The sequence below is a fragment of the Tetrao urogallus genome, assembly GCF_951394365.1.
Source record: "Tetrao urogallus genome assembly, chromosome: 4".
Lineage (NCBI taxonomy): Eukaryota > Metazoa > Chordata > Aves > Galliformes > Phasianidae > Tetrao > Tetrao urogallus.
In genome coordinates, this window is record NC_136817.1 from 41,091,978 (window position 1) to 41,219,515 (window position 127,538).

General features: G+C 38.9%; 7 protein-coding genes across 7 annotated transcripts in view; 2 read left to right on the forward strand and 5 right to left on the reverse strand.

Moving 5' to 3' along the window:
* Positions 1-3,918, reverse strand: part of UBE2D3 (ubiquitin conjugating enzyme E2 D3) — a gene marked incomplete at its 5' end in the record, with an annotated part of 19,514 nt that extends 15,596 nt beyond the window's left edge. Inside the window, 2 exons of the mRNA XM_079534126.1 lie at positions 3,676-3,766; positions 3,884-3,918. Of these exons, the coding sequence (XP_079390252.1) occupies positions 3,676-3,766; positions 3,884-3,918 (126 nt within the window). The remainder of the gene's footprint in view (positions 1-3,675; positions 3,767-3,883) is intronic.
* A 13,020-nt stretch (positions 3,919-16,938) lies between these two features.
* CISD2 (CDGSH iron sulfur domain 2) lies at positions 16,939-22,805 on the forward strand (the record flags this gene model as incomplete). Its single annotated transcript, XM_079534808.1, has 3 exons — positions 16,939-17,041; positions 21,708-21,919; positions 22,716-22,805. The coding sequence occupies 3 exons, from the start codon at positions 16,939-16,941 to the stop codon at positions 22,803-22,805; spliced, it is 405 nt and encodes a 134-aa protein (XP_079390934.1).
* A 6,590-nt stretch (positions 22,806-29,395) lies between these two features.
* On the reverse strand, positions 29,396-43,388 carry LOC306945921 (sodium/hydrogen exchanger 9B2-like; the record flags this gene model as incomplete). Its single annotated transcript, XM_079534807.1, has 11 exons — positions 29,396-29,635; positions 30,625-30,761; positions 30,954-31,062; positions 33,218-33,367; positions 34,467-34,573; positions 35,119-35,294; positions 36,143-36,270; positions 38,077-38,219; positions 40,487-40,657; positions 41,835-42,018; positions 43,302-43,388. 11 exons carry the CDS (start codon positions 43,386-43,388, stop codon positions 29,396-29,398), a joined length of 1,632 nt encoding a protein of 543 aa, XP_079390933.1.
* Positions 43,389-49,299: 5,911 nt separating this feature from the next.
* Positions 49,300-59,120, reverse strand: BDH2 (3-hydroxybutyrate dehydrogenase 2; the record flags this gene model as incomplete). Its single annotated transcript, XM_079534992.1, has 9 exons — positions 49,300-49,353; positions 50,597-50,689; positions 52,077-52,135; positions 52,688-52,801; positions 54,058-54,118; positions 54,743-54,851; positions 55,372-55,468; positions 57,782-57,860; positions 59,049-59,120. 9 exons carry the CDS (start codon positions 59,118-59,120, stop codon positions 49,300-49,302), a joined length of 738 nt encoding a protein of 245 aa, XP_079391118.1.
* A 3,849-nt stretch (positions 59,121-62,969) lies between these two features.
* Positions 62,970-99,469, reverse strand: CENPE (centromere protein E; the record flags this gene model as incomplete). The annotated part of the gene is made up of 44 exons (XM_079535044.1): positions 62,970-63,067; positions 63,949-64,208; positions 64,686-64,854; positions 66,096-66,193; positions 67,098-67,210; positions 67,615-67,818; positions 68,416-68,637; positions 70,750-70,959; positions 71,567-71,773; positions 72,508-72,720; positions 73,354-73,500; positions 73,583-73,783; positions 74,652-74,789; positions 76,048-76,265; positions 76,499-76,661; positions 77,433-77,654; positions 78,468-78,623; positions 78,735-79,016; positions 79,463-79,663; positions 80,491-80,649; positions 81,439-81,750; positions 82,522-82,836; positions 83,872-84,026; positions 84,484-84,661; positions 85,192-85,326; positions 85,687-85,809; positions 86,098-86,172; positions 86,933-87,100; positions 87,184-87,240; positions 88,101-88,198; positions 89,274-89,418; positions 89,828-89,986; positions 91,513-91,632; positions 92,153-92,279; positions 92,475-92,562; positions 93,447-93,498; positions 94,427-94,498; positions 94,577-94,644; positions 94,785-94,866; positions 95,828-95,947; positions 97,425-97,543; positions 97,622-97,711; positions 99,154-99,245; positions 99,414-99,469. 44 exons carry the CDS (start codon positions 99,467-99,469, stop codon positions 62,970-62,972), a joined length of 6,687 nt encoding a protein of 2,228 aa, XP_079391170.1.
* A 29-nt stretch (positions 99,470-99,498) lies between these two features.
* LOC306945402 (radial spoke head protein 6 homolog A-like) lies at positions 99,499-109,383 on the reverse strand (the record flags this gene model as incomplete). Its single annotated transcript, XM_079534127.1, has 9 exons — positions 99,499-99,788; positions 100,059-100,285; positions 101,399-101,516; positions 102,299-102,440; positions 103,188-103,940; positions 105,598-105,826; positions 106,654-107,003; positions 107,161-107,700; positions 109,321-109,383. The coding sequence occupies 9 exons, from the start codon at positions 109,381-109,383 to the stop codon at positions 99,499-99,501; spliced, it is 2,712 nt and encodes a 903-aa protein (XP_079390253.1).
* A 1,587-nt stretch (positions 109,384-110,970) lies between these two features.
* CFAP96 (cilia and flagella associated protein 96) lies at positions 110,971-117,515 on the forward strand (the record flags this gene model as incomplete). Its single annotated transcript, XM_079534941.1, has 7 exons — positions 110,971-111,067; positions 112,169-112,388; positions 112,742-112,879; positions 112,966-113,041; positions 113,767-113,946; positions 115,809-115,981; positions 117,467-117,515. The coding sequence occupies 7 exons, from the start codon at positions 110,971-110,973 to the stop codon at positions 117,513-117,515; spliced, it is 933 nt and encodes a 310-aa protein (XP_079391067.1).
* Positions 117,516-127,538: the final 10,023 nt, after the last annotated feature.

Here is a 127,538-nt window from a genome sequence, read left to right on the forward strand (position 1 = left end):
ATGGACAGTTAAAGCAGCGAAACCTTAATATCTGCAACAGAAAGATTTACCCGAGATGGCGCATCAAGACCCTAATCTGAACTGCACACAGGCTCTGCCCCTTTTCACTCCCTTTTAGCAGCTGTCACCATGGCTCCGCAGGGCGTAGAACCTCTGTCCCCTCCTTTCCTCCTCAGCTCAGTGTAGCCCAGCCGGCGGCTGCTGCCAAGCTGCTGAGATGCTCAGGGTGGGGGGGGCACAGAGATGCCTTGGCCAGGAGGCAATTCACTGCTGCACTTTCTGCAGCTGCTCCTACAGCTGTTTGCAGCCTTCCCCCGCCTTGGTTACCCATTTTCTTAAGTGCAAAGAAGGGCATTGCTGCTACGGCTCTGCTTACTGACTGCAGGCAGCTGAAGGCAGCTCATTTCACAAAATTCTACAGCAGCTCTCTTGCAGAAGAGATTCACATAGGGAATAATATCAAAAGCACTGGCTTGCTTTCAAAAAACAAATCTTTAAAAGCTGGAATGATCGTAAAGAAAATGCTGGCCATACAACCTTTTACCCAGTGCATTATCCCACCCAAACCCTTCAGCACAGCAGAGTCTGTTTGTAAGGTATGCAAGTATCTATCTAATGGCATATTGATCTCTGAAGTTCTGTAAATTACATAAGTGAGATTACAGCCCCTTCCTCCGCCCATCCCAAAGCACACATTTAAAGATCTGTGCTGACTGGGAACCCACTTCACAAGCACAGTGCCCAGTTAATGGGAAGAAATCTTTACATTCCTGCAGCTTAAACATCCTAGCTAAGGAATCTTTAATTTTCCACTGTCATCAAGCATGACAGGTTCTAAAGTAGGACCTTCACAGTGAGCACTAGACTTGAACACGGGTAGCAAATCTACCAACTTCAGAAGTATTACTTACATTTTAATAATATTCGTTTTGCAGTACAAATGTAATTTCTGACTACCTAATCCTAAGCAGAATTTAACTGATGACAGCTTTCAGCTGACACTAAATAATTTTATTCTAGTTTAAAACAAACAAGCAAACAAAAACACAAAGTTGTTCCACGCTAGTTCTTCCCCAACAATACACAGTAAACCTCGTGATTTGAAAACCCCAATCCAAGATGACCTTTCTAACCACAAAGTGGTGAAGCCACATGGTGTTATCTACTTGGGACAGAACTTGGCCTATCCAGGCATATTCAAAACAGTTACAGTGAGTGAAATAAGTATCAAAACACAGTGCAACACATTCAGTGCATTCACAAAGGTTAAAGCATTTAACTGATCTTTCACCAAGTGTGCTTCATTAGCTAGCTAACCTTAAATTTCTGGGCTCCAACCATATAAATCCAGACTTATTTCTAGACATTAATTCAAAGCATAAGAAATTTAATAACTTCAAGTTATTAAATAATGTTGAATGAGCCCAGCAAACTAAGTCTGAAACCACCTCCCAAAATAAAGTAAAGCAGCTTTTATTTAGAGATGGAAACCTCATTCCCAGGAGCTAGCTTTTCTAGTTAAGCTCTTACATTTTTGTCCCAAGTTAAAAACAAAGTGGTTACAAAGAAACACACTAAGTAGGTTTTGCAACCTTTTACCTGGATCACCTATACAAAAGCTACACCTTTGGTAAAACTGATGCAGATTTGTCATGCTACCTTCATCCCTGCACAATGCATTCCATCTCTTAAAAAATATTACTGTCTCCAGGGTTAGCAGCATCTCTTACTCCAAGCATTTGGAGGAGGGTGGGAGGGAGAATAAAGCTGCAATTAAACACACATATAGAAACAGTGCTGGAGGCTGTAACCTTGAGGAAAATTGTTTTTCAGCCTCCAGTCTGCCACTGCCAGTGGAAGCTCTGTATCTGTACTTAAGCACAGATAAACGGTTTTGCCACCTTCAGCCTTTAGCTTCCAGGATGCCAACTCCTCTGAAGTTTTTCCAATAGATTACCCCCAACACAAAGATGATGGCTTGTACTGTGTTTAACCAAATGGACAGAAAACACAGCTGGCACAAGCTTTGTCAAGGATTTAACAGAAAAAGCATTTCATATATACACACTTCCACCTCCTGCATTTGCTCTACATTTAAGTCTTCTATACCACTTCACTGCAATGCACATCAATAGCGCTGAAAGAATGGCTGCATATCAATGACATCAGCTCCACAGATTTTACCTGTTTTATATATCCTCAGCTTCACACTCCAGCATAATAAAAGTTTCCCTGCTCCGGAGATGTAACACATCAGAGCCGGAAGTTGTCAGTGCTGCAGCAATCATGGGATGCATGCTTAGCAGTCACCACTCAAGGCTTCCAAGAGCGTGCAGCACACACGTAGCAGGCATTTACATACAAGCTCCATTTGTTCCACTGCCATTACACTTATTTAGGGGAAAAAAAATTTCATTCTCACAAAAGGAAGCCATTAAAATTAAGATACTGTTTCCCATTATTCCATAGCAAAAGTACTTCAATGGTATAATAAAACAGCTGCCATTCTTCTGTAAAGCACACCATGTCAATAAAACAGAGTTCTGCCAGTTGAATGCAGGCCACTCTCAGGGCAGATGGCAAAGACTTGAGGATGAGATCCAGCATAACATCATCTTCCTGAGACCGGCTGTGTACCTGACAATTCCTTCTGCTGGGAGAGCTCTAACAGCACGTTCCAAAAGCAGGGACCCAACATAGCAATTCTTGGGTGCTTCCATGTCTGAGCCAAAAAGCAGTCTGTGAGTTATATGAGAAGGAGGGGGTGGCTGTATGGTGAATGCGTAGCATGCTTCAGGTTGCATTCACATGCTGCAACACAACCTGAGAGTCTGATTTATGACGTGTAATAAAGGATTTTATCTAAGTCCATAAAGATGGAATCAAAGAGCCTAAAAGTACCTTCCCCAGTGTGTCTGGGACGTCATCAGCTGCAGATGACGAGTTCTCACCCTGACAGGCAATGCCACGAGTCAGACTCAATCAGCCATGTGTGATTACAATGCTCTGAGGTCCTGGTCTCTCTTTAGCCTGCTCTGACCTGGTGCCAACTGCCTACTACAAAGAAGCAGAGTTTCAAGGTCTGATCTGTGACCTTACAGGAGATCCCAGATCACCAGCAACAGAGTGCCATTCCCTGGCTTAACAAAGTAGTAATATTAAAATCTGAATTCAAAACAGCTCCACTACAAAATTATTTCTCTTATTTTTTGGATCCCAGCCTCAATCCCAGTACATATTTTTATCAGAAACCACGCTTCGAAAGAAAGCAGCTTGCAAGCAATGCTTCCAGTCTGCTACACATCACCATTTTGACGTTCCAGGTGGGGAAAAACAAAATTGAAACTGTAAACCCCACGTGAGTTTGGAAGCCTATCCTCTGGCACCCTGTGATGAAATGGACTAAAAATAACACCTTCAAAACAAACACCAAGCCCACACCAAAAACCCTGCACCAACCCTCTGACCCTACACCCCAGCACTGGGGGAAGCACGACCAATAAGGGCCTGAGAACCACAGGCAGCAGGCCCAGAGCATGCAGCCGGAAAGGACTTTCTCATCCACAAGTTACGCTGAAGCGTTTTAAGGTTTCCACCACCACGTTACGATGCTCAGAAAGGCAAACGGCCCCTCTATGTAACCATCATCACTTCGCTTTAACAGGAAACTCTTACCTGCAGCGCCCGAGAGCGTTTCATAAGCACGAGCTGATGACAAAGCACCCAGGGAGGGTCCTGGCTGTGCACAACTCGAGCGATATCACTGCTAATACGGGGAACAACTTCAGACAGCAGATTCTAAAGAAACTGTTTTGAAATCCTCGGGAGAGTGCGGCGACTTGAAGACACCCGTGAAAGTAAAACTAATCAGAAGCCAACTTACAGTGCTCGGGGGCCGTCCTCCCACCAACGAACCATACCTGAGAGCCCGCTGTGACCGGGCAGCACCCCGAACCCGCTCACGGCCGCAGCCCGGCTCGGAGGCGGCACACCCCGCGGCCCCGGGCCGGGCACAGCCGCTCTGCCATCTTGGCGACGACGACCGAGCCGGCGCTCCCCGCTCCGGTGAGGAGACCCGGGCGGCGGCCACTGGACAGAGCCGTCCCACCAGCCAGCCCCGGGCCGGCGGCCTCCTTCCTTCGCCGGGAACGATTTATGTTATCATCACCGCGGCATTTTTTCCGACTTAGCTGTGAAGTCGCTCCGCCCGGCCCCGATTGTGCAACGGCGAGGCCTCGGCGCGGCGCTTCCGCTGCCGGTGGGGACGTGCGGGGCGGCGGGGCCGAGCCCGGCTCCGGGGAGCGCGGAGTGTGCGCGCCGCGGGATCCCGGAAAGGGCCCGGAGCCGCCGAGCCGCCGCCATCTTACAATGCGGGAAAGGCGCCGCACGCCGCGGGGAGGCCGGGAGAACCGCTCCGCGCCGCGGGAGAGCTCAGAGCGGCCGGGGAGCCCCATCCGCCGCGGCCGGGGCGGGCGGGAGCTCGGCGAGGTCGAACACGAGCGGCGGGGCCGTCCGCAGGGCGGCCTCCGGCCGGCGGGGTGCGGCGGCGGCGGCCCGGGCCCGGCGGGACGAAGGGAGAGCGGCCGGGCCGCTCTCGGCGGGCGGTGTGGCGCAGCGCCTCCATGATGAAACGACAGAAAAAAAAAAAAAAAACAAAAACAAAAAACCAAAGCAAAAAGAACGGCGAGAAGCGAGGGCGGGGCGCGGGCCGCTCACCTTGTTGATGCGTTTCAGCGCCATTGTGTGCGAGTGCCGCCGCCGCCGGGGCCGTCTGTGCGCCGCGGTGACTCCGCGCTCCGCTCGCGCTGCGGGGGGGCCGGGAGGAGGGCGCGAGGAGGAGGAGGAGGAGGAGGAGGAGAAGGAAGGCGGGGAGGGGGAGGGGGCAACCGCACCGCTCCTTCCTGCAGAAGCTACCGGGGGGGGCGCCCGAGCGGAGAGCGGCGGCCAGCGGCGACCTCCGGCCGGCGGGCCGTGCGCCTGGGGGAGCGCTACGCCCGCCGCTTCCCGTCACCGCCGGGAAGAGCAGCAGAAGGAAGAGGACAGCCGCGGGGCGTCGCCCGACAAAGAGGAGCAGATAGGAGACCAAAGAGGGCACCAACAGCACCGCCGTTGGCGGCCGAGCCCGAACCCGGGGGGAGGAGGGAATGGAGCGCGCCTGACTCCAGCCACACCCCAGGGCCGCACACAGGAGGGGCGGGAAAGCGGCGTCTAGGGGTATCGTAGCTCCGCCCCCACAGCGGGGAGGGGGAGTGTCTCGCGAGAGGTGGGCGCGAGCCGCGCCGACGTAGAGGAAGGGAGGGGTGGTTTAGGCCCTGCCTGCCTGGCGGGCGGCGTTTCTGTGGTGCCGCTGCTGCTGCTCCTCCTCCTCCTCCTCCCCCCCCCGGTACTGACGGCGGACCGCCGCCCTGCCCGGCATAGCTCTGTGCGCACAAAATGGCCGCGGTTGGTCTTGTATCATTGCGATGACGCGGCAGTATCCTTCCGCGTGAGTGCACTTCGCACCTCTGCGACCCTGTGTCATTGCGCTGCTGCGGAAATAAGCGAGCCGCGCGTGCTCGCTTCTGGCCCTGCAGAAACGTAAATTAAGGCAGCCCCGTCCTGGGCTCACGGTGCCGCTGCACTCCCGGCCGTGTGCCGCAAAGGGCAACGCAGCGCCCGGGAGAGAAAGGAGGGTCCCGTGGAGGAGCGGCGATCCTGGAACAAAGGGCTGGGCTGAGGGACAATGACTCACCAACACACGTTCGTTACAATGGACTGATAGCACTGCTGTCGGTTTTTCGCTATCTTATGTGTTACGACTAGCCCGGAGGAGGCAGTACATTATAAAGTTCCTTCACTTAATGCTCATTTCACGGTACTGTCTGCATACTCAGGAAATACAGCCCCGCGCTGTTCTGTTAATGTTATTATTATCTTAATTAGGAATAGTGCTGCAAAACAGCTCGCTGTTGCTTGCCCAGTGTGGCTTAGGCAGTGCTGGTCTTCCAAAGCACCAGTACAACTGTATTTCTGTCACAGACATTGCATCTGTCTTTTAAATTGCTTACACTGTCCCTTTTTCTTTATTCTTATCTCGGGAGCTTTAGATACTTACAATATTTCAGTTGTACGTTTCTAATATAATAAAGACATTTGGTTTGCCTTTGGCACTTTGCTGTATAAAAAAGAAATAAAGAACTGCACAGACATCCTATTGAAAATGTGTACTTTTTATTTAATACAACGGGTATTGTTAATTTGGTAAATCAAGTTGTATTTGCATGCATTTCAGCAGTTACGTGCTAAAACCATCAGTGTTTTGTATTGTTCTTTACAGCCATTACTGTAAGTGCTCAGAAATAGGTTTGCATATATTGCTTTAGAATACCTCTTTAGAGAAATATTTTATTGTGTTCAATGTTGTTTTCATATATATATGTGTATCAATTTAAATATTTACCTTTAAATACGATTGGGAAAAAACTAAAAATAATGTTTGTTAAGGTATGAAAACCAGTCCTATGGCCATTTCTGCAAGTCACAGCACACAGTCGTGTTTGGAGAATGTTGTACTTCTCATCTTCACCTCCTTTTTCTCAAACTCTAAGGTAAAAATTTTGTAGTTTCCTCATAGCTTCAGAAATGAATAAAAAAGTAGAATTTTTACTTAAGTATGAACACTTATGTGAGTAAGGCCTTGCAACCTTAACATATTTATGTGCCGTATATTTAATGAGTTTCTCACTTTTACTATATGTAGTAAGTGTGCTGTAATGCTACTCGCAGAGATACCTCATATTAGTAATGTAAAATGCAAGAGGCACAGATGATGGATGCTGAATATGAACGGGTGTGGCAACTTAGTGTGGGTCTACCTGGTCTATTTGGGTTTGCTTCATTTTAATTTGATTTTTGAAGCTAATTCTCAGAAGTGGTTGAATAGAACCATGTCTGCCATGTCTAGTTCTTATACACCAGTGAAGCTGAGTTAAATTTTCAGAGGTTTATTATGCAAAAATTGGAAACAAAGGGATATTGGCATGGTAATAAACAGTTCGCAGAAAATACCCACAACAAGCGAGCTGACTTGAATTTGATTGCTTTTTTAAATATAGCATTGCAGGTTCTTTACAGCCATGTGGTCAGCAACCTCTGAAGGGAGTTTTGCCAGTTTTCTTCAGCTGCTTTGTGATGGTCCAGCAGTGCAAGTGTGAATGGAGATTGCCTTGATATACCACTTCTCTCAGTTTAGAGAGGACTCAAGGGAAAAGCATTCCAGACTTAGTTTATAGCTTAGTGTATCATGCTTGCACATCAGTGTCAGATTTTTTACTTTGGCTGTAAAATGACCAGTCAGTTTTACAATTTCAGTGTACTTTTCTACCTGTCTTAGAAACAGAAGGAGCAGTGAGCACCCCAGACATCAAGCAGCATTCCACTTACAATCCTTCATTATACGCAGGAGGAAAAGGGTCTTCTTTTTCAGGAAAAAAAAAATGCTTCAACAAAAGCAAGACTCCCTTCTTATTAGTCCATACGGTAGATCATTATTTGTTCCTGTTTGGAGGAAGCAAAAGGCAATAGTTTCTGTGCTGAAAAACAAAACACTGAGAAGATGAAAAACAACAACAGCTCTCCCTGTTTGCACGTATTACCAGGCCTCAATTTTCTCTTTAGCATCCTGTCCAACTTGTTTTTCCCCTAATTATCATAAACTACGCTTGCAGACAAATCTCATTTTAGTCTGAGCAAAACTCACCTTATTGAGGTCCTGCCTGATTCAGTGGAGACCATGAAGAATAAGATCACAGAGAAAAGTTGATAAAATAAGATAGTTTGATTGCTTATTTTTAATGCAACAAGTAAAAAAGGCTGAGCTTGCCAACTCAAATGCCTGAGAATGGAAGAAAAGCAGCTTTGAGAAATCACTGGGTTCCATCTAACCTGTGTATAAAGTACCAAAGACCAGCAGCCCTTCCTGTATAGCTGGGGGCATTCCTCTTCGCAAAAGATGGCAAGGTTGTCCTAATGCCTTTGTGTGCATGCTCAGCTCCCTAGCTACCTCTGCGCCTATCACTTCTCTTTATGTTGGGAAGAAGACATAGCAAAACTCACATCTGGAATCCAGCCCAAGGTCAGTGCGTTAGGCAGCAGTTACTTTTCTAAGCAATATAAAAGGCTATTTTGTATTCCAGCTTGGCAACTCTTCATCATCCATTCTTTCTCAACAACTTCTCTGACACCCTCACTGAAACAATTTCCAAACTACTCCACCATTCTGTTGTATAGTTGTGCTTTCTGCCTCACTGCTAGGTGGTGGGGCAAAATAGCTTTTGCTTCTACATGCAAGGAGTTGTAAGTTCTAACAGTTAAGTCCACACACAAGTCCCAGTGAAAAACCTGAGTGCTTTGTTGAATAATGGTGTGCTAAAGTTTCATGGCCTGCATCTTTTGGCCTTCAGGATTTTGCTTAACACTGCATTGCTTAGTACTTTTTCAGTCTTGTAGTGACAATATAGTCTTTTTCAGTTGAAGATTTTCCTGTTCCTTGAAATCCTTGGGAAAAGATGAGAGCTATTTTACAAGAAGTAAGTTTTGACAACATAAACTTCATTATGTTACTTGCAGAGACCTAAACAACAGTATGTCTGAAAATTGCTACAGGATATTTATCACTATTCATACAAAGTATTCATATTTTTCCCAGCAAAACTACCATTTCATCTAAAGGAACACAGATGCTCCTTTCAAGTCAGCAGCAGTTTGTGTCACCAAGAATGTTTATTTTCTGTGCCAATTCAGCCCTATGGATATTAAGTGTGAAACATCACAGATGAGCATATGCATGGTGTAATCACAGTGCTACTTTTGGAAAAAAGATAAGTATTCTTGCCATGATTTTACTAACTACATTACCTTTCTTCATTCGTATGAATTCTTTACATTCATGAACAAGCACACGTTGTATACGTATGGCAAAATAGCATCCTAAAGCAGGGGTGTGAAGGGCTAAGAGGTTAAGGGCAGTTGCTAACACAAGCTTAATTAAGCAGGTGAAACACCTCTCTGGAGCAAATCAGAGTTGTATCAGTTTCAGAAGGGTGAGTTACATCAGTTCAAAAAGACGCTTAATGATGACCCACCTTATGCCTTTGGAGTGGGTTATTTCTTCTCGTTACACCTGTTTTTTTGACCCCTTAGGCTGCCTTCAGACTGAATGCTGAAGCTGCAGGAGTTAACCAAAACTGACCACACTTTTGCAGCAGTACTTAATTTGGCTTATTGTGCTTGCTAAAGGAGATATCAAAGGACTGTCCATAGCCCTTCCAAGATATGACTATTTTTTTTATCACTTTGAGGTAAGTGATTACTAGTCAGATTCAAACCACCTTAACTCAGTTGCTCCTCTAATGCTTCTTCTAGGATGCAAACATAAACAGCAAACCACAGTCTTTAAGGGGTGTTTGGGTTGACAAATGGTTTGAACAATTTACCTAATATGAGGTAAACATTCAGGTAAGATGTATAGGATTAAAGTTTATTATTCAAACAGGCTAGGTAACATATTTAATGATTCCTTAGTACAGGTAAGGCTGGTCAGACTTCAGAACGTGCTGGCTTTAATTCATTAATTCATCTGGCTTGCTGTATTCTAAGTTCAGATTTCATTGTTTGGTTAGGTATAGGAAATTATTTAGCCTGAATTAATCAATAAAGGTTGTGTGGTTTACACTGAAGGGTGTAAAGTCCCTCCTCTTAGCCAAGACAAGACGCTTCTCCAGAGAGCACCAGCAGGTCCAGAAGTCCAGGGGCAAGGATTCTGTCTGAACCCACCCCCCAGAACTTCAGCAAACTACCTGCCTTAACCATCCCCTCTTCATTAGAGGCAATAGTTTGCCTCTAAAGTTCTGGTCAGTAGTTTGCGTATTTCTAGCTAAACAGAGTTATGCTTCAGATGAGATAGCAGATTGACTTTTTATTTTCAGTCAGAGACTTTTTTTCTTTGTTTTATGTAAAATATGGCTATGTTTCACTGGCAAAATTACATAACCTTGTACATTGCAGAGCTTTAATTGTTTGATGCCCTATTGACAAAATGTATAATAATGATTTAAGTAAACAAGAAACTCCACAAAAGTACTTCAGTGTTTTTTTGTTTTCTCTTTGAACTGACAGGAGTCAGGAGTATGTGCTGTATATTCAGACAATGGATTTAACTAGCCAAGTATTGTGTTGCTGTGACTTATTTTACTTTTTTTTTTTTTTTTTTTTTTTTTTTTTGTCCTTTTGAGCAATCTCATTTTTAAAGATTTGGCTGATCTTCTCAGTTTCTGGTATGTCCCAGTTAAAATGTCCAAGAGCTTGCTTAGACCTCAAATATCCAGGTAATTACAGACAACTATGGCTCTTGGAAGGAAGGAATATTATTCTAGTTTGCTGTCTTATTGTCATTTGGGAAATATTGCTGGTGACTGTAAATCACCAGTACTGAAATTAGCCAGCTGTTACACTATTCATCATGATGGTTACAGGGATGGATCACGGCAGTATTTCTGAGTGAGTGGGTTGTGACACACAGAGTAGTCATGAAACAAGGTCAGATGATGGCACCTCAGTGAAAATTTTGCACAATATAAAGCAAAGGCAACCTGGCTTCTCCACTCCTGAGAACTCATTTTTCAAGGTCAAGCATGCTTTTCAGCCTCTCAGGAAATACAACATAATTTGTCACTTTTACAGCCAATAAATGTCAGTTCCTTTTTATGAAGACAATGAGGGTTGCAATTTCTTCCCTTTTTTTCCACATTCAATAATGGTTCTTCATCTGATTAAAATAAAACCTGTGAAAAATACTGGTTTAAATATTTGGTAGCAGAATCTAGAGATTTGCCCAATCATACCAATTTAAATGTGAGACAATTTGTTGGTCCCTTCTTAATATTTGGGGGTCTGTTACGTGATTTTATGATTTCTGCTCAGTTTCCATGTTAGAAAAACAAACACTGCTCTAATTAGGCAGAGAGGTTTTTGGAGATTAAATGATCCTCCTTACATTGTTTAGGATATTTGACAGTAACAAATCATATCAGACAGGCAATCTGAGGGACGATGCATAGCACCCACTTATACTGTACCTGTTTCCCAGATAATTAGAACGTTTCTGGCCCCTAAGCTGTCAAAATCACATTTTGCTCAGGCATCAAACTGGCATAAAAGTGTAAAAAAAATTAAGTTCCTCCTGGGGAAGTAGTTTAAAATGTTCTCAAACATCTTAATAAACTTACTGTAGACACTTGTGACAAGAATAATTTTCAATAAAAGACTTTCTGCCCTAGAAAGAAAGTGGACTAGATCTTTTCCTATTTTCCAAGAGCGCTCTCAGCGCTCTCCTGGCATGCTGATCAAGATGAATGCTTCTTAACTACTGTGTATTTCTTTTTCATTTTTCATTCAATTTCTACCTTCTATATTAATTAAGCCTGCATTTCCTGTGAAGTAACTAAACCTTGTAAGCTTTAAGATGGCATGGTTGTCACCTGCTTTTTGTCACAGCTGCTTTCACCGCTGATTAGAAAACATAAACTGATTTTTAAAAAATGCATGTACTTTACCAGCTTCATAGCTCCTTGTACTGGGGCCAAGTGCAGGACTCATAGAATTGCCAACAGTATGACAAAGGGTAAGTGAGAAAGTAATTTAAAATCTTCAAGGCAATAGCCAACTACTTAGGTCTGGAAGTGCACTGAGCCACAGCTGACCTCCAGGAGCTTAGCTGGAGCTAGCCATGAAGAAGGGAAGCAGACTCAGGAATCTCCAGCTGTAGGTACACAGCAGCCTGAGGAGAAATGATAAACTGCTGTTTTACTGTGCACTGGGCACCATGACACAGGAAGAAGTCAGAGCAGAGTGCAGTCGTGCTGTGGAGAGCATGTACTCTGTCCTCAGCAGGGGAAGCCTGTAGTTTTTCTGTGCTATAATTAGTCACTGCCAATGAATACACATTGCGTCACAGGAATTAGGCTGTGCTGTGCTCACCTTTGCCTTCCAAAATTAAGGAAATATCTATCACTGCCAGCTATTACGCCAAGGGAGTAAAGTACTTGGAACAAATACACTCTTAGCTGTCCAGTCAAGGGTATACAGTCTGCACTGATAGCAAAGATCAACGCAGTTTAAAAGGGTACAGCGCCACCAAGAACAAATTGGAGCATAGCACTTCTTTGCCTTAAGATTCCAATGATAAAACAGTAAGTTGTGTTTTTTGATAGCAGCATTACTTCACATCTGCTCGTTGAGCAGCCTGAGCTTCACATATGCTTTGTCCTCTGTAGGTCCTTCAGTGCAGAGGAGGATGTGTCTGTTTTTCATCACTGCAGCTTCCTCCCACGGGACAGTCTGCGGATTCTATAGCCTGGTTTATTGAAACAAGCCAGCCAGAACCTGCCACAAATTGGTAAGGTATCTGGTCTGTTGGGAGCATATTAGTGAATCCTAAGGATGCTTGTTCTGATTTGAATAAAATTTGTGAATTAGCAACTCCCTGGAAGCCAATAGAGTTCCAAACCTGCAGGAGTCTTTATGCGACCAGAGATCAGTCTGGATCATGTGAGCAGTTACCTGTCCAATCAACTAAATAATGAGGATGGAAAGACTGGATCCACGTTTAGAACTCACTGCAATATTATATTTACTGTACACCTTCCTGTGCATCATCAGTGCTACTTGATTGATGCTCCCTACAACAGTGTCATGCCAGGCAACATCAGTTACTTCCCATGCTCGACATAAAGGCAGTAGGAACTAGTAGCCCAGCACAACCATTTGGATATTCATAGTTTCATCTTGTGTTATTTTTGCAAATATTCTAGTGACTGTAGACCAATGCTAACCGTTGCATAAAAAGACAGTCCAAGCTTGGAGAAAACTAACAGTGTAAAAAGAGAGTAACTGTATTTGCTTTAGGAACATCAACACTGAAGACACCTGCTCATTCCTGGGCTGGAATTTTCTTCAACTTTGTCTCATACCCCAACTCATAACTTATGGGCAGCACTTCCCCAAGATATTCCCAGCAGTAGTAGGCAGAAGTAGAAGTTAAATTGTTATGCCCGTGGCTGTGAGATCAAAGAATGGTTATTTCTTAGGAACAACTAGATGTAGGCTCTACTGCTCTGTTTGCTCTTGCACAAAGATGCTGTGTTGGAATTTGAACCAATTCTTAGAAATCTTGCTAATTTTCTTCCATTCTTTTCACCAGTTAATGCACTACAACCTGTGGCAATAAGAAGCATTGTGTCACAAGGAATTTTAAAATGCAGCAATAATACATGCTACAGTTGGACACTACAGCTACATAGGCAGTTACGATAGCATCTGCTTTCAAAACATATTTGTTACATTGTAAAATTCTTAGACATTAGATAGATGATAAAATTATTTAGCAGTAATTTCACAGTGTGGTAATCATGCTATCACAATATTAGCCTGCTGATTCTTGCTAAATGCGATTTATTTTCCTAACCCATTTTTCTCTCAAACACAGTGCACACCAGAGAGTAGTAAGTATTTTCAATAAATGCCAGCAGCAGCCACTTAAAGTGCCAGTTCTGAGCATCAAGTGAAAGCGTGACATTGGCAGCTTTCTTCTAACAGCAATTAAGCTCTGGATGTAAAAATAAGAAATGAAAACCCAAATGAAAACCTTGCCTGCAAAGCAATTACAACTCGCTTGCAATGTTCATCAACATAAAGTGGGCAAGTAATCTCCTATAGATGGTCTTACAGACTATGTTTATTTTTTTTTTTAAAGCCAAATTCCTTATGTTTTTAGACTCAAATATTTAATACCTGGGTGTTGATAATGCTGCATACTGATGGACTGCATGAAATGAATCACAGTTCCTAGGGCCCTCCTGGACTGTACTGATTTTTCTACTTTTCAGGAAGCAGAAGAGTAAGAGATCTTCATGTTCATCAGGAACAGCAAACAGTCAAACCCCACTGTGAAATAATTCAAACACAAAGGGAGGTATCTAGCTTCTCTAGATGGAGACATGCATTTGCATGACACTCAACTCAGTGGTGACAGACTACTTTCAGTTGACAACAGTAGTTTTGCCTGCTGCACAAATTATTCTAGGCATTCAGTATTGATAATGGCAATGCCAATTCTAAGAAAAATAAAACATAAATATCATCTATAAGTGTTCTTTTCCTTTGCAAATCCTAATGTGTTCTAGACAGAGCTGTAAGTATTAATTCATTTTACAGCTGAATTAAAGGCACAGGGACATTAAACAATTTATGAAGCACAACAGAGCAGGAACACAAGCTGCTTCTTTTCGCCCATGTCCAGTTGATTGGCCCGACTTTTGGATGTTGAAGGCAACGGTCACTTCTGCTGCGAGCTGAACTAATGCAGCTTTTAGTAACATTATACTTAGTAGAATAAACTCTACCAAACTCAATTTGCATCTCTATCATTAACTTTTCTACTATTCTCATCAAAGCACATATAGTAGCAAGTTAACTGGGCTGGTTCTCTTCTGAGCTGTATTTTGGTAATTCTTTGTAAAAGACCTGAGCTAGCATTAACTATGTAGGTCTCTTCATGTGGGCTTCATGCTGCTTCCTATCCGCAATGTGCTTACTGGCTGGAAAATCCTGGTGGTGGAGGATTCCTAGTGCTGAAAGCAATAATCATATTCCAGTATTGGTGACTGTTCAAGTATCTATGTTGGGCTTTTTGTGCTGTTATTTTTATTACAGCTGCTCCTATATACCCTATCCAGTAATGGAGTTTCAGTGGCCAAGTTCAGTACAAAAAGTACAGGAAGAGCCAATCTCTACTTTTAAAAGTTCACAAAGCATAGCTACATATGCAAGTGAGGTCTTCCAGATACTCAGCAGCACTGAGACTTGAGGCATAAGGAAACATGCACTAGCCAACATGTGTTGAAAAGGATATTGTAACACCCTAAAGCAGCTGTGGAGTACAAATGTCCCTGTAGGGAATTCTATTTCTGTAACAGAAAGAAGATGTACGATGTCACGCCTGCCTGGTGAACCCATGTTAACTGATCTTAAGTTCTAGCCCTGTAACGTAGTCCCTAAAGATGGCAACTATGTAAAATGTTGTTCTTTTCTGCAGGAGAAGCCTCAGCTTCCACGTTTCCATCTAAGTCAAAAAAGAAGTCTGTGGTCAAATTAAAGAGTGAACACAGACCTCCTGAGCTCCAGTTCAACCTGGATGTCCGAAGATCACCCTTTAGTTAGTAGCCTTCACTTTCTTTATAATTTTTCCATAATTTCTGACTTTACCCCTTCAAATACCAAAACTACTCACGACTCCCATTGACAGATACCTCTGCAGGCAGGCAAGATGTGTGAGCAGTTCCTCTCTGTGACATGTGCAGAGTTTGACGGCGTGCTGAAAGGAGCACGCCAGATCCAAAGGTGGCACAAAAGGTGTTCTGGAGCTTCAGTGAAAGCTCAGCTGTGCTTCCAGTATCACAGCTAGAATCCAGAGCAGGAAAAAGGATAGTGGGAAGGACAGAGGCTCTCAGCTTCAGTATGAAGTTGTTTGATTCAGAGCTGGGGGATTTATCTTATGTTTCTTTAGATTATACATTCTTCCCCCAAAGTTTCATAAACAAGGTTGCGTCATGACAGATGTCATTTGTAATCTCTGCAGAATAATCAAACATTTTGTTCTTTCATTATCTTGTCTAACAGCAGGCATTTGCCTACCTAAGAAGGAATCATCTTAGGACATCAGACATTGTCATTATGAGGCCAAACGTAGGTGAGACTGGGAAAGGAGATACTCTGAGATCAGAGACTATTCTTGTTAGCTAGTGAAGGTGATTCATCAGGAAATGTTTGTATAGGGTCACAGATAATAAAGCAACATTTAGGCCAGAAGCACAAATAACTTGGATTTGTTTGTCTTAATTTCCAGTATTTTATTATTATTATTATTATTATTATTATTTTGCCTTAGTTCTTTCTGGTGTTCTATTGTTTCAGATTGCTCTGAATGGAACACTAATGCAAATGGTGAAAGAAAACCAGAACTACTGAGTAGATTCAGCTGGATCAGCCTCACTGATTCAAGAACCCTTCACCGAGCCCTTTCCCATTGCCAGGTTCTGGGGTGGCAGGTTGAGAGCACAGACGGTCTGGGCAGCAGTGGCTTGGTTTTCATGCACTGAGGGTGAGAACCATGCTCCAGTTGGAGGGCTTCCAGAATGAAGACACTCCCTCAGCTTTCCCAGAGCCATCGGGATCAGCACGCAGGGGGTTCCTGACCCACACGGTATGAGACTCGAGGCGAGGGGCGCAGGACTGCCTGACCTGTACTCCCATCCTTCCGTTGGCTACAGAGGGACAAGGCGTTGTGCACAAGGACGGCTCTCCCGCACATCGCACAGACCTGTTCAGGTACAGCGTGCTCTGTGTAAGCCAGACCCAGCACTGGGCGAATGGGCCTCTCTTTGTAATATTAGCACCCTCAGCTCTCACACTGTCCCACCTCAGAGGAGTTATGGTATCGTATGAGAAACATCAACCATATGAAGAAGATTTTTGTCTTTTACCTCGGTATTTCAGGAGCGTCGACGTGACATGCAGCGGTAACAAAGCAGGGCGACAGATCCATAAATCGCGAGGCAGATATTGTTAAAGCCAAATTCCTTCTCCTCTCTACCTTAGGTCTCCCAGTGAGAGCCGCCGGACCGAGAGAGAACCATCCGCCGCCCCGCTTCCTCAGCCGCACCCACCCCGCCTCCCATCCCAACGGCCGCTGCCGCCCGCGCGCCCTCTGCTGTGGTGGGGGCGGGCCCGGCCGTCGCGGTCTCTTCCCGTGGTGCATGCGCGGTGGGGGCAGGCTGAGGAAGCGGGCGGTGCTAACGGCCATCGCGCGGTCCCTCCTTTCGCTCCTCCGCGGGGGTCGCCGCCATGGTGCTGGAGAGCTTGGCGCGCATCGTTAAGGTTCAGCTGCCTGCCTACCTCAAGCGCCTGCCTTTGCCCGAGAGCGTCGGCGGCTTCCTCCGCCTCACAGGTAGGCGGAGGCCCGGCTCCCTTCCCGCCGTCCTCCCCGCGCCGGGGGCGGTGTGGGGGGCACGGCGGGGCCGGGGGCCGTCCCGGGTGGTGGCTCTGTAGTGGGGCTGCCGAGGCCGAGCGGGCTGCGGGGAGGGAATGGTCCGAGGACGTTGTACTGCCGTTACGTGGTTACAGAAGGAAAGGTGCCCGGCAAGGGCTAGGATGCGCTGTGAGGTAATGGTAGCAGCCAGGGGAAGCTGTAGGAAAAAGTGTATCAGGCCGAACCGCCCGCACGACGTGGCGCTGTCCCCGCCGGCACCAAACCTGCCTCTCCCTTCGCTTAGAAGGGTAAAGATAGCGTCTGCACGCATCTAACGAGCACAGCAGGAGAGAGCTCTTTCTGGGAGCCTGTTATGTAGTGTGCTGTGGTAATGGAGGCAGAGCCTGCAATAAAGGGGTTGGTTTGGTGATAAGAAGCGAGGGGAATGCTCCAGCCTGCTGTCTGGGAGTAGAAAAGGTCCTCCAAGTGTGGAATCAACCCCACGTGTTCTTCCTGCAGCACTGAGCTGGGTGACTTCAGCAGTGCTGCAAAATGGTTTCACTGAAAGCCAGGCTTGGGTACTCGTTGCAGCTTGTTCATGCTCCTTGTAAATGTAAAGTTGTACTGCCTTCCTCGGGACAAGGAAACCTGCTCCTAATGAACTGTTCATCCGTCTGCACAACTACTGCACAACTACTCTCTCATTTGGAAATGCCATCAATTAAAAAAAGAAACTCAGCTGTTCTGAACTTGGAGGAGACGGACACAGCAAGGTGCAGTACAGGGCAGCTTGTCATACCTTCAGCTTTTGGCAGTTTCCCACTTAACTCACTGCCTTTTTACCTCAAGCCTTAGTTATGATTTATTAAACATAATAATACCTGAGCTTAACCTCACCTTGTTTCACTTTTTCAGATGTTTTTGTAACAGGATTAATGTGCAGTCTCTGCGTTTGTTCACACTACACAGCAGTTACAGGATTTAATTTTAAAACCTCTGGTCAGAGCTTTTAACTTTTTTTCAATAGAATTAGCTTGCTGTCATATTTTTTTCCTCCACTGATAGGTGCTTGCTCAAATTTGGAGGGAGGGGAAGAAGCGAACAATCTACTCCTTAAGTGAGAAATATCACTGATCTTAAAACATCTAAGCGTGTTAATATTTGTCCTTTGGTGGCATCTGCTGAGCTTAGTCAGGGACCTGCACCATAGGACACTTTGCTAGCATTCACTTTGTTCACAAAGGCAGGCCAGAACCCAAACTGGAAATAGTGCAGTGCTTTGCTTCTTAGTGCTTTTACTGATTCATTCTATAAACCTCTGTTAGCTTCCAGCCTGATGCAGCTTCAGTTCCTCTCATGCATCAGTTTTAGAAACAACTGACCAAAAGTGCAGGGAAGAACCTTTCCTGTAGGATATTGCTATAGCACACTGACTACAAACCTTGAGACACCTGTTGTGTGTCATGACCTCACCAGACCATAATGGAAAACTGCTTGCTTGGAGAGGGGAAGACTTAATATCCTGTGCAAAACTTCTGAAGGTAATAGCAGTGAGGGAGAAGGGAAAGAATCTGTGTGACCTTAGGCCTGAAAGCGGATATCTGAATTATCACACTGCTGCTTAGATGCCTCTTCCAGTTTCTTGTCATAGCTGCTTTGCCTTTCCCTTCTCAAGCTCGCCAAAATGAATTGAGTTTCTCATGGTGGCTTTGCCGTTTATTCTGCTACATTTCATTAAACTGGAATACTGATTGACTGCAGAATAACATGTGCTAGCAGTGATAAAAGAGAATTTTAAGGTCTCTGAGAACCTATGTGCTAGTCTCCACGGTGCAGCCCTGTGAGGGATGTCTCACGCTTGGGGTATGTTTTAAGAGGGACTTTGTGACAAACTGCCAGGTATGAAGTGGACAGGGAATGGCCTCAAATTGTACCAGAGGAGGTTCAGGTTGGATGTTAGGAGAAATTTCTTCTCCAAAAGAGTGGTCAGGTGCTGGAATGGACTACCAGGGGGAGACCTCATTGCACTCTACAACTTCCTAAAGGGAGCTTGTGGTGAAGAGGGGTTTGGCCTCTTCTCCCAGGCAATGAACAGGACCTGGGGAAAGGGTCGCAAGTTGTACCAGAGGAGGTTTAGGTTGGACGTGAGGAAAAACTTTTTCTCTCAGAGTGTGGTCAAGCACTGGAATGGCTGCCCTGGGAGGTGGTGGAGTCGCCGTCCCTGGCAGCGTTGAAGAGGCATCTGGATGAGGAGCTGTGAGATGTGTTTTAGTGCTTGTGGTAGCAGTGGGAATGAGAAGACGGTTGGACTAGATGATCTTATAGGTCGCTTCCAACCTTGTGATTCTATGATTACCCAGGGAGGTGATAGATCCTGTGATAGTGACCATGGAATCGTTCAAAAGATGCTTAGATGTGGTACTAAGAGATATGGCTTAGTGGGGAAATATTGGTGGTGGGTGGACAGTTGGACTGGATGATCTTGAAGGTCTGTTTCAACCTTGGCTACTTTATGATTCTAAGTCCTTTGTGTTTAATTGTATAGCAATCACACAATCAGAGTTGGAAGGGTCATCTAGTTCAATTCTCCTGCAGTGAACAGGGACGTGCACAGCTAGGTCAGGTTGCTCAGAACCTGGTCCAGCCTGGCCTTGAATGTCTCCAGGGCAGGGCTTCCACCACATCTCTGGGTAATCTGTTCCAGTTTGCGGGAGGCAGAGACAAAGCCAGACTCTTTTCAGCAGTGCGCAGCAATAGGACAAGGGGAAACAGCCATAAACTGAAGCATAGGAAGTTCTGCACAAATGTGCATAAGAACCTTTTCACAGTGAGGGTGACAGAGCACTGGAACAGGCTGCCCAGAGTGGTTGTGGAGTCTCCTGGATGGCTATTTGTGCAAATTGGTCAAGGGAGCCTGCTTTGCAGGGGGATTGGACTACATGATCTCTAGAGGTCCCTTCCAGCCTGTACAATTCTGTGAAGGTTCTCCTGCTCCCCCACTCCTCTCAGCCCACAGGTGTGTGGTGTTTTGTTTTTTAATTTGTAACAGTATCTTTTCTCTCCTGCTCTAGAAGCATGGTCATTAGTGTGATACAAATGCTAATTAATAACTAATTAATAATTAAAAAAAAAAAAAAAAAAATCTTGCTTAAGAACCACTGCAAATTCAACCATGGAAAGACTATGTTGAAAGTTGTTGCAGTACCATAATCATTTATACAGTTGTGGTGCGTTCTCAGATAAGTGCCAGTAAACATGGATTTCACTCGAAAGGCTGTAGGCAGCTCAGAGAGCACAAAACTATTCCCACAAAGTATTTTCATTACATGGTGTACTTTCAGAACCTTCAGACTGTTAAGAGAGAGCCACTGCATTAAAACTGGAAGGGTGTTATCATGAGCATTTGCTTTATTGCTGTTCTGAGGCTTAATTTTATTCCTAATATGATTTGAGAGCTCACAGTCTACCTAGCATCTCCAGCTTTGTTCTATTGCATTTCCTTTCTTGTGCACCTTAATCTTGGAAAAACAAAGTGTAGAACAAATTTTTTGTTACGTCCTGATTCTAAATCATTTAAAAGGGGATCTTGATTACAGTATTTTCTTTTACAGAGTGCTCATGCAGCTATCTGTGCTCCAATGTAAAATATTTTTTTTAACATCCTTCCATTACTTTGACTCTTCAGAAACTGAGAATGTTCTCTTTAATGCTGCATGCATACTTAAACTGCACTGGAGTATTGTCACAGCTTGCTGCTTTGGAAAAGTTTATCCCCCTTTAAAACAGATCTTCTGGCAGGTGCTGATGCTTTCTTTCCAAGTTCAGTAAATCTTTTTCAAACTCGTATGTCTAGATTTCTAATGACGTAGCAAGGCTGCTATGTCTGCAGGGGATACTTGAATCTCTTACGTGTATTTAGAAGTTTCTCAGCATGGTAAAAAGCATTCTCTGTGGCTTGACTTATCTGAATGTACTTAGCCCATCTCTGGACTTTTTCTTTCTGTATTTGCATTGGAGAAACTGGTTGCAGATTCCTGAGAGCTCTGAAAAATAAAGCACCAAAAAACTGGTGAAGACTAACTAGTGCTTATTTCATAATCTGTGTCATATCTGCCAAAAGTTTCTAAACAAAACTCGGAATAAAGCAAGGAAAACTTCAAGAAGGTAAAAATCTGAAATAAGCAATAAAAAATTGAATTATAAAACATGGATAGCTCTTCATACATAGATGTAAGATAGCAGCATTACATTTTTTAGTAACTTCCCATGGGTAGTCACGCCCAGGCTGCTCGTTCATGCTGGCTGTGACTTCAGGTGAACAGAACTGCAGCAATTTTGGAGTTCCTTACTTTAGTACCTCTTTTACTTGTTTTGAATTTATTTGCTTCCACTGAGTCATTCTGTAGAGTTTTAAAACTGAACTTGAGATGAAATTCCACGAGTCCAGTTTGTACCTCACCTACAATAAAATCCAGACTTTTAACCTGAAGCTTTTATTTTTGACTCCCTTGGCTCTCACCTGCCTTCAGCCCTGCTGACTCTGCAGTCCTGCTCCCTACCTGATGTCTACACCACTTCAGAATAGCTGGTGCTGCCCAAGACTGAAGTGGTGCCAAGAGCCTATTTAAATTCCACTTGTCTTTAGTTTCAGAATGGCTGCGGTTATTGCCTTTCCTGGGTGTGCTGGCCTTGCTTGGGTACCTTGCCGTTCGTCCGTTCCTGCCCAAGAAGAAACAGCAGAAAGATAGCTTGATTAACCTCAAGATCCAGAAGGAAAATCCAAAAGTAGTGAATGAAATAAACATCGAAGATCTGTGTCTCACTAAAGCTTACTGCAGGTGTTGGCGTTCTAAGACGGTAAGATACCTTGCTGCTGCGTCAGGATGAGAAGCTGAAATTTGCAGTATTTTTATCAGTTTTGAGGTGGTGGATGGCAGCAAGTTGGCCTGTTGCTTTCCTCTGAGGGTGGGACAGGCTTCTGAGAATTGCGTAGTTCTTTCTTTTCTCTACCATAAACTCACCTACATGCAGAGAGAAACTGTTCAATCTTGTAAAGTAGCACGGTATATTTTTCCTAGAAAACTTACCAAGTGACCATCTGTGAAAAGCATCATTAAAGCAGCCTTAAGATTTGAAAATAGAAGAATATATGATGCAAAAACGGTATTTAGAAAACTTTACATATTAGAATGAAAGTGGGACCTGTGTTTAGACAGAGCATATCCCCAGAACAACTAATTGATGACTGCTTTCAATAGTCCATGTCCTGAGTCAAAGAAAGGTAGATGGGTATTTCTCATCTAGTTTCTTACGAGTCTGACATCACTCTGGTTTTAGCTTCTTTGGACTGAATGGTTTCCTGCTTTAACAAAAAATTGTGCCCTCAACCTAAGGGAGGTCTCTGAAATTCTCTCCCTTCAGAAAGATCATTTCAGCAAAGGGAGGAATGGGGGGGGAGGGGGCAGGTTTTTTTTCTTTTTTTCTAGCTAGTAACATGTCAGAGGTCTGACAGGGGAAGGGAGTTTGTTGAAATGGGACACAGTTGGAGGAACTACCAGCTTTGATAAAGTGTTCTCGGCAAAGGAAGGACTGTGAAAATCACTGTGTAATTGCTGTACAGAGATGTACTAACCTCTTGTTTGTTTTCTTCCAGTTCCCTGTCTGTGATGGCTCTCATAACAAGCACAATGAATTAACAGGAGATAATGTAGGACCACTAATACTCAAGAAGAAAGAAGTATAGCAAATTCTTAATCCATTTGCTCATGACTGATGAGTCTTTTATACCACTGTAGTTGCAAGGAGCAGCATTTTATTATTATATGATTGATATGATTTAGTCCAGTGATTGCTGTAGATTTTTTTTGAGATAAAGTACATTTAGACAGTGCTAGATCTGTCACTGTTTTGATACTTTATTCTAAGAATTATTATGTCTGCTTTGTAAAACTGTAAAGTAACTATTTCTGTAAATAAGTCATTTGTTTCAACAATAAAATGACTTCCTGCAGTTGAGCCTTTTTTGTATGAATATGCAGTAACAAAAAAGTCACTATTTCTAGGTAAGCAGGTCAACCAGTAATGTTGCCCCTTTATTCTGGGCCCATTCATCGTTCATGTGCATGTAAGGAAGCTCTTAAGTTAAGTTCACTTAAGTTAGTTAAGTTCACTTGCACTGCAGAGGCTATTTCTTTTAGCAGGGACAGTCATAGGAGGAGTTGGCTAAATGACAGAACCGAGAAAGTGAAGTAAAACTGTGTTCTTGGCTTGTTACTGACTCATTAGTAAGACAAGTCAGAACTGTGCTGTAGTATGGCTTAACTTCAGTTATAGGTAAATAATTGCTACTTATTCAGCTGTTAGACTCCACACTAATTCTTCTAACGTGCTTTATTCTTTAATGAAAGGCTGCTTGTTTAAAAGTAGAACTTTAGATGCATGCCCCAATTTTAGACAATTGTCTGAAGGGAAGATCTTGACTATTCTTTAACAAGCATTTCATTTGACGTGTTCTTAGGTAAGAGGGGAAGCCCCACAGCAGCACACTGTTGCCAAAGCTTATCATCCCAGTGCTGAAACAGAAAGTGAGTCAGGCAGCAGTTCTCACACAGTGGCTGTCAAAGCAGCAGTGCAACTAATAGAGACAGTCCCCGCATTTTTAACAGGTGTGGTTCTAGGTGCTAAAAGCTCTTACCACACAAGAAACTGTGGTAGATTAGGATGTGACTGTGGGTTAAATGACTGCTTTCTACAAAGTGTACTGAAACCACAGTACCATCTATCTTTATTTAAATGTTTCATGGAAACCTTATCCTGATGGGTGAAAGCAGCTTGTAAACACTATTGTATTAGGATCTAACACTTAGAGAAAGAACAGTAATGTAAATATCTTGTACTATGCTGTTTTCACTCTTAGATGCATATACTGAATGCTAAGTTCAATTCTTGGGTTTGGTGGAAAAAGTGCTAGGTGAAATAGAAAAACTCACAGCCATTACAGCAATTATTCTATACAAGTCTTTATGTACTTCCAGCTTCTATCAGGATACTCTCACATTCAGATAATTTCATTGCTTTCTGTGTACAGCAATCCTCTTTTCTGTTGTTCCACTTAGAGAAATGCTGCTGAGGTAAGTGGTACAGCAGAAGTGAATTTTCTCCCAGAAGTCTCCTTTAAAAAAATGACAATGTGATGTTTAGCCTCTTGCCTCCACCTCACGCACAATTTGATTATGTAATTGTTTTTCCCCTGCTTTCTGTTGGATGAAACTACTGCTAAACTACCTGCAACTCTGGCTACAGAAACACATGGTGTGTGGTTTGGTTTTGCTTATGTCTCTATGGCAGTGGAACCTACATGAGGTATAGTTTAGTAACAACACTGTGTCACAGTTCCTTTTTAGAAAGGACATCTCACTTATTTCTATAGGATAGTCATCTATCTTGCTTACAATCTTTTTTACTATTTCCCTGCATTTCAAAATGAATCTGTGAAGGGAAAACTGCCTCATGTGGCCACACTTAAAGTCAAGGTGAATCTCATCTTCATGGTGGTTTTGGAGCAGGTCTTAGTCAGGTGCAGCAAAGAGCCCAAACAAGGGGATTGCGCATTCCTGTAGGGTAATTTTCATACTCTTGGCATTAAAAATCCCTTCTTTTACTGCAATTGCTGCCTGTAAAAGTACAGCTATAAAACTGAAGTAAACAAAAGCTGAACAACACTGGCTGTAGTGCTTTGGCTGTAGGAATTTCAAACCAAGAATTGTTCTGCTTTCGTTTATCAAATTAAGAGTTTCGTTTCAGCCTACCTGCCAGGTAAAAACAGCTGTGTAATGGATTCACGTCGTGTCAGTCTGAGAAGGGCAGCAAAATGCATCCCAAGATGAAGTAGGATACCAGAGCCTTTATCATCCTCTCTGATTTCAAGAATCCATGGAAGTTAGGTGTCTGTACCTGCACTCACCAAGTAAATGAAATTTTCTTGGACTGCTGAGTTCACAGCACTGAATAGGTTTGGCTTATCTGAGCCTGTGCTGTTTGCAATTTGGATTCTTCATCTGCAAGCCAAATGCAAGAAGTTTCGCTCTTAATTTAATGTGATGTCCTTTGGAAGACAGATGCAAAACATAAAAATAAATTGCTGAATCCGTTCACAGCTTGTGCTCTAAATGCAAGTCTTTGCAGCAAAAAGAAAAACCAGCCTCACAACTTACTTATCTGTTCAGATTCTCTCTCTAAAGTCTGTGAGCTAAGGTAAGGACTGAAATGTCTGTGAAGCCCTCTGTCTCAGCAATGATAGAGTTGAACGCATTACCTACTAAGGTGTGCTGGGCTCTCTTGGCACTGGGTGACTTTTCTACCCTTAGTTGGAAGCCCCACACAAGGGGATAATAGCATGATAAATACCAGGACACGGGTGGTAGACCAGACCAGATCTTCACTTGTCTTGATGCAAAGTCGGGGAAAGCATAACAGGGCATGTCGTACCATGATGCCTTACTCTGCTAGAACAATAGTAATGACCTCTCTTTCCACTATGAATTTGAACAATCACTGTAATAAACTACAAATAAACCTGCAAAACAAATATACTTAGATAAAGATGACTTATTTGTGTCAACTATTAGACAAAGCAAATGCAATTCAAACACCATCTGGCCCAAAATTTCACTTCTTGGACTCCATTTAAAATGCAAAAACTATCATTTACTGTTTTGTGGCCATACTACAGCCTGAGCATTTCACAATTAATTCTAGACGTCATCTGAATTCTCCAGAATGTTCAGTTTAGCTGAAAAAGGAAGAGAGTGATTATAATTACATTGTTATTTCATCCCTGGCTGATGCTACTTCCTGCTTCCAGATGGCCCCTTTCTGTCTTTACTCGTATGCTGCCTGCTCTAACTCTGCCTGCTGTGTGCCAGCAGGGCTGTGCTGTGCTGTCAGACTGTTCTGCTGCTGAGGCTCTTCTGAACCTTCTAGAACTGCACATGCATGCAGTGCTCAGTATTCTCCACCTTGCACTTGTGCTTATGTCCGCATGACAGTGGGACTCCCCCAGTTACAGTTACTGCATGTTGCACACTAATTTCAGTTCCTCCAAAAAAGAGACTGTTTGGCATGGCATAAAGATTTTATTAGCTTGAATTTATGCATTATTCATGAATGATTTCATGGCATTTTGTTCAAAGGGAGGGGGCCCTAGTCATCATGACTTCACCTCTGCAAACTCTTTCAATTAACTCCTATTTAAAAGCAGCTGAAATTGTCACTTATTGTACTTATTGACAATATCTCAGCCCCGATATAACATTTCTTCTCATGACAAGATGTGTTTTGTTCCTTTCTAGAAAGCAAGGAGCATTATAAAGCATCAATGCTTCTCATTTTAGATCTGCAGGACTGTAATAGCTTCAATGCGATTCTTATTCACAACTTAATAAAGGCTCAGAGAAAGGGGCCCTGTGACAAATACACTCAGTGGTGAGGAAAGGAAAATTGAATTTGATTTGTGAGACAAAACTACAGTTGAATCAGTGCAGCTATTCGGGGTCTAGAATGATGGGAGGAGTGATCCTGATAACTAAACTGAGAGGGAACTAAGATTAAGGGAACACGATAGAGTCAATTTATGAGATGGCGAGCAAGGCTGTCAGGCTTATGCTTGTGTTCAAATTTGAAGGGCTATAATGCTTACACTGTCACTGAACACATGTGCACACCACCAAATGTGGTGCAGTGATCGCTCCTTGAAGGAGACTTTTTATTTTCTATAAAACTTTGTAAATAAACCAAACTATACACAGCTTTTCCTCTACATTTTAATCACATGAAGTGTATTATTCTATAAGCAGCCACTGATGAACTGAACAGCATATTCCTTCACTTTACCCATTAGGTCTGCACACACTACACTTTCCAAATGCAATAAGCTCCTTATTAAAACTATCCTCGTTTATGCAACTGAGTACCTCAGTGAGCCATGCACAACAGGCAGGAGGGACGCAGAAGTCAGCGCTTGACACAGTAACCATCTCATGCAGCACTGGAACTGTTCATCAGTCTGTACAGTTTGAGAGCACCTTCTTCTCTTGTCAGGGAACAAGCATTAACTGAAGACTGTATGTTCCCTAAAAGTGGAGAGAACAGCAGCACATATGGTAAGGAAGCCTGGACAAAATGAAATAATAATCGTACTTCACAGCTGTCAGGGGAAAACTTACCCAAGAATTTCCTGGTGTTTATCATTGTGCTGGAACTGCAGGCCACAAACCTTAAATGTTTTTAAGAACTTCGCTTTTTGGCTAGAACCAGTCATATGAAAAGGTACACATACTGATTATTATGTATATACAGAGACATAACACACGCACTCCAAATAATACAGGTACATACAGTTTTCCTTTAAAGGTATTTTCTTATTACGTTGCATAATAAAATACAGGAGCTAAAACAGAATTGCATAATGCTTACTTACAGAAACCAAAATACATGGACACATCAAATACATTCTGAATAGTGTTCTGTAAAACAATCTCAAATGAACTGTACTGTAGAACTCTGTGGGCAGCCACTGTCCTCTTAGATCTCAAATCTGTGTTTCTAAACATAACTAAATAAAACTCAGTTTCTGAAGGATGCTGGACTCATTTCATGATTCAGAAAGCAGTGAACGTCCTACCTAGAGCTTGTTACTCATCCAAAATGTAGCAGAGCAAGAGAGATTAAACAATCTCTGTAACTGGCAATGCTAAATCCTAGCTGGTACGAAAGCTGAAGACAAGAGCAGGGTTTTCTTCAACGGTTTGTTTTTGACTTTTGGAAAGTCAAGGAGAAGAGAAAGGTAACAGGTTATATGAGAAGATCAAATATGAACTATACTGTACTGACTGTGCAGAAGGCATCAATATTAAGCAAAGAAAAACCCTCCAAAAAACATTTGAACTTTTTGCTCCTATGGTAAAATATTTTGGCAAGAGATCCAGTATGCAACTTGTGCTTCTAGAAAGACCCACACAAGTGGTGGGTTCATGCTCACTGCTTTCTCATGACAGCATGGCATTCTTTCTGGAGGAAGGTGTGGTGGGGCTCCTTTCCCTTTGTAACATGCCTCTCAGTGATGCTTTCCCCAGGCTCTTCATTTAAATTCTATTTCTCTATTGATCAGAGCAAAAAGTCCTTGCCAAACCTAAGAGGCCTCCAATCTCCAAAACAAACACAACCATTTACCCCTTGGAAAAATGAGTATTAACTTGATAGGTTTTAGTAAATACTTGTTTTATTTTGCCACAGTTAAGCAAATGCAGATGTGTGAAGGATCAGATCATAGCATTTTCATAGACACGAGTATAAACTTAGAATAAGAGATACCTGTTGATTCATAAATCCTGATTTGAGGTCTGTCACTACTGTCAGGTTTCCCAAAAGGAGCTGAGGAAGAAAGAAACAACTCGTTGCTACCTCGGCATTGCCACGCCAGCAAGCTCCATCCACGGAGAGCTCTCTCCTGTCCTAGAGTACACACTCCCAGCGGCTGACAAGCTCGCTTTCATTGGCTTGACACAGAGATGCACAAAGGCTGAAGTACACACGCCAGGAAGCAGCCATCCCAATCCCATGTAACTTTCTCCCAGTCCTTACGGCCTCTTTCATCTTATTTTCAAGCTTGGTTCTTTTCACCGGGTACTCCTTTATTACCACAGCCTCACTGGAACTGTCTCTTTCAGCACATAAGCACTGCTTGCTGCTTCTTGCCATGACCAGAACTGACAGTCCCTTGAAGGTACAAAGGAACGTGTGAAAGAACAGCAATGGAAAAAGGCAGGTTTTCAAAACTGAATGAGGAAGGAGAGGGAACCATCTCCCTCTGTGAGATCTGTGGCAGGATTTGTTCACTGTGTATCAACAGTCCTAATTCAGTTGTTGCATTCTTTGAGCCGCTGAACTTGTCATCTTACAGTCCAGTTTTAACCATCAAGAAGCTATCACATCCGTCTCCATTTTCTTTTGTTCATCCACCTACTGATCCACTCCATAACTGAACAATTCTGATCCTCTCCCTGGCCTCACACCCACACGTTTTTAGTAATTGATGATTACTAACTTTGGAGTGACTCACTGCCTGGTCAGCCTATTTGCTGTATATTTACCTAGTTCATCTCTTAAGGCACCATCAACACAAAAAAATATTTTGTAAAACTCCACCAAACCTGCTTTTAAAATAGTAGTATATCCGACACTTGTTTTGGTTTTGTCGAGAAAGATTACAGACACAAAATGTTTACTTAACAGAAGTGTAAGAGCTGAAGGACCACATTCCCATAAATGCCTGTCTTACGAAGGCTCACAGTCCTCTGGCTCTTCTCCAGCCACAGCACCTTCCTCATTTTCCTCGTGTTTTGTCTGAGACTTCTGCAAAAGTCTGGGCCCTGCCAAGCCAATAACTAAGGCTCCAATGGGAGCAGTGATTAAGATAGCCAAGAAAGCTACTGTTAGTACATCCATTCCATACTTTTCCAGTTGCTCATCCTGATGACTTCTTGCTGTATCCAGGGCAAGGGAACCTATTGCAGCCTATAGGAGAGAAAGGATTGCTGAAATGGAGGAAGGAATCTTCCTCAGTGAAACAGGAAAAAAAAGGGACTAATCATCAGTCTATGCTTAACATAAATTCAAAATCTGTAATATATTCAAGCTCCTTAGTTTCTAGGCAGTATACAAAAAAGTAAGGGTTCTATCAGCCCTATATGAACAATTTCCATTTGGCTATCTGAATTTCCTAGGCAAGTGAGTTAATCTGAGTGGCTCCCTCTGGTGAGGAGTGTGACTTAGCTGACATGTTATCCATTTCCAGAGAACGTGTAATTAATGAAATAGGCCAGCACACTGCATACTGGAGATGTTAAAATCCCATACCTTGAGAATGTGTCCTGACAGCAGTCAATGAATAGCAGCTTTGCAAAGATTAGTTCACAATTCTTGCAGTAATCTCTGCCTGTTCCTGTTATTAACTTCTGCTTACAAAGTACCATGCTTTTGAGGCAAAGTCCAGGTGATGTAACAATCACTGAGCAAGAATGCAACCAGCCTGAGGCTTCTCTAGCAATAAGCCTGTCAGGCCAGCCGTTATTAGAACAACCATGAAATAAAAACCCATTCTGAGCCTCAAGTGCAACTGTGTTGGTGAACACTTTATGTGGTATTAGAGAGAAACACTTTCGGACTTCAAGAGTTCTCAAAATCTGTATGTAAAAGACACAATAATCTGCAGAAACTGAAAAATAGTTATTCTGTGATTAAGTATTTACATGTACATTCACCATTATTATTGGGAGTATGACCCAGGATGCAAGCTAAAAATCCTCCCATGGCAGGTCCCCCATGGCCTTTTCAAGCAGACTTAAGACAGGGCAGTTCAGAATATGAACTGTCCACATATCGCACTCTGCTGTTAACATGGCAGGACCCAATCCTCTCCCTGTTTAAGGCTGTGCTAGTGAAGAAGAGCTTTACTAAAGACTATAGATCTAGCCTGGAATGAAAATGATGTTGGGCTGTTTTACCTGGACAGTGGCTTTGGGAATCCACGCCAGTGAGACAAATACTTTCTCCTTGAAATTAAACCCAGCAAAACACACCATCAGGAACGTCGCAACGATTCGCACAACTAGGGCAATACCCAGTGTAGCTACACAGAGCCCTGAAACAAAGACAAGTGCTTCTCACTATTTTTGTGCATAGGTGCCTGAGGGAAAAAAACCTTCTAAAGTCACAGCTTTACAGTGATTCCAGTATGTTGCTTTTTGTCAGCCATACTGCTTTACTTAAGATTTCTTTCTGGAGATTCTTTGGAAGCTAGAAATAAAATCGGATAACTAGTGACAGATCTTACCAACAGTTTCAGGCCTGAGAGATGTAACAGATACTTCTGCTCCAATCAAACCAAAAAGAAAAGGTTGAAAGATATTCCAAGCAATGGCAACAATTTTTTCTACTTCCCTCTGCAATAGTAATAATAATAATAAAAAAAATCCATCAATTCGCACACATACACAAAACAACCCAAACAGCAACAACCAAAGCAGACACATTTAATTCATCAAACGACAAAATGAAATCTTATCATAAATACATTCCAGAATTGTTTTTTAGACTCCTAGTTTATGGTGAACTTTGATCTAATACTACAGCAATCTGTAGCCTAGAGAATGAAAATAAAGCAAATTGATTTCCACTGTTTAGGAAGATGCAATTTCAGAAGTTTTGCAATGAAACTGATTAGCTTTTGGGAATTGCACGCTCAGACTTGTTCCATTTGTACTTGAGCAGAGTCAGACCCTGAAAAGTTTCAGTAATGTCTACTTGCACCACACTCAGGTAGAAACCAATTTCCACATGAGCAGGAGCTAGATTGAGTAAGCCTGAAATCCCTTACTAATGAAAAATGCTGAATGTCTCTGTGTGATTACTGTATGACTGCAAAACCATCTTCTCTCTTTGTGCTTGAACTTTACACCTAGCGCTTTTCCTAAAGCAACCTGCTGCCAAAGTAAACAGAAATCTTCCACTTAGTTGAAGAGGTACATGTAGCATCTCTAACACCACTTTTTAAAAGAAGTGGGTTCTGCAATAGCAATAGCAGATGAACATGCAGGCTGCAGTGTGTGAGGATGCATAGCCCAGGTGTGTACCGTCCCTCACGTTCTCTCTGGACTGACCATTCAACATGGCAGCACCTCTGGCTCTTCTATCAATGGAACAGTGAGATAACTGCAATACAAAACCTTATGTAACCTTAAAGAGAACGAGGTGGAAACACACAGACCTGTAAACTTTTTTATTTGCCTCACTTCTCCCTGCTAACTTACTCTGCTTTCTTTTAAAAAAAATAATAAAATTCTTTCCAGATGTTTACTTCTCATTTAACTACTTCAGCAACAGGTACAATGTCCCTTGTTCTCTGCTGATGCTATTTGTTTACTTCCACCAGAGACAGCACCGGCGGCCTTTGTGAGGCTCAGCAGGAAAATGTTGGTAACACTGAGTATTCAGTAAGCAGATCTCTCTGGCTGCATCTGATAAAAAGAGCTAAGGTGTTTGAAATCATCATCAAGCAGCCTCTCCTACTGATCAAAAGAATTTAAACTAAGTAGGTAGTTATGGACTGCATACGCTTTTGTAAGGACTCTCCTTCAGAAGTGGCTTAAAAGCCTTCAACAGTGAGCTTTATGAGCTTTAAGGTTTTTAACTATTTCAAGTCTCAAGTTTCCCCTCTTTTAAAACTGGACAACAATGTAGTATTTTAAATAGAAACCACGGTTTCTTATTTGTTATTTTAACAGATGGAGAGAGCGTACTGAGGTCAGGTTCTAGATGGGAATAATAATATATCCAGTCCTCTTTCCTTTCTCCTCCCTTCTCTTACTGCATGCTGCAAGGCTACAGATATGAAAAGAAAAATCGCCCTCAAACATTAAGTGCAGATGGTATCAAGAAAAGGGGCAGTGAGACATACCAAGATACAGATAATCAGCAGGGCAAAAATAGTACGAAACAGGCTTCATAGCTAAAAGAAAGCAGCTTAGAGACAGTCTTTTGTATGGTTTCTGTACAGCTTTGTATCACCACTTAGTGTGGGCACCCTGCTCTCTGGTTATGCAGAATATACTTGCTACGATTTGGGGAAAGCAATAAAATGGTTAATTACTGCTTTCCATTTCACCCCTTAAAAATCACAGGGAACAAAAGCTCAGGATATTGAGGCCATGTTCAGAACTGTATTTGGACATCTATTATTAAAACTTACCTTTAAATGACTGTGTAAGGTTACAGAGACTGTCACAGAGCTGGGACTAAGCTTTAGATTCCTCATCAAGTGCCGTGACAACTAACCTTCCTTTACAGGGCTTAAAAGGTATTGCACTGATGTTTGAGAGAAGCTCGTGAGCATTTTACTGTCAGTATAACGTTACCTCATCCACATACATGGTAACTTTCCGTTACACTAAAGATTAGGAACAGTTCTACATTTATTTTCATAATCTGTACTTTCCATGAATCTACATAAATGGGCCACTGCCACTCCTGGTGGAAATCCAAACTTCTGCTAAGCTGTGCATTCAAAGGAGTTCTGGTATGTTGTGCATAAACATTCACCTTTTCCTCGGACCATCCCATGCCAGCAATAAAAGCTAAGACTAATGTGCAGAGCCCTCCTGATCCAGGGAAGCCAAAATAGACACTGCCAAAAACAGCAAACATGGACAGTCCAAGCACAAAATACGATCTCTTCCATGACAGAGATGCCTGCAAGCAAGCAAAGAAAGAAACAAAAAAAAAAAGTGAATTCATGTCTGGAAATGGCGAATGTTTACATCTAGTAATTTGAAGCTAACAGAGGGTACCATTGTGGAGGAATCAAAACTTTTGTTTGAGACTTGAACTATGCAGTTGAGTTAAGGAGTTCTTTGGGACACTAATTCCTAGCAAACTATAGTTCTGAAATGTCAATATTTCTTTTCCTCTGCCCATCCAAAATCTTACTGCCAAAACACTTTTTGCATAACAAGGAATATGATGCTCTATTCTAACCTTTCTGCTTCTAGGCTATGATAACAGGACCTCTACCATGAAGAGCTGGAGCTTATCCAAGGAGGGGTTAGATCATTGCCACTAAGTGTTTTTAAGGACAAAGGCAGTTTCACAGCAGTTATACCTCTGTAAGTGTTTCCCATGTCTAGTTATCAGTTGATTTCTGTGCCGCATTTCCATGTTATTTAATAAGAAAATTTGGTGCCATTGATGGCAATAGCTGTTGTTCAAATTGATTTCAGTATCCAGACTATATGCTTTCTTCTACAATTTTGTTTGTGTAGTTATCCTTGATAGTAAATTCATCTACCACTTTATATAAGCTTAATTATTAATGAAAGCACCATTCTAATTAGTGTTGATAATATTCCAAGCGTGTGATCTGCACATTTCTAAGATGTTTCCAATAGGCTAAAGATTAAAAATGAGTGGAGGTAAATATGTTGCACATCAATTCAATCAATTATTATTCTACTCATACTACTCAATAGGCATCAGATCCTTTTCCCTTTCCACGTGAGCATTTCCAACACCTCTACCACTTGTGGGTACAGGATTGTGAACTGGGTTCCAGGCTCTCTATCAGGAAGGACTGTGAGATCATACACTGCTATTGTTGCAGTACACAAACAATCATCCTTAAAACACTTCCTTGCTTTGTAGGCTTTGCAATTTAGAAGCTGTTAGAGCTGTACACTGCTTTCTCACAAAAGGTGTCATATGAAGTTGAAAATGAATAATATAAAAATGGCATTTATAAACAAAGAATATCTTACATAGCGCAATTTTAAACAAAAACTTTTTTTTTTTTAACCTGATCATGGCTTGGGAAATACCGAACGAACACTCCCAGAATCCCACCAGCTGCTATGCCAACAGCAACCTCCAGCACTCCTTGGAGCACATTGTACAGAGTGGAACCTATTTGGCAAAAGAGAAGTGTGTTCAGTTACCCTAAAGCAGAACCTTCACTCACAAACCATGCTGTATATCTATGAGAATGATTTCAGTACTGTCACTGCTCTAAATTACAAAGGGGAAGGAAGGGCCTCAGGAGAGAACCCATGAGCCTGTAAGAACTGGAAAGTACAACTTTTGTGCAACTCTTTGCTTATGCCAAGAAAATGTGCCAAGGAAGTCAGAGGAAAAAAAAAGCACTGCTAGAGCACTGTCAAACCCAGGGATACTTGAGACCATTTATACTGGGCACAAGGGAGCTGGACATGGCAGTTATGGAAAAAAAAACAAAACTGTTTTCTGAAAGCTGTGATCCACACCTCAGAGTAAATGAAGTTACACCAACACTTTTGATCATGGGTAACTTCTCTGTCCATACTAAACTCCATATCTAAACTTCATGAGGAGCTGTCATTAAGATACAAACCAGTCAATCATAACAAAGCATACATTCCTCAAAACATCACAGTTTGTTCTGGTTGTCACCACCTACAGATTAACTCGCATACCAGAAGAGAAAGCCATCCCAAGGCAAGTGTTGAAGCCTGTAATAGCCAGAATGTCATCAATGCTTCCAGCTGCCATTAGCAAAGTTGGGACACCTTTCTCCACTCCATATCCCCCAGCTTGTAAGATCAGCATTGAGGGAACTACAACAGCAGGAGAGACTGCACCTAGAACAAAACTGAAAACACAGGGTTTCAGCCTCTCTTAAATAGCAAGCACTAAACTGAAAAGCTTCAAAACATTATGATCTCCCTTCTTCTAAATTTTAACTACACAGACCTGCACATAAAATATCTTTATCTCTCCTTCCTAATTACAAGCATGGATATTTCCCTGCAGATCCACAATCACCTCTTACTTCCTGTTCACCAAAATAATATTAAAAATCAAAGGCTCCACAGGCTAAGAATTGACTCTACACTGCAGGCCAGTTCTCTCTGATACATGCCTTGACTACCCGCGTTAGGAACCTGGTCTAGATGCTCATGACTTGTGAGTTCCTACTCAAAATTCAGCGTGTGGCAGGAGAGAAGTTCATTTATCTCCTTCTAGTATACAGTCTGGAACTGAGTCCACCAGTTTAGATAGAACCTAGATGGAAAAAGTTTCCTCTTCAAGGATATTACCCCACAGTGTAACATACCGTGTCCTTATTTTCAACTTGTGGTAGGAAGACTGTTCTGTATAAATTTCTCAAAGCAGAAATTCTGCATTCCAGCACAAACTTGTGGTATCATTTTCTGTCCCTAAAAGCCCTCTGCCTTGTGGCTAAAGATCCAGGGATTGCACCATCTTTCTTCCTTCTATAAGTGCCCAGATCACAGTCAGAGAAGAGCAAAGATACAAGTACTTCTCTGCATCTGGAAATGTGACCTTTAAATTAGCTACAGAGCCAGACATGAATGGTAAGCAAAGAGCCACAGGGGCTAAGAACAGCTTGAGGTGCCTGCTTGGCAGAGAACTAACTGCATGTGGATCATCTAGCTGTAACAAAAAAGTCATATAGGAGAAAAGATGGTACATTACCCTAATATAAATCCCCACTGCCATGGCAAATGCATGAGTAAATAGGCAAAAACAGCAGCTGTGCATGTTTCCGAGAGGCATGGTCCAAAAGAAAGCCGTAAGCAGACTGCTTTGAGCTTCCTAAGAGCCTACAACATAAAAGCAAATTCAGTCATTAGTACCAGTACCTCTGGCTTCATAGAGAGCAATAACTTTTATGACCTGACATCATTTATTAAAATAATTCCCTCTAAGTTGCAGTACAGGATGTGACAGTTTTACATGGCTTATGCCAGAGATAGGCTCAAGCAGAAGTGGATTTGGATATAAAATTGCATGTGTGGCAGTGAAACCCAACAAATCTGTGTTAAATGAGGTTCCCACACACTTTGGCTTCTTGTGCAGAGCAAACAGCTCTGGAGTGGCTGAGGTAACTACAGTTCATTTGAAAAGCGCACTCTCACCGCAGCTATCTCACCCACAGTTGCTTGACGTAATTTTCACTGTCCACAGAAGGTTTTGCTATCATCCCACAAGTTACATAAGCATCCCAGAAATAATTCCAAAGTCTCAACAAATCAGAAAATTTTTATGTAGAGCTACATAAAGTTGGAGAAAGAAGCCATGCACTACTTTGAGCTGTCTCTCACTTGATATCCAGAGTAGATTAAATTCTACCTGCCTCTGCAACTTCTACCCAAAAACTTCACTAAAAGAGAGTATTTGCTTGTAAAAGTAGCTTTTATTAGTTTATCCCGAACATGATTCTGCCAGGACAAGTCCCTAATTTTGATATGGATAAAAACAACAAGTTGCAGTTTATCCCAGCATAATTAGAGCTGAGAATCACTAGAGCAACTGGCATCTGTCTTCACAGCTTCAGCTACACAAGGAACAGTTGTAAGCACATCAAAGCATTGCTACATATGGAGTCCAAATGACAGCTTCGATTGCCACATGGGAGACAAATGAGACAGAGATGAAGTTCCTCTGGCCAAAAAAGATGCGGAGTAGAAAGAAAAACATTGTCACCGAACTGGGCACAACACACAGGCTGTGCTAATACAAGTGTCAGTACAAGTGTCAATACCTTCATAAAAAGGACAAATAGTATACTTAGGAAAATCGTTTGTTCAAGAATGACAAAACCTATTTTTCTAAAAATCTGAAAACTGGACACACTGTAATTTTCATCTTGGGTAAGAAAATCAGATTTATTGACCTGAGCTAGCTATCCCTACACTAAATTTTATATAAGCTTTAAACAGTCATTTAGACAGGGGTAGGTATGGTACAGCTTTATTTCAGACAGCTGATTTTGATCAAGCAAACATCACAATAATTAATTGAGGGAATATGAAGTTTACCGTGCTTTGAAGAAAACTATTCTGTTCACAGAAGTGTTATGGGCTTCACAGTGATGTGAAACACTGCTTCTGTAGTACAGGCAGAATCATCTTCAGGATTAACACATTTGCATAAAATGTACAATGATTATAGAAAGAGAAAATAAAATAGCAAAAAAGACAAAGAAGATTTTTGTTTGTCTGATTTGTGCCAGCACAAACAGCATGCTCCTTCTGGGATATGGATTCCCTTCCTTACTTGTTTTAGTTTGTCACAGTAAACTGACAGGGACATTGCTAGGCAGTATAAACTCTTCCTGACAGACTATGATAGAATGCATGTCCCCATATGCCCTGCTCACAAAATTCAGGAAATTTCTTTAAGATATGGAGGATACATAGTCATAAGATCAGTTTTCTTCAGATACTTTTTTGACTGCTCACCAACACTACAAATCTACCTGACAACGTTGATTAACATGTGACTACACAGCAGGAACTATGCTTTTTGTAATGCTCTGATTTTCAAGTCTTCTAAGACCAAACAGTCCAATATTTTTTAACAGAATCAGTGTCATACTTTGCCTTACATAGTAGCTGGTGCCATACCTTTGGATCTAGACCAAGTCCTGCTCGGGTCAGGATAATTGAAAGAGCAATATTCCTCAGTGCGGCAGACCAGCGCTGATTTATCTGGACAATGTCACTAACAAACGGGGTATTTCGGATGAGAAAACCAGCAAGAAGCATCCCTTCAACGAAAGCAAACAAACCACAGTCAAATGATATATTTGACTGCAGTAGAAGTTTATCTTGAATTTTAAAAACCTGACACAATAGGATGTATTTCTAAGAGACAACAAAACAACTCTTGCTCTGTTATCATTAGCCTTGTTTTAAAGATGGGAATGTGAGAAGATTAAGATGTTTAAAGCAATGGAAGAGGTCTAGAACATACCAGGTCACCAATGAACAAATCTGTGAGATGCTGAAACACAACTCAAACAAGAAATGACAGAATTCTACTTTGTTCACCAGCTGCAGGTCATGCTTACCACGAACAAAACCACCTCTGGACCTTTAAAGATATATTTCTTGTTAACTTTTTTTTTTTTTTTTTTTTTTTAATATGAAAAGAGGAGGGTAATCTAATATTAAGTATTCCTCTCATAAGTTGGAAATGGTTTTTAAAAAATCCTGACAGAAGTGCAGGTATCACATGAACCATAATGCTGAGGTCACTGAAACATCTAATCTAAATCATCTAGTCATGGTCTAATTTGGACATCTCCAAATGCTCAGGCAATTCAACTTTTAAGCAAAGGTGAAAGCAGGGGAAATAACAGGAACTTGCACTTATCCTCTATTTGAGCTAATTGCAAGATCCAACCTTTTGCAAATATTAGCAAAGCAGATTAATCAGGGATTTTCTTCAAAGCTATCAGAACTGGAGATACAGAAAAGTACAGACATGGTAACTATAGTTTTGTAAAGACTCCTTGTAGGTCCCCATGATTCAAAGATACATTTTTTTGTGGTGTAATTTCATATTAACCATGTTAATAAACCAGAAACCAAAAGATGAAAAGTAAACACTGTGCTCAGGTTGGGCACAGCTTGGTGTGTTTGCCTGTAAGCCTTGGCTGCAGAGTTGGTTCATCCTGTAACACACTGCTCTGCCCACCCCTTCCCGGAAAAAAAAAATTAAAAAAAGAAGAAAAAAAGTGGCATAATTAGTCTGCAGTCCCTTGTGACATTTATGTTAATGATCATGTGGCTCTTTGCACTTTTGTGTGTGTGTGAGACATCCATTGACTGGATCTACCCCAATCTAGAAGATTGCTTATCAGAGAAAAAATACACCACCTTAAAAGATACCCTCATCATTCTGCTCCATGTTGCCAGCAGAACCTCCAATGTGTATCTAAAATATAACATGTGACCATTTCTGTAGCCACATCCTTCCCCCTTCCTCACATAGAGGCTCACTATAAGGTGCACAGAGCTGAACGAGCCACAGTGCACCTAGCAGAAATGAATTAAAGAGTTCCTACACAAGAGTACGAGACTTACACTCTTAGTGTAAAGATTAGCCAAAGACATAGTGTATTTCTTCTTCTGTCTCTAGGTTGCTCAGTTTTCCTCAAAGACCACGGATCTGAACAATTAACTCAAACCTAAGCAACTCACCACACATACACCATCATGCTTAAGTTTCACTCAGGCAAGCAGCTTCACGCGCAACTCAGTTTTTAGATACGGATTAAATTGAAGAAAGCAGAATCCAAATGGTCAGATTTTGGAACTTGGTGATCCTTGAGGTCCCTTCCAACTCAAGCCATTCTATGATTCTATACGACTCTGATTTTTTTTAAGGTGTTTACTTATTAAGGGCCCTGCTTTTGTAAAGCCTGTGTTACTGTGGGCAGCCATGCTATATGCAAAACTTCCCTCCCTCTTGTTTGAATCTGTTCTCACCTGTGGAACACAGCAGTACATGAATATGCACACTGCCCAAACAGTGCTGCAAACAAAGCCATCCAGCCCTTCTCCTGTCAGAGGGCCCATTGTGAGAGACTACAGTAGCAGTTAATAATAATAATAATAATAGCAAGTTATTTATAACTTCAAGGCACTACAGGAGGCATTTGCAGCCTGCTCTGCCTTGAAGTTTTCTCTGTATCAACAGCTCGACTCATGTATAGGCTCAGCATAACAAAGGGACCACCTTTTTCAGCTACTTTGGCATCAAAGTACTTCATAATATCATACTAATGATAGCCAAAAAGAACTAAGGGGAGGAGGAGCCTTAGGAACATATAGGTAGTTTCACCTGAGCTAGCCTGGGGGAGTTTTCTAACTTCTCCACAAGGACCACAAACAAGTCACATGAAAAAGTGGCAAATTTGGGTGTTATAAATTTGCACGTTCCTAATCCAACCATGCCCAATCTGCAGGTGTCCCCTGACTGTTAAAACACCACAACCACACAGGAAGAAAAGAAGGAAGGGCATCTTACCCAGAAGAGCAGGGAGGGGCGGCAGTGTTCCTATTTTAATGAGTCCAAAAATTTTACCTCCAATGACAGCAAAAAAATAAAGACACAAAATTCCAAACAGGTTTCCACCTGGGAGACATTCGGGCCCAGTGATGGACCAAATCACAGCCCAAACCAAGACCACAGCGGCAACTGGAACAGGACAAGAAATATTAATATCAAATCATTTCCAACAAATAGAGAACCAATTTCAGTATTAGATCACATTTCTTTTTCTGCTAAGGTACCATTAAATCGCAGAAATAAAAGTTCTGTACCTTAAAAATCAGTTTAATCGTAACACTTTGTTTAATATTTGACACTCCTTAAGCCTATTTCTGATTTCATAGATGCTGAGACGCTTTAGAAAATAGTAACAGGAAAGTCATTAGGGACCAAAAAAGACTGAGTAAACCAAAGGCCACTGTGGAAAGCATTTAACAAGTCCCAGACTTTTAGCAAAGATTTTCACCAGCACTCATCTTGCATTTGTGCTATCTTCCTTCAGCAAGTAAAAACTGCAGCAGGAACCTGCTGTGCCTGATACATCTTTGAGCTAATGACTGCAGTTCTGTTTTCATTAACATATCATTTTTTGGCTAGATATGTTTGTGCATCCCTGGGAGACAAAAATCTGAACGTCATGTCTCTGGGCAGGCTAAGGTAGTATAAATTAACACAGAAAACAAAGAGGGAAAGCTCCTGAAAAGTATTACAAAAATATCTGAAAATATTATAAAATATGTGAAAATAGTATACTCTTTCCAGTTTCCCAAATCTGTTCCTACACTAACACAACAAGAACAGGCATGAATAGACATAAAGGCAGAAGAAAAAACTTGTTGAATAAATTGCCCTTCTTGTAATCACATGAAAATAGAATGGAATATAGAATGATTTTCTATATCTTTAGCCACAGACTGTTAGTTTTCCAAACATAATGTCTAAGAATCACAAGCAAGAGAGAATAAAGGCTGTGGAAGCAAAGCCACAAAAAATATCTTATGTTTGGAAAAGCCTGAAATAGCTGGTTAGCTGGGCATTCTGTTCTGGGAGCTTAGAGTGCAGGGCAAATCTTAAAAAGAATGAGTCAATTTGCCTCGGAGTTATGAATCTTGGCTTTGCAAGCCTAGGATAATAAGTACAGAAGAAGGTATTACTGCAAAGTCTCATTTTTGGTGCCTTAATTCAACGGAAAGCCATCTAGTTTGTGGAAAATGCACTCTCTTTATAGCTGTCTCAGTATATTCACACCAAAACTATGAGAATTAGGAAGCCTTCCTTCTACTCAGTTTAACTAAACATTTTGCATTGTCTTTTTCTTACTTACCATTTGTTACTATTCGAGACAGTAAACCCTGAGGAGGACAAGCAAATATTTGCCTCCATGTTCCTGCAGGTGCTGAAGACCCTGATATCGGTTCTGGAGGCTGCTGAGCTGAGTGATTCAATAGAGCAGTTTCTTCTGTTTGTATATTCCCATCAGCACCTTTGGCATCTACTGTTGACCCCTCCTAAATGCAAACAATGAAATTATCTCAGAAGTGGCTCAGTATGCATTTGCAGTGACATACAACATACCTGCAATCGGTCGCAATACGCTGGATGCATCCTGTCTACAGATGGACATTAACTAAACAACCGCTGACTACAAGATTAGAGCTCTGTGTTGGATTTGGCATTTTCCGCTACAAGTCTGTTTTCATACGGCAGAAAGTTGTGCATATGAAAGACTGCAGGTCATTCATTTATTTACTGCTTTTAAATCCATTTCTGTGAAAGCTCCTGTGCCTATGTGCAGAGCACTTGTTCAGCAACAACAGCAGGGTATTTGACGAAAAAACATCATTAATGAACTGTGCCCAGTTCATCTTGTGTGTGAGCCAAACATTCATCAACATTTTTCACAGTTCGATACGTTTCTGCTTCTGCAGTGGATTCTACAATGAAGTAACACTTAGCATCACCCGAGTGAGGCACTATCTTTAATATAACTTGTAATTAACTTCTACTACAAAGCCTTGAACCAAAACAATCAAACCCACTTGTGATTATACAAAAATGAAAGAAACAGTGCAGATGGCAGTGCAAACATTACTCACACGATCCATAGTAGCAAGGCTCAAGCTGGTAAGTCGAGGTAGAAAAGAAGAAATGTTACCCTGACAGATTCTTCCTTGAATAATGGTTTCTCGAGGCACAGAGTTTTTTAAAGCTGCTCTTTTATATTGATTCATCTACATATCTGAATTCATAACCAATATCCTTTTTGACCATTTTTGGATATGCATCTCCCTTCATTTAAGGGTCCTTATTTTTAAGAAATTAATCATCTTTCTTCCTCTAAAATTATTCATCTTTGTGCCAGCCCATTGTCATAGTGTGGACATGGAACTCTCGCCCATGCTCTGGTTTGGCCTTCATCCAGTAGCAGTTCCACATTTCCCATTATTTTTCTGTTTTTTATATATATATGTGTGTGTATATATATATCCCTTACTCATAGTCACAGTTGGAACATCAAATCTTGTGAGCTTTCAAGCACGGGATTACTTGGTTTCCTATCCTGTGATCACCAGCTTCCCATACATATATGGATACACCACAAAGTACTTGTCTTGTGTCAGTATCATACACTTTTCTAACTTAACACAGTTTTCAAAACAGAATATTTATTGTGACAAATTCTCACAGAGGAAATTTCTCTCCACATTCTGTTCAGCATTTTGATGGATTCAGCAAGGAAAGAGAAAGATTCTTCTAAATAAAGCTGCAATTTGAAATGCTAATTAATTACCTCACTTTTCTCATGCATGGGAATCATGCCATTTCTCTCACATACTGATGGTTCAGAATCTTCATTCACCGTATCTTCCTTCACCATTGCGGCAAAGCTAATGAATGCAATAGAGGTAGAAAACTCAGAGAAACAGGTAATAGCATTTTCCAGAGGCAACGCTTTCCTGTAATATTATTATTAATATTAATGTGAAAAAGCCCTCAAAGCCCTGTTTGGAATTTAACATCCTTTGCATGCCTGCATATGCTATATATAAGACAAAACACAGAAGCTAATAAAAAAATAGTATTGTTTGAAAAGTCAAGCACTAAAAAAAATGTACGTTTTAGAATCACTGTGTTTTGTGCAAACATGTTACGCACTCTGTGAGAGTATGGCTGTAATATACATCTATACATTTATGTCTTCTGTAAGAACCAGAGAAAAATCACTTACTGCCAATACCTCTTGCCAAGACCACAAGCTCTGAAAGTGTCACAAAACGTGTGCATGTGGTAAGGCAAGTGACCATTTCATATAGATAGTAAGCGTAGTTTCTACAGCATACCCACAAGGGACACTTTCTTCCCAGCTAAAAATCTGATCAGATTGATCCTGCTTGATTTTTAGTGAAATTTTCAAGGAGATGGTTCTGTTAGGCATCACCATTCAAATACACTGATTGAGTATCTCAGAAACAGAAAATGTTTGCTTGACTAGAGATCTAAGATACACCCAACTTATTCTTGGGCAAGACTAAGAAAAAACAGCTCTTTGTTATTGCTCATAAGCCACAGAGATCATTCTTAAGAGTGGAAAATTCTCGATTTGAATGCAGATAATCATCATTGTATTTGCTCTAACTAGTCAATTTCTGCTGATACGTCAATGTACTAAATGTTTTGTGTGCATGTGTTAATTTACTGTGGAAAATTTACTACATTTGTAGTAACATTGTAGTAATAATGTACATAATACATTACTATAAAATGTGGAAATTTACTACAATTCCACAAGTCTGTGTCAATACGAGTTACACTCACAAGACTTGGTCGCATTATTTGTCACAGTAACTCCACACCAGTGGTAACAGTACTTTTCTTGAAGTCCGTTTCTCAGGCCCCATAAGCCACTCAAGTTGTGCCAAAACATTTGAGCCAAAAAATTCCCTCCTTGCTGAATTGCTGGAAGCAAGTCAGAGACCTGATTCTCACCATTATCAAGCCTTCAGTTCATAATATCTTTGAGATCTGCAAAAGATTGATGCCTTGAACAAAGGCAGGGGCTGTTTTAACACTTGGTTAATTTTGTTTGAGCTGTTCCGGTATGAAACTGGCTTGACACAGCTAAGACATATAGAAAGAATACAGAAAGACAGTATCAATGCGTTCTAGTGTAATGGTTTTGTTATCTCTCCCCATGGTATCTGTACGTCACTCTAATTTTGAAAGATGTGTGTGTGCTGGATGGGTAAGGGATAATATAGATTGCTCTCATACATGTTTGCATAGGAGATGATCCTAGTTCTCAGGGTCAGACACCTGTAGACGTGAAATACATTGATACGCACAAGGAAGAGGAGCCCACCTCCCAACAATTTCAGGGCCGGCACGCACTGTTTAAGTAGAGTAAAGGAAAGAAAAGACTGCAAAAGGAAATCTGCTTAGTAGGGATTTTTCCAAGGTAGAAATGAATGTCTCAGACAGCGTGAGCCTGCCCTTGTTTGCTGTGTGACAGACCTTCAGCCTTGGTTTTTGTTTTATAAATTTCCTCTGGACAGATTTCTTTGCAAATAAAATCAGATGGACTGAAGAAAGGTGGAACAGAATTCATACTCCATTGTTAAGGCCCACACTGTGGAAACTGGAAACCAGCCAGCAACGTGCTTATTTCACTACAGCCCTCTGAAATACACCTCCCTTGGCACGAAAGAAGAAAAGCTTTTTTATTACAGCTGTTGTTAGACCTTCTTATTTTATTTGTTTTGAATAGGAAGGAATTCAAAAGAGAGGGAAAGCAAAGCTCCAAAGATGACTGATGGACAGCATGTGCTTGCCGATATTTTTAGCTCTATTGCCCTGGTGACTGTTAGCGCTATTCTGTGCATGCACACGAAGTGCCGCAGGCTCTGCCAAGAGCCACTAACGGCCAGCATTAAAGCAAAGCGTCAGCCCCAACCACCCGTCACCCAGAAGGCGTAAGTGCACCCTGATGCAACGTCCTTCCCCGCCTCCCCAGCCCGCTTCCTCCCTGCGCGGCTCCCACCTCTCCTCCTGCAGCCTGGGCTTACCTGTGGAGCGGCGGGAATCAGAGCGATCCCATGTTCCCGCGCAGCCTCTCCAACACGCCGAGATGGCGATGTGCTCGACCACGCCCGGCAGCAGGAGCAGCCCGCTGCCAGCTCTGGCTCCTCCTCCTCCTCTAGCTAGTGCAGCACGATGCCTCCGCTATCCACAGTTGCACCCGGCAGGCTGCAAAATCGTCCCGCTGCAGGCAGGAGGGACCCGAAAGGCTTGCCGGGTGCCGTCTTCTCCTCTCGTGCCGTGCGCACCAGGCGGCAGCTTTGAGCCGCGGAGCAGCCCCGAGCCCGCAGAGCCCGCAGCGCGGGAGAACAAGGGGAGGAATTGCATGGGGGAGGGCAAGAGAATCAGTGTTGGCACGTCTGTGGCGCTACCGTGAAAACATTCGTTTCGTAAAGATGCATCAAATACATCCGTCTCATCCGTGAGTGCACCTGGGGAAAGAGACAGCCCTTCTTCCTTCCTGTCGCTGAGTCACGCACTCGCACCGGGCTCTGTGAAAGCAGCTTCGATTGCAGCGCGTTGCTACTCAACTCCCAGCAGCGTTATGTAGAAGTGGGCTGACAACGAATCTGGTTTCAGGGTTTTCTTTTGACCAGATTAAATTTTCCAGGACTCCAAGTAAGGGATTTAAACACCCACCTTTCCCGAAGAGAAAATGACCTAAAATTTGGAGTCATGACCCTCCTTATCACGTGAATGGAGTAGCAGGAAAGAAACAAGATTTCCCACAACAACTCAGGGAACACAAGAATATTAGAAAGGATTATCTTTTAATAATGCCAGTAAGCCCACTTGAAAACACTCAATGTGTAGAGGCACATTTCAGACTTTTGGCTGTTAACACAACCCTGCAACACACACACACCGTTAAGGAGGCAAGAGACAGCAATCCCTGTTGGTGTGGTTATTGCTGTTTTTGTTTTTGACAACCAGCTTTGCTGAAAAATGCCTGTATCTGTGCTTTCAGTGCAATGTAGAAAGTGGATGATAACTCCTTCTGTTGCAGGAGTGTTTTGTCTAAACAATATTTGAGTAGTGCCAGTGTATTACATTCACCAATGAGCTTAGAAATATTACCTATTAAAGTTCTACATGCAATAAGTAATTTATAATGATGAATTTGAGAGAATTTTCATTTTCAAAATAGCATAAACTTCCTGCATTGCTACAAGTGCGGAGATCCCCTTCCCAAGGTAAGCCCTTTATACCACCTACAGAAGGAGGACTTTGGCCTTCACCTTAACCTCTGCAAGCACCGAAACAGAATCCTGTTGGCCTCAACTTTCAACATTTGACTTTACATCAGTGAGTAGTGGTGGAGCCGTTTTGGATAACAGGATTTTTGTTCCAACTTCATCCTGCTTGGCTGCTGAGGTCACCTGAATGAAATGCCAGAGAGCATAACTCAAAATCCCACAGACAAACTACACAGGATTGGAACATTCCCACTACAATTAAAGGTAAGAGCTAAAGTCCATAACCAGTCTGAGGAAGCAAGCTTCACAATACTTCTCATTTTAAATCTGTAAGCAAACACAAACAAGTTGTACAAACTGACTGATTGTACAAAGGCTGATTTGAACCAGGTATGTTCTTTATCTTTGAAATAAAATAATTTCTATTAATGCCTTACCAAACACTGAAGAACTCCAGTCGTTTAAAAACGTGTCACTGTTACAAAAACGAGTACATGTTTTTCCCACTTTTTAATGACCAATAATACTCAGTAGCATTTATCTCTTAATTCTTCCCCTATATATGTGTATGAGTTTCATACATATTTTTCATAGATATGAAAAAAAGAAATGGCATATAGCTTCATTCTCAAACAAAAAGCCATATTTATAGGAATTCAGTCCATGTCATTCATGTCAATTTTAACTGTTAGTGTAACAGATAGTTTTGGAATTCAGATTATTCATTGCCTTAGGTCTTTGGGTCATGCTTTTTTTTTCTTCTTCTTCTTCTCAGTATGATTCCTTACCATTACAGTTTCCGATTCATAAATCAAAGCTTCATTGTGCTACTATGATCAATAGTAGCAAAAAAAAAAAAAAAAAAAAAAAAAAAAAAAAAATCAATACAAACTCTTGTAGATACAATCATTTTGAGAGAAGTTTAGTTTTAATTTTTAGCAAGAACTATGTTTCTGTCTGAGAGTCAAGCAATGGAATATCTAAGCACAGAACCTAATCTGTAGAATTGATAATATCTGTCCTGTATTCGTACATTCACTAGTAAATCCTTCTGGGAAAGGAACATATTTGCTCTATCTAGAGTGGTAAAAATCTCACTCCTTTTGCTTTATACCAGAAGTAAAATATATTCTGGAAAATTCACATGTGTATCTAAGAACACTGCTTACACATATACATGTCTATCAGACTGATATTCTTGAATAGTGTTCTGCACATGAAAAACAGAAGAAAAAGATATTTTCAAGACTATTTTAAGAGTGAATATGCCACTAATGAAATAGTTTGGGCCTCAGTTTTTCTCAGACCTCTTTGGTACTAGTAAATGTATTAATTTTAAAACCAACTGCGAAACTACATGATTCTGTAAGGCTTACAGCATGTGGAGAGCATAGTCTTAACAAAAATTCTTTACAGAGAGAGTGGTGAGGTGCTGGAACAGGCTGCCCAGAGAGGCTGCGGATGCCCCATCCCTGGAGGTGTTCAAAGCCAGATTGGATAGGGCCCTGGGCAGCCTGGTCTAGCATTAACTGGGGAGGTTGGTGGCCCTGCATGTGGCAGGGGGATTGGAGATTCATGATTGAGGTTCCTTCCTACACTGGCCATTCTGTGATTCTGTGAACAGCCATTATAGCAATTTATCTTCTATCATCTCTGCTTCACAAAGACAATGTCTATAATCTTCATATGCCTAAACAAAAAACACTGTGGAACCACAAGGCAGCCAGTCCTACTGCTTCTAATGGTCATAGCTTTTTGGGCTATGACTTCCTTTTGTTCAAAATTCCAACAGTCTAACTTGTCCAGTGTATGGGAAAATGGATATTGTAGTTGCAGAAAACAGCTGTGCATGTACACTGACTCCTTACTGTATGTGCAGGAATTTCTTCTGCCCATGCACTGTATATCCAGCGTCTCTGACAGTTTTGCACCTTCTACTCTGGATGTTAGTTTCAAGTCAGATTCTTTTCAACAGTCCAACACAAACTATTTTTCTATAGTCATTACTTTTTTCAAAAACCATTCTGTTAATGATAGAAGTGAGCAGAAACAAAAGTCTGCAAAGCAGGATAGATTTTCAGGTATAATTTGCAAGATCTAGTGTGTTCTCTAAAAGTAGATGTCTGTCATGAGTAACAAAATCATTTCAACCTTCACATATACCACTTCTGCTTTCTTCTGTTGTTTAAAATAAATATTAAACTTGATAATTTTTTGGCTGCATTAAAAGTAGTCTGTTTTCTCTGGATAATTTCTTAATGCTGCTAAGAATTGTGAATGTTTAAATTCTAAATATTTTCTAGGCTGAGAATAATGATGGCATTAATTCCTTTCATTTAGATTTGCTTAAAACAAGACTAAGATGTAGAATGAGATCACATAACCATAAAAATGCACCAAATTTGTTCTAGATTACATCCTATAAATGATTTAAAACTTTGAAAACTCTTAACTGAGAAACATGATCCTCACTTTTTGCCTTTCATTGTATGGATTTCCATCTGCAGGTAGAGTTGATCACAAGCTCCATCCTCCATCAATGACAACTTCATTGCCGGTCATGTAGGCAGACTGAAATTACATAAAATATAGTATTTTTTTAAATGCTATTTTTTTCCACAAGTAAATGTTTTTTTAAAAAAATAAATATAAAAAATATACACTTTTTCATACTTTTTTTTTTTTTAAATAAGCTTAGAAACAGAAGCCTTTTGGCTAACTCAAGGGAGTGCAGCAGAAGCAGTATTAAAGGCAGTAAGATTAAAATACATCCTAAATGTGCAAATTGGCATGAGATAGCCTTCACAGATTTCACCTGCAGGAATAACGTTTTACACTATGATGTCATTAGCTCCATATTTCATATTTCAGCTGAGCAAAATATGACTTAGGTCAACCAGTAAGGGGACCTAAATGAAAATTTAAATGACTTAGAATAACAAGGGGAAGAACTGAGCTGGAGACATCCTTTGCTGTATCCCATTCTGAAGCATATTGCAGAACTGGAATTCTGTTTACAGAAGATTACAGAAAACCATGTGACCAGACTGGAAAATTAGTAGCTTTACAGAAACACTGCTTGAGAACATTAGAAAGAAGATGAAAAGATTATGATAGATGGAAACATCAAGACTGAATTAATTGCATTAAATTATTCTGCTGTGCCCAGCAGGATTGCTGGGCAAGTTCATTGGAACCTAGTTCAGTATTAGATCCATTGTGAATGTATAACATCTGAAATAAGCTTGATACGTGTTCATTAGTATTAATGGTATTTGCAGTGAACATTTAGAGTTTGGTCTATAAAAACCTCAATTGTTCTATTGTTTTCCTTAAGCCAAAATGGTAGGCTTAAACATAGCATTAGACCTCTTAGATCAGGTCTCTCTCTCATGGGTCTACACAAGTATTTTCTCTTGCTTACTGCAAGCAGGTAATGACAGTACTAATTCTACTTCCTTAGGAAAATATCTAACTGCAGAGCAAACAAAACTTGCAAGAGCAGACAAGCCCATTTCTCCTATGATTCAGAATGATCTGGGGTCAGTCAGCTTTCTCAAATTACATGGAAAAAAACCTGACTATGGCACCAAGTATGTAATGCCTTAATGACTGTCAACATTCAGAGTAATTTTTGTATCAGTTTTATTCAGTAAAGTTTTACTCAGTAAAGGTTTGGGGGTTGTTGTTTTGTTTGGGAGGTAATAATCAAGCTCATAACAGATACAAGCCCTCCTGGAACAAATTCTCTTTACTGAGAAGAAGCAAAATAAAATGGGATTGTGACAGGAAGTGTTACTGTTCCAATACTTACTTCCTCAGAAGCCAAGTACACAAAGAGATGGGCCACTTCTTCAGCAGTAGCCATCCTGCCAATCCTCTGTCTGGCTAGGAAATCTTTCAGTGCCTAGATATATAAAAGCATTTGGTATGTTGAAAATATAAAATAATTATTCTAATCCAAGTAGCATGTGATGTGTACAAAGCAATACTGGAAGCAAGCCATATGTTATAATTTTTAGCTTACTGGGTAGAGAGTGTGTGCTAGAAGTTATAACGGTCACTGTTGTACAGATTTCATGGACCTGAACTTCTGGTTGCAGAATAAAGCCACTGAAGCTCTTTCTCTTTGGTGGATGATATTCCCAGACCCTTCAAATGAGTCCTCACAGTCATTGAGTTAGTACAATTAAAGATCCCAATTAATTTTTAAACACATAGGTCAGAATGCCCTCTCTATCATTGTTTTGTACTGGTCTGTGTTTACTGCGCAACAGTGACCTTCCAAGGCATTTTATGCCTCCCATCCTCAGCAGAAATTCACCAAGCTTTCAAAGACAATACTACTGTTATATTATCCTTGGTACTCTAAGATAGGAATTTTCTTAGTTTGAGAAGTGCTGCAGGTTTGTTTTAGTAATTGAAAAAAGGATAAACATTGGTACATACACGAACAAACTAATGAATTGCTTGCTCATGATATAGGCTGGTTGTTTAGCAATAGAGATCAGTGTATTTGTTTAAGGACTGATACATTAATTTCATAAAAGAAATCAGTGAATGCTAGTTCTGTAACTTCCCATTTCAACTCAGCTTGGTGTGTGAACAGCCTTGTTTAAAAACTGTCTGGATGTGGTGCTGTGAAAGAAACTGCTTTTTTTTAGGGGGGGAGGGGGGAGCCGTGATTTAGCAATGGGTTGTTTGAGTTAGGGTAGGTATGGTTAGAGTGAGGTTGAACTTGATGATCTTTAAGGTCTTTTCCAACCCGAGCAATTCTATGATTCCCTCAATGGTCCTGCTTCATGAGAAGCCCTGGAGACAAAGTAGACTGCTTCTATCTTTGCAGCCACCAGGTACAAGAATTTATTCCTCAGATTTCTCTCATACTGTTTTGGATTAGAGCATACTAACATAGAAAGTTGCTCATTATGGGCTAACAAGAAATGGAAATTTGTCAAGTTGGGGAAATACTGCTGAGTTCAGCCAAGTCTCTGTGATGAAGCTGATGATGGAAAAATGGGGAGAAAGTAAGTGGCTGAAAACCACCAGAGGCTGCTACCATGCATGCTCAGAGGGACATTAGCATATATTAATGAATTCTTGAAAAAAATGAATAGGTATGGAAATGTACTGTTTAGGTATGCCTTAACTGTTTGAACATAGGACTAGAACTCTGAGAGTGCACTTGTTTTGTCAAGTTGTTTGGTACACATCGTGAGGAACAAAGGAATGCTGCTTTCTAACACCATATGAAAGTTCAAGAGTTTTCTTCCCAAATTTTGGATGACACTCACCTGATCCGGGTTAGGCTGGGCTTTGATTCTTTCCTGTAAAGATGGTGTGTCAACAGTTCCTAAGCAAAAATTGTAATTTCAAAGTTAAAGCTCAACTTCATCAGCAATCGTAACAAAAAGTGCAGTTAATGGGTTCCATTTGTATGTCATAATACTGAAGTGTAACATCATAACGGAATTCATGAAAAGACTGCAAAACTATCAATATAGTCCACGAGCCTAAATTTCAATAGAAGATAAGACTTGAGAATTACATTCAGTACTTTTCAGATGTTTGAAAAATAGCTAGCCTGTTACGTAGGCACCCCCTGCTTCTACCTTGAGAAATATAGGTTTAACAATAAAAATACTGTGCCTCAAAATACTGTGTAATCTGTATATAACGTGCATGTGCTGGTTTAGCAAGTTAAAATTTTTAATTATAAAGTAACAAGTTTTCTATTTTGAGAGTCAGAAATGTTTCAAATACATCCTTTTTTTCCCCCCCCTCAGTTTTTTGTAACAATAGTTGCTGCTTACAAATCTATTTTTTGTTAATAATGTCAAATTATATTAGGCTGTATGCCTTTTATCATCCACTTGTATTAACAATGTACTGTAACAATACTTACCAGGACATACACAGTTGCATCTGATCCCTTGTTCAATGAAATCAGCAGCCACAGACTTTGTTAGACCAATAACTGCTGCCTTGGAAGTACTGTATACACATCTGTTCACAACTCCTACAGAAGGTCAGTATGAAGGCAGCACAGAAGCAAAACAAAGTCAAAAAAGAGCAGAGAGAAGTTTATTCAATATGCATCGGCTTCTGAACTGCAGTGTTTACTTTAGCTTGCCCTTGTGGAGAAGCTGTGCTAACTAGAATGCCAACTGCCAGAATTCTACTCAAGTACACACCAGAATAAAGCACAGGATTCTTCAATAACAGCAATCTGGGGAGTAGTCCAGAAAAAGTAACACTGCAAGCATACAAAGGATCATGAAGAGCGGAGTCTCCTCTTTTAGCCACCATTACTTTTCGTTGGTAGTTATGATTGTATTGCTTATTGATTCATTGTTTCTCTGACAAATCACTGAACAGAACTCTTTTCTCAGTTATTACATACTGACAAAAAAGATGCTACAAAACTTTCATAAAAGATTCAAAAGCTCATAGGCCATGACTTGACTGTTTTTGAAACTGCCCATGTGTTAGTATATACATTTTTTTTTCTTCCTGCATTCCTCCTACATTTGCCAGCATCCTCTAAATTAAGAGCAGTGCAATATTTATCATCCTTACAATTTTCTCACCAACCTCTCCCCAAATATTATTATGCAGCTTTTCAACTTTTTTTCTGAAGTTTTTATACATGTCACTGCAAATTATTATTACTGTTCTTAAGACGACTGAAGACTTCGTAGCACCACTGTGTCCTTGCAGTACCATTTCACTGCCCTCACTGTGAACAGAAAGTCAGATTTGCTCACTTCAGCTGCCCTAGGGAGTACTACATACTAGGGAAAAAAAACATGCATGAAGGTCTTTATTGCAGATCATCAGAAAGCAAAAATCAAAGCAAACACCTAGGCAACCTGAATAGAAGCAACCTGCACTGAACAGAGATAAGAAGCATCAGATCCAACACTGTAGCAAACCTTCCTTTATCAGGAGGCCCTCTGTTGTTATAAACCTTTGTTTTGATCACAAAACTTCATCTACAACTAACAAACCAGTATCATCCACCTCCTTTTACTGTAATTAAGCTGTAATTAAGAGCAACCCACTCTGTGCGCCGACTGTGGAATTACTACTGTACATAATTTAACTAGAGCATGCTTCATGAGGAATACACACAAAGGATCAAAATCAAGGGCATTTGTTACATATATAAAAAAAGTTCTCTCTAGAACGGATATACAAATTTTTACAGAACACAGTGTCAACATGATAATTTAAGACTGATTTATGTAGGAATCATTGTAGAAAGCCTCTCACCTTTAATGCTGGATGCCACAGAAGACATATTTATAATATTTCCAGATTTCTGTTTAATCATCTGCAAAAGAACATTTACATCATTCAAACTGTTTTGTTATTTGCAGGCCTAGCAGAATAGCCAATAGCACCAAAAGAATAGTCCTGTATGCAATTGAAATGCAAGATGATGAGTCATAGGCATGAATATGTGCTCATTTCTTTTTAATTTGTTATCTGAAGTAATAAAACAGATTCTGAAACTATCACTGAGTACTCTTGCCCACCCCTAGGATTTACCACCTAACCGATTGACAGGATTATTGAAGTGACACAACTGTAGCTTATCTTGTTCCAATTCACATCAGACAGAGTGGCTAAGGCTTAAAAAGAAAAAAAAAAAAAAAAGAAAACCTTTGAAGTGTGCATGTGTTATAACCTTTTCAGGCATCTCAAAGCCTGAAGTATCTAAAGCTATTATAAACAACCTTTAGAAATGAAGATTAACTAATAAAAGTAAGGACTGGAGCAACACTGGAGAAGAAAAAAATTAGGCATCCAGTAATGGTCACAGCTACCTCTTTTGGCCTTTGCATTTACAGAAAAAGTTGCACAGCTATGTGCTTATCTCAAATTGCAGTCTGTGACAAGCAATAACTTAAAACCATCATATCTGATTGCAATGCAGAGAGCAACAAAGCCTTACTTTAGGAAGGAATGTCTTGATCATTAGATACATGCTGCGAACATTGAGGTTCATAGTAAAGTTCCAGTCTTGTTCTTCACAATCCAGAATGGTCCCATGATGAACAAACCTGGAATAAGTACATGATTACTGTGCAAGGTTTACATTTCTATGGCTTTTTATGCAATTCTGCCATTACCACTTTGTAGTATCCTTCCAATCCTGAAAACGCAGGAACAAGAGCCCTTTTGAAGGAAGTAGCAGTGTTTTTCATCAGATGAGTATCAGGGACACAAAGTAGACCAATGAGCAACAAAACATTTGCTAATAAGGAAATTAAAACACAAACACATGTTTAAAAAAAGTGTTGTAAATCCACTGATTTTGCTCATTGTTGCAGAAGGAAGACTAAATCCAACAGTATAGGGAATCCACAGAGTAGAGAAAACAGAGTAGAGAGCCATAGTATCTTGGCCTGGGTAACATGGCTACAAAAAGTTCGCACAAAAAGTTCAGTTTTGATGAAAATATATATTTTAAGGATATAAAATGCATTACAACAACAACAACAAAATGGATTTAGGTAAAAGAAAGTTCTGGAGGATAGGAAAAGCTGAAAAAAGAAGTAGTATGAAGTAGAAGATGGTTACCCTGCAATATTACAGAGGACATCTATCCTTTCAATTTCCTCTGCCAGCTCTTCTATCTCTTGCTTTTTGGTGACATCCAGAACCCGTATTTGAATGCCTAGAAAAGCATGGTTTTAGTTTAACTGGTTTTGGCTAAGAATTCGTACTTTATTTTTCTCAAGTGCTGAGGACACTGCACCTCCCATTCAAGTCAGTAGCTTGCCAGGAACAGACGCCTCTCAGTGGTAAGACTTGGAGACTTACTGAAAGCTCACTTCACGTGTGCAATGCTTAAAACAGGAATGGACAGCAGAGCATGGTATTCAAGATTTCAGAAAGGAATTAAAAATACATTAACTGACTTAACAGCCATGTAGTATCACACAAACAAATAAGCTAATGTAATTTGCCATACAAATCACTTCCTCCTATAAATCTGAATTCCATTCCACTATATCCTCAAGCCAGGCAACTACAAAACTTGTATAATCCTAACAAGTTTTCATGCCCACTGTTATCAAATATTTATTACTTGGAACTAGTTACATGTCTCACAATCATATTACCCTCTGTATACATGTAGTTCAGAGTACTATGAAACAGATTAATATTATTTAATTAATGAGGAAAAAGGATTTCATATAAATCATAAATAACTTTGGTGATGACACAGCTATCAAAATAGAAACAAAGAAAATCCAGCAGAAATCAGAATGAGTGTAAAAGGAGAAGTACTGCAGTGTACTGCAGTAGTAGGTACAGTTAGGCTCCCAGGACACTACTGGTTTGCAGCATGGCCTTGGCATACCCTGCATCTAGGACTAAGAGACATCTAGTGCAGAATACTTAAGCTCCAAAAGATTTTAAAAAACAAAAAAAAAAATCCACCACCCACAATTTATTCATGTGCAAGCAGCGGTGACCTACAGTCTAATAGAAGTCTACAATTACCTATTGTGAGGATGTAAAGTGAAGGCAGAGTTTTCAGAAGTTTTCAGAAGAAGGGTGAAAGGCAAAATAAAGAATTTGGGAAGTCTGACTGAATGCAAAGAGGGGTGTGGAGTTTATTTTTTGTGCTTCTTATGGACTACTAGTTTAAAAGCATGAGGTCAGTCATGCTGGAACAGAGGCCTACAGAGGTTGTGAAATTTCCACCTGAGTGGTCCTGAGTAACCTGCCCCAATCAGACTTGCTTTGTATAAGAAACAGGTCTTAGCAACCTCCGGGGGGCTCATCCAGCCTACATCTGAGTCTTTTGAAGCAAACTGACAAGTCCATGAACTTGCTTGACTTGCTTTGGTTAAATGATACAGACACTTCTGAAGAGATTTGTGTATGATGATGTAATTAGTAAGACTACAGGCTAGTGATTAACATAAGCAGTAGAATTACCTCTTCTGGACATGATTCAAAGACCACAATGTGCCAAATCTTGAAGAAAGAGTTTAACTAATCACAAATCAAATGGATGGAAATGGCTGCAAATGGATGGAAAAATTGCTTTTTTTTTCCTTCTGAGTACTAGCACAGGGAAAGCAAAACGCACTTCAAATTGTAACACTTTCCTAAGCATGCTCAGAACAAACTGGTGAAGTCCCAGATTTCTTGAAGAATTACAGCAAGACTGCTTGCAGTGAACTCCAGTCAGAGAAGGCTAACATTCACACTAAAAGCTGCACCAGATAAGTGTTTTTGTTTATTTTGCTGTCACACTGTAATAGGAATTCATGAAGTTGACACCCAGTGATCACTGTCCTCCATCACCTTAAGTTAAAAGCACCTTTGGTTGTGAAATACAATTTTCTTGCTTTTTTTCTTTCAAGAAAGAACAACTTTTTAATAGTGTCCCACATTCGTACATCTCTTGTAATTAAAAATCATAGCTACTGAAAAATCTTTTCCTTGAAGCAGGTGTTTGCGATATGAGCTGGAAAGCAACTTTCGAGCCTGAGCATTTGTACAAATAAAATAAGCTCACTGATTGATGTAATTAGTTTCCAAAGATATGCCAATTCCTATTAGACAGTTATCTTCTAAACGCTTTCCTTGTTGAGTACGGACCAGGGAAATGCAAGGCACAAAATCTATTTGTATAGCTGGAGATTAGTTCCTATAATCAGGGAAAAGGATTCTGTGTTTTTCACATGATAGTTTCAACAGTCACTCCAGTAATCTTAAAAATAAATGAACAAATAGAAGTAACAAAGCATTCTGCAAGGAGGAAATCACCTGCTTCTTTGACACAAGAAACACGGTTATTCCACACTCCCAGAATATTCTGTCTGAAACACTGATAATTGAAACATTTTACACCACAGACTAAAGTAATGACAATATCTAAATGGTTACTCTCCATGTTTGCCACGCTTTTGTGGCCAGCCTACAACAACATTTACTATATTTGAACTAATGCCTACTGTAGATGATTTACCTGGATACTTCTCCAGTTCTTGCAGCTTAGTCTTATTTATGTCTGTAGCAATAACTTTGGCTCCTTCTTTAGCAAAAGCCTGAAGAATACAATAAGAGATGTAGTTTGTTTTTAGATATCCCATATCTTACAAGAAAATCTGTTTTCTTATTTGGTTTTGGTTTGAAATAAAAGTTGACTGAAGGCAGCTAATCTCCCCGTACTCATTCTAGGCAAGCGAGGAAGTTAATGGATATTGATTACTAAACATGCTGGGAACAACTGAAAAACTATGTTAGAGAGATTTATGTTCTTTTCTATGAAATAAGAAATCCATAAATAAAGCATGAAAGCAGTAACCAAACTAAGACAATGGGTATTATCGCCCTTAGTAACTGCGTGCTCAGTAGTGAGGACATTACAAACGCTTTAGGCTGAAATTATGTCTGGTTTCTTATATAGGTGAAGACAAATTAAGAGGTATGACACGGCATGAACTTCTTTAGGATCCTTCACATCCAAATCATTGGAACAGAGTAATACTCAAAAGAAACATGGCTTTCGTTTGATACTTTAACCAGACATATTCCTTCATTTCCTGATGTTCCCCTCAAAAATCCATTTTGTCTGCATATAGAGCAGCCTCCATCCCATAGTCTCTGACACTAACCCCCAGTCTTCAAAATAAGTGTCTCAAACACAATCTAAGAGGACAGCAGGATTAAATGTGCTAGCCCTCTGTGACTTGTAAGGTATTTGCAAAAGGAAATCACCAGTTAAATGACCTTTAGACCAAGTGTTTTAGTGCAAGTAGTGAAAATGAACAGTTTCATGCATTCTTAACTGTGTGTGACAAACTAATCTTGCAAAATTCCTGCTTACAGGGCTTGTTGATTAAATTATGCAGGTATGAGATAACCCTGCTAGTTTCTGTCCACTGAGGAAGAAGGAAATAGCAGGGGCAGAACTTGTCAAAAGCAATAGTCAACAAGAAAAAAAAGTAAAAAAAAAAAAAAAAAAAAAAAAAAAAATCAATAAATACTTTAAATTTTATTTTAACAATAACAAAGATGTTTAAAAAGGTTTCTCTCACTTTCAGAAATTTAAACAGCAGCAAGCGTATGTAATACAGTACATTGACTCTATTGTTCCCTGATTTTTTCAGTAAGTAGTTCTGGCTTCATCTACAGCTTATTAATTTAAGAACTTGTTTGGTGCAGGTGTTGTTGCACATGCTAGCATCAGACATCCAGCTTAGGTACAAGAGAACAAATTTTATCTAACTCACAATAGCAGCGGCTTTTCCGATCCCTTGTGCTGCAGCAGACAGAAGTATTACTTTCCCATCAAGCCGCCCCATACTGCTGGCCTGCGCAAACAGAAAATATGAGCCTAATACAAAGTGAGTCAATATCACCCCCTGGGAATCAGGTGCAAATTCATTCCATAAACCAAAACACAATTCAGAGCATCTACACTATCAACTCACAAAGCACTCTTCTGGGCTGCTGAGTCAGCCAAGGTTCTGAAGGGGCACTGCCTCAGTCTTGCATTTATAAGGACCAAAATGCATTTGAGCTCAAAAGCCAAGCTCTATTTTTATCAGACTCAAAACCTCATTTAAACAAGAAAAAAAAAAAAAAAAAAATGATGAGACAGAAGTAAAATAGCTTGTAATCTAGCATCTCCACTATACACTGTATTCTTAGAATGCAGGTCTTTTCTATTTCTCTCAGACTACTACATTCAACTTCCTAGATGACAACGCAATTTGCACAATACCCTCCAGGACTCTGTGAAATGCATTTTTTCCCCATGACCTAAGACTGGCATTTGTCCACTTTGAATTTTCTTGAGGATCTCCCAACACAGAAGATTCTCAGCTCCACAGAGTAAGAGGATGAAGAGAAATGAAAATCCCCCCCTCACTTTTACCACATCATTTGACATTAGAGAACTACTGAAGATGCTTGGGGCAAAAGGTGGGGAAGATTTTTTTTTTTTCCAGTGCTGGATGACACAAATAACCTTCCAGGAGATTTCACCTTACTCAAGCTGTGGAAACCAAAAGGCAAAAGTGCAGTTTTTTCTCTGCCTAGGTAGACGCTTTCAAAGGAGTTATTATGTTTGAAGAAATATAGTATACAATGGTGAAAACAGTCAAGCAACTGAGCTTCTCTATATAGCTATGAGTGTAGGAATGTGTCCCTAAACCCTTAAGTTTTTTAAATATAAACATGAATCCAACATGCCAAATACTTCATTTGAGTTGCATACAAACACCGTTATTTCCCCTACGTTAGCAGCCAACAATACCACCTGGAGACAGTCAAATTCACTCTGTGATTTGTTAGTTCAGCTTAGGTTTTTACATCAGATTACTTGTTCAATTTTGACTTGAAATCTTTCTTTCCCAGAAGCTTTGCTCCCTTCCCCCTCTTTTTTGAAGCAAAACTAGTTCATTTCTCCAAAGGTTACTGATTCAACATGGAACAATGGACTTCTTTCTAAACAACTTGACTAAAAAGTTATTTCTACTGTAATACAAAAGCATTATCTCACTTGACTTAAAGCCAGCCTGACTTACAGACATTTTTTCAACCTAATTTTAGGGTTTTGCTGATAAAAGAACAACTGACACAAACGTAAAGAAAAAAGCAAACAAAAACAAAATGACAAACCACCAAAATAGTCCACAATGTGAGCAGTAACATACATTTTTTTTAACTAGAGAAAATTTTAAAAAATTGCATCTTTTTTTTCTAATTTGTGAAAGGCACAACACCTTGAACATAATTTTTTAGGTGAATAAAATGATGCATCTTAGGATGCCTCTGACATATGCTATATCACTACATGAGATTGTGCCTGTGTTAGCAAAATTTTTTTCATTTTAACATGTGAAGATTGCGAAGTTAATCAGAGTATAATGAGATCAATGTATACAACGAGGTAGCACTACCTGTGCAATGTACTACACTTATAGCAAAAGTCCCAAGTTTGCTCAAAGCACTCAGTCAAGGCTGTGTAAACTCATTCTTTGCTGTTACACACATTTTCAATACAAAAAAAACCAAACATCAGCTGAAGTACTTCCTCAAATCACCCTACCATTTTAGATGTAAAATGCTTTATAAACACATTTTTGATCTGACAATGAGTTTTCGTGAACATTTGACACACCAATTCTATGAAGCTTTTGAAACGAAAGATTAACAGCCACTCACCAAAAGATCTCAGCCAGCTTGGTATGTGTAATGACCTTTGTGAAAAAGGAAGTCTTATGACTTTCCTGCTGTGCTTGTTGGGAGTTGTAGTCTAACTGGAAAGTTTCTCTATGATAGTTATTTCCTGTTGAAACACGAAGATGCTGCCATCTAGTGAAACTCAAGACTTCAAGTATGATTTTCTTCTGCACAGTGCAGGGACAAAGAAGGATCATAAACCTCAGCTATCCATTTTTTCCTAGAGAATGCAAGAGATCAACACGATATTCACCAAAAAAAAAAATAAGGCTTTGTAACTCATCTGCCTCAAAAAAAAAAAAAATTGAGTTTTTTTAAAAGCATTTCTCCTCCTCTCCCACTTCTTTGTCTACTGAATTGAGACAGACCTGTGCAGTACATTTGTTTTTCAGCTCAAGCATAAGAGAAATCTCCAAATCTTTTATTATTCCAGAAAGCAATTAATACAGTATAAAACTGTAAAAAGCAAACAAAAAACCCTAGAAAAACAAAAGAAAAAACAAAACAAAAAGCAGCACAAGACAGCAGTGCCAGATATGCCTTCCATCCTTCTGAAAGACAGGAGAATTTTTTTTTTTTTTACATGAAGTAGAAGAAGAGGAAAACTGTGATAAACACAGGAAACATTTTTTTAATAAATAATTTGAAATTGTAAAAAGAAAATCCCAAAACCACGCCAAAACCCAAACTGCTTTCATTTATCAAAGTTGGGGAAATAAGATACTCCTGCATATTCACGTCTCTAGTAAGACACTGAATTTAGTAATTGTATTTCAAGACTGTTAGCTGAAAACACCCAGGTTCTAAAGCTTGCCAATATGCATTCCAAGTCAAAATTTTAGAAATTCAAATACTCAAATTCAAAAACTCAAATTTTGAGTGCCAAATCTCTCCCATATAGGAGGGAAAGGATCTATTCCAACACTTCCAGTCAAAGCAAAGAGTCAGAGAGGAAGAATTAAGCAAAACACTGGTGACACAGATTTGTGCATTAGTAATCTGCAGAAAGATACTGCAACAGGCAAGAAGCATGATAGAAGTGCTCTGATTATTAGAAAAAAGTGTCTTTAGACAGTGAATCAGCATCCCCAGATCATAGCATCACATCACTACAAAAGTGAAGTGTTTAGATACTTAAAACATTAAAAGTTTGTCAGAAGAAACCTTTTCATACAGAACATTAAAATAGGCTTCAAAATTCAGATGAGTAGGATAGTAAAACATAGCCCATGTTACGACCCCAATTGTCCAGTTTTATTTTCAACTCATAAGAGCAACAGGATAGTGTCAATCAGATCAACTGCTTACTGTTTGAAAAAGAAAATAATCCAGAACCCAATTTCAAGCAGAAAATAAAGTATATTCAAAGATGACAAGAAAAACAAGTTATTTTTGCACCATAGTTTACTGAACTGCAGAAATATTTTCAAGAATTTAAGAGAAATCCTACAAAAAGAAAATGAACAAATTTAGTTGCAATATCCAAATAAAGAGGTTAAAGTTGCAGTGAAAAATGTAGTATTAGGGAAAAAAAAATATTAACTTGGTATAAAAACCATCTGTTGAGAAACAAAATGAACTAATGAGTAGATACAAAGCACCCAGAAGAGGACTGTTACAAAAATGCCAAAGAAGTTTAAGATCAAGAAGTTTCACAGTAGATCAGTTTGTGATCCATTCTTGTGTCCGTTTTTCTTCAGTATGTTAGCTTTACTTTCTTTGCTACACAAAACAAAAGCAACCAAAGGAGAACATCAGCAGGTTGCAGGTAACATGTCTACTTTCCCATTTTTGTTCTTGTATTAAAGCTTTTCCACTTCTGGGAAGTAGTAGTTCCAACACAAGGGACTGGCATGCCATCAGGGTTCTTCTCACAATAGATGGCTTTAACCTGAAGCAACCATTTTCCATGTAGCTAGATTCTGATTGTAGCCATTGTAAAGGCAGCTAACAACAGAACACCTCTATTGGGTGTTACAATCAGAGACTTTATCTTTCTCTGAAGTTTCAAACCACTTCTTAAGATGGTCTTCTGTGGACTCCATTCCTGCAGGTTGTGTATCTGTACAGAAAATAAGAACATTAAAGTGACATTTTCCCAATTAGACAAGCAGTAGGAACATAGCAATTTATTCTCGACTAGTTTTAAACATCAGCTAGCAAAACTTGCCTCTGAGAAGCATGGTGCTGTGAAGAAGGCTATACTATTACCTAGTTGGACTTCACAAAAAATGGCAGTGAGTCATTCTTTCTGCATGACTGCCAGTCTAATTGTTGTTAAAAGTCTTCAGCATGCCTGCTGGAGCTTCACGAAAGCTTTTAGAAGCAGGTTGATGAGGGCAGTAGCACTAATACGCTAAAATCACTAGACTTCCCAGAAATCACCAGTCCAGTAATAAGAAATATTAGAAAATATCAAAACAGCTATTACAGCAGCTACAGACTGCCATGCTGGCAAATTCAAAATCCAAGATCAAAAATCAATAATCTTGATGAGTAAACATTAGAAAGTAGGCAACCAGAAGTTAACTCTGAATAGATGATAGCACAGTCTGTGAAAATCAGTTTTGTCAGAAGTGTGTGCTTAACTGGTGTAAAAGTTAAAAAGCAAAAGATTCTAGAGCATCATTTGACACGATATTCTACCTCTTCACTTTATAAAGCAATTGGTCATCAGCACTTTCTGTGAAGCAAAAGAAATAATAAGTTTGCCTAATCTTCAGGAGATATGTGTCCTAAGTATTATTCAGGTGATGTAGAGCACGGATAATCTTGGCACCAGCTGGGCAGCCCTTTAACAATCTGCTGAATAGGCATTCAAAAAAGCTGCTTCTATATGTTTCAGGTCTGATCAGGGAAAGTACAGGACATCTACTCTCAAAGACCACCCCTTATATTCTGTCTCTCCTAATAACTTTAATAAGACACCACCATGTTACATACCTACTAGTGTACTTAAGTTGGAATTATCAAAGAAGTTTGTTGGGCATGTCAGTGGCAGAGGCTTTGATATGTACTGAGTCACAGTTTCCTGAGATACAGACTCCTTGGAGGGTGAAGCTGGCTCTCTAAGGGAACGTGAAACTGTCTTCTTTGGAGATCTTGGTACTGTCTCTTGAGTAGCCTCTCTTGAGAATCGTTCTCTCAATTTTAGTGCTCTTTCTTTCCATTTTCTAAGTTCCTCCTTCAGTTGAAGCTCATTACTGAGTAGGAAAAAAAATTCCAGCATTTCATTAATAAAAACCTTCAGTTGTTCTCTGAAGTAAAAGGAGAAACAATCCTGACAAGACAGTTCCTACATCTTCAGATGACATATCACAGACAGGCAATAAAAGCCTCCTATGATAACCAAATGTATCAGTTCTAGAGGTACAAAGTTTCATGGATTTTTTTTTTCCCTTTTTAAGCTAAGATTCCTTTCAACAATTTTACCGTATACATTTTCAACTAAGTTCATCTCCCACTTACTGATAAACATTTAGAACAAATTCTTACAGAAGTAATTTAAAGCTCAAAAGCCATTAACAGGTACACAAACACAAATACATAACTAGCTTAATACAAGTTTAGACTTGCTACATTCTTTTGCATCTTAAGAGGAGCAGTTATTCAGTTCTACAGGTTTCCTAGAAAGAAATGGTGATAATTACTTACTTGATGCTTACCATTTTTATGCTTACCTTAGTAGAATATCATTTTGTTTCTTCAGGTACAAGTTTTCTTTCTGCAGCTTAACTTGTTCAGATTTTAAAACAAGCATTTGTGTGCTCTGCACAATACCACTACCACCACCACAAGTAATGGGGATGGGCATTTGGGATTTCTGGGGAACTTCTTTTTCAGACATTACTAGAAAAAATTTCATACAAATATGTGTATTATTATTACAATGCTTAAAAATCACATCAATATATATTTTAGATATGTCTATACAAGATTTCTTGCCTCACTAGGTTACAAGTGTCATTACAACAGCTATTTTTAAAACCCACTGTATGGCAGCTGTTGAGTCATGGCCTGAACCACTGATTGATCACCTGAGGAAAGGACTGGGTCAGCCCAGTGGGAGAACAGGTGAAGGCAATTCAACTCCTTTGCGGAGTCCTTTCTGCAAACCTAGATCTTTGGATACAGATGAGCATTCTTTCCCTGTTTCTTTTCCTATTTTCACACAATCTATCTAGCTGTAACACCAACCTTAACACCCACCATCAGTAATCACATTGCCAGGGAGATATTAAGTAGCATAAGAGATGCTTCATTGGGCCATTTAGTTTAATGTAGTTATATAGTTTGAGTTGTATCTCTGTGTAGGGATCCTCAGCACAGGAGAGGCACGGATGAGTTGAAGTGCATCCAGAGTAAGGCCACAAAACGTGACTGAAGGGATGGAGAACCTGTCCTACGGAGACTGGCTGAGAGAGCTGGAGCTGTTCAGCCTAAAGAGAAGGATCTGAGGTGACCTGATAGTGAACTTTCTGTATGTAAACAGTGGCCACAAGAAAGGTCTGTTTTTGTAAGACAAGGGGAAATAGTTTTAAACTAAAGGAAAGGAAATTTAGATTGAATATAAGGAAAAAGATTGTTTTTATAATAAGAGTATTGAAGTATTAGAACAGGTTGCACAGAGAGATATGGTGGATGCCCCATCCCTGGAGACATTCTGAAGATAAGGTTGTTCAGAGCCTTGTCCAGCCTGATCCAGTTATTGGTGTCCCTGTTCACTGCAGGGGAGTTGTACCAGCTGACCTCTAAAGGTCCATTCCAATTCATACAATTCTATATTTCTAGTTCTAATCATAGAATTAGAAACATAAGGCACTACAGCTGCAGCAGCTTATCATTATGATTGCTAGTATAACTGGAGAAATACACAAAAAACACCAAAACAATACAAGACCTGCTGTGATTCTAATACATTGCACATGCAGTTACTGTATTTTAACCTTCTATCTCTTCCAAAGCACCTAACCCTTCTCATATCTTTTTGAAGTAAAAGGCCTGCATCCCAATCTGGAATTTAAACTACGTAACATTAAAACTGAATGCTTAATATGAAACAGTCCCAGTTATTTATGTCTTGAATTTACCAGTAACATCTTGCTCTTGTTGCGCTCTTCTAAGTTCTTCTTTTAGCTTTCTTAACTGTTCTTCTTGGTGTTCTGCAAGAGCTTTATAATTAGCAAGTCTGCGTTGGTGGGAAGGCGGGGGGGAGGGAAAAAAAAACAACACGTTTTAAGCTTAGTAATCTAAGTTGCAGGAGAACTATTTGATTTTTCAATTGAGCTAACAAACAAAAATGCATAGAAAATAAAAAAAACACATATGACTAACTCTACATCTGGTTGTCCGCTAGGTTTTAGTTAAAGTGCAGGAAAGCAGAAATTTGAACTGAATTAATTCTCTGTCCAGTGAGTTATAGAGTGCTCCCAGTTGCTGTTTCTCCCACACATCTGTCAGAATTTTGATTTATGTCTGAACTTAGCTTCACAGAATCACAGAATCACAGCTTGTTAGAGACATTAAAAAATGTTGAGTGCTGGTCTTGCTCAGACTAGAGAAGAGAAGGCTTTGGACCTCATTTCAGCCTTCTAGTACTTAAAGGGAGCTTATAAACAGGAGATGGAGTGACTTTTTACACAGACTGATTGTGGTAGGATTGGGGGAAATGGCTTTCAACTAAAGGAGGGGAAATTTAGGTTAGAATTTAGGAAGAAATCGTTTATTTGGAGAGTAGTGAAGCACTGAAACAGGTTGCCAAAAGAAGTTGATGTCCCATCCCCGGATGCATTCAAAGCCAGATTGGATGGAGCCCTTGGCAGCCTGATCTGGTGAGGGCAACACTGCAGGGGGGTTGGAAATAGATGACCTTTAAGCCATCTTCCAATCTAAGCCAATGATTGTACAATTTCAGTGGGTGTACAGGGAAAGAAACTGGTAATCAGCTTGAGATAAATATGATTTTTTCTTTCTCTGGAATGCAGATAGAATAAAAACCTAAGACATGTAAAGCTGAATGTTTACTACTTATTTGTCAGGTAAGGGTTGGGAATAGGTAGTTAAGAAGCATGAAAAGATAAACTTGAACTTACTTCATATCAAAAGAGTTTGATTGCTTCATTCTTTCCATATCACATTTTACTAATTGTGTTTTGAGCTGATCAATTTCTTCTTTGTATAACTCAGCACCTTTATCTAATTTTGCCTAAAAATAAAATAGCTAGTATAAGCTAAGAATTCTTACAGAGCAACGAATCTGGGGACTGCTTTGTTTATTCTTGTGTACCACATCTTGCAGGACAAAATTTGAACAATAGTTATTCTAGAGTACAAACACCCACATTATCAACTAGCAGCATAGTAGTAGTTGCTGTCCTAACTTTGGTATAATGCACACACTCACATATTAGCTTCTAATACCATAACATGCGTTTTAACTTGTCTTTGAAAGTTGCATTGGTAGCAAGTGAAGCTGAATACTAAACATGCAAGTAGAGTGTTTTAACATTAAGGATACCATGCAGAATAGATTGACTAAAACACTCTCTCCCTCTCCCTTTCCCTCTCCCTCCATGTTAGAGAAAAATGAGAAAAGAATTTGGCTTATACCTGAAGACTCTGATTCTCTGTTAGGGAAGTTCTGAGGCACTTTTCTGTCTCATTCAGCTTAGCTTGTAGCTGGGTGAGCTCACTTGAAGCTGTTGTTATCCTTATCTGTGCTTGTAACTTGTTTATCTTGTCATCTTTCTCTCTGAGATTTTTTCCTGCTTCGTTTACTGAATTTTCTAACCTTTGGAGTTTTACTTCCAGAGCCTATTGAGAAAAGCAGTTAAGATCACATACTGTTACATTGATAACACAACAAACCCTCCTCCCCCCCCCCCCCCCACGCATTGAGGGGGAAAAAGAAGAAAAAAAAACACCAACAAACAAGGAAGAATCCCTGTACATTATATAACACTGTTCACTGGTTTTGTCATCTGATGGCATTCTGGAACACTCAAGTCTAAAAAAGGTGATTTGAGTGTGAGTAATTGTAACATTAAGTATGACAGAAGGAAAGAGTTCAATTCCTAGGCATAAAGATAAAATTCTTCCCCTGCTTCCAGTTGTAGGGAATACTATATATCTAACAAAGCTTTAAGAGTACCATATAATTAGAATCTATACTTCAGAAAAATTTGGGTGCATTCTGTATACATTTCTAAACTGACATTTATTTGGATACAGAAAACAGACAGTTAAAGTAAATCCCATTACAGGCAACAGTTTGTCCTTTCTTTCACTTTGGGAATAAAAATAAATATACAAAAGCAAAGCATATTCTGTGTGGCAGAGATTTACAGCTACCAAACTTTTCAGTTTATGGCACTCCCACCTAGAAAACAAGCATTGAGTAAATTTTTGCACCTTTATATCTTGTTTTGCAGCCTTTAGTTCAGTATGAAGTTTGTAATTTTCTTCTTCTAATAGAAGATGAGCAGAGCCACCAGGGGCCAGTTGTTGTTTCAGGGTGTTTAGATCCTGAAGCAACTGTTCAGATTTCTCTTTTCTCTGTTTCAATTCAACCTCAGCATTCTTGGAGTATGTCGAAGTTCTGTCATCCAAATCTGAAGAAAGTTGAAGGAGTATCTGAAAAATAATGTAATACAGATAAAATTTCTGAACAAGCTAGAAATAAGAAATAGGAAGTTTGCCTGTGTTAATTGTACATTCTTGATTCTGTGTCCCATTTGAAGACACTTGCTACCAGAAATGAAATTACTGACACTCAGAAGTGCTCAGAGGGCTGGAGCATCCCATGAATTTGAAAGCTGGAACTGTTTAGCGTCAAAGGAATGCTCCAGGGAGACCTTATTGTGGCCATTCAATACTTTTGGGAGTCTTACAAAAGAGATTCATCAAGATTCCAAGGCTAACAGCTTTACACTAAAGAGGGTAGACTTACATTGGCTAGAAGCAATACATTTGTTTACACTGAGCATGGTGAGATGATTCAGCAGTTGCCTCACCACCTGTAGTGTTCACACTTGAGCAGCATGGAGCTTCGAGCAACTTGATCTAGTTAAAGACATCTCTGCTCAGGACCAGGATGTTAAGAGTTGATTTTTGAAGGTCTCTTAACATGAGTTGTGTTCCCTACCCAAATCATAATGTTGCTATGAGGAGCACAATTGTTTGGATACATTTTTGCTAGAATCCATTCACTGACTGAAGACAAGCACTTAAGAGAAAACATGCCCACTGGACTATTCTAGAAACCAGTGTGTTTACCATACCACATAAAGATGATCTTCATACTTATTAGGTGATAAGTGCACCAGTTTTTCTTTTAAGCAACTGGTTTGATCCGCAGAATGTGTCTATCACAGACTTCTTCCTAACAACCTATCAGCATTGGAAAATCCTGGGGAACTCAAGGCTGACAGTTAATTCTACAAAAGAAGTCTTTTTTCAATGAGCTGAACTTAGCAGGGTAGAACTGAGTCACAACACACACAGGAAGAGGGTGATGAGCTCTTCATACTCCAGATCAATACCACTAGAAGAAATATAGTATCAATAATCTTAGGAACAAACGTTTGCTGGAGGTTAAGAAAACTGCTTTTAAGAACTAATCAAAAGATAGAAGATACCTTCCCATAACCTGTTTTTTAAGAGTTGTTTGATGTGCTTATCCAAAGATGAAATCTCATTAAATTTAGTTTATAAAGCATTTCATTTTGCATAACATCACCTTTTTTTTCCCCCCACACGTAGAATGGGTAAGAAAGGAGCAAAGGGAAAGGACAGCTGAATCAACAGTAATTTACAAAAAAATACAACTAATTTGACTTTCTAAAGGTAGAAATGGTACAAGAATATCGATTACAATCCAGTTTTATAGAAAACACGTTAGCCATGTTAAAGGTCATTTGTAAAGAACAGGAAATCCTGCAGGTATTAAGCCTTGAGAATGTAAATGCATCAGGCTGGCAAGTTCTGCAAGGAACATTCAAACACAATTAAAAACCTTGTTTCCAAGATTCAGGGTGTTAAAAAGCAAACTATCATGGCTTTCTGCAGGTATTCCATGTCATAACATCATGCAAAGCTGACAAGAGCTGGAACAGCTGCCAGGAAGCTGCAGTTCCTGCTGCTGGGTAGGAAGTGCAAAACTGCAATTCCCAGCAGCCCTGTAATTACCATGTGGTTTCCGGGAGGAAAAGAGGTGATGTAACCATGGCTCTATTTCCTTCTGTAATGCCATCCACAGCACAGCTAGAAAGATAGCTCTCTCCTGTTTATTTGACTTGCTACCCTTCATTCTTTTTACGTTGTTTTATCTCATATTCTTTTACCATTTCTAGTAAATCAGTTTCTCTGTTACCTCAATCTAGCTGTACTCTCATCTTTTTGTACTCTTGTCTTCCTGAAGGTTTTGGGAGGGAGGCCCCCGCCCCAGAAGCAAGACCTCAGGAACCCATGACAAACATACTGAAAAACCTGCCACATACACACAGTTATCTCCCAGGAAATCTTTTTAAGCACAAGTTTCCAATTTAATTGCATGAGGGAAAAAAGTCTTAAAGAAATCTTCTAATTATTCCCACATTTTACACAGTTAAATACTAAAACAAGTGCTGACAGTAATTAATAAATGAACTTCAAAATTTTTTTGTTGTTGTTTTCAACTAGATTACAGAAATATTTAACACAGTACTCGCATTAAACACATTTTTTATGAATCAAGTTTTTATTTACCTTTCCCTTTGGAGTCCAAAATTTAATGACTTGTAAAAGCCTTTCGTTATCCTTCTTTAAATCTTCTTTAAGTTCTTCTGTATTACAGTGGTGTCCTGAACAAGTTTCCCAGAATTGTCTTGTTTCCTTTCTAGTACTTGCTTCCTGCTGTAACTCTGCCTCGATGCTGAGAAGTTCACTCTCCATTTCTGATATATCTTTGAGGATGATCTTCACAGAAAAGGGATCAAGTTAAAATATTGTTTTGTTAGGTGTATATATATATATATATACATATATATATATATTATATATATATATATATATATATATATATACACACACACATATATACACACACACACACACACACACACACAGGGAGAGAGAGGGACAGAGAGATATGTTTGCCCCCTCGGCTACCTATATATAGAAGAAGTATGTTTTAGCATCTAACTATTCCATTTTTGCTAGGCTAAAAGGAATTTCGCCATCCCCTAATGGAAAAATCAGACAATCCAGGCTCCTGGGTGCAGGTGGAAGGTGAAAGTGGAAAAATGTTTGTTAGTGAAAATTCATCTAATTGCTAACAGAAATCATCTCAGTATCACATAGAAATGTATTCTACAGGGCAAACTAGTAAACGGTAGTCCAAATTTTTTTTAATTTTTAGCCACTTTATCAATCCAAATTCTTTTTATGTAATTGGGTAGCGTTAAAAAAGAATTGCTTTTCCCTCCTCAAGCAAAGTTTAAAAAAAACAATGCCCATTAGACTAGTGCAACCATGTTAGATCATGTCTTGAAATACCCAAGTCATTGACAATTTTAAATCATACCTGTGTATTCAAGTGCAAACTCTGCCACACTTCGACATTTAACTCGTGAGAAGATATTTCATTCTGATTCAAATGACACTTCTTCAAGCACTGAATTTGAACTTGTAACTGATGTTGTTTTTTCTTTTCCTCATACAATTCCATTACACACTTATTAACAGTAGCGTGATAATCCTTCTTCTTTGAACAAACACGACTGAACAAAAACTGTAGAACAACAGCAAAAAAAGAACGTTAGGTAGCTTATGTGAAAATAGGAGATCAGGTTCTTTAAGAATACTACTCAAACCTTTCTTGTTAAACATTTTAGGTAATGGTATTTATAAAGATGACTGATATTTTTTATTACCAGAACTTTCATTCTATCATTATTTTGCCTCCCTGCCTTCCTTCTCCCTCCGTTTCAAAGTAAATAAAAAAAACCACACAAAAACTATGTGTTTTACTATACTTCTGTTCATGATGACAGTAATTCTTTAAGTCCTTTTAATTTTTTCCTAATAATTGGAGTATGTTTCTCCACAGAACTATGGATTGAGGAAAGTCTGAATGACCACAGAAGTTATTAAACTTTTTGGTATTTTTACAAAATAAAGAGAAATCGCCAAGGCATCTTGCATATCTTCTTCAAGGAAATAGGTACTCAGATGACTGTAATTTGATTTACAAGCAGAACACTTCCCATCAATGAAAATGGATTAGTGCTGATGAAATACTACCATGGAAAACAGCTGCATTACAGTAAAAAAAAAAGAAAGAGGTTTGTTTATCTAAACAGTTCCAGTTTTTTAGATATGTTAGGGGTCTATTTTCTTTAAGACAAGCATTTATGAAATATCAAAGCCAGATCATATAGAATCCAAGCTGTTAATAGTGAGACTATCAAAAAAAAGAAACAAAGTAGTATGAATTATCCACATATTCAGCATTTTAGCTGGTACCTTTAGTTTGTTCAATAAGCTCTGGAGATGACCATTAATTCTCTCATTTTCCATTTGCAATCGATTGACTTCTTTACTCTGTTCCAATGAAAGCTGACTCAGCATTGCAGCTATCACTGCTTTCTGACAATCCAGTTCAGCTTTTAGATCAAGAGACATTGTAGAGAGACAGTCATACCTCTTCCTTATATCTGTGAATGTCTCAAGATGTTCCTAAATATAAATTAAGCAAATTAAGTCACAATAAGCAAAGAGTCATTAGTTATAAATAAGCTGAACGTCAGATTCCAGGTTAACCCCCACAGCACACATAAGGTTTTACAAAGGAACGAGAGTAAAGCAAGAGCTGAAATCTGTTCTATTGTCACAGATGACGATTGAAACAGTAAGCTGGGCCCTGAAATAAAATTTGTTGTCTATTCACAAGTTTACCACCCAGGCTGCTCTCAGAATAGTGCTCTTTGATCTTCTTGTGGAAAGATCATGAAATTGCTCCTAACACTCTACCTTCTGTCTTCCTTTGTGAAATGGACATGCTGCTTTCTTTCCTAGGAAAGCTTCCACCGTAAGTTTAAAGCAGTTAACAGGCTATGAAATGCAAATATGCTTCAAGGGACTATTGGTAAACTGCACCTCACAAATCACATACAGAACCTATATTACACCTTAAGGCAAATACAGGACAGCCCAAATTTACAGGCCATTACTATCTTCATTTTCAATTTTTAATGTAAAGAAAGAGGACTCACCAATTCCTTATACATTATACACAGAAGTAAGATTTAGGCTCCTGAATAAACAATATTAAAGCTTGACATGTATCCTTTAAAAAGTACAGTAGTTCACCTTAATTTTCAAGCTTTTTGCCACCAGGCTGTCATCATCCATCTGCTCTGCATTATCCAGTAAGTTCACTTGAACAGAAGCATCGTTCAGGTCTTTCTGCTTCAGTTTGTTTAGAGCACATTCCAGTTTCTCACTTGTTTCAATACACTACAATAAATGCATACATAATTAAGTAAGATTCAAGTATGTAAGTTATTACTGACTTAGGTATGTGGCTTGCAACACCAACCATCTCAGAACTTTTCTGCAATTCCATCTTGAGTTGGTCCCGCTCAGAACTGATGTCCTGGAGAAGTTTTTGTAGCTCATCTTTTTCTTGATTAATTGATGAGATTTGTTCTTCAAGTTGGAAAGAATGAGTAGCTCTTTCAGCCAATAACAGGTCTTTTTCACTTGATATGCTATTTAGCGTATCAGTTAACTGTTGAATCTGTAACATTGGAGGAACAACAAAAGAAATGAGCTGATCATAGTCTATAGACTCCACTACGAGGACTAAAATGATTTGTCTGTATTTGACACAAGACAATTTCCAGTAAGTCCAAAATTCACGCTAGCAGCATGAAAAGTTTAAAAATGATTTCAATGTTCTAATCTCTCAGAAGATTAAGAATAGCATTACACCCAGAGAACTCTAGCCAACTTTGGGTTGCACTAAAGCAAAGTGAAAACAAAACGCAGTCAACATAAATCCATATTATAAAAAACAGATGAAAAATTAACAGAAGATAAACACAATTGAATTGTCCATCTATCTGCTCCAACGATTTGAATACCAACACTAATTGTTTACCTAAAGCAATCCTTACTTACACTGTTATGTTATGTTGTCTACAGACAACATAAGTTTGACAGATGAAATGCAAAGTAAAAATTGCAAAAAAGACTGAGCTGGGAAGATCTAAGCAGCAGTACTTGCTGAATACCAGATACAGTTTGAAACTGTGCAAAGCTCCAAATATTCCAAACCCTCTTGGAATCGTACTGTCTACACAGTGATTTTTAAAGTCTGAATGAATACATAAATAACTACCACTGTATTTAAAATGGATGTGGATTTATGCACACTGTAGTGGAGCAGCCAACTTATCTGAGATGAGTTGAAAGTGCTGCTTCTAAATTTTACTTAAATCATTACAGAATCCTTTGTCACGTTCGTGCTTGTTATAGAACACAGAATGACATGCTGGCAGTTTAAAGTTAAATAGGAGTTGTCTTGACCAAGAATTTAGCTCAGTGATTAAAACATCAGAAAGCAGCACTGTAGAGTAACTAGATAAAAACCATAGACTCCCCACCTTATTTGTTAGGCTGTCCTGTAAGATCTCTGACCTCCTCTGAACCTTTAACAGATGTTCTTCCCGTTCTTCAGCTTTCATTTTCTCATCACTGAGGAGTTCTTGATGACATTTCAACTCCTTTTCAGTTTCAAGAATCTGAAATAAAATTAGACCAACAAATATTTTAAAAGTTGTGAGATATTATACAAATCTATTTCTAACACACCAAACTACTCTATTTCATAGGAGTTAAATACTTTGAAAAAAAAAAAAAAAATCACAAATTGCTTCAGTCTGAGCATAGAAAGTTACATATTACAGAATCACAAGGTTGGAAACAACCTGCAAGATCATCCAGTCCAACCACCCTCCCATTCCTATCAGTGCCACAAGCACTAAACCATCTCTCGTAGCTCCTCATCCAGGCGCCTCTTGAACACTACCAGGGACGGCGACTCCACCACCTCCCTGGGCAGCCATTCCAGTGCCTGACCACCCTTTGAGAGAAAAAGTTTCTCCTAATATCCAACCTAAACCTCCTCTGGTGTAACTTCTTGCCATTTCCTCGGGTCCTACTATTTGCCTGGGAGAAGAGGCCAGACCCTTCTGCACCCTTTTTGCATATTTATTTGAAAAGTTTATTCTAAGAAAAACCTGACAGAATATTGATAAGTCCTTAGCATTTAATGTAAAGAATTGTATCTAACATGCTTGGACTTGCTTTCTACAATTCTTGTTTCAGAGAAGAGGAACACAAAGGAGAAATGTGAACCTCATTCATATTGCTTTAATAACTGTCTAGAAATAATGACTTCACATGAGACAACTTTATCATGGGAATACTTATCGTGGGAATACTGTCAAAATAATTTAAAATTATTTTTGATTATTATAGGAGTAGCATTCCTTTCACAATCTCTAAATTTCAAGTTTCATAGCAATACAACTAACACTCAAAAAATACCTAAATTCAAATGAATCAGTAGCACCCTAGATTTGAATCATCTACAGATTGCTGATTCTGAATAAGAATTCCAGCTCAACACTAAACCAGACTATCACCTTCACTGTTGAATATCCAGAAGCAAAATAACAATGTAGAGAATTTGTCACTTTCAGTGTTAATTTCAGAATTCAACAAGATATACTGTAGCATTCAAAAAATATCACCAGAGTGTTTAGGTAATTCAACATATGCATTTGCTCATTCCTTTCTAAATGAAGTAGCCTCATAAGATTTTTGAAAGAGCTCATATATATCCTAAAATACAATTCCACAAGACAGAAATTGAAAAACACTGGTGAGCTTTAATTTGGATATATAATATCCATAAGAAACTTTTCCAAAACAGTTTCAAGAAACAGCCGATCTGCTCTCCAACATTTATAATTATTATACTTAAAGACAAAGCACCTTATTAATACTCTCCTGTAGATTAACTTCCAGTTTGTTCTTCTCAGCTTGAGCACATTCCAGCTTTTCCTGGAACTGATCTCTCTCCTGTGCCAACAAAGCACATTGTTTCCCCAGCTCTTGAAGTTTACTGTTTTCATACTCTGCCTTTTCTTTTATTTCTTCCAGCACCTGTTGCCTTTCTTTGGTTACTGAATTTAAGTCCTCATTCAACTTGTCTATCTACAAAGATATAAAAGACAAAAAAAAAAAAAACAAAAAACAAAACACAAAACAAACAAACAAACACAGTTTAGCAACTGTGGAATTTTTGCTAATAACTATTACCATAAGATCATCTATCAAAAAGTAAAATAGCCCAAGTTACTGTAGGTAGATACCTTTTCTTTCTCATTAACTCTTGAGGAGACAGTCGCTAAATTAGTTTTAAGAGGAGTTTATATTGCTGTACTTGCCTTTTCTTTCAGTTTGTTTATTTCCTCAGTCAGCTTTTCTTCAGTGTTTTGTAGTTTCTCTTCTCCTTCTGCCAGCATATTTTTCTGAATATCAGCTTGCTCTTTCTGATGCTTCAGTTCTTCCTGCAGACTTTCCATTTCTGTCAGAACTTCTGTCAACTTCAGAACAAAGTGTTACATAGCTGAATACCCAGTATGACTGTCTTAAACGTTGCTCATTTAGGTTAAGAGTGGTAAGACAAGGCATTTGAGTTTCTAGGAGAGAAGTATTTGAAACTGCAAATTCTTTTCCGAAATAATTATTTACCTCACTTCCATTTAGTTTCAGAACATAGCAGCTAAGTTTTTGTTAGCTGCATCTCAGGCCAAGTTTGTCTGAAATGATGCATCAAAGTAAACACATTTTCTAGGCAAATACTTGGAATACTGAATAAGCAGTATCCTGCTTTCAAAACAAGGAATCAAGACAGAGAAATGGAATCATTTTCTAAGTGATCAATTTGGAAAATCAATTTCAAATCAATTTTAGATCTGGATTTAGCTTTCTTTTTGTCAGCTCATTCTGAGTTGAAATTGTAGAAAACCTCAAACCCTTTGATTTTTGTAACCTTAGATTACTTTTTACTGTTCAGTGCCAAATGTGAAGCCACTGTAGGTTGGAAATGTAAGAGAAACTTGTAGAGCATTTATCCAGCAGGTGGAAAACTATGGTTAATCCAGAGTGGCACAGTGACCACAACAGCTGCAAAGGAAAATTAAGAGTGAAATTCCAAAATCCAGATTGGATTAGTAGAGTCAATTTTTAGTTTACTGCTGCTGAGAACAAATGAAGAGAGGGAGGGATACTGAGCAGCTAATAGCTACAGGACTGAAGGAATTGAGTGCTATAAAGTGTCTTTAAAACAATTATTTAAGAGATTTGATACGTACTTTCTCCTTGCTTTCCTGACAATCAGCCTTCAACTGGTCTTTTTCTGTTTTAGAGACCTCTACCATTTGCTGTAGCTCATCTTTCTCCACATTAAGTAAAGCTATTTTCTCAAGCTGCTGAGAGATCTGCTCATTCATTCTTCTTTCTATTTGTTCTTTTTCTGCCAGTAGTTTGCCATACTCAGAAGAGATGCGAGTCAGGTTCTCAGTTACTTCAGTAAGCTGAAAGAACAAATAGCTTATTAATATTGCTGATATGTCTATGGATGCTTGGAAAAAAAAAAACAGTAACTTTTTAATTTACGTCCCTTTTTTGTCTCAGTAGTCAGGTTGATGTAGGAAAAGTGTCAGTGGATCACATTTCAAAAGCTCCACCTACACATACGGGTTGTTATAAAAAAATTTTACAGAAGAAATATCCATCAGTTTACTAATGTTGCAAACAAATAACGTAACAATTTTACTGATATGTTAATCATGTGTCAGCATTTCTTATCTCATTAGAAAGCGTGTATGAAAACAAACCTACAGTTCATGATAATTCCAGAAAAACAACTCCACAGCAGATCTGTATGCTTGATAGAATCAAGCCTATTTTTTTTTTCTTAAAGCAACAATAGCTTCATATACAAAAATAAGCAGAAAAAAATAAAATTATAATAAGTGTAGCAAGTGAAAGAATGGGCTAAATTGCCCCCTAGTCACTTAGGTATCTTCAGAGTTACATAGCTGAAAGATAACATGTTAACTATAATAACGTTAAGAAGTGTAAGACTTAGAAAATAAGTTGAGGTCAAATAGCAGCACTGATGTTTAATATTTGATTCTTCAGCACCAACGCACATTTTGTTATAAAGGCTGTAGCTTACATATCAAATTGCAATTTGGTTATCTTTCCACTTCCTCTATTGTTACGGTCTTCTTTTACGAAGTAGATAAAAAAAGGGGAAAGCTTTAAGTTTTGTTAATACATTTATTGAAACCTTTCAAATATGAAGTCTGTAGAAGATAGAACTTCACCGAACTATATCTGACCTTCTGTTCCACTTCAGCTGTTGCCTTCAACGCCTCTTGAGCTTTCAAGAGTTGACTTTCTTTCTCTGAAATACTTTCTTTCAGATCCATAATGGTCTCTTGATGTTGTCTAATGGAGTTATGAGCACATTTCAATTCTTCCTGCACTTCTGAATTCTTTGGACACAAAACAGTTCAAGTAAATTAAAGCTTGAGCATCATTTCCAAAAATTATGACAGAAGTTTACTAAAGACTTTGCCTTAAAGGTATGGAACGGTTTTCATTACCATGCTAATTGCTTCCTGTATAGTGTTTCTCAAGTGGTCTCTCTCACTTTGGAGATTCTCCAGTTGCATTTTAAAATCATCATCTATTTCTGTCATAGTGCTCATTTCTTGACAATCATGCGATTTTGAAATAAGATCTGTTTGTTCCACTTTTTCAGATTCCCTGTTAAATTCAGTTGCCTTCACTTCCTCCATTTCATGCAGTTTCTTTTGTGTCTGGCTCAGCTCCTCTCTTAGATGAATTAATTCCTGCTCAACAGATTTTTCTCGAATCGCTGATTCCTATTTTACACAGGAATAAAAGTCATCACATTTTGAGAAGCAGTGATAAGAGAATTCTATCAGACCCTTGACAAACTATTTATGAAAAAAAACCCCACCTATGCTTTAAAGGAATTTGTAAATGGAAATTAACAGGATTTGACTGAATTCAGTATTTCAAATTTCTTGAAAAAAATACACACGCACAAACACACACACATACATATATATGTATTAAGATAAAATTCTATTTACAGGAAAAGTTTGTCATAGCTTGCTACTAATTGCCAAGATACAACTGATAGTATTGGTTGAATTGCCTCTTAGGTAAACAATACTGCTTGTGGTGTTTGATGGCCTGCAGTCAAATAGTAGGATCCTTCTCTGGTCTATTTAGTGAACTATTATCACTCAAAGTAAAGTTTAAACACGTATGCTTTGTATTACCAACTTAGCAGAATACTTACCAGAGTTCCTTCTCCATATTCTTCTTTTTTGAGATGTAAACTGTCCAGTTTATCCTGTAATGAATTCTTCTCTTGTGTAAGGGAAAATATTTGATCCTTTAGCACCTGAAGCTCATCACTTTTTCTATGGCTTTTATTCTCCGCAGCAAGCCTGTCTCTTTCTGATGTGACGTTTTTAAGTTCTTCTGTCATCTGTGATAACTACAAAATATGCAAAGATAACATCTCCAACAACTCAAAATGAAAACTAAAACACAGAAACTTTCATTTATTCAGCTATGGTATTTTTAAACAAATCTTTAACAAACTGTAACAAATCTGGGGAAAAAAATCCAACAGTCTTTGGCCTTTCTGTCACCTGTTTTAAATGCTAATTTTTCACAGTTTTTTCTCTAATACTGGTTATGTTTTATTTAGAAAATATCTGATAGGAAAAAGCCAAATAAGAAAAACTCACTCCATCTATTTCTATGCATTTGCTCTTTCAAAAACCATGCAAATACTAAGTTAACGTTAATTTATTGGGTCTTGCAGTGTAAGTCTACTATCATCTATTACAGATGGGCCTGCAAAAGGAACTGTTACTGAAGCTACTGCATAAGGTACAGCACTCTTCCTGGTCATTTGTACACAAGCTTGAAAAACATATCAGCTCCCTGTTACATGTTATGAACTCAGTTTCATTTACAGCCACGTACGAGACTTCTCACTGAGAACAAAATTCACAAACCATAAGCTCTGTTACTACTCTTGGGTACCTCTTATCTCTATTTGCCATCTAATTTCACCTGTCAAGTTGGTACCTATAGCACATACTAGTTAGGAAAAAGTTCATTGTACACTATCAGTTGTTGATCTCTGTAGAAATTCAAGCTATGAATGCCACTTTTTTGACTATTTTCTACCAAAGGTCTAGAAATTTAAGAGCAAGAAGAAGAGACTGTAATCAGACTGACAAGACTTGCTTTCACAGTATTGGGAAAGATGCTAGAAACATTTTAGTTTTGAATGATTACAAAACATCTTACCTGTATTTGAAGTTCATTAATAGTGTTCCCAAGCGTCTCCTTAGCACTCACAATTTGAGTCTCTTTTTCAGAAATAATTTTCTCCAGCTTCTTAACAGTTTCCTGGGATTTCTGGAGAGAACTCTGTGCATTTCTCAGTTCTTCATGTGCTAAAATGTTCTTTAGAATAAAGAAAATCCACAAGACAGAGATGCTATTTTTTGCCATATTAGTAGGTACTCCTCAAAAAACAAACAAAAAATCCACACCCAAACAAATAAAAACAAAATACCAAAGAAAATTCTCTCCCCTTATCCCCCATATATTTCAATATACAAGGGCTGCTCTGAAAGTAATGCCTCCTATTTTATTATGTTGGCTCGCACCAGAGGTGGATGTTGGAGTGGCAGTAGAGGTAGAAACTTCTCACCCATAAGCCATTACATTTTGTTGCTGTGTGACAGATGGCAACAGAGGAACAGTTTGACAAATTGGTGTTAGATGTGGAAGTGCATATGAAGCAAAGGTGTGTCATTTAATTCCTTCATGCAGGAAAAAAAAAAAAAAAAAAAAGCCATCCACTGACATTCACAGAGTCATTTGAATAGGAAAGGACCCTTTAAAGGTCACCTAAGCTGCCCCTCTTCAGCAGGGGAGTCAGGCACATCTCAATTAGGGTCAAGTCAAGCACACAGCCTGGCCCAGCCCAGCCCAACCTTGAATGTCTCCAAGGTTGGGGCAGTCCAACCTCTCTGGACAGCCTGCGCCAGTGCTGCCTCCACCACTTGTATTGCAAAAACTTTTTCCTTACATCCAATCTAGATCCCCTCTATTTCAGTTTGAAACCATTTTCCATGTTCTTGATGAGCTCATAATAAGCAAAGTCCACCCAAAGGAGCACACTTTGTCAAAAAAAAAAAAAAAAAAAAAAAAAAAAAAAGTCCACTTCAATAAAGTCAGAATCCCTACCATTGAAACAGTGTCCTTTATGTCTTCTTTGAGCTGGTCTGTCTCAGCTTGGAGAGATTCCTCTTTTTGTTTCAGGTGATCTCTTTCTTGAGTGAGATTTTTTATTTCTTCCCAGCATCCATTAAGCTGCTGAAGAACTGCCTGGATCTCCGAATCCTTGGTCTCCAATCTTGCTTCCACAATCTTTTCTTGTTCTTTTAATTGTTCCATTTCATTTAGCTTGTAATGAGCCTGAGCAAGCTCTTCTTTTACATGAAGATAATGTTTGTGTTCTGCTGTCTTTTCTTCCAATTCTTTCATTTTATTAGAGAGCTTTAATTTAAAAGGAAAGGGAATAAACACTTTCACTCTCATGTAAAACAGTATAATATGTACATGATTTCACAGACTCATCTGCTTAGACAAGCTAGACAATCCTTTCAGTCTTCAAAAGAGTAGGAATTTAATCATTTCATTAACCCTCCATTTATAATCTTGTCCACATCAATTATTAGTCTCCAGAACCTCCTTAGCAGGAAAATTCTTGCCAAAACACAAACATGAAATCGTATCCTGTCAAATCCATAGCTGAATATGACAGCCATATAGGTGCCAAAAGGCTTGTCAGAATTGCATGCAGCTTAGTTTTCCTTCTCATCCTGTATGAATTTTTACCCTATTTGCCAAGTAACGCAGTGATTCTCTGTGGTTTGAAAGATATTCAGTTTTCTTTCTTTTAAAAGAAAATCTCAACAGTTCACTGATGAGAAAGCTTTGTTCCTATAAATTCAGAAAGAATAGGCGATAGCTGCTTATTTAAAATATATTTGCATAATCATGAGTAAACTTAAGAATAAGAAAAAAAAGTACAGGAAAACACATATCCTTGAGTAGCTTATTTCTTTGCCTATGAAGAAAGAGGCCACTGAGATGCATAATACTGTGCATCTCAAATCTTATCCATCCAGCACAGTACAACTGATATCCACTGAAAGTAGAACTTCAGTTACAACACTATACCTTGAAAACTACTGCTTTATATTTTAAAAAGAAGTCACTTGGAGAATTCTTAGCATATGTCAAGAAAAGGAATATGACACCAACCTCTAATTTTACATAATCCAAAGCTGTTTTAGACTCCTCTGCATCTTTAGACAAATGTTCTATTTGAAGCTTCATTTGTTCATAGTTTTCTGACACAGCTAGGTATTTTTGTTCTAGTTCTTCATGGAGCTGTTTAAGCACTACATATTCCTGATTAGAGTTTATGTATTTAAGCTGTGCATCTGCTAGCTCTTCTTTTGATTTTTCAATTTCCTCAGTTAAAGAGTTAAGTTTAACTTCATTATCAGCTGCCGCAGAGAGCAGCTTTTCTCTTTCCAATTTTAGTAAGCTTAACTCCTCATGTTTTTCAGGAATCTGTCAGGAAAAAACAACAGCATTTAAGAGTCAATATTTGTTATAGCTGTATAATAAAAAATGTACTCATGCAGGCTTAAAAACAAATACAAGCAAATACAGAGTGCAGTACGTTGCTAGACTTCCAACACTTAATCCCAATAAAACAAAATCTAAATTCGTCAGGGAGAAGGAGGGGAAGACAAATCCTATTGCATTCAAAAACCATTAAAACTCTCCCCTCTAACTCTTAAGATGTTCTTAAAATATTTCCTGTCACTGTTTTGAGAATTGAACAAACATGGCAAGCTATGGCTCTTAAACTGATTGTGCTTTTGACATATCAACACTACTAGCAATACAGACTTTATAAAGGTTTTAACATCTACTTAACTTTTTTTTTTTTTTTTTTTTTTTTTAATAAGTAGAAGTAGGCCAATAGTAGGTTTTGGAACATTCTGCAAAATATTCATAATCAAGGTTTGTTCAAGATTACTTGTCCTAGACCATAAGTGCATATAAACTCTCCTGTATTTGCTACTGAGTATAACAAGTTTGCAAAGTCTTAGGAAGAATTTGTAGGAAGAAGTATACTAAAACTATGCCCTGCCAGGAAACAAGAAAGTCTGCTTGTAAATTCTGGAAAGTTTAAATTAAACCTTTTACTCTCCAACCAATGTTTCTACTCAGAAGCATTAAGATTTACTTTTACCCATCTAGATAAAAAAAGTCAGTTTTAGGATAGGTGTCGTGAACAAGGACGAAACACATATAGCTATCAAATGATGACCATGGTAAAAAAGCAAGCTTTGTACTAGAAATACTTCATTAGTTATAGCAGACTATAACTGAGCATACAACTCTTGATTTATTCCCGTGTAAATACCAAATGCCTGAGAAACAACAGCATAATGAACTTTGTAAAACCTTATTGTTTGATTTAAGATTTTTTACTGAAAACTATCCAATTGGCCTCCATTAATGTGTTATTAGTCAAATACAATATAAAAAGCACAAAAGAAAGACAAACTGCAGAATAGTTTGACTTTTGTTTACCTCTGTCTGCTGCATCTCAACAGTATTTGGTGGAGGCTGAAGTTCCGACAGCTCATTTATTTTTTTTTGTAGTAGTACATTCTCCTCCAATGCTTTTTCTAGTTCTGCTTTTAAGTCAGATGCCTTTTTTTCCAGGTCCAGAAGAGAAACCATATCTAAACAATCAACAAGTTTTAATTAATAAGAGTGCAAGAGAAGAAAAATAGGTTTTAATTTCAGCAGTTTCATATCATGCTCTGGATGTCAAGTCTACAAAGACTATTTTGTAATTTGTCAGCAATCAAAAGATGGAACTACTGCTTTGAATTTGGTCAGACTTGGTTAGACTGGCATTCAGTTTATTTCCACTTTCTCCCTGACATCCTTCATTAACTTGATTGTCGTGGGTGACATACAAAGCATTATAGAAATTGCAGTTTCACAAATATTTCAAGAAAGAGCACTCTGCATTAGCAATGTGCCATTAGTATCAGAGATTCCGATGTTTTATCTTGACAATAACTCCAGAGAGAAAAGAGCATCCCTACACCCCTCACCTCAAAAGGGGAAAAGGAAACGGGAGAGGAAAAAAAATAAAAATAAAAAAAAAAATCAACTTAAACAGAACAGTACCTTTTGGAATTTTACCCTCCATCAGTGAATTTAGTCTTGCGTTTTCTTGAAATACAGACTGCAACTCTTTCTGCAAGTCAGCTTGCATTTTTTTGTAGTTCGCCTTTCCTGCTTCTATTTGGCTTTGATAAAGTTGCACATCCTTTTGCATTTGCTTGTGATTATTTAAGAGTTCATTCTTCAGGAAAACAACACAACATGAAGTTCATACACAAAATACAAGTTCACTTGCTTAGCAGTTAATTATTAAATCTGACACATTTTGTGTTATTGATTGGAATAATTTTGGCCTGGTCTAATAGAATTTGCCACCATTAAACAACTTCATTTCTTTTAAAGTAATGTAATAAAATGTAAGATACATTTGAAGTCAGAACCATAGCCATTTTTCCTATTTCCTTTACTCCTTCAGAACTTAAAAGTCTCATCCCATTTTTCTAAATTGATAACTTACTAATCTGACCCTATTAAAATCAGACATTTACTCTCTTCTCTCATAAAAGACAAAAAATGAAGACCAGCTCCTGCATAACATCAGATTTATTTTTATCTTCTTCTTGAGGGTATGCTTTCCATGAGTTCCACAGTGAAAACATTACTTTGAGTGTTAAGTCACTTGTCTTTACAGATATCCTTCTCTAGTCTGGGAGCAAACATGGCCCAAACAGTATTCTGTACCACTACAAAAGCAGTTTAAAAAGTAATTACCATCCTCTCCTTCAATTCCAAATTTTCTGTTCTGAGAAAAGCAGATTCTTTTTTGGCATCCAAGGCTATGGTTTCACTATCTAAAAGGGATTTACTCAGCTGTTGAATTTCCTCAATTAGTTTATCAGAATCCCCCTGAAAGAGACAAAAACTCAAAAAATTAAGATGACCATAATAAAGCAAATGTGATTATTCAAATATGGTTAAATGTACAAGTGAGTCAGAATGTGGTACATTACTCCATCTAAAATGAACAGTAGCACAACACTGAGAGCTGGGATAAAGTACAGAATTTCCCATAGCTTTACTTCAGTGTACCTCTATAAAGTAAATTTCTTGCAGAATACTATAGTAATTTGCATTTTAAGCTTCATAAAATAATTAAAACCTGTTGGGCAGCAGATTTTCATCACATCAAGGCTATGCTTAAGCTTAACTCACTTCCAGAAAAGCAAAACTTAACCTAAGCAACCCAAGCAGAAAACTCATGCTTACCGCTAAAAGAGATGTCTCTTTTCTTTCCATTTCCACTTTCTGCAGTTGCTCCACACGATTTTGTAATATCTTTATTTTGTTCTCTTTCTCTTTTAGTTGTTCCAGTTTAGACTTCATTTCTGCCTAAAAAAAAAACAAAACAAAACAAAAAAAAACATGAAAAGAAGAAAGTAAAAAAAAATAATAATAATAATAAAAAAAAAACACAGTTCCCAGTTTGTTTGTTTTCCTGATAGGAATCTATAAGAATTCTTTTTACATAATAAGCATTATTAAGATGAGACATACCTTTCTCATAACTGGTAAGACTAACTAGAACCCAGTCAAGTCAGGGTCATCCGTACCAGATAGAAAAATCAAACCATGTTCTATACAAATCTTATTGCATGCAAGTTTATGAGACAGGCTCACCTCGAGTTCTTCATTGTAGGCTTCAGCATTTGAAACAATATTCTTTAGGTTGGTAATTTCATGCATTAGTTGTATCTGTGGAGCAAATTGAAGCAGAATTGCTGAGGATGTTAGAAAGCACCCACACCAATGGTTTAGTTGCCATCACCATGCAAATAAGCAAGGTCTGTATTATATATTTTTTTTCTATTAGTTAGCAAATCGTAGTTGCCACACTCTTTCAAATTAATAAATGAAAATCTCTATTTCAGCTTCACAGCAGTTAGAAATGATTCAAGTCTAATTTAATCTGCAACAGCTCAAGAAGCAATAGCAATGTGATCAAAGCAATTCATGCAGAAATCATACAGATACGGAACACCCAACTCTGGTCATGTTAAACAGTCTTTTCTGCACAGTGCAGATATTAATGATAATCTTATTGCTGACAAGCAAGAGATATCAAAATTAAGTGTAAGTAAAGCCATGAATGCATTCAAGTTGCATCCTGTGAAAGGAAGCACAAATAGAAGACCAGATATAGAAGCACTTTTAAAGTGAAAGAGCTCTTCTCCTGCTCTTTGTTAGAAAAGCTTAAAAATTAGCACTCTTCTTTGAGTATTTCTGTATTGTTACAAGTATAGAAAAAAGAAAATCTAATCTGTAATTTTTAAGTCAGAGTCTGATTTTTACATTCTGTCCACTTTAAACCCTAGGCTCATTCTTTCTACTGCTGAATGCTGCTTGTATCACCACCTCTTGCGAATCAACATCAAAGTAGCATTCTGTAGACTAAACTCTAGAAAACATTTCAGTAAAGAGAATACTAATCTATCTGTACTTCTGTGCACTTTACCTCATGATCTCTTTGTGTTTGTTTTTCCAGTGCTTCAAATTCATCCATTTCTATCTTTTCCTCCAGTTTCTCCTTCATTTCATTTATTTCTGATTTCAGTTGTTCATTTTCTAATACTAACTTATTAAAGTTTGCTTGCAAAATATTGATTTCATTTACAGCAATATCCTGAAGAAAGAAACACAGCAAGCTTTAGAAAAGGTTATTGGAATTTTCCATCTTATTTCAATGCAAATACAGGACAGGCTTACCTTTTCTGCTGCTAAAGTTTCACAGAGTTGCACAGATTCTTCAAAGTCTCTCCGAGTCTAGAAAAAGAATTGCTTTCAGTTAACTGATTGACAAGATCAAGCAAATTTATTATAACCCTTGTTGCTTTTCACTGCCAGAGCTACTTAAATACCAAAGCTCTCTAGCTCATTCACTACTAGAACATACCACAACTCCATGGAGATGACCGTGATACTTTCTTAATAAGAAATTATAATTATTAAAGATATATAACAGAATATTGATGCTGTACAGATGAGTAAGGCTGTCTTACTGAGAACCATACAACGCATATAGACTGTGTTAAGTGTTGTAGTTTAACCCAGCAGTCAGCTATAAACACAATGAAGTTGTTCACTTGCTTTCCCCTCCCAGTGGGATAGAGTAGAGAATCAAACAAAAACAAAGAAGTGGAACTTGTGGGCTGAGATAAACTATTTACTGAGATATAAAAGGAAGAAAAAAGAAGAGCAGTAATAGTAACAGAGATAATAACACATTCACAAAACAAGCAATGCACAAGCAATTGCTCACCACCCAGCAACTGACGTCCAGTCAATAAAGCAGTGGGGAGCCAGTAGCCCCCCAACTCCCATGTTTTTAAACTTTTTCCACATGATATCAAGTGGTTTGGAATACCTCTTTAGCCAGCTACAGTCAGCTTTCCTGGTTCTGCCTCCTCCAAGCTCCCCATGCCCCTTAGCTCCCCTTGCTAATAGGGCAGCACAAGAAGTTATGTCCTTGGCTCTTCACAGCCACTGCTCAACAACTAAAACATCCCTGTATTATCAACACAGTTTTTCTCCCAAAGCCAAAACATTTCAGACACCATGGAGAAAGAACTCTGTCCAAGCTGAAACCAGGACAGTAAGATAAAATGAAGATGTTATGATGTTACCCAGTTCATGTCCGGTCCATCAATCCATTCTGTATCTTGAATTTGATCAGAAGCAGTAAAATATTCATTGTCTCGTTCAGAACTCTCTGTTAACAGAGCTGAAAAGGAAGATGCATCAAAAAATACTGAACGGCAATAAGTTTTTAATTGGGAATCAAGAATTTTCTTATCAAAGGTCTCATCACACTGGAAATAATGATTCAATGACACAGATATAACACACAGTAGGACTTCTAAGTCTCATGATTTTCTTTTATGAAAGTGAACAGCACTTTAATCCAGTCCCTGTGCTTACACTGAACACCTATCACAAGTTAATGAAGATTAAAAAAATCCAGAATATATACTTATATACAGATGAGAAAAAGTATCTAATGGTCAAGAGGAAGGCCAAGTAACAGCATTCTGCAATATTTGAAGACACATCTTTCCCATAAGAAAGATTTAAAGCAACTTGACAAATGAATGGGTAATAAGGCCGTACAAAGATGCAATTCAGTATCAATAGTGCCCAGTTATTTTCTCATCTTCATTTCAGCTTTCTTTATTCCTTGATCTAGGTCCTCTAGTAAGTCCTTCAATTAGAGTTTAATCTTTGAGTAATGACTTTTCTATATCTGCTAACGTGTTGAGTTTTACTCCTTATCTTCCTCCCCCCCTAGTTTTTCCAAGAGAACACCACATATTTTAAGATTTTCTTACAAGCAAATACATTTGCTTAACAGAACAAATGAGAAAAATCTCCCTTATGCTCTTAGAGGTGACTTTACTTCCTTAGAGAAGCTAAGCTATGCTTACGAAGTTATCTGACAGATTTCCTACAAATTATTTCACCTAGGATGACAAAACTAAAGCTTCCAAAGTTTCCATTTTTAAAAACGAAACAGTTTTATTTCCATTGCAATAACTATCTGCATTATTGCAGCTGAACCCACTCCACTTCCAGGCAGTAGTCTTCGCTCACAAACAAATGTAATTGCCTTTGAAAGCAAAGTCAGTGCTTTCTGAGTTCACAGAACAGTTTGAATAGCATAGTGTCAATTAAATGTATTATTAGCAAGTGAAATGGATTTTTAATTTAGATTTATAAAATAAAGATTGTTCTTCATTTTCAAGTCTCCATTTCAGCGCTGCTTTACAGAATTCTCTGCACAAAAAAAAAATGGTACTTACAGTCCTCTGCCTCTGGTAGTGACGACAGAGACATTTTCATTTTTTTTGTTGTGGTTAGTGTTGTTTTTTCAAAATCTTTAAAATAGTCCACATTTTCCTGGTTTATTTTACCAGGAGCCCATGTAACTCTCCTTCTTCTCTTAGCCTTTAAAGGGGAGAAAAACAAAAGAATTCACAGAAAGTAAAATTGAATCACTAAATGGAGATTAGTCTACTGTTCCAACAGTCCTGCATCCTAACCAGCTGCTTATTTTTTCTACAGTTTCTTTAAAATTGAACTACAGCTTGACAGTTTGAAAGCAAAGCTTTTTGCTGCCTGTTCACTGCAAAGCAGTATTGAAGACTCATTGAAGACAGCATTGAAGTATTAGAAATTTACTCCTTCAAAATACATGTGAAAATTGCCTAGACTATCATTTATACTTATATTAAAAGCAAAGGTTAAGGACTGCTAAACTGAAGCTTTTTTCATTTTCACTATAATTCTGTGCATTTGTATTAATTTTTGACAAGTATTTCAGAATTAAAGAAAGATCTAGGAAGTCTGTGCTTACTTTAGCATTCTGTTTCGAGGAAAATGAGGCAGAAGTCACCAGCATCTCAGTTAAGTTTCGTATCCTATCCTCCTGCACTTTCTGAAGAGAATTCTTTTCTTTCAACAGGTGAGCCAGCTGATCTTTTTCCATTGCATGAATCTGAGTCTTCATAGACACCTTCCATAGAAACAATAATAAAATTTAATGGTGTTAAGTGCATCACCTGAAACAGTAGTTTATAAAGAATTACCAGGATTGAGAAGTAACAGCACGTACATATATTCCTTTAAGTCTAAAAGAGTTGTCTCTAATCTTTGACAAAAACTGACAACAGTCTACAGTTTCTCAGGAGACTTAGTATTTGAGAGGTTAAAATAGCAAAACAAGTCAGCTACAGACTCTAAAGACCTAAAAATTCATTATTAAAAAAAATTCTTTCAAATGTAACAGTTTTAGGATGACCTTTTGTATAATTGATGAATATACAGGTGCTATAAGTAAGAAATACACAAGAGAATTTGGCTAAGCAGATTATTGCACCAAAAAGAATAGATGAAGGGCTTACCCTTATCCTGGACTTGCTAGAAAACTCCAAAAGGAGGGATCTCCAGAAGAGATCCTTCCCCACTGGCAGTCAGCTCTTAAATGGGTCTAGGAGAGGTGCAGCCAGGCTCCACCCCTTCCGGCAGCACAGCTGAATTGCCCTCACCTGTGCTCCCAGGGCTGACTCATTGCTTGCCTCAGGTAATCAGTCAGAGGATCAGGCCTTGATTCAGCAGTTCCCATACAACTTTCCACAGCGGCAGAAGCCCAAAACTCTTCAACTACAACTGTTAAATAACATGCTTCTCTAATGTATGTTAGGTCTTAAAACTTTAGGTATTGATAATTCATTCTGTGGTAAAGAGACTGTGTTGCAGTAGCTAGCTATTTGACAACCTAATCATAAGTCGTGATATGTAGATATTTGTTAATACTCATGTGATTTTCCAACAAATATTTCTATGTTTAATGTAAATACTTTCTTGACTACTCAGTATCTCAAAATAGAACAAGCAAATCCTTAGGTAGCAGTTTTTACTGCAAACTAATTTTTTAGGGAAAAACACTGACATTTTTAAGATGTTCGTCTGGCTTCTCTCAGTCCCAAAAAATAAAGTATCTTTGGATGAGTTATGTAATCAAAACAATATGTGCCGAATTGTGATTATTTTTTTTCCCCATGCTTTATATTTTACAATCTAGTCTCTTACAACACTTGCAAGATTCTCATCAGCAAAATACTATCTTTTTTGGGCAAAGTTGAACTTGAGCTTGGTGTTTGGTGGGAAGTCGCTACTGTCCACTTCCAAAATGGATGTTCAGCCTATATGTGATATAGATGTTGCCAGTGATCTTACACAGTTGCAGCTTATTGCAGCTTTGGCTGAACATCAAGTAGAACAGGGGAAACAAAACTTCATTTGGAACTTTTAATTGTAATACGCGATTTAATTGGTCTCGATTCTAGAAAAATGTTTTAGAATAGATACCAGTACACATGAGTAAAAGCACATACATTTTACAGACACTGTACACTACATGCTCTGTGTATGCTACACTTTATATATACACACTATAAAAAGAAACATAAATGTGTATATATACACACGTGTATATTTTTATATATATATATATTATAATAAATGCACTAAAATTCATACTTCCTCCAGTTGCTTTTTCAAATCTAGAATTTCTTTGCGATATCTCTTCAGCAGGGCATCATCATCAAGCACTTCATTGACTTTTGGAGTGTTCTTCATTCTTTTGGCTGTATTGGCAAACTGGAAGAGCAACCATATTCTCTCATATACAATAGTTAAATAAATCAAAAGTGTAATTCTCTCATTTTTCCCCAAAAGAGTTCAAAAAAATAGTTGACTGATAAAGAAAAAACGCATTTAACCAAAATTACATCTACTGATTTTAAATTAATATAAAGCTCATCACTAGGTTCAATTACTCTCTGTTCTTGTAGAAGCTGTCCAAAATTATTTATGATATTAAAGACTTGCAGTTCTGTTTGCAAAAGGAAAACAAGAGAAAACAGAATTTATCTACTGCCACTGAGGCAGGAGAGAAAGATTTGTTTCTGCTAAAAGGCTTCAAGCTAGCCAGTCTAGCATAAGAAAGTGAATGGGAAGAGACACAGAGTACAGACTAGATGCACTTCGTGCCCCAAGTGAACAGGGGGCCTTTTGAAGATTCAAGCAACTGAACACCCCCATCCACTACATTTTTCCCCCAAGCCATCAGTATTTAGTCTAGTCAGGATAATGCTTAAAAACAGGCAAAAACGTTTACCTGGAGCGTGCTGAGTGTCTCATCAAAAGAAACAGGAGTTACTGTGCAAATAATAACTGTCTTCGCATTTCCTCCAAGGGAGTTCTGCAAAATTCGAGTCAGCTTGCTGTCTCTGTAATTTATGAAACTGGAAGGAAAGTGAGAATAAAGAAAATGAAGAAATATGATATTACTATACAGAAAAGCAAATACATGTTCTAAAAGTGACAGATCATTTGAAAGAGTAATCAATCCCAAATATAATTTTAATAAATTAGAGTTCTTTACGTATGATCTATTAATGATTGATGTCTAACACAGGTATGTCAACAGAACAGCTTACCCGGATGGGTCATCACAAAGTTTTTTGATAACTTGTCCCAGAATGAACAAGCTCCGGTTTATATTGCAGCCTTCCTTCAGTCGGACGCCTAGGCATTACACAGTGCTTTAGTTGAAAAACAACAACTACACATTTTCAGCAAGTTTTTCTGTAGCATTATTCTGAGAGGGACAGTGCCAAAGTTAAATAACAAGTACCACACCACACAGTGACCCACGAGTAGCCAGCATTAAGTTCTCTAGAATAGTCAAGATGAATTGAAGTAGTCATCTATGAGAAATCAGCATTAGTAATCTTTAATCTGTAGGCAGGGCCATAGAAACATAAACTGTTTGCAAAGTTCCTATCATATTTAGACAGAATCATATTTTGATGATACTGGCATATATATATACATATATATATATATATATATACACACACACACACACACACATATATATATACACACACACTAGCATATACAAAAACATCTAGTAGAATCTAAATATAACAAACCAGGTTTCGATACAGCTTCCTGGTTAGTTATTCTTTACTAAGAGAGAATGTTAACCTGTGTTATTCTCATAATACTTTTTATTTTAATTTAAAAAAAGAGTTACAGGCATTTTTGTGCTTCATGCTGTCATTTAAATTAAGCTTGATTGTTAACAGAGCCATTTAGTTTACAGCTCTGAATTTAATAGTCCCTATAAGCTTCTAAGGATTTCTTTACTGCAAAATATTAATCTTCACTCTTTTAGTCCAATCTATTACCATTGCTGGATCTGCTACTCTAGAAAAGCCATATTAGTACTGAATTGTTCACCCTGTATGGTATTTCCAGTATTTCCCTGTGCAGATCCTGCCTGCCAAGTAGAATAGATAGTATTTATAAATAACAGCACATACATCATTTCCTCTCCATCATAGGCTCTAATTAAAGGTTAGATAACAGAAATGGTCATCAGAAGAGCATCATCTAACACTCACCCTCAGATCCTGTTTGACTAGCTCTTTCACTACCTGCCAGATCTACCAAATTCTGCAAATAAAATGTATCATAGGTTAGTTCTAGGTGCAATTTACTCTAACGATTTTCTTACGTCTATGAATTCTTAGCACAGACTTAAACTAAAATTACTCTTCAGAAGAAACAAACACACACTAAGTGCTCTTATCACTGGAAATAATCTGCAGCTCCATAAAACATCAACCACCACTTTCAGTGTGCTTAACAATACAAAACAAGATTGTGTGAATTCTATTAATGCTACTCCGAATGCTATTTCATCCTTGCAGTGCAGCTTCCCCTACCTTGCTAAAAGGCAAAGATCATTTCTCAATACAGAGGTGTTAAATACAAATTCAAGCCTTAAGAAGCTGAATCAGTTGTCTTTCTCCTTCACTGCCATTCTGAGGATAGTGAAAGTAGAAATTAGAGGTCAGAAGAAAAAACTTCACTCTGAATATGGTTCAAAATTGACTACAACTTCATAGCATCCCACAAGGACTTGGCTGAGCAAGTAGTCATCGATTTTAATGGCTTCTGTTTCAGAAGTGTAAAGTACTGTACTAACTTCATCAAGCAGTAGTAGAACAAAAAGGCCAGAGTCGTCTCTTCTCCACTTCCCCCCGTTAATAGAGGCTATTACACAATCATATGCAACAGCAATACAGGAGATGGAGTGGTGGAAGCATAGGTTCACTAGCAATAAAGAGATGGGAAAAAAAGCGGGCAATAGCTCATTCAGATATTACACATAAGAATTCCTTTGGTGGGAGGATATCCTCCGATAACACACATGGAATCTCCCTCTACACAGATGAGAAACACGACACACACATAAGAAATGTTTGATAGAAATTAACAACAAGACATGCTAATAATGTCATTATAAAATAACATTCTTCTCACATACAAACTGCAACTGTAAGCTCTCTACTTAAATACCAATTTAACAACATCTTACCAAATGGGACACCATCACTGCTCCATCACAGTTTGCATTTGCAGGATCACTCCGTTCTCTGCTTTCAATTATCTAGAAAAAGAGGGAAACAATAAGTTACTGTCATTTAAAGTAATAAAAAACCCAGCATTCTCATAGTGAAATTTTTACCATTCTGAAGATGGTGTGAGAACGGCTGCTGTGTTCGTTCATTTTTGTTTCTCCGTAGTGGCGATTTTCTGTCAAAAACCAATATTGAAATACTTCTGTTTATATTCAAAAAAACTGATTTCTGAATAAGATTTTGAAGAGACATCCATGATTCTATGCAATTTAATGCTTTTCTAGAATATCAGCTGGCTTTGGCTAAACAACTTACTTTCTCCTTTCCTGATCCATTCCATAACTTGTTCGGGAGAAACAACCACCTCTTCAATCAGGTCTTCGACATATGTATTTCTCTTAAAAAACACAAACAATGACAACAACGACAAAAAAACCAGTAATAAATAATTTACTGAACTCTAAAATTCACATAACTTAGACTCATTATTGTACTTTTAAAAGTTAACAACTTGAATGACTTTTTTCTTTAATTTTCCTTTGAACGCAAGAAATGAAAATTTAGACTTACATTAGAACTATTACTTTAAAAGGAGGAAAAAAATATCTAAAAAGCATCCCAAAAATTAAATTAGTAAGGGAAATTCCCTAAGAAAAGGTACAGAAAAATATTTACCTTAATGTTACAAGGTCATAATCGTACAGTTAATAAAAATGAATTCTCCCCAGACTCCAAAAACATTGATCAGTTTAGGTGATCAAAATAAATAAGCAAATAAATAAATAAACATCCAGTTTGTTTGCTGCAAAGCTTAGCATAGAGAAACAAAGGATAGCATTTATGTAATTTATTTTTTCCCTATTGTTTATCTTCCCAAATACGTTCTATGATTTTATCTAATGATTACAAGTAGAATAAAAGTGTTTTGATTTTGTAGATCATATAGCGATGCTATTAAAGCAATTCTGTGTATCTTTTTGAAGACTTCTATAACATTGAGATAGGGAATCAATATAATTTCTGTAGTTCCACTAATCAGACAACTCTCAAGTATTCACTATTTTTATTAAATAAAAATATGTTCTCTTGGAAAGCTTAAAGAATAAGTCTATATTTATGAACATGTATTCAGCTAAGCCAGCAACAAGAAGCTCAGCTTCACTGTTGTTATTCTATTACATCAACTGCCCTTCTGCTAACTTTGAAGACAGTTACACAGTTTGATATGGAAACTTTTTTTTTTTTTTTTTTTTTTTTTTTTACTAGATGCCTCTGAAAGCTTTTTTCCCCCCCAGTACCTGCAAATACAAGTGCTATGCTACATAACAATCCCTCACATTAACATTGCATCTACTTACATTAACATCTTCACGAATTCCTAGAGGCTTTTTTTTCCTTATATTGCAAAGCAAATCTGTGATGGTCTCGTTGTAGATTTCCATGTAGGAAACTCTTAATAAGAATTCTCTATCCGGAATCTAATGATCACAGGAAGAAAAAAATAAAAATCAAATCAGCCTACAGAATGAATAGATTTTAATGCAAGTATTCTAAACTCAAAGTTATGTACTTGGATATCATTTCACAAACTTACTTCCACTATATCCTTTCCACACAAGCATCTACAAATACAGATCTCTTCCAAGCTGCATTAACAATGTATCATCTTCAGTAAGCTATAAAAGCAAGTTTTCACACAGCTCTAAGGAAGCATGGCAATCAATCTCTCACTTAAGTTATCCTTTCCATATTAAATCCACTAACATTTATGCTCTCTTCTTTCTGCGTACCTTGACGTCACTCTCTTATTACTTGGATTTTCTTTGCTGCTGCTGCTTCTTTCACTACCTCCACTAGAGGTAGTGAAAAACTCCATCCTAGAACACTAGGATGAAGGCTGCACAGTGGATTACAGCACCATGGAAGGTTTTCTTGGCTTAGAGTCTATTTTTGTTGATTCTAAAATACTCTGCACCTCACAGGAACAGATGACATATCACATAACTGATACAATAACCTGAGACCCTCAAGGCAGAAGTATTCTGCAAACGATGCTCTAATTTATACCTTCTCCTTACACCTAATTACATTGCAGAATTTAGGCCCTTGGGGTGCTGCATTAGTTGCACAGAAGTTTTCCCAATACACAAGCGATGACGTAATACACAGTCATTAATCTGAAGATATGCTATATAATACACCAATCCAGCTGGATTTCACGCATGTCTGTACAGATGATAATTACACTAATGTTGGACAAAAGCCAGATATATCAAAGCTACTGCTCTTTCTCAGAAGGACCAACAGAGTTGCACACTTGAAGTTCAGTGTTCAGGATAGCCGTCTCTAGTGGATTCAGATTATCAAGAAAACTTAAGCAACAGTTTCATAATATGAAGTCAGTTTCTTGCACACTGTTTCTGACATTCTCTTATCAGTCTGCTGTTCCATTCCCCAGCACAGAGGGCTTCAGCATCTTATGTTTATATGGCACAGTCCTAGGGAATTCTTTCTAGTATGGTTCCAGCCCATGTTCTACCAAAATTCACAGACTAGGAACTATTAAAATTGGCCAATCTGCCTGTGATTCTTTTGAACACCTGAAATAAGTAAATTCTTTTTCATATTCTTCATGCTTTAAAAAAAATCAAGTCCGTCATATTGCTAATTTTTGGAGAAAGTTTTAAAATAGCAGAATAAATAACAAAGTTCCACATTACCTCGTCTATGCTGGTAATTCAAGTTTAGTGAGAACTGTTTTGTTATTGATGTGATTCCAGCTACGATGTTATTTTTAACTAATCACATCTCTGCAAGCTCAGCAAAACAACTGCAACATAGAGCCCAAATACAGTTTGTTTCCTTCATAAGTTCCTTAATACTAAAACTCATTTCTCTATAACATTCAGATATATTACTAGCCCTTTCAGTTATTTCAGTTTCACAGACACTCACCTCGCAAATAATTTTGAAGACGTGTTGAATTGCCTTAGGAATAATGCCCAAAGAATCTTTGTTTCCCATCATTGTGTATGTCTTCCCTGAGGCAGTTTGTCCATAGGCAAAGATTGTGCCTAGGAAGATGGTTACATTTTGTTGATTATTTAGAAGTTACATTACAAACAGGAGTTAAGTTCAATTTTAAGACTTACCATTGTAACCTTGCACAGCTGACTGTATAATTGGCACAGCTACATCTTCATATACTTGCTGAGTGTTATCGCAAGAGTGAAAGACACGATCTTAAAAAAAAAAAAAGAAAGAAAGCATGTTAGTGTACTGCACTGCAAGTCAAAAACAAGCTGTCATCTTACTCAGGAATGCTGACTTCAAATCAAACATCAAATGTAGTTGTTACAACACTGCTATGACAGACTTTTAAAGAAGAAAAAAACATTAAACTCAGAACCAAAAGAGGCATGATGAACAGACAATGGAGAAGTCAAAGAAACCAAAAATGACAGTTAAACAGACACTCTGTTTAATCCTAACAACTGTTAAGACTACTTTATCAAGATTGTAAGCCAGACAGGATAGGCTACAAGACCTCTAACAAAGAGTATGCCTATTAAACCTCTAGCTTGGGAAAAAAATGTTTGTAGTGGCCACATAAACACTAACAAAGGCAGTGAATCCATTGGAAAATGCTAAATGTGAAGCATTTCCTGGGCTCTAATTCCCATGCTGTCCCACATGTTCTGGGCTGCCTTTCTGTGACTGGAATGCCAGCATGCTACTGAGTTCATCTTCCTGTGTACTGTCATACAAAATGACTCCAACTCACGTGCTCCAAAAACACTTGGTTTTGGCTAGTACGAGTCAGAACTCAGAAAGCAAAATTCATCAGGAATTTGGCTTTAAAAGTGCATTCCTGGACCAGCCTACAACAAAGTTGTGCGTGCCTTAGAGGTACATTTTCATAACTGTGAGAAGTTAGGAGTTGGAGAACTACAGTACTGCAAAAGCTGAGGCAATTGCTGTTAACGTACATTCCAGTCAGATTAATGAAGGTATATATAAGCACTGAAGCTAATTATATAATTAACTTCAAATAATAAATAAAATAATAACATAGGCTAGTTTAGCAAGAGGGATCAATACATTAGTTTAAGGACCAATATAATTAGAAAAAGGAATCAATGCGTACTAGTTTTAAACTTTCCATTTCAGCTTTGCTTCATTGTTTCCTTCAATGACAACCTTGTTTCCTTTAACGATTCTGCTTCAGGAGAAGCACTGGAGACATAATAGACTACTTTTATCTTCACATTCACAAGGTGCAAGGACTTTTTCCTCAGATTTCCCATATATTGTTTTTGGCTATAGTGTACTAACAGAGCCGCTCATTACAACCTAACAAGCAATGGAAATTTGCCAACCCGGGGAAAAACAACAAGAGGCCAACAAAAAGTCACCGTGATGAAGATGATGATGGAAAATGAGGAGGAAGTAATCAGTCTAAGACCACCATAGGCCCCTACCATGCACACCCAGCAGGACATTAGCACATATTAATGAGTTCTCAGAAAAGAACACACATGCATACTGATGTATCACATATCCATGTCTTAACTGCTTAAATGTAGAAATTGAACTCTGAGATAGTGTTCTTGATTTGTCAATCGCCTGGTATACACCGTGAGGATAAGGGAACGCCAGATGACAATTGCTTTCGCATTCTTACCATAGCTGAAGACTTTTGTACCATTCACTTCCGAAACGGCATTGCCCTCACTTTTCCAGTAGAGCGACGCTTTGTCTTCTAGAGCGCTTTCCCTAAAGGAAAGGATGCCCCGTTAACCGCACAGGTGACGCTGCGGCTTTTCCCACCCGCCGCGGCCGCCACTCCCGTCAGGCCCCCCAGCCCAGTCCACCCCCCGGGGCCGCGCACAGTGCCGCCGCCAGCCTCCCCCCCTCAGACTCGCTACCCGGACAGGCGCTCACCTGGCAATGAGCGGCCGTACGCGCACGCAGACCGTCACGGCCCCCTCGTCCGCCATCCCCGCAGTAGCCAGGCAAGAGGCTGCGCTCACGGGAAGACGCGCGCCGCTCCCACAGAAAGCCGCACTCCCCCCCGCGCCCCGCAGACCGAAGAGGCGGTACCGCAACTGCTGTCCGAATTTGAACTGCTCCCGCGGCCGCTTCCTATTGGCCCGCGCTGCGCAGGCGCCTCGGCGGAGCGGCCACTCGGCAACAGCTGCCGGGAGGGGAGAAAGGGAAAGCGGGGCGAGGTGCGGATGGCGGCACAGCCTGCGGAGCGCTCAGCGGCAGCGATGGTGCCGGCCCAGGCCCGGGAGCTGTGCGGCGCAGTGAGGCGCGCTGAGTTGTGTGGTTTCACCCATAGACTGGACGTCCTTCTGTGACCGAAGGAGCAGCGGTGAGGAGTGAGCAGAGATCAGAAAAAGAAGTACGTTCCACTCGCTTTCAACAGCAAGTACTTTGCAGTTGCTTTATTACACTAATAAAGTAACGGTTAAACTTTTAAAACGTTTTTTTCCTCTTTATTTTAATCATCCTCCTATTAAACTAGTGTTTGAATTTTTGAAGCATTTTTTCTCCCTCTATTTTAATCATCCTCCTCTTCTTCACCATCCTCAAATTCTTCCTCCTCCTCTTCCTCCTCTCCTTCCATGCCTTCTAGAGCTTTTTGTTCCTGTGCTGCCTTGAAAGCCAGCTCCTCTTGCACCGTGGGGTCTGTGGCCTCCCTGATCTCCGGCCCATCGGGGTACTCAGGCTGCACAGGTGGAGGCAGTGCAGGTGTATGGTTTCCCAGGCTGTATTTGTGCCCCCAGCCAAAGTAGATGTTGCCGAATTTCCTGAGAAAGAAAAGTGAAAGATCACACAAACTCTCCCCAGCAGAACATCAGCTGTGATAATTCACAGGCTTCCTTACTCTTCTGTGCACACAGTCGCTGTGGTGCAGGTTCCCTATAAGTGGTATGTTTACAAAAAGCTGTCTCTAACAACCGTTGATGAATTCACTAATCCAGTGACCTATTAGAGCAAGTCCAGAGAACACTTATGAAAGTGATGAGAGGGCTGGAACACATCTGCAGAGGAAGGCTGAGGGAGATGGTGGTTCATATTGGAGAATGTGCCAGGGAGACCTTGCTGTGGCCTTTCAATACTTAAAGGGAGCTTATAAGAAAGATGGACAGAGACTTTTTACAAGGACATCTAACAATACAATCAGGAATAATAGTTTTTAACTGAAGCAGGGTAGACTTAGATTTAAGGAAGAAATTCTTCATTCTAAGGGCAGTGAGGCACTGGAACAGGCTGCCCAGAGAGGCTCTGTCTGCTCCATGCTAAGAGCTGTTCAAAGCCATGTTGGATAGGGCTTTGGGCACCTGGTCTAGTGGAAGGTATCCCTGCCCATGGCAGGTTGGTTAGAAATGAGTGATCTCTGGAGGTCCCTTCCAACCCAAATCATTCTGTGATTCTATACCTTCCACTTAAAAATCTCCTAGTGCTAAAACAATGCGTGCTATACTGTCACTTCTCTATTTTGCAGTGTGACTTTCACTTCACTTTAGTAACATAGATCCATTTCTCCAATTCCAGTGCCTATTTAAAAGTTCCCACTCTTAGTTAACTGCACTGTGTATAGTGGAAACTAATGGAACTAAGAACTACAGATTTAAGATTTGCATCAAAGCATTGCAGACTCAGGAACACAGGTTTTAAATTGAGGATCGCAGCCAAATATTAACTGGATATTTACACCCATTTGCTTTATGGTAGTATTTTCAGTGATTCCTCATTTTTGCTTTTGAACATGCATTGTTGCTATTAAGCTGTATTTTCCAGTCTCAGGATTAGTTACAATTCAGTCAGTAAACTAGTGGTAAACCAGATTTGACTTCAATAGATATGTATGTGTTCAGTGTGTAGAATTTGTGTTATAACTATGTCAACTGACTACTCACGCGCCACATGCAAAAGCATATGCTCCAGGCCATCGGTTCGACCGAAGGATTGCAACAGCATATTGAGGGGTCAGCTTTGGAGAAAGTGAAGCTGTCCAAGCAGGGATGTTTTGAATTCCTGGAGACAGTCAAACACACAATCTGTGAATAAATTGGCTTAAGAGCCACTGCATTTAAGACTGAGCAACAAGGCTGTTACAGAATTCACGCAATATTAAATTAAGATGCACATTAGACGATCTAAGTCACAATTAATATAGGCACTGTATTCAGACAGGTCATTTGCATGGGAAGGTATCTCATGGATGCCAGCAGCCACACAGAGAAAATACCATGCTCCTGAAATGCAGTAGTACTCACTGCTGGTTTTTTTGTCAAAGATTGTTTAATGCTGATGGATAAATTGAATTCGTATTTTACTCTGATCAAAGAATGGAGAGTAGGAAAATAATTTGCTACTGCTATAATCTAATATTCAGGTTTGCATATTGCCATGATTTGCTACAGTTAACATGCTACAGAATATAAATTCTCGCTAATATATCTATACATGTGTGTACACATTTATTTACATGTGCACCTGCTTTTTTGTCTATAAAGATGATGGAAAGATATCTGAATGTATTTAATATGTAAGCTGTCTTGAGCTTGGAGTAGCCTGACATGTCTGAGGAATTTTTTCTTTATTCTCACCAAGACTGTTAGCTAGAAAACCTAGAGATTACAGTTTTAATGTTGGTACTGGTAACCATTTTGCATTTGATTCACTCTGCAAAAGAATAATGGCAAATTACATCATTCCACAAAGCACCAGAGGCCTGTCACTTCAAATGTTTACTACCTAAATGCTAGCATTTCCAGGGACTTGCTATCAAAAACTTTGTGCTCCCTGAAGAATACCTTCATCTTCAGAGAGTGGAGTGAGAAGAGGAGGTCCTATTTCTTGCTGTAGTTCATCTGGCACCTCATCCTTCTCTTCCTCCTCCTCTTCACCTTCTTCTTCCTCTGTTTTTTGTAAAGGGTTAAACCAAACACAGCGACCCTATCATCAACAAGGAAGAATCATAAATACATGCAGCAATCAGCGAAAGAATATAAGCCAGCTTAAGTAAGTGGTTCAGACACACATACACAAGAGGGAGTGGGGGAGAAAAGAAGGACTATATATTCCACAACTGGGATATTGTAGGCAGACTGTTGTCTCTCTATCCCTCATTCATTACTTATCCCTGCTTACCATTTCAGAATAATCTCATACTTCTCTCATGAGCTTTCTGTTATTTTGTTGTATTTGATTCTTTTAACAATCCATGCTGATGATAGTTGCTGGACTTCAGCAAGAAAACAAAAATCCTGTTCTTACTGAGATTGTATCTTAAAGCACGCATTTGTTTCAATATTCGTTTTGTGAAGGGATATTAACTTGTTGCTGGCCTTATTGGTTACAGCCATGCTGACATTATCCATCTCTTCCCAGTCAGGCGGTGTGAAGATGCACAGAAGGTGCACAGAACATCCTTTTCCTCTACGCCTGAGCTCAAGTCCAAAAAAGTTCCTGAAATGTGTGTGCAAATTCCTGCCTATCTCCATCCTTCTTGTGCAGACCTGTATGCTCTTTTCCAGTTGAACCCTTAAAAAACACAGAAGGCCCAAGAAACACCACTACATGACATAAGCTTTTATACCAAATTGTCCTTATGTTTGGAGTGAACAGCAGCTCAAGAATACAGGAAGCTAGTACTACAGAATGAATGGTATCTGAGGTCAGGTGAAATTTGTGAGCACATACCTGCTTTAAAATACTCGGTACATGGTGTACCCACGTAGACAGAGACTCCACCATTTCAAATGCAGAAAGAGGTTCAAAATCAGGGTTTTCTTCATAGTCATCTCTTCCTCCTCCCCCTTCCTCATCTTCATCTCCTTCTTCCTCTGCAAACCGGTAATATCCAAGGGGACTGACATGAGTTCCTGCTGAGATCCGAGCTATTTGTGCACGCAGGTAATTGGCTTCATTTCCAGGGAAAGGAGGGAAGCTCACAATGGGAGCATCAAGCCTACCAGTGAAAAACTTCCTGATTTTCCTGGCACAGACAATCTGTGCTGGTGTCACTGGAGGCAACTTCACCCAGGGCTCGCCTGGCTCATTACAAACAAAGTAGACATATTTATTAGCCCCAGTTCCATTTTCTTCTTTTGGAATGACAGGTGGGGGCTTATAGGTAGACTTTGGTGGTTCACTTGTTTCTTTTTCCTCATCTTCATCTTCAACCAAATCCATTCTTTTATCTCCTTCGTCAATAATCTCTTCCTCTTCTGTTTCCTCCTCCTCTTCCCCCTCACGGTACTGAACTTCAGCTATAATATAGTTCTTCTCCCGGCCCAGAATTCTGCCCCAGAAGCGACAGGTCTGGATTGGCTGAACACTAACAAGTTTTTTAAGGGCAAGAAATATGAGATAGGTTTCATCTCTGCTCAAGCCAATTCCACCCTGTTCAAAATAAAAGGCTGTTTCCATCATGTTAGGTAGAGGAGTCCCTCCCTAGTAAACAAAATCATGAGTTAGAATGAAGAATAATAGCAGTATCTATTTGAAAGACTGAACAAAATATCCATTGAAAGTCATACTTCACTCTCTCAAAGTACTTTGCAGGCATTCATTTATTACATCATTCAATATTGTTTAGAAAACTTAAAAATGCCACAATAAGGATAAAGAATGCAGATAAACGACAGCTTTTAGAATACAAGATCTCAAATTTCAAACTCACTATTAACTATTGCAAAATAAGCAAAGTCAGAATTCTCACAAAGGATCTTCAAGAAGACTTCATTGCTTGTGCATGTTAACTATATAAGAGGCCTTGACAACCAGAAACAAAACTACTATCTTTCTTCGTGTTTGTGAAAGATGCATTTGGGGAGAACAGAAAATGTATTTTATACATTTAGACACCAGGTCAACGCTGTTTATCTGAAATTAATGTTGCCCTTTTAAATACCTTGTCATAAAGCTCCCTGTATTATTAAGAGGGAATTTCTTAAGACTAGTATGAAATATTGGCTCCTGCTCTTACTGAAGTCAGTAATGCTCTAGCTGGCTTGTAGGATGCAGAACTAGGCCAATAACAAAGATTAAGAATTTACATTTGGTTTTTCATCCGTCTCTCATTTCATGGCAGTAGGTGGATAAGGATTGTAAATTATTCACAGCAGGGAAGAGAATTTAGTGGAAGTAATGCTGTTTTCGTATGGAATTTGTCTCATTATTACAGATTTTTTAGGTCAAAGCAAGATAGACAAGAGTATGAAAAATTCAAAGTTCCTTTCTGGAACATTGCACTTTTCTCCATTTTTTCTTTTACTATTGCATATTGCATATGATATATTGTTACTGTAAAATGAGTAATAGACTATGGTAAAGATGCAAAAATGTATATTCAGTTGTTAGGATATGTATTCTGTGGTGGCTATTCATTTTAGTACATAGTGATAAATTCATATGAAAACCCACATTTGTTATCTTAACATCCCTTAGTTATTACAAGATTTCCCTTAGTTTTATTTTGGCTGCAAATACATCTGTATGTAAGCAACTGAAAACTGAATATTTCCCTGTTTAATGAAATGGCTTTTATTTATTTATTTATTTATTTATTTATTTACATCAGTAGTTGTTCTTCTTGCAACCACATATTTTTTTTCTAATTGGAGAAGGAAGGACTGGAACCACAGTTGAAGCTGGGAGAATCACAAATTTTCCATTCTGTATTTTACAGTAGAAGCTGTGTGCAAAACTCTAAATCTGCACTAGAATAAACCCAGAAATATGGTTACTTTAGGTAAAGAAAAGTCAGGTTTAGGTAAAGTATTTGGATGGAATGTTCCAGCTTGAATTGGCACATGAGAGATACTTCCCTTCTGTTCATCATCTCTAGAACATCTATGATTTTAAAAGCTCAGGATGTTAGACTTACTACAGGAACAAAATTCCCAACTAAGTAACCAGTTGTGTTTTCTTCACAGCTAAACATAGGACCAGCTTGACTGTGAAAAGGGTGCAATTATTTCATGTGATCATGAGAGGCAATACTATGAGAGAGACCATAACATCCCCCCTTTTTCCTTTCCCTTCCCACCATCCTGCCACCCATCTCTCCAGTATATTTGGTGTCTATTTTTTTCTAATAAAAACTCACTAGCTCTTCTTCTCGTTCTTCATCTCCTCCATCTGACTTGAGGAACAAGTTTCTGCGCATTTCTGCAGATTCAAATGATGGAAGAATCTCATGTTCGTCTCGAAGAGTATCCATTTTTTTCTGAAACTGAGCTGCCTTCAAATCCTTGCTAATGTTCTCAAGTATATCTACTGGATCTGTGGGCTGTTCATCCAGGATTTTTGTTAGCACATTAACAAGATGATCATATCTGTCATATAAATGAAGATAAAATTGGTCTACTACACAAAAGACCTAGAATATTACATTTTTAATATTAAAAGTAGAAACTAATCACTTGGGTCTTCAAAGAAAAAAAAAAGAATGAGCATCTAAAGATCAAAGAAAAAATGGAGCATTGCAGGAAATTACACTTGAAACTAATCTGTTTGTATTGTCCAGTCTTCCATTTTTTTGTTTATCCCACACCTTTCTCGGGAATTACAGAAGAATTTAAACCTAATCTCATTCAAATCAATTTCCCTTTGTACTCTATCATTTCTCTCGGGATTTTTTTTTTCTGAAAGATGGTGGACACACAAATATAACATAGTGATGAGATACTGCATTTGTAATTGTATGGGAACTGCTGAGTCACGGCCAGAACCTCTGATTGATCACCTGAGGCGAGCCATGAGTCAGCCAGAGGAGCACAGCTGAAGGCAATTCACCCGTGCTGCCGGAAGGGGTGAAGCCAGGCTCCACCTCTCCTAGACCCATTGAAGAGCTGGCTACCAGCGGAGATGGATCTCTTCTAGAGATCCACCCTGCTGGTGTTTTGTGAGTGAGCCCAGGATAGGGGTAAGCCTTCTATTTATCCTCTTTTTGTTATCATAGTCTGCTTTGTTGAACTCTCTTGTTTATTTCATAATTATAACGTCTTAATATTCATTGAGTATACAGTAATGTATTTGCCTGTTCTATAGCCTCTGCTACCCCTTACCTTCTTAACAGATCCCTTCGCCCCTTCATCAATACTTCTTTTATTTCCACTCCTACTTCCTTCCCCTTTCAATTTTGTTCCGTTTTGAGACTTACAAGTTCAGGCCAGATGTTATGCTGCTCTTCAGCAAATAGGCTTTTGCATTCTGACACGCCAGCATTCGGTGTTCAGGATCTGGTGTTTGATCATCATATGGACCGTAGCCTGGCTGATATAGTCCATAGCCTGGTTCATGTGGCAAATAAGGTCCATGCTCACGTTCATAGGCTTGGTAGCGATCACGTCCGCTGTATGTCTGATAGGCACCTCTTGGTTCCTGAGTTCCTAGCGGGTATGTCTGATACACGCTTACCTCCTGTGCCTGATGAGAGTCTTGTCCCAGTGTGTGTATCTGACTGAAGTTTATGTCTGGCACATGTTGCTTGTAAGAGCTTTCTTCTGCTCCCTGTGGGTGACAAAAATATTGCACTGGGGTCAGTGAATGATGTACTTGTCCGGGTGTATGAGCCTGGCCAGCAGACCAGGCAGAGGTCCTAATAAGGTGCCTGTGACTGACTGCCACGCTTTCCCAGCTCTCCTGGCTGATCAGATCTAGGCCATACCTCCTGGTACTTGGAAGCTGCTCCCGGTTCTAACTGCTGAGGCCAGTAAGATTGTCCTCCGGGTTGAGAGTTCTCAGAAGGGGCCCCCTGGGGTAGCTGGGGGCTCTGTTCAGGCTCCCCACCAGGCTCGGCCATGGCCAGACGCCTCCGCAGCCCCTCAGCCTCGCTCACCGCCGAGGTGTAGCGGCAGCCGTTGCCAGGGCAGCCGTTGCCGGAAGGGGTGGGCCGGCCGCTGGCCTCTGCTCTCGGCAGGGGACTGACGTTTGTCCCCGCCGGCCGGCTCTGTGGAGCGGCGGCCCTGAGGGAAAGCCGATGAAATCGCTGGAGCTCCTTCGGACAGTTAACCGGACAAGGGGAGGGCTTCCGCGCCTGCTGCCGTTCCCTCTGGGCGGGCGGTTCCCTCCGTTCAGCGGCTGCTCGAGCTGCTCTTCGCTCCTGTTCGTCTGCAGGGGGCTCCGGCCCGGCTCCCTTCCCCTCTTCATGACCCGCTGCGGTTCGTGTTTGCAGAGTTCGTGGTGCAAAAGCCTCTCGCAGCTTCGGCTGAGAGCAAAAAAAGTAGACCTTCCAAAGCTTACTTTTCCTTTTTAAACATGCCGTGTTCCCTTACCTTCACTGCACACAATAGAAAACGCTGTTTAATCTGCTGCATTCTAGTAGGGATACATCATACCATTGCTATTTGGCATCAAGCTTTTTCTTCTGGGACAAAAGCACACTGTAAAACCTGATGAACATTTAAAAAATTGCCTTTGCAGATCCAGGGAAATAAATCTAAACAAAATAAGAATGAAGGTAATACTGACAGAAGAGTTAAAAAAAAAAAAAAAAAAAAAAAAAAAAAAAAAAAAAAAAGTTGCATCGTGTTTCTATGATTCCAGAAAGGGGAACAGTGTCCTAAAAATGCTAATTCTACTGCGTCTCAACGTGCAGTGCTTTCATTGTTGACCTTCGGGTCTTCGCAAGCAACGTGCCCACGGTCCCTGCGTTGCAGGTGCACTTGCAGAGCTTCCCCAACAGCTGCAGAGGGCGCTGCAGCACTGCAGGTTACTCGTGTGTTACTTCTGATGCTCTACCCGTATTTCTTATCTGGAGGAAAAACTTGATTTGTTGTTTAGCGTTACAGTTGGGAAGATGAACGCGGTGGAATGGAAGAAGGGATAAACAAGAAAGGAATGCTCGCTCGTATCCAAAGACCTAGGCTCACACAGAAAAAACTTCACAAAGGAGGGATCTCCAGGAAGAGGTCCTTCCCCAGTGGCAGTCAGCCCTTAAATGGAGTCTAAAAGAGGAGCCAGGCTGCACCCCTTCCAGTCACACAGCTGAATTGCCGTCACCTGCGCTCCCATGGCTGACCCAGTCCTTGCCTCAGGTGGCAAGTCAGTGATTCAGGCTGTGACTCAACAGTTCCCATACACTTAGTAATTCATGTTTATAAAATGTATAAAATTGCCTGTATACACATGATGTTCTGTGAAGCACCTGCCCAAGAGGACAAATACTTCATTTTTTCAATCTCCTAGAAAAAAAAAAGAGAATACTAGGATTACCTGCACTGTTTCATAATGTTACTCTTTGCTTTCATATAGGTTATATTTCATATAGGTTATAGAGTACACTACAGTATCAGGATAAAGTGTACCTCACTTCATCCACGTGCTCTTTTATCAATGTGCTGTCATCATCTCTCATTGATGTGGAAAAGTAGCGAATGCATGTAATATTACTGCAAAATCTCACTCTGGTGAACACCATCAGTAGCATGTGTTAATTAGCTGAAATGTAACTAAAGTATCTATTAATATTTTCAGTTTCCAAAGGATATACGCTAATGATTTGTATTCCATTTGCTGTGGTCAGGTATCAATGGTCTCTCTTGTGCTGCAAATTCAAGCCATTTTTTTTCAATAACGCTTTTTTTTTTTTTTTAACTGAAATCTTGTTGGTTGCTTTGTTGCACTTCTATGCAGTTTCTTTGTTAAGTTCTGAAGTTGCTTGCACTAGCAAGTGAATTAGAATGGAACTTATTACACACGGGAATCCTTCTGTGCTCTCTTAATTTCTAAGCAAACATTTTTTGATTGAATTGGAAAACCCAGTTTCGGGGCCCACGTGTGTCTATCCTGAAGAATACTTCCAACTGATACTACAGATAAGTAGCACCTGTAACTTCTGAGGTGGCTCCTGGGTAGTGGGCAAGGCAGGTTTAACTGAATTCCACTCCATACTCAGAACCTGGGTGCTCCTGTTTTCAGTGCAGCTTGTTCCTATCAGCTGCTGCTGGGTCAAGTATAGCACCTTCCTGAGCTAGCTGGAAAATTAGTAGATTTTCGGGTTGCAAATCATGGTCAAGGCTGAAGAGCCCCTGAAGATGTGAAGTCTGGCTTTTTGTTTACTTTGTATTAATGAATTAAATACCAAATTCAATTTCTAGTAAAGATCTGTTCTTTTAAAATGTTGAATGAGCTACAGGCACTTTCCTTCAACTGGAAGTCCTTCAGCACTCCTCCCTATGACAGGTGGCTCTATGGCCATAGCCTGAAATGGGCTTTCTTACATTAATTCCACATTGTTTTGAGAATGTGGGACTGTGGGAGCTTCTTAATGCTGTCTGGTCCGGTCCCTTGTATCACGTGCAATTGCAGTAGCGAATCTCACCTAAATTCAGTAAGGTAGGCCTCCTGGTGCGTGATTAACGGCGTTAGTACCATCCTGTTATTAGAAAGGAAGCGAGGACTGCGGTTGCTAGCCGCGATCGCGGTGGGCGGCGCGGAGGCAGACGCAGGGCTGCCTGCCGTTCCCAGGCAACCGCTACCAACAGAGGGCGGGCGGAGGACACAGCCGGCCGCTTGGGGCGGCTCGGGCCGCTGAGGCGCCGGTTCCGGCGAGTAGGTGCCGCTCGGTACCCAGCGGGGCCCGGCGGTACGGTGACGCTCATCGCTGCGGTGTGGGACTTGCTTTGGGCCGGGCTTGCTTAGCGTGGGCACCCTGAGCTTTGCGTAGCGCTGCGGTTCGTGTGGTGGCGGTACCGAGCCTTCCCGCTGGTCCTCCGGCCGACGATCTTTGTTTTATTCTGCTGTGTTTCGGTCTGGGAATCAGTCTCCTGCCCATCCTGCTCTCTGTTCGAGTCCTTATAATCCTTAGACTTCTTGTCCAGACGTTTCCCTTCTGTCGGTCTTCACTGAAGGGGGCGTTAAGGAAAAATGAACATTCACTATAAATGATTTGCTCTGAAATCAAGAAGAAATTGGAAATATTCACAGTAACCAGCTATTGGGCTGCTGTTAGAGGGCTTCCAAAATTGCACTTCTGTGTTTTCTCTCTGACTTGTCCGTGTGGCCTCCTTCTATACTGTTAATTGAAATCCACTGCTAGAGAGAGCCCCAAGCTGAAGAAGGAGGCTGCTGGCATCTTGCTATGTGTTAATGCTATCCCTAATCCCAGTACTTGAAGATAACTGTTAGAAAATGTTGACCCAATCCATGTAAATTCAGTGAGTTGCACCAGTTCTACTAAAAATGCCTCTTACTTTTTTTCTCCATCCATGTTCTGAATTTGTTTTAGAAATAAAGTAAAATGGTGTCCAAATTCCACATTATCTGTTTGTCTTTAAGCACCAAAACAGTCAATCATGTTGCAGATGAGTTTCCTCAGATTATGTTAATGCTAATATTTTAAATCGAAACTCCTTGAATTTTACTTAAAAAAAAACTTTGTTTGCTTGTTTATAGGGGTTGACTGTTTATGGAGTTATAGTAAAACACATAAACAGAGATAATTCTACCTTCTAGAGCAGTACACTATCACCCAGCCATGCCTGTAGAAGGAAAAAGTGATATGGAGAGGATTGGCCTCTTCAGTGAAATGAGCTATATTACCATTGGAGATAAATATGTATCACATTATATGCGTAAGTATATTTAATTTTAATCACCATGTAAAAACAGGAACTCCTTTTAGTATCCATCTTTTTTTCAGGATCGTTATTTTCTATTATTTCATTTTATCAGAGGCAGTTGTTTTTTCATACATAATCTTTGCTTAGATACAAATGCTTGGCGTGATGGCACATATATATCAAAGAAACAAAAAACCCAGTAAAATAAGTATGCATAATAGAATCACTACAAAATTAATGTATAAGTTTATTTTTAATATAATTTACTTGTAGGTTGTGAGTATTTTCCTGTGCTTGTGTAAAATAATAGTGTTATGTGTGTCCTGCCTTTTTTTCGAAAACATTCTCCTTTTCTTGTCTTTTTGGGGAATCTCATGTACAGGAGTGAGAACAGAACAGAAAAAAAAAAAAAAAAACCAACTCTAAACATAAATTACAACTCTAAATTAAAAATAATGATAATGTAATTCTCAGAAAGAGAAAGCCTGCTGAAAGAACACATAAGTAAATTGTTGTAGTAGGTAAGATATGGCAAAGCTGACCCTCAGTAGTTACTTGGAAGTGAAAAATGCAAATGATCCTCTGAGTACAGATGTGTTTGCTGTGATGTTCTGTCAGAGGCAAGTGTGTCTGTCAGAACCCTGGCTCACTAGCTCATTGCTTCCACCACAATAAGCTGCTGGGTGCTAAAATCCATTGGGGGACATTGAAGCTGGTCGACCTGGTCTGTAATTGGAGGGTGAAACAGATGCTCCCCTCATGCATTACTCATAGTATATAAGTAGGCGTCAGGTCTAGCTCTGAATTGTAGTCTGGAGTAACTGATCGCTCTCTATTGCCTCTAAAGCAAATGTAGGCAGTGGAATATGAAAACTGTGTGCTGTGAATACCTTCTCATAGTATTATAGTCTTTACAATATCATAGTCTTTTACACACAATGTATATTATATGATATAAATCATAAAATATACATGTTTGATTTACAAGTGAAATGCTCTGCAGGACATTCTTTGTCCTGCACCCAGCCATTTGGATCCTTAGTTTTTTAACGCAGTCTAAGAGAAGCACTAACTTTGAATGTTTTTTTTTTAATCATTCTTACTTTTTTAAAGGCCCTTTTAATGAAACTGCGAGCAAGAACAGACAGATGCTATCTGAGGGGAGCAAAACATTGTCAGCTCTTCAGGCAGGTTATTTTGACCCTCAGTTTAAGAGGATTTTCAGCGGTGAAGCCTACTCAAATCCTGTTCAACTAAGGAGACGTTATAGATTGGCAGAATCAAAGAAAAATTTGGGCAAAGCTTTCCTTCCCAGTAATGGAGATAAATTGCCGTAAGTGTTGTGTTTAGCCTATTTCTCTGTATATCTGTTTGTGAATCAGTCTGTACTAATATTACTTTACCTTGCTGGTGCAAAATTGAAACAACCTCTGTTAAGCCTATTTATAACAAGAGTCCTCAGAACTTCATCTCCACTTCCATCTTGTTTCTTTTGTGTCCATAATACTGTACACAGAATTCCTATAATTGTAGTTCCATGCACAGTGGATCTGGTATGGATTGATCCTTACCTCTTGAAATGATACTTGTTTGGGTTTTCTACAGGCTAACATTTTAGCACAATAAATATGGAAAGCCTGAAATATTTACGAAGATCCAATTAATGTGTTAATTTGCTCTTTTTAGATGTGGACTAGGTAGCTATTATGGAACCATAGGAGGGCCGTTTGCATACTTCAGTGCACAACTGAAAGCCAGAGAAAGATACATTCCTCCTGGAAAGAATTTTTATACTAGTCCAGGAAAAAAAGGAACTGGATATGGGTAACTTCACAGCATTACTTCTTGCAGTCCCTTATTGAATGCTTTTTGAGTTTTGATCATCTAACCAGTGCATTCTCTTTTTACAGTTATGCAAATCTTACTATAGGTGAGCAATATCCACATGAAGCGGATGGCTATGAATTAGAAAAAATAATTGCAAAGGTAAAAAAGATAAAATCTTTATTATGTACTAATCATGATTATTTATTAGAATTTTCATGAACTTCTTGTTCACTATGGTGTTTCCTTCAGCTCAGAATCACAATATTCGTTTATTGGATGGTGGAGGGAGGAAGACACATCACTATATGTAAAAATGAAGATTTACTTATTGTTATTTTATTTTTTTAAGACAAGCAAAAGTATCCCATACAAGTTCCAGCAATCAAGATTTGACCTTAATTTTTTTTTTTTTTAATGTGGAGCATTTAAGCAACAATTGCAATAATTACCAAACAATGTGAATAGCAAGAACAATAATAATTCTTCTGTATCATTGTCAGAAATGAGATTGTATTATGCTAGATGCCTTACAAAAAAAAAACCAAACTGAAACAAAAAAGAGTTTATTCTTATCCTACAAGCTCATAATTTGAGGAAAGCTCACATCTTTCCTTGTACTGAATTTCTGAATTTAGTTTTCTTATATATTTTCATTATATGTAGTGAGAAATCACTAAATTTGTCTATGGTCAGAATAAGATTAGAAAACTCAGAGTCTAACCATTAAACTTGGAGGCTACTTAAATACCCTGAGTAAACGAACAAAGAAGACGGAGCGAATGTTTTTTCAAGAATGAATTTGAATGTTTTCAATGTTTTGGTTAGGAGAATGAAACGAAGTTGAAAAGCTCAAGATTCTTCCTCTGAATTTATTTGTTTTACAGAAAGCACGAGAGGAACACAAGCGTTTGGCTAAAGGAGGGCCTTTCAAGACAAATATATACCCCCTGGAGTATTTTGACATGAATCCCTATTTTAACGACAAACCTTTGCCACCTGTGAAGAAACCACCTTCAGAGAAGCGAATTGCACCACCTTTCAAACCAAGTTCCCCTGCTAAGAAGGTTAGTTTATCTTAAAGCTACTGGAAACAATATAAACTGGATAAATATGCAGATGTTTTGAATTAAAACTTTGCTTACAGTACATAAGGTAGAAACCAGTGTTTCGTATAGAAAAGACATTGTGCAGTTTATTTTGTTGGAGCTAATGCTCCCTGATAAGCAGTTTCAAGTAACCTAAAAAGCCTTTAAAATTTGCGTAGTGCTGTTAACATACAGTTAATTGGCTGGATAGTCCATGAAATATGCACAAAGTGGAATGAATGTTTTACAATAAATGACAGCAAGAAAGAATTACAGTAGCAAAACAAAATGCTTTTTTATTTTGGACTCTGTCAATCTCATGGCATTTTTGAACCTGTATAGGTATCTAAAACAACATTTTTAGCAGTGTCACAGGAATGGAGAGCTGGAAGGAGCAGAAAATGTCAGATTAAGGCTCCTGCTCAGCGAAAGGCTGTAGGAGTTATCTTGGGAGTTAGTAGCAGACACAAATCTGGAGTCAGCTTTAGAATTTTCTAATTCTTCAGTATTTAGGAAAGAAGGAGGAGGTGGATGGGAATAAATACATGGGGGAAGCACTCAGGGGACCTAAGAAATGAAGCTCGGTGTTAATGTCAAGGAACATAATTCATTTGTTTCAGTTGCTTTAATGTTACTTCTTAAAATCCAGATGGATATTTTTCCATTCCATGAAACATTTCTTTTAATATATTGTTTTTTCTGAGATTAAATACTAAGTTTGGAAGTATATACTAAGTTTGGAAGTAAATACTAAGTATGGAATTCACCTTAGGCTAAATCTTATTTTTAGTTTGAAATGTTCTTAAAATATTGATGCATTTGATGCATAAATGTTTCTCTCAACTGATTCCAAATACGTAGTACAGTAATACCTCTTAATTTGTCACTTTTCAACATTTTGTTGTTCCACTGTCAGCCACTTAATATAATGTTCTGCTAATGTTATGATTATTCTGTCCTTCACCACTGACTTATTTGACCGATACTAATTCATCTGAGGAATAAGATGATAGCAGTGAAAATGTTCTGAAAAGGACTGCAAGAATGCTTACACATGAAGAATTATGCTGGGTGTTCAATCTCACAGATGAAGCAGCTGAGATCCTTTAGTGTTCTGAAAAGACAGCTGCTGAAACAGCTGTACATCTTCTCACTGACGATGCTGGTGACCCTGTTCCTGGCTTTCAACACTGCGTGCTGCCATTCGAGATATGAACGGTGTACTTCTCAAACTCCCTCTTTTCTATACAAATCCTCAAAGGGAAATTTGCTTTATTGCTGATTGAATTGCTTAACTGTTGCATTTTAAGGAAAGCAGTCTCAACAGACTGTGGAGATTAGCTGTTCCAGAGGCTTGCAAAGAATTAATAAGGTTTCTGCATGCTTTTTAACTAGAAATTGCCATTGTTATAGTTCTGGTGAACTTGCTGTTACAGGAAAAGCCTGTGTTGTATTCCTATACCTGAACTGAATATGGAGGTTTACTGGTGAACTAATAGTGACATAGGACTTCTCTTTTTTTTTTTAACCACATCATAGGTCACTTCAGTGAGTTATGGTTTTACATTTTCTATCATGTTTTTAAAATCCTTCACTCAAAATCCAGACTTACAAAGAATATTTTAAACCATCTAATTAATCACTAAAATTTTCCCTGATGTTTCCAATGGAAGTTTAAGGAATTTTGGTTTGTTGTTCTTGTTTTTTTAAATAGAATATAATGCAGTCTGCTATTCAGTATTCTCTGCTTTTCCATGAAAAATATTGTAATAAAATCCAACTATTCTATAGATTGGCACTTTGAAAGTTGGTTTTTTTTTTTTTTTTTTTTTTTTTTTCAGTCAGGGGGCATGAAAGGTGGCACATTTGATCCTTATCCAAGCCATTCTGCTGACCCTTATGTAACCAGAAAAACTATGGCTGCCTCATCCAGTAAAGAACAAAAGGTTTTTCATCCTCCTCCTGGACCGAAAAGCAGACCTGTTACAAGTATAATCACTCAAAATGTCTTAAGGTAAGCCACTTTAAGTTCATATTTCATGCATGCTGTCTCCCAATATTCGTTAGATAATTGATTACTAACAGAATAATTGAAGGAATTGTTAACAAAAGCATAAGAAATATATAAGGAAGCTTGTTTTCAAAATTTTTTTCCATACTTCTGTAAGTTTGGGTGAAGCTTTTTCAAACAGTTATTTTTAAATAACTTTCTGTTTGGCCTTATAGTAATTCAAGCAGATGACCATGTTCTTTAGTTATTTAAAGCTTCAGTTTTCATGGGATTTTTAAGATTGCACGCAGAACAGCTCAACATAGATGTATGATTTTTTTTGCATACTCTGTGAGCAACATGAAATATTTTAGAAATATCTGATTAAAACTTGGAAATCAATCTTAGGAAGAATGTTTCACATTTGTGACTGTTACATATCATATGTGAAGTTCAAGAAACGCATCTTTTAATCCACATATGACTGTTCTATTTACTTCACTACATACCTGAATTTGCTTAATCACTTTTAAATTGTAGGAATCATTGAAAGTTTCAATTTGCACTGACAGGGCCAAACCAGAAGCTACCTATTACTCCACATGAAACAAGTTTTAAATTGAGAAAGAATGGGTGATTGTGGAGTGAATGGGAACTGCTGAGTCACGGCTTGAAGCTCTGGTTGATCACCTGAGGCGAGCAATGAGTTAGCCCTGGGAGCACAGGTGAAGACAATTCACCTGTGCTGCTGGAAGGGGTGGAGCCAGGCTCCTCCTCTCCTAGACCCATTTAAGAGCTGACTGCCAGTGGGGAAGGATCTCTTCTGGAGATCCCCTCTGCTGGAGTTTTGTAAGCGAGCCCAGGATACGGGTAAGCTTTCTCTATTCTCTTTTTGTTATTATAATCTGCTCTGCCTAACTCTTGTTTCTTTTGTAATTATAACATCTTTACGTTGATTGATTATACAGTGGAGTATCACCATGTGCTCACATAAATGGTTATGATGGACTCATTACCAATATCTGTAGAGAGAAAAAAAAATCACATCTGAAAGTTCCACAACCAGCAATACAAACAACTTCTTCAAATTGTCTGCTACCATTTCTCTCCTAACAATTTTAAAGGATGTATTGATTTTTGCTTTGTTATTCCTAGGTTTAGTGGGATGAGAATTTTGAACAGCATTTATTAGAAGTATGAATGTTATAGCTCATATGTGGTGAGATACATTTCAAATTGTCAGCTTTTCCCCACTGGATTACAATTTTTATGTACTTTCCAGTGGAAATCTTCTGGTATTTTGACTGTGATTCTAAATTGGATTTGTGAGCACAAATTCTTGCTCTGACACAGAGTTCTGTATAAATCATTTGGATCCTCATGGATTAGCCACTAAATCTAATTACAGGAATGGGTGTAACAGTTTTTCATTTTCACTAAAACTTTCCTATTCTGAAGAGTGATATTCTAAAACAAAATTTAATAAGTTTCTCTTCATTTACATTTCAGATCAATAAATGTAAAGAACTACAAGACTGCGTATGCTGCATCTTATTAGGTAAAAATGTTGAAATGAAGGATACATTTTTAAGACTCTTAACAATACAGTTGCCAATCAGCTTTCAGCGTAAATAAAAATGTGAAAAGTGGAATTCAAGTACGTAAGGCAATCTGGTTTAATTATTGAGAATGTAATATCTGTATTTGGTTTTTGCACATACACACACAGACATATACATACATACATGGTTGTAAAGCTACAATAAGTAATACAATGTATTCAGTAGGTTCATGGGTGAATAATTTTTAATCTTACTGCTTCACTTGAGTACTGAAATGCACTTTAACAGAACATACTTCCTATGGAGTAATTTAGGTTCAAATTCACAAAGTATTGCAGTGGAAAAAAATGCACATCTTTCAAAGACTGCCAGTGTATATATTAGCCAAATAAGTCTGCTCACAGTAAAACTAAGATAATTGTTTCCCTTTAGCAGTATTACAATTTATAGTTTATTTCAACAGTACTTTGTGTAAGAACTGTCTTGAAGACTTTCAGTTATGATATTCTCAAAATGACCATTGTCAGCCTGTTATAAAGGTAGTTATCTCTAATTATCATCATCTGTTTAACACTCATCCTCTGTTTCCTAAAAACTCTAACTGCTGCTATGTTCTCAAGAGAAGCTCTGTTACCTCTGTGTTCATGCAAGTATCTTAACAAACGTAATCTTTAAAACTAGCTTCTTCTAGGATGAAACTCGGATCCTAACTTTTATAAGATTTTATTATGTGTTCCAAGAAATTTGTTCATGTAAACACCCCTCAGCATTTATATTTCTAAGCTATTTCTTGAAGATGTGTAGATCTTTATTCTTTAAGGATACTTACTGCTGTCCTCAAGATAAGGTGGTTTTTTGTTTCTTTTTTTTTTCCTTATTAATTCTAGGCTTGTGAGTTCTAGACTAGGTCTCACATTTCCTAACATTGAAGAAAACAAAAATAAAGATTTGTTGACCAGGTCTTCCAGCATTTATTAAGGCATAAAACCCCATGCTTTTAGATCAAGAGGGCACAATATTTTAAAATACTGCACTGTAATCCGTACAATAATTTTGATGTTTTCTTTATCCAAAGACCTGTAACAGAATTCCTTTTTTTTTTTTTTTAAACATGCTGTATAAGATAATGGTATTGGTGCTGGCTTTAGGTGTCTTTGTACAGGTTATCAGGACAATATATTATGTTGTTCACTTATGAACTCTGCAGATTTAGCCCTCCTAGACAGATTGGACTGCATGGTACTTCTAACTGCTGTTCTGATGTAGTGCAGCTGATGAAGACTGCTCTGAAGTTTTCATTTTGTTTTCCTTGCTCTTCCTTCCACCTCTTCAGTTCTTCCTGTTGTATTTTCTTCTGTATTTTAGTTATCTTTTCATTCCCTAGCAAAATGGGGAAGGGAGATTAAAATTAAAAGTTAAAATATGGCACTTTACTAAAACAAAGCAAAACAAAAAACCAGAATAACAACAAAAAGAACCCAAACACAACAGCCACAACAAAAAACCTAGCTTGTTTAAGTATTTTTTAGTGAATGTAGACTAAGTTTATGTGGCCATTATGGGAAGTGATTGCTTCCCCTAAGTCCCCATTAGAAACAGTGTGCTCTGAGAAAGCTGATGCCCATTTCTGGGTAGGGCCTCAGCATACTGTTTAATACAAATAATAAATGTGTCCCTGGTTTCTTGACAGTGCATTTTACCATGATGGTGGAGGTTAGAACTTTCTTAAATTTCAAACAGGAAAGACATTAGGCACTATATTATTTTCATGTAACAACTTCCCTTATATAAAAAACATAGCCAGTTACCTTTGTAATAGATTCTGAGCACAACTTAATATTTACAATCTCACACAACTTTGTGTCAAATGCAATTAAATGCCTGACCATCCATCTACCAAGCAACCCAAGTATTAACCATTTGATTGCTGTTACTGAATCTGAGCACACAATGCAAAATTATAGCATATAATTTTTGCCTATCTCCAGTAAAAACCAAAAAATCAAAGCAGTAAAATATTTTGTACTTTAAAAGGTTTTTAGAGGAAAAACCATTAAGAGGTTGACTAAGATTTTTAATGTTCCTTTCAGTTGTTCTAATTTGTATTTGTAGTGGTACAAAAATGCACTCTACATTTAGCGTGCTGTGTTAAAGCCAGACAAATAACTGTTTCTTTGTTACAATCTGTTTAATGAATTATTGAAGAAATAGGAGGAAATAGATTACTTTTATGCAGTAACAATCTCTAAACATATTGTGCCTTTTACTGGCTAGGGACTTGTATACCAGTGGTTGCATTAGGAGGAACTAGAAGATAAGTAATTACCTCTAAGTCTGTTCTGGAAACACCAATAACTAATTACATGGCTTTACTTTAACAGATTTATTTAGTAAGTACTAAAAAAAAATGTAGCAGAATAAAGGGAAATAGCATGGTAGAAACACTACGTACAGACAATTTCATAAATATTATATGCAGTGTTTTTGAAAAATTCTTCTTCCCTATGGTCCTGTGGCTGAGAAAATTAGTCTTTGTACAGTAATTAGCAGATGTTAATTTTTGTGCTTTTTGTAATATGTCTGTTCTCAGAACGTGTTTACACTGAAAATGTTGAAATTCGTGTTTCAGTTAATAAGCCTTCTAAGTTAGAGAAACAGTAAAAAGGTAAAAGTAGTTTGTACTAATTACACATAAATCAGCATTAGAAGTCATCTGAAGGACAGGTTAATGCGGGTTACATTTTATTTAGGACTTCTCGTAAAATAACCTGTGAAATGTGGCATGTACTAAACTGCTTAGCTAAAAGGTTGCTAAGATTCCTTTCTGAGTCTGAAATCTTTGGGACAGAATTCAATCTCCTGTCAACTGTCATAGTTTCATCACATTTCTATATACTAATGTTGTATAAGGATCTGTTCTTCTTAATATGTAAAATGTAGCAAAGTATCAATAAAAGCAGACAGTTTGAGTACATTACCAAAAAAATAGTGAAAAGACTGTAAACGACTTAAAAAGATAAAAGGTAGTAAGGTATTATGAATTGAAAGTCATACCTTGTGAAAGGCAATCCAAAGGAATTTCTTTACAAGTTGTATTGGAATGTTCAGAATAACAGTTATTCTGCATGGTGCCAGAACTGAGATTGGGTTTCTTTTGTGCCCGTGCTAAAGCTGTAGCTTGGCCTCGGAGATAAACATAATCCTTATGCAAACAGTGGAATTCAAGCTGTGCTACATCTCTCTCATTTTCAATAGTCCACAGTTGATTTTCTAATAGTAAGCATTCTTTTGACAGTTTTCTGATGTCATTTTCATATTTGGAAGCGTATTTTCTGTATTCATTCAGTTCTCTCTTAAGTAGCTGATTTTCCTCTGTGATGTCTGTTACTACTGTTGATAACCTCTTATATTCTGTGTTTGCAGCGGTCAACTTATATTTTAAAAGATCAGTGTCTGCTTTTGCGTTTCTGCATTCAGTCATGAGTTTCTTTTCTGTATACACTTCATCTGTCTGGACTTCCTCAGTGTCCTTCAGCAGCATCTGTTTAGTATTAGAACATTCTTGCAGAGTCATTTCAAAATTAAGTTTTTTCTCTGCAAATGTTTGCATTAATTGAAGATGAGTCTCCAGTTCAGATTTTGTTGCAGTTTCTTTTTCTTTCATTTGTTTTATTTCACTCTGCTTTCCTTCAAACTCTTGCTCTAGGGCGCTCTTTTCTTCTGTAAGTTGACCAAGTTTTTTATTTATTTCTTGTGAATTGGAGCATTTGTGTTTCAAGGACTCTAGCATTGCATTAAGCCTCCCTTTTTCGCAAGTACCAACAGTCATCTTTTCTTCTAATTTCTTGTTCTTAATCTGAAAATCATGTAGTGCCTGTGTTGTGTCTTTGTTTCCATTGTGGTGTTGATTCTTTTTCTTTTCAAGGATTATTTTCTGGTTCTGGAGTTCTTTATATTTTCTTATCAGACTCTTTACTTCCTTAATGCATTCCTCATTGCCTTCTGGTGATTTAACCAACTGAGTTTGCATACTCCTCTTTTCTTTAGTGAAGTCCTTAATTTTCACATCATATTTTGATATTTTTTCTTTCAAAGACTGTACAGAATCAGCAAGAGGTTTGACCTTGTTCGTGAGATGTAGATTTTCATTCTCAAGATAACATACTCTTTTTTGCAGATGCTCAGAGTTTTTCAGAGGCTTATGCAATGCTTCAATTTCTCCATCATATTCAGGGGATGCTTTGTTTTTACTGAACTTCTGATCTCCTAGCCTCAGCAGCATCTGGTTAAAAACAGACAGTCATTCTTTTTCTAGTTGCTGTTTGTGATCAAGCATTAGTAGCTCATCTTTCACCATTTTGGAAAATGAATCTACCTGGCATCTGTTATCTTCACAACAACTGCCTTTAAATTCAAGTACATTTCTGCTTTCAGATTCTGCTTTTTCATTGCATGCTGTTGTAGGAGGGATTATACTGCCATACTCAGAATCTTTATAAATTTTTTGATCAAAATGTAGGCAATTTTCATTAAGTAGAGCTGAAGCAGTATGTGATTCATCCAAAGAAGTCACAATTTCTGCAATGTCTTTCAAGTTGCTTAATCTTTCTCTGTATAAGAAGACAGATTTTTCTGTATTTTGTCCTAACAAGTCTGAATTAGTACTGGCTGACTTCCAAAACTCTTGTTTCAGCAACTTGGTAGCATAATTATCATCTATTTTACAAATTTCTTTCCTGTATTCAGGTAAATTCATAGGAAGCTTAGATTTACTAAAAATTACCTTCTCCTGGGCAGCATCTGATCTTTCTTTCTCTGAATCAGTTCCAGATACCAAATGTCCACGTGTAAACTCATTGTTTATTTTAAGTATCCTTTTGTTTCCAATTAGATTTTCTGAATCTTCAACCTTTTCAGTTTTCAGTGAAATCCTATGTGAAATTTGTATATCACTGACCACATTTTTAGCACTGCAGTTTACTTCCACGTGCTCTTCAGAACCGGATTGTTGGTCACGGTGAACTTCTCTTTTAGAAGACAACAATTCAGGATATTCCATATGCTACCTCACAAAATTAAAAACAAATGTCCAAAAAAAAATCATACTGTAAGAATAATGAAATGTAGTAATTTAAGCATAAGACATCTGAGCTGCTAAAAAAGCCACTTCTCAGTCAAGACTTGCACAAATTTTCTCTGCCAAGGCCATTTAGCTATTAGAATGTTACAATTTTAATCAGCCTCATTTAATTCAGTATTGGGTTTTGGAGCAAGCAGAACATACTGATGTCTTAAATTGATTATATTTCAAGCAAAGGAGAGATGAACTAAGGAGATTATAGTTTGTCTTTGGTTTTGTCATCCTAGTCAGCACAAATTAAAGACAAACTGGAGATGCACTAAATAGATGCAGAAAAAGTAAGTTTTATTCCCTTTCTTCATTTCTGTCCCCTCCTTGGCTATGTCCTGTCTCACTATATGCTTTGCATTGCATTCCATATCTAGTGAAAATAATCCAAATGAAGATCAAGCTACTATGTTGTCTGTGCAAAAAAGAAATGGAACTTAAAGTGAGTGGAAGGGAACAGTATACGTATTTATGACTTCTCAGGAAGAAAACACTTGTTATTTTTTGTACTCAGAATACCCATTGGGTTATTAAAAAAAAAAAAAAAGGATTAAAGCCAAAATCCATCTAGAGAATAATGTGTTTGTAAGTAAAAACTGTTAACATACCAGTGATGCATTATTTGCTGTAAAAGTGATGTGTGCAGTCATCATAATCTTGGCTGACGTATGTACTGGGGTTTTCATTTCAAATATATTTTTATTTAGTATGTCACTGATTTCAGACTGTACCTGAAAAAGATTGTTTATAGAAAACTTAAATGTGTAAGTATTTCACTTTCCAAAACATTTTTAATCAGGAAGTTATCTCCTGCAGAGGACAGACTGAATGGAAATGAAGTGTAGGAACAGGGAACTGTGCATAACAAGCAAAGCATAATGCTAAACATCCTTTCTGCATCAGGTCTTTAGCTTTTATATAATGACTCAGACAAAATGATGGGGGGTTGGACTCGATGATCTCTGGAGGTCCCTTCCAATCCCTACAATTCTGTGATGGCAGAAAATGCTCCTCGAAAGGTGGTCTGGCATTCTGTGAGAAATGCCAGTTTGCAGCATTGGAGCTGGTTCTGATATCTAATGACTAACATTATGTGGAATTGAAACTTATTTGAAAACAACAGTTTCCTTGAGGTTACAGTAGTGCAAGTTAGAGCTAGTCCTTCAACTTTTAATAGTTTATTATTTTTAATAGTTTAATAGTTTTCTAGTTTTAATGTATATTTAATGTACATAATAACCTAAAATACTTATGGCAATATCTAAAAATGCAGGAGTTGGCATTTACACTTAAGATCATTTGTGTAGTTTTTTTTTACCATATTAGCATTCTCCAGAGTCTGTTTCTGAAATGTCTGAAATGATTCCAGCTGTTGTTGAAGAATCTAAAATGTAGAAACAATATCAGAAAACTGGTAATTTTTTTTTTTTCAATGAATCAAAATATTTTCTGTTTAACTCATGTTTATTTACTAACATTTTCATCCAGATCCTCTTACCACTCAATAGCCATTTAGAAACTTATTTGCAATACTGGAAGATTTCAGGGCCATTCTTCATGGATAGTTGCTCACGTCACTGAAAGCTCTGGCACATCTGGCATTACTTTTGCCCATAGTTTTTACCATGAGGCCGAATGTGCTTATGTTTGAATTTTATTCCAGTACTCCAAATCCAAGTTTCATCCTTTTGGCTTAAATTGTAGTGTGCTGGTTGGACAACATAAGAAAGCTGAACTGTCTCTGGGAACTAGTAAAAGGAAGCCCTAGTATTCCACGTTAACAGCACTGATCTTCACTAAGCTCTAATGATTTAAAAGTGCTTTACAATAAATACTGCATATCTTTTACATGGATCAAAGAATGTTTTACTGAATTAATCATATTTAGGGCACAGGAATTCAGAAACTCAGTAAAAATTTCAGCTAAAGGAATGAATGTGGGCATATAGCAAAATGTGTAGTTTACTATGTGTTTCACTTTGGAAAAAGATTCCCCAAAAGAAGAGATGAGGCAGGTATAAAATTATAGAACTGTTTGGGTTGGAAGGAACCTTTAAATCATCTAGTTCCAACACCCCCTGCTACAGAGGGAGGAACACCTCCCACTAGACTAGGATGCTCAAAGCCCCATCCAGCCTGGTTTTGAATGCCTCCAGGGAAGAGGCACCCACAAGCTCACTGGGCAACCTGTTCCAGTGTCTCACCATCCTCACAGTAAATAATTTCTTCCTAATATGTAGTCTAAATCTACCCTCCTTCAGTTGAAAGTCATTTCATCCTATTGCTACATGCCCTTAAAAATAATCCCTCTGCAGCTTTCCTGTAGGCCCCCTTCAAGCTGTTATAAGCTCCCCCAGAAGCCTTCTCTTCTTCAGACTGAAGAACCACAACTCTCTCAGCCTGTGCCCACAGGGTAGCTGCTCCAGCCCTCCAAATATTTTTGTGGGTCGTCTTTGGACCTGCTCTAAGGGCTCTGTGCCCTTCTTGTGGTTGGGCCCCAGAATTGGACACAGTTGGGGGGGGGAGGGGTTTCAAGAGAGCAGAGTAGAGAGCAAAATTGCCTCCCTTGACCTGCTGATCATGCCAATCACCTTGATACAACCCAGGGTATGGATGGCAACAGTGTATAGAGATATTATGTATAGAGTATAGGTGGATATATAAAGTATATATTAGGTACAGAGTACTGTAAATCCTATGCCTAAGTTACTAAAATATATTGTATTAAAAGCAGAACCACCATGCTTTGCTAATTAGTATTCAAATATAAACTGTAATTTGAAAGTAAGCTGTCCATTTCAAAATAATTCAGCAAATTTCTCACTGAAAAATATCTGGACAGCTCCAGTTTTAAATATATAGAAACAATCATTCACTTATATATGTGAATATGTCAACCAGATTCATACATAAAGAGCAATGTAGAGGAGACTAGCTTTATATTAAATAACCCTGTAAGCAGCTCCTATGAATTAAGGCCCCTTAGCTGAGTGGTTCCTACTGCTCCAGCTTCCAGCCCATCTGCCTGCAGTGGTTTGGCCATGCCAACAGGCACGTTCTTAATCAGATGTGCCATGTGAGACTCAAGCTAGCTGTGGCTCTCTTTGTGCTAAGTCATCATGCTCCTGACTGCAGACAGAATCAGTCAGCTTACTTCCAGTGCTGTTTGCAGGTGAATCAGATCGTCTGCTTCTATTGTGTGATTACCTGCAAACACAAATGACATTTCTACAGTTAGCGGTGCCTGAAATTCTCAGCTAGAGATGTTTCAAATCTAACTGGGCATCCACAAGAGGAAATGGAGAAAGCATAAGCGTTGTGGAGGTTGAGGAAGGACCTAACAGCGTATTTTCTTGGTGTTCTGAGCTCGGGACACGTCAGGATAATGCAGTCAGTGTCTGGAGACCCCTGAGGAGGCGCAACCTCCAGCTGAAAAGTTCCCTTGTGAAAGCGGCGAAGCGCCCCCGGCAGAGCAGAGCACGTACCGCGATGGTGCCGCGGCACTGCCCCGTGCGATGGCCGGCCCGCCCCGTCCCGCGGCCAGCCCAGCATTCTAGCGCTCGATTTTCTTCTCGCGGGAGACTGCGCTGGCCCACACCGTCTACCGCCTCAGGAGAACGAGGGCCGGGGCTGCGTGCCGGTCGCCTCGCGGCGCTGAGGCAGCGCAGCGTGTGGATGCGTGGCGGTGTCGTCACACTCGCGGTGACGCACAGCCCCCGGCAGCTCGGTCCCGCCGCGGCAACCGAGCCTGCAGCCGGCCTCCTGCGCGTGGCCGCCGTGCTAGCGCCAAGCGCCCCACCGCGGCCGAGCGCCGCCACGGGAGGCCCTGCTCCTCAGGTGCTCGGCATCCTTGGTGCCTTGTTTTCTGGTAAAGAAAACGTTCACTGTGCGTCACCTGTATTCACGAGAGCAGTCAAGGAAGGAATGCTCGTATAATTAAACGACTCAGGTGCAGAAAGCATGCGAGCTTGGACACAGCTTGTTAGGCACGGCTGCTACTCATAAAGCAGCTGTGAGGCCACCTACACAGGGAAACCTTGGTTTGCTAAAGCACCTGCTGGCAGTTGCAGTTGATATTCTTTCAGAAAACAGTACCACCTCAGGCAATTTTTTTTCTTAAACTGTACATTCCATATGTATGTGATGTGAAGCAGCATTTCATCTTATGGGATGAGTGAAACCTTTCTCATACAGAGTTTTAAATTGGAAGAGACGTTCTCTGAAAGTGGATGTTAAATGTTTCTACTTGAAGACCTGAGGAGAATTCTACTATTTGTTCATGTTCTTGTTCTGATGACTCCAATAAGAAGGTAAACAGTTTTGGGAGAAATTAAAAAAAAATTCTTTTTGAAACTGATGCTGAGTACATTTCCCACCCTTCAAAAGACTGCAAAAAATATTAATTTATGAGTCATTTCAATGTCATCTAATGAAAAACTTCAGATAAATTGCAAATATTATTTCAGAATGAGGGTGAAAGAATTACCCAGGATTACTGGCATTTTCCTTAACTGGCATCTGACGTTGATTGCCTCCTCCTTAAAGAACGCCATTCACTTACTGTTTTCATTTAAAAAACAAACAAAAAGCAACAATGTGGCAGAAAGAGACTTAAAAACGTACTGCTGTCCTAGCTTGCAGTATCACATACCAAACTGTCTTAAGACTGTATGACTCAGGTCTTTATAGACCCAGGAATGTTCTTAGGGAAATCTAGTTTAAACATTAACAGCTGGTTCATTTGTCTATCCCCATAAGAATGGCAGAAATATTAAATCAGCTACAGGGGCAGCTGTTACCTCTTGATTATTGTGAGACTGAGTGGATAGCTTCCATGAACCTTTGAACAGGTGCAACCTGGTCACATTTATTAAAACATAGCAGTAAGTAT